Genomic DNA, 144,179 nt, shown 5'->3' with positions numbered 1-144,179 from the left:
GCAACAGGATAATGACCCAAAACACACAGCTAAAAACACCCAAGAATGTCTAAGAGGAAAACTTTGGACTATTCTGAAGTGGCCTTCTATGAGCCCTGACCTAAATCCTATTGAGCATCTTTGGAAAAAGCTGAAACATGCCGTCTGGAAAAGGCAACCTTCAAACACGAGACAACTGGAGCAGTTTGATCATGAGGAGTGGGCCAAAATACCTGTCGAGAGGTGCAGAAGTCTCATTGACAGTTACAGGAATCGTTTGATTGCAGTGATTGCCTCAAAAGGTTGTGCAACAAAATATTAAGTTAAGAAGAGTACCATCATTTCTGTCCAGGCCGATTTCATGAGTTTAATTCTTTTAAAAATTCTGTGGAAGCAGAAAAGCTACGTCTGACTTTCATTTGTTAATTTTCAAAGATTTTTAATTTATCAGATTCAAGTTATTTCTGTGACCATTGTGGGTTTTTCTTTCATTAAACGAGGGGTACCAACAATTTTGACCACGGGTGTAGTGTATATGTACATGTAATACACTGACTCACCAGTGATGTCTCTAGGTGAAGTCCTTCATCTTCGCTTTTCTTCTTCATCTGGCACAGACCGCCATCACTTCTTCCAGCCAGGATTCATCTCTGCAGAAAATAACACACAGTTATCAATAACTGATCTCTTCTAGAGAATATTCCCCCTCCCCCCCCCCCCGACTTCTACACTACACCTGTTGAAGAAAAAAAGCAACATAGTGCCGCCCTGCACAGTAACAGGACCCCTCTTTTGTCTCATCCCATGGGAAACAATTTCCTAAAAAGTAAATTATATTACAGAAGTAATAATATAATAATAATAATTGGAATCTAAAGTAATAATGTTCCCCACTGGCCACCATAAACTAATAAAGTATATTCCTCAATCTGGCCCCCAAATAGTAATTAAGTCCCTTGTCCAGCCAGGCACCCCCATATGTCCCTTCTGGCCCCCATATATTTATTCTAGCCCACGTGTATCGAGCCTGCCCCCCCTCATATATCAATCCTGCCCCCCTCCCCTGCATATATCCATCCTGACACCCCCCTGCAAATATCCCTTCTGGCCTCCATTTGTCCATTGTGACCCCTCCATATATTTATCCTAGCCCACGTGTATCGAGCCTCCCCCCTCCCATATACCCATCCTAGCCCCCCATGTGGCCAGCCTGTTCCCCCCACATATCCATCCTGGCCTCCATGTTTCTAGCCTGCCCCCCCATATATCTGTCCTAGCCACAATGTGTCCAGCCTGCCCCCTCCCATATATCAGTCCTAGCGCCCTATGTGTGCAGCCTACCCCCCCCATATATCCATCCTGGACTCCATGTGTCAAGCCTGCCCCCCTACATATCCATCCTGGCTTCCATGTGTCCAGCCTGCCCCCCTACATATCCATCCTGGCCTCCATGTGTCCATCCTGCCCTTCCCCCCTGCATATATCCATCCTGACACCCCCCTATATATCCATCCTGCCCCCCCATATATCCATCCTGGTCTCCATGTGTCCAGCCTGCCCCCCCATATATCCATCCTGGCCTCCATGTGTCCATCCTGCTCCCCATATATCCATCCTGGCCTCCATGTGTCCAGCCTGCCCCACCCATATATCCATCCTGGCCTCCATGTGTCCAGCCTGCACCCCCTACATATCCATCCTGGCCTCCATGTGTCCAGCCTGCCCCCTCATATATCGATCCTGGCCTCCATGTGTCCAGCCTGTCCCCCCTACATATCCATTCTGGCCCCCATGTGTCCAGCCTGCCCCCCATATATCCATCCAGGCTCCCATGTGTCCAGCCTGCCCCCCATGAATCCATCCTGGCCTCCATGTGTCCAGCCTGCCCCCCCCCTACATATCCATCCTGGCCTCCATGTGTCCAGCTGCCCCCTCATATATCCATCCTGCCCTTCTGCCCTACATATATCCATCCTGACACCCCCCATATATCCAGCGTGCCCCTCCATATATTTATGCTAGCCCACGTGTATCAAGCCTGCCCCCCTACATATCCATCCTAGCCCCCCATGTGTCCAGCCTGTCCCCCCACATATCCATCCTGGCCTCCATGTGTCCAGCCTGCCCCCCTACATATCCATCCTGGCCTCCATGTGTTCAGCCTGCCCCCCCCTCCCATATATCCATCCTGGCCTCCATGTGTTCAGCCTGCCCCCCATATATCCATCCTGGCCTCCATGTGTCCAGCTGCCCCCCATATATCCGTCCTGGCCTCCATGTGTCCAGCCTGCCCCCCCCATATATTCATCCTGGCCTCCATGTGTCCAGCCTGCCCCCCCATATATCCATCCTGGCCTCCATATGTCCAGCCTGCCCCCCATATACCCATCCTGACCCCCCCTTTGCCTGGGTCCAGCCAGGGTTCCTCCTTGTGTGTCCAGCCAGGTCCCCCCTTGTGTGTCCAGCCAGGGCCCCCCCTTGTGTGTCCATCTGCCCCCCCCTTGTGTGTCCAGCCAGGGTTCCCCCTTGTGTGTCCAGCCAGGGCCCCCCCCTTGTGTGTCCAGTCGGCTCCCCCTTGTGTGTCCAGCTTGGCCCCCCCTTGTGTGTCCAGCCAGGTCCCCCCTTGTGTGTCCAGCCAGGTCTCCCCCTTGTGTGTCCATCCAGGGTTCCGCCTTGTGTGTCCAGCCAGGGTTCCCCCTTGTGTGTCCAGCCAGGGTTCCCCCTTGTGTGTCCAGTTGGCTCCCTCCTTGTGTGTCCAGCCAGGGTTCCCCCCTTGTGTGTCCAGCCAGGGTTCCCCCCTTGTGTGTCCAGCCACACACACACATATACCTCTTACCTTCCTGCGCTCCCGTGCGGTGTCCTCCTTCTCCGGCGGCTGAGTTGCGCGCCTCCTTCACAGCAGGCGCATGACGATGACGTCATACGAAGGCCGGCGAAGGGAGACGTGCAGCTTCAGCTGCTTCACTGGGACGTGCGCTGCGGCGGTTCAGGTAATGAACGCCGCGTGCGCGCGTCCTTGCATACACTGTGCCTGCGCTTTTAAAGGGCCCGTGCCCCTTAAAACCGCAGGGTTTTTTTTTTGTTCTATTCTCCCCCTCTCCTCTGCAGCAGGGGGCGGGGTCCACCGGGAAAATTCCCGGTATCCCGCCAGCCCAGTCCGACCCTGGATGCAAGCATGTGTTCTATCAGTGTTATTCACAGATATATCATATGTAACCATTATAGTCTATGGAGCTATTTACATGTCTGTGCGTTTTCACGGTCCTTATGTCTGCAAAACTCAAGGAGACATGTTGGTTTTTTTCTGGCATAACAAATGAAAAGTTCCAATACAAGTCTATGGGTCCATGAAAAACACATACAGCGCATGGATGGGATCAGTGTACAACAGTGCAAAGGATAAGAAAAGCTTTGTAATTTTATTCATCCATATGTGAAAAATACTGATGGCATACTGCCCAAACACTGATGGCACACAGATCCAAAATACTGATGACTCTACCATTTTTTTGTGTATGTGAAAAATACTTACATTTGAATGAGACCTAAGGAAAGTAACAGCAGGTCCAAAGTGAGCAGAATCAACCAACAAGGTGCAGTCTTCAGACTGTCAGACAATGCACATGGTACAAAGATCAATAGTCCAACAATCCGGAATTGTTCACACACTGCGTTTTTGCCCCAGTGGTTTACTGTATCAGCAAAGGGAATGAGATTTCTGCACATGCTGCGCATTTATTCCTTGCAGATTTGAACAAGCAAAGCCTTTTTTTTTAAATCTGCAGCATGTCAATTCTTTCAGCATTTTTGTAAATAAATGGGAAAAAAAGCACAAATGAGAACGCATACAAAAACGAGTCAAACATATGTGTATATTATGCAGCGTTTTTGCTGCCAACACTATAGTGTTTGCTGAAAAAAAATTCTGCTGCAAATATTCAACATGTGCACAGAGTCCACGAGAGGCTAATTCCAGCATTACAGACCGACCTCCAGTTTTTGATCATAATCCAAGATTGAAGGAAAAGTATAAGCATCCTGACTAGTTGCTCTTTGGCACTACAATTCCTGAGGTCACTTTTAAACTTTTGATGGGATCTGTCTATAACAGGGGTCTTAAACTCAGCCATGTAAATGGGCACAAAGAAAAAAATTTAATATGAAGGGCTGTGTTCTTTAAGGGAGAAAATTGCGTTCTCAGTGACAGCATTATTTTTCTATGACTTTTTGATCATCATCTTTTTTTACAAGTCTTCTCTTTCACTTACATATTTACATTAAACAGCATTTTTAGTGGCTAAATATTATTCCATTATTTTTACATTCTTTATTTTACTTTTTTTTTAAATGTTTTACCTTTTTTTACTCTAAATCTGCTCCATACAGTAATATAGTTTTACAATTAGCCCCAAATAGTAATTCTGGCCCCCGTCCTGTAATAATGTCCCATGTCCTGTAATAATGTTCCCTGCCCTGTAATAATGTCCCTCGCCCTGTAATAATGTCCCCAAGCTTGAAACAATATCCCTTGTCCTGTAATAATGTCCCTCAGCCTATAATAGTGTCTTGTGTCCTGTAATAATATCCCCAAGCTTGTAATAATGTCCCCTGTCCTGTAATAATATCCCCAAGCTTGTAATAATGTCCCTCTATCCTGTAATAATGTCCCCTGTCCTGGTCCCATCTTGTAGTAATGTCCCCATCCTGGTCCCATCTTGTAGTAATGTCTCCATCCTGGTTCTATATTATAGTAATGTCCCCATCCTGGTCCCATCTCATAGTAATCTCCCCATCCCCATCCTGGTCCTATATTATAGTAATGCCCCCATCCTGGTCCTTTATTATAGTAATGTCCCCATCCTGGTCCCATCTTGTAGCAATGTCCCCATCCTGGTCCCATCTCATAGTAATCTCCCCAGCCTGGTGCTATATTATAGTAATGTCCCCATCCTGGTGCTATATTATAGTAATGTCCCATCCTTGTCCCCTTCTTGTAACAATGCCAACATTCTGCTGCTCTTTACACACACATTCAAAAAATTCTTCTCACTTGAATTCGCTCCCTTGGCGAACAGCGTCCTCTTAGGCTGTGTGCCCACTATGCGTTTGTCAAGAGTTTTTGCCTCGGAATTACTGCAGCGAAAAAGCTTAAAATACACTTGGTAATACGTGCCCCATGGTCCCAAATGATAATCCTCATGTGCTGTGCACATGCTGCGGAAATTTCCGCTGCGGGTTATCATTGCGGAAAAATACGCAGCATGTCCATTAATTTTGCGGACACGCAGCGCAATTGCCGCCATTGACTTGCATTGAAACGCATATTATCCGTGTCAGCACATTTGCACACACGGATATTATGCGATTCTATGTGCGGATGGTACCCGGGTTTGGAGAAGAGGAGACTCTCATCCAGACCCAGGTACCATAGAACCTATTAAAAAAAGAATTTAAAATAAAAAATAAAGATTATACTTATCTTCTGATGGCCCCCGGTCTCCTCAGCGATGCGTCCGGTCTGTTGTATGGGTCGCGGTGGTGTGAGGACCTGCCATGACGTCATTTAGTCATGTGACAGGTCACGCGACTGCTGACGTCGGCGGTCGCGTGACCTGTCACATGACTTAATGACGTCATCACAGGTCCTTTCTGTAGCGTCGGCGTCCCTGCCTCCTGCAAGGCAGGGACGCTGTTCCCCTCACCTCTCCACTCCGTGCCCGGCGTCCTCCTCCCGCTCTGCTGGCAGCGCGCGCTGCTTCCCGGCCATTGTGCTTAGGGCGCGCGCGCGCGCGCTCCCCCTCTCTTAAAGGGGCCGCGCGCGCCGTCCTAAGGAGTCCCCGGCCAATGGCCGGAGGACCTCACCATATATAAGGCACCTCCTCCAAAATGGAGGTGCCCGAGCAATGTTGTAGCATAGTTCATCACTCTGCTTCAGCCCTCAGGTCCCGTTTCCAGTTACCTGCCAGTTTCCTGTCTGATACCTGCCTGACTCGTGTCTATCTGCTGTTATTCCTGCGGTCCGACAGTCTGCCTACCAGCCCTGCCAGTCTGTCTATGGATCCGGCTGCCCGCTCACCTGGGAGCGCTCACCTGCTACCTGCCTGCTAGCCTACCTGGAGGCTCTGCCGTCACGTGCTGTGACCACCTGCCTGTCCAGAGAATCTTACCCGCTCACCTGGGAGCGCTCACCTGCTACCTGCCTGCTAGCCTACCAGGAGGCTCTGCCGTCACTTGCTGTGACCACCCGCTTGTCCAGAGACTCTCGCCCGCTCACCTGGGAGCGTCCACCCGCTACCTGCCTGCTTGCCTACCTGGAGGCTCAGCCGTCACTTGCTGTGACCACCCGCTTGTCCAGAGACTCTCGCCCGCTCACCTGGGAGCATCCACCCGCTACCTGCCTGCTTGCCTACCTGGAGGCTCAGCCGTCACTTGCTGTGACCACCCGCTTGTCCAGAGACTCTCGCCCGCTCACCTGGGAGCGTCCACCCGCTACCTGCCTGCTAGCCTACCTGGAGGCTTAGCCATCACTTGCCGTGACCACCCGCCTGTCAAGAGACTGCCCCCGTCACTTGCCGTGACCTCCTGCCCTCTTACCCAGAGACTGTCCCCGTCACTTGCCGTGATCTCCTGCCCTCTTACCCAGAGACTGTCCCCGTCACTAGCCGTGACTGCCTGCCCGCCTTCCCTGGGTGTCACCCGCTTCCTTACATGGACTGCCCCTTTGTATAGTTGCTCTGTGGTTCCACCTCCCAGACCCGTTACAGTTTGCTCGGGCCATGGAACCCGGTGGCACCCAAGCTCCCTCGCTCTCGGACCTATGTCATGAACTGTCCCGTCAGAGGTCCCAACAGGAGTCCATCTTGAGTCATCTGCGGAATGTCAACTCTCGCCTGGACACTCTGACTGCTCCACCAGCAACCACCGCTAGTGTCATGACTCGCAGCCCGGCAGCGCCGCTGCCCACCAATACCATGGCATCCTGCCCCGGACCCCGGCTTTCTGCACCTCCTCGTTTCGGAGGCGACCCCGCTCAAGCTCTGGGCTTCATAAACCAGTGCACCCTGCACTTTGAACTCCTGTCCCACCAGTTTATCTCCGACCGGGCCAAAGTAGCCTTCATCATGTCCCATCTCACGGGGGAGGCACTGGCTTGGCTAAATCCTCTATGGGAGAGAGGAGACCCCCTGGTGCCAGCCTTTCTCACGGCTTTCCGGAAAGTCTTCGACTAACCCGGACGGAAGACTTCATCCGCATCATCTCTGCTACGCCTCCATCAAGGAAATCTCACCGTGGGCCAATATGCCATACGGTTCCGTACCCTTGCTTCGGAGCTGGCCTGGGATAATGACGCCCTGGTGTCTGTCTTTTGGGAGGGTCTGTCCGGCCGTATTAAAGATGAACTCGCCGGTCGGGACATACCTACCACTCTCGACGACTTAATAACTCTTGCCACCCGGTTCCAGGAACGCGCCAAAGAGGTCACCCGTGAAAGGAGGTTTCCACGTCTAGCCCCTACCTTTCAGAAACCTGTCACTTCTCCCGCTACTTCCCAGGCGCACTCACCTGAGCCTATGCAGGTCGACCAGACCAAGATGGTCAAGACCCGTCAAGAGTTACGCCGAGCCGAGGGGAGCTGCTTCTACTGTGGCAGTAAGGAGCACCGGATCCGTTCCTGCCCGGAGAGGTCGGGAAACGCCTGTGTCTAGGATAGCTCAGAGAGGTCGTCCTAGACAAGAGTAAACCCTCTCCATCTCTGTTGCTGTCGGTCTCTATCATCTGCGGGGAGAACCGTTATTTTGAATTAGCCCAACTTGACTCTGGAGCTGCCGGAAATCTCATTTCTCAGTCCCTGGTAGAGAAATACCGCATTCCCACCAAACCTCTAGCTGTACCCTTGTCTGTCGCTGCCGTAGATGGGGGCCTCTTTCCACATCCCATCCAACTCATCACCGAATCCATAACCCTGCAGGTGGGAATGCTGCACTCAGAGAGCATCTTCTTTCATGTTCTGCCTGGACTCTCTCACGCCCTCTTGCTATGCCTACCTTGGCTTCAGAAACATGCACCCGTGCTTGATTGGCAGACCGGAGAAGTCCTTCGCTGGGGACAGGACTGCCATAAGACTTGTTTAGTTCCCGTCCATCCTGTCCGTCCTTCTCCTACCCCAGCCAATCTACCTGGTCTTCCGGTTCCCTATTGGTCTTATGCGAACGTCTTTAATAAAAAGGAGGCAGAGACATTACCCTCTCATAGACCATACGACTGCCTAATCGACCTGATGCCCGGCGCTACTCCTCCCCGTGGGCGTATTTACCCTTTGTCCGCTGCTGAGACCCGGTCCATGTCTGAATATATTGAGGAGAATCTGGTCCGGGGATTTATCCGGAAATCGACCACCCCGGCGGGAGCAGGCTTCTTCTTCGTCAAAAAGAAGGACGGCTCACTCCGTCCCTGTATAGACTATAGAGGCCTTAACCAGATCACGGTGAAGAATAAATACCCCCTTCCGCTCATTCCGGAATTATTTGACCGTCTGAGGGAGGCTAGAATAATCACCAAGCTGGACCTCCGTGGGGCGTATAACCTGGTCCGTATCCGTCAGGGGGATGAATGGAAGACGGCATTCAACACCTGGGACGGCCACTATGAATATCTGGTAATGCCCTTCGGTCTCTGTAACGCTCCCGCCGTCTTTCAAGAGTTGGTCAATGACATCTTCCGGGATCTTCTCTACTCCTGCGTAGTGGTGTACCTGGACGACATCTTGGTCTTCTCTCCGGATCTTCTCACTCACCGGAGGGATGTTCGTCAGGTCCTGCTCAGGCTCAGGCAGAACCACCTCTACGCTAAATATGAGAAGTGACTCTTTGAGCAGACCTCGCTTCCGTTCTTGGGCTACATAATCTCTCAGACCGGCCTACGAATGGATCCTGAGAAACTGTCTGCCATCCAGAAGTGGCCCCGACCAGAGGGGTTGAAGGCTATTCAGCGGTTCTTGGGCTTCGCCAACTACTACCGCCTCTTCATACCGCACTTCTCTTCCCGGACTGCCCCAATCTCTGCGCTCACCCGTAAGGGCACTAATCCCAGAGAATGGCCGCCCGAAGCAGAGGAAGCCTTTCTTTCCTTAAAACAGGCTTTCTCTTCCGCCCCGATGCTGCATCGTCCGGACGGCAACAAACAATTCTTCCTGGAAGTGGACGCCTCCTCCTCTGGAGCCGGAGCGGTACTTACCCAAAAGTCGTCTTCCGGAAGAATGGTAACTTGCGGCTTCTTCTCCAAATTCTTCTCCCCTTCTGAGCGCAATTATTCTATAGGAGAATGAGAGTTATTGGCCATTAACCTGGCACTGGAGGAGTGGCGTTACCTGCTCGAGGGGGCTCTTCACCCGGTAATTATTTACACGGACCACAAGAACTTGGCATATCTCCAGAGAGCCCAGAGACTTAACCCGCGCCAAGCCCGGTGGTCCTTGTTTTTTGCCCGCTTTGATTTCGTTCTTCATTTTCGCCCGGCAGACAAAAACATCAAAGCTGACGCCTTGTCCCGATCCTTCCTGGTGTCTGATCTAGAGGAGGAGCCTAAGCACATCATTGATCCCGCCAGAGTAATGCAGGTGGCCCCCGTGAATCTAAATCGTCTCCCTCCCGGTAAGACGTTCGTAACAGTACCTGATCGGAAGAAGATCCTACACTGGGGTCACTCGTCTAAGCTAGTTGGCCACGCCGGTCAGAAAAAGACCCTCCAGCTTATTACCCGGCATTACTGGTGGCCTACCCTGCACAAGGACGTAATAGACTTTGTTTCAGCCTGTGTGTCCTGCGCCCGCAACAAGGTTCCGAGACATCTGCCAGCCGGTCGCCTCCTTCCTCTTCCAGTACCTGCAGCCCCGTGGCAGCATATAGCTATTGACTTTATAACGGATCTCCCTGTCTCTGCCGGTTGTACGGTCATTTGGGTGGTCGCTGACCGCTTTTCCAAGATGGCTCACTTCCTTCCCCTGCCGGGCCTCCCGTCTGCACCCGAGCTGGCTAAAGACTTTATCCGCCACATCTTCCGTCTCCATGGCCTGCCCCTCCACATCGTGTCGGATCGTGGGGTTCAGTTCACCTCACGCTTCTGGAGAGCCACATGTAAACTGCTGGACGTCACCCTGGACTTCTCCTCCGCTTACCACCCACAGTCCAATGGTCAAGTGGAGCAGATCAATCAGATCCTGACCAGTTACCTCCGGCACTTCGTTAATGCCCACCATTCGGACTGGGTGGATCTCCTACCATGGGCCGAGTTCTCTTACAATAATCACGAGAGCGAATCTTCCTCCAAATCCCCGTTTTTTGTAGTCTTCGGTCAGCATCCTCGGATCCCATTTCCCGTCTCCACCTCGGTGGACAATCCGGCTGCGGAATCTCTCGTTAGCGAATTCTCCTCCATTTGGGAGAGTACCCGATCCGCACTCCTTCAGTCGTCCGAGCGGATGAAAAAACACGCTGACAAAAAACGCCTGGATCCTCCACAATTCCGTCCTGGAGATAAAGTCTGGCTCTCGTCCAAGTATGTCCGGCTCAAGATTCCTTCCTACAAGTTAGGGCCTCGGTTCATCGGCCCACTGGAAGTTATCAAACAAATCAACCCAGTGGCCTATAAATTGAAACTCCTGGTCAACTTGCGGATCCCTAACTCCTTCCATGTATCTCTCCTCAAACCCGTGGTACTTAACTCTTTTTCCAAGTCTACAGGTACGCCTCCTGCTCCAGTTTCCGCTGAAAACGAGTTTGAGGTAGAGAACATTCTGGCCACCAAAAGGGTAAGAGGAAAGACCTTTTTTCTAGTGGATTGGAAGGGGTTTGGTCCTGAGGAGAGAACTTGGGAGCCCCGGGAGAACATCCATGCCCCTCTCATCCTTGATAAATTTCTGTCTGGCCTAAAAAAGGGGGGGCCTAAAGGGGGGGGTACTGTAGCGTCGGCGTCCCTGCCTCCTGCTAGGCAGGGACGCTGTTCCCCTCACCTCTCCGCTCCGTGCCCGGCGTCCTCCTCCTGCTCTGCTGGCAGCGCGCGCTGCTTCCCGGCCACTGTGCTTAGGGCGCGCGCGCTCCCCCTCTCTTAAAGGGGCCGGGCGCGCCGTCCTAAGGAGTCCCCGGCCAATGGCCGGAGGACCTCACCATATATAAGGCACCTCCTCCAAAATGGAGGTGCCCGAGCAATGTTGTAGCATAGTTCATCACTCTGCTTCAGCCCTCAGGTCCCGTTTCCAGTTACCTGCCAGTTTCCTGCCAGTTTCCTGTCTGATACCTGCCTGACTCGTGTCTATCTGCTGTTATTCCTGCGGTCCGACAGTCTGCCTACCAGCCCTGCCAGTCTGTCTATGGATCTGGCTGCCCGCTCACCTGGGAGCGCTCACCTGCTACCTGCCTGCTAGCCTACCTGGAGGCTCTGCCGTCACGTGCTGTGACCACCTGCCTGTCCAGAGAATCTTACCCGCTCACCTGGGAGCGCTCACCTGCTACCTGCCTGCTAGCCTACCTGGAGGCTCTGCCGTCACTTGCTGTGACCACCCGCTTGTCCAGAGACTCTCGCCCGCTCACCTGGGAGCGTCCACCCGCTACCTGCCTGCTTGCCTACCTGGAGGTTCAGCCGTCACTTGCTGTGACCACCCGCTTGTCCAGAGACTCTCGCCCGCTCACCTGGGAGCATCCACCCGCTACCTGCCTGCTTGCCTACCTGGAGGCTCAGCCGTCACTTGCTGTGACCACCCGCTTGTCCAGAGACTCTCGCCCGCTCACCTGGGAGCGTCCACCCGCTACCTGCCTGCTAGCCTACCTGGAGGCTTAGCCATCACTTGCCGTGACCACCCGCCTGTCAAGAGACTGCCCCCGTCACTTGCCGTGACCTCCTGCCCTCTTACCCAGAGACTGTCCCCGTCACTTGCCGTGATCTCCTGCCCTCTTACCCAGAGACTGTCCCCGTCACTAGCCGTGACTGCCTGCCCGCCTTCCCTGGGTGTCACCCGCTTCCTTACAAGGACTGCCCCTTTGTATAGTTGCTCTGTGGTTCCACCTCCCAGACCCGTTACACTTTCACACCACCGCGACCCATACAACAGACTAGACGGAGCGGAGAAAATACCGAGGGCCATAGGAAGGTAAGTATAATCTTTATTTTTTATCATTTTTATTCTTTTTTTTAACTATTAACTTGGTCACACTATATAAATCCATGCCGGTTGCATGGATTTATATAGTGTGACCACGTTGTCAAGCACTTTTCCAAGTGATGCTAAAATTGCTTGGAAAAGCGCTTGATAACCCGCATGCATAAATACATGCAAAAATGCTTGACAAACGCTTCTACCTGGCAGGAAAAACGCATGTAAAATCCGCATGCGTTTTTCCTGCCAGGGAGAAGCGGAAAAAATATGCAGCATTTCTGCATCGTGGGCACTTAGCCTTACTCCTCCAGAGCCAAGGCACTTAGCAATGACGTCATGTGTAGGAACACTGATGTCAGATGCTGGCCTCTGATTGGCCGGTGGCTGGTTTTGGTATTGCGGTGTAGAGAGCAGGTCGCTGTGCCGCAATACAATTTAATTGAATGTGCGTCCTCGAATGCACATTCAGTTGAAAAGAAGGGCTGGCGTCGGGGCCCCTGGCTTGTTGGAAATGATTTAGGGGACCAAGTCTCGCACAATAGAGCCTCAGGGGCTGCATGCGGCCCTCGGGCAAAGTGTTTGAGACCCCTTGTCTATAAGCACACTTTCTTTGTAGATCTTTTTTTTTTATAGAACTTGACAGACCCCAATGTGGTCAATAAAGTGCAAAAGGTGCTGCTGGTGTCTGCCATGCAGGGAGTAGCACTGCCAATATTGTGGTATTTCTGTTCCTATCACAGAACAGTGATATGGAAATAATTAGATATAACTTCCTTAGTTGAACTCAATACCCCAAGGCCGGGACAGTTCTTTTTAAGGGGTACTCTACTATCAAACAAGATAATTTTAATGGGCCCACAGTGGTGTATGAAAGCAAAACAACCTATACTCTGCTCATCTCCTGGCATCAACATCTGTGGCGGTTATCACATAACTCTGGCTGCTAATCAGTAGCAGCATTAACATTCCGTCCAAAAAGATTCTTTCTGTTCACATGTAATGAGAAGGTTACAGCCTATCAGGGATCACTGATTGGCTGCATTGGTCACTTGACACCCGCCACCCCCCTGCCAGATGATAATGCCAGGAAACAGGCAGGGGACGTTATAAAGTGTGAAGCGGCAGCATAGGTCTGGGAGGGGAGTGCCATAGACTGCAGATATAAATAGAGCAGGAAAACATGTCTAGAGTAGTAAATTAACATTACACCACACAACTATAAAGTACACTTCAATATGTCTGATTACACATTCCAACAATACTTGATGCAACAGTTGTCATTGACCTGCTACCCGGGTTATCAATATCTGGGTAATTAAAATCAGTGTAAACATGGACACAACAATGTGAACAATAGGAAACATATGCCGGTAATTAGAAATGATATATACCAGTAAGTTAAATGTTTTCAATACAAACAAATGTTTTTTTTATTTTTTTCTGGTGATTTTCTATGTGAAAAGTTTTTATAGGAAAATCAGATCCGGCACAGGAATACCCATAAAGAGCTGACATTTCCTACTATCAGCTTTTCATAAAGCAAGAGCAAGCTCTGTGGTCAACTACGGAGCAGTTTGGAAAAGAAGAGGTGTAAGAAGTTTGTTGAGAGTTATAGGAAGCGAATGATTGCAGTTATTTATTCCAAAGGGTGTGCAACCAAATATTAAGTTTAAGGTGCCAACAATTTTGTCCGGCCCATTTTTCGGTATTTGTATGAAATTATGTCCAATTTGCATTTTCTTCTCTGTTTTTTTTGTGTTGTTCCAATAGACACAAAGGGAATAAACATGTGTATAACAAAACACATGTAATGAAATACTTCATTTTCTGGAACAATCTCATGGGTGCCAACATTTTCGGCCATGACTGCATATATGGACTGTGGAATAGAGTGACAGGACACTACTGCTGAGCTGCAGCTCCGGAGCCGCTCATTCTCCCCGGCTTCTCTGCAGCAGGGGTCGCATGGATGACAGTGGGGGACACCTAGGAGAGGTGAGTATAAGGATTTTATTATTTTATTCTTAATTTTACAGGTGGGGACACTGAGAGTACACTACTACTACCCTCATCATAGTCCCTGCTGGTGCTGATCACAGCGCCGGCAGGGAACCATGATGAGGGCAGCATTCAGCACCGGAGCCTGGAAACAGCGACATTCCCAGGCGCCGGTACGTGTCACACAGATGACACAAGGATGTCATCCGTGTGGTACATTTTGAGGACTGTGTGTCTGCAAAAAAACAGACTTGTCTCCATGTGGAGCACACGGACAAAGGGTCCGCAAAAACACACTGAGGTATGCACAGACCCATTGATTTTAATGGGTCTGAGTGTGTCAGTGTCTCCGGTACGTGTGGAAATTGTCACCACTCGTACCGGAGATACTGACGAGTGAAAGAGCCCTAAATCTGCTCCAGTTTCTAAGCTGTGATTGTTATTCTAGTCTGGATTTTTCAGTTAAGTTCTACAGTGAACCAAACTGGTTTTAATTTTCAACTTTTACAAAAAAAAGTGACCATTCCAAAAGCAGCCCACAACATGTCTATTTGTATGGCTTCATGTATAATATTGCTGCTCCATTTTTCTAACTGGCCTCATGGTTACTGTATGAAGGTGTGGACGTAGGGCTAAGTACATAGACCCTGGGTCCAGCTTAATTCATTCCTTGAAAATGTTCTTCTTTATCAGGTTAAGTGTCACCATTTGCCCTCCAGCTAAAGTCCTACTTGCTAGATCTTTTGCACTATTGCTAAGTCCATTGCATGGTAATGTTTTCATTGCTTCTTTCTTTATCAGCTGTTTTTCTGCTCTGTACTTTTGGCTCAGTATCCTGGAAATATTTTAACCTGTTTACAAGTAGAGATAATCGATACGACATAACATAATAATATACGTAGAAATCATATCCTCTAATCTAGGAAGAAAGTGCTGCCTGCCCGAATATAAGTAGAAATGCCGAGGGAACCACAGCAAAGCCACGGAAAGAGGAATTTATATCCCCCCAAAATGTAAGAATTAACAGCAAAAAAGGCAACAGTATTTACCTGCCTGGGTCTCAGAAACGAATGCACATAATAAAGATGGAGGCTAACACAGGTGCAAAATACTGATGAGACAACCACTCACAACCTACCGATTTATGGAGGGGGTCATTGCCTAGTACTAAAGTTGCACATAACAAAAAAGGCTTGTATAGGGCGCTGGTCACACAGGTAGTGCACAGTGTCTGGCTTACAGCCTATCAGTGACACCCAGACTATTAGATCAGGAGGGCTGCCCAGCACTATGTAAGTGCACCCTATGAGGACAGATACCCGAGTTTACAAGGCCAACATTGATGGGTCTGGTTGCACCCTGAATAAAAATACAAACAGCAAAAAATATATATATGAAATATGAGGTATTAGTCAATTTTTTTACCAAAATACGCAAGTTCGCAACCTGAGTCAAGGGTCCTCATATTTGTGAGTCCCTACACTAACATTAAAAGCAAAGCTACAGAAAAAGGAATTAACCCCTTCACCACCTTGGGATTTTCTGCGTTTTCGTTTTTTGCTCCCCTTCTTACCAGAGCCATAACTTTTTTTTATTTTTCCATCAATATGGACATGTGATGGCTTGTTTTATGTGGGACGAGTTGTACTTTTGAACGACACCATTGGTTTTACCATATAGTGTACTGGAAAATGGGAAACAAATTCCAAGTGTGGAGAAATTGCAGAAAAAATACAATTCCACAATAGTTGTGTTTTTTTTTTTTACCATCTTCACTAAATGCTAAAACTGACCTGTCAATATGATTCCTCAGGTCATTAGGGGTTTGTAGATACCAAACATGTATAGGTTCTTTTTTATTTATGTGGTGAAAAAAATCCAAAGTTTTAAAAATAAAAATGGCACCATTTTTCGATACTTTTAGAGTCTCCATTTTTCAGGATTTTTTTTGTGCGGCGAGCTGACTTTTTATTGATACCATTTTGGGGTAGATCCGATGTTTTGATTGCCCGTTATTGCATTTTATTGCAATGTTGCGGCGATCAAAAAAACTTAATTCTGGCGGTTTGACTTCTTTCCTGTTACGCCGTTTGCCGATCAAATTAATTATTTTAATATTTTGATAGATCGGGCGATTCTGAACCTGGTGATGTCAAATATGTGTATTTTTGATTTTTTTATTGTTTTATTTTGAATGGGGCAAAAGGGGGGGTGATTTCAACGTTTATATTTTTTCATTTTTTTATATTTTTAAAAACATTTTTTTACTGTTCACTTGCTTTAATAGTCCCCTTAGGAGACTTGAAGCTGTGATCATTCGATCGCCTGTGCTACACATAACAGGGCTATAGAGGTAACGTCCTCCTTCCTCAGGTATATCACTCGTCCAGGGAAATCTTCTGAGCAATCATTTTTCTCTGATTCTTCTTGGTGCATTTACCATTGTATATTTTGTACTTACCACTTATGCACATAGGCAGACAATGTGGTGTTTTATGCAGCTTTTCGCACAGAAGTTGAAGCCCTAGCGTGATTTTTCCTAATATAGTCTAGGTGCTGTTGATATGTTTATTTCATATACTTCTAAAAAATTTGTAGGACTCTTTTTTTCCCAGGAACCTTACTATTTTCCCTGGTCTGTGAATTCTCAGCATCTTTTGGCTGCTTTTTAGACTTTGCACAAAGCAACTCAGTTCCTGTATATAAGATGTGCAAGTAACAGTAAGATGTGGTCTGATCATTGGTACTCCCAGTGATCCTGGTGGACCCTGTGCAGAGGTGCAACTAAAAATGGCTTACACTGCTCTATACACATAAAGGACTTCCAATATGGCCAACCATAATAAACAATTGTGGTCAGTTTTGGCAAGACGCAGGATCGTTTGTGTCCACTGATTGACGAATGTCACTGGCTGCAAATATCCAATACTGACTCGTGTAGTCTGAGATGTGTTTTGGGCTGCTGATGATTGAATATAGATTCAACATACAAAAAATAGTTCTGCGGCTCATTTTCATCTAATGTGTATGGAAGCCTTTAGCCCCATAGCATATTTCCCCAGCCACCATCTACACTAGGCCAAAAATACATTATATTTATCCAACAATAGTATTAGGCTGTGTGCCCACGATGCGTTTTTTAAGCGTTTCCGCAGCGGCAAAAACGCTGCAGAAACGCTTAAAAAACGCATGGTAGAAGGCCTGCCATGGTCCCCAATGATAATCTGCTGTGCACATGCTGCGGAAATTTCCGCTGCGGATTATCATTGCGGAAAAAAACGCAGCACTACCAATTATTTTGCGGATGTGCTGCGTTTTCGCCGCCATTGACTTGCATTAGAACGCATGGATTACGCATCACTAGATAAGCACATGCGGAATACATGCGTTCAATGTGCGGATGGTACCCAGGTCTAGAGGACAGGAGACTCTCCTCCGCACCCGGGTACCATAGAAAACTGTAAAAAAAAGAATAAAATAAAAAATAAATGTTATACTTACCTTCTGATGGCCCCCGCTGCGCTCGTCCTCACTTGCCGGCAGATCGCCATGGACTGGAGGACCTGCGCTAACGTCATAGTCATGTGACAGGTCACGCGACGCTGACGTCGGCAGGTCCTTCAGTGTTCCGCGATCTGCCGGCAGCCAGGACGGAGTGAAGCAAGACTCCGGGGGCCATCGGAAGGTAAGTATAGATTTATTTTTTTATTTTTAAACATTCTTTCGGTCACAGTATATAAATCCATGCCGTTTGCATGGATTTATATAGTGTGACCAAGTTGACAAGCACTTTCCAAGTGATGCTAATCGCTTGGAAAGCGCTTGTCAACCCGCATGCGGAAATGCATGTGAAGAACGCGTCACATCTGATTGTCCCTGGCAGGAAAAACGCATGTACAATCCGCATGTACAATCCGCATGCGTTTTTTCTGCCAGGGAGATGCAGAAACACTCAGGAAAAATCCGGAGCATTTCTGCATCGTGGGCACATAGCCTTAAAGTGTAATTGTAATTGAGCAACTTCACTTTTATTTCACGCAGTTACGATGTCTGAGAAGAAAACACGAAGTGAACCAATCTTTAAAGTTTACATTATAAATCTGCTGTCATTCTTTGCCCTCCAGCAGTAGATGATAGACAGTGGAAGTATATATTAGTACTGCTGATGTACAATGTGCTGCTACATGTGCCTGCAGGTCACATTTATTTTATAGCCGGGTGGGTCACTATTGCTGTGTCAATCATTTCTTTATTCACAACCCCCAACATGTTTCACCAGAACTCCAAACCAGACTTCCAATCTGATTCAGATCCTAGATGAGACACCAAATTTTATATACTGTAGATCCCAGACCAGGAAATACATTTATATTGCAAACCTGTCAAAAACAATTCAGATCCCAAACCTGATCTTAAAATAAATTTAGGCCCGTGATCAGAGAAAAAAAACCAATAAATTAGACCCCAGATCAAACCCCTCATTTTACTTGCCATGACATAGGTTGGCATCAGCAGTTTGTGTGCCAGGCTCCATTAAATGGTTATTCCCATTATAGTAAGTTACCTACTATATGTAAGATAGGGGATGGCTTAAAGATTGCTGGGGGTCTGACCACTGGGACCACCAGTATTCCAGAGAATGAGGGCACTACAGAGCTCCTTTCTGAATGGTGCGGAGGTGAGCATGCTTAACCAACACTTCCTTCATTGTCCGTGGGACAGCCTGAGCACTGGGCTTGGTTTTCTCCAGTAGTCCCATAGACAATGAATGGAGTGAAGATCGAGCATACAGTATCCATTTAGAGAGCGGCTCTGCAGAACCTTGTTTTCAGGATTGCTGCAAGTCCCAGAAATCGGCTTCAGTATAATCAGTAAGTTATCGTCATCCATGAGAAGCGACAATTTACTATCTCGGACACAAAAAAATGCATACGTATATGGTCGATGGCAAGCCCTCACCCAGAGGAGAAAGGCCCCTAACAAACCTTGTCCCATTCTTGCCTGTCTTGCTCCTAGCATCCACCTGAGCTGCCAGCCCAGTGGAACAGAGGGCACAGTTTAACTCTGCTCTCTTCCAGAAGAAGGAGATCAAGGGGGATTGTGGAACTTCATGACAACTCACACCCTCCTTAGACTATTAAGGAACAAAACACATACAGTGGGGAAAATAAGTATTTGATACACAGCCGATTTTGCAAGTTTTCCCACTTACAAAGAATGGAGAGGTCTGTAATTTTTATCGTAGGTACACTTCAACTGTGAGAGACACAATCTAAAAAAAAATCCAGAAAATCATATTGTATGATCTTTACATAATTAATTTGCATTTCATTGCATGAAATAAGTATTTGATACAACAGAAAACAGAACTTAATATTTGGCACAGAAACCTTTGTTAGCAATTACAGAGGTGAGACATTTCCTGTAGTTCTTGACCAAGTTTGCACACACTGCAACAGGGATTTTGGCCCCCTCCTTCATACAGATCTTCTCCAGATCTTTCAGGTTTTGGGGCTGTCGCTGGGCAACATTGGGTTTCAGCTCCATACTATTGGGTTCAGGGCTGGAGACTGGCTAGGTGACTCCAGGTCCTTGAAATGCTTCTTACAGAGCCAGTCCTTAGTTGCCTTGTTGTGTGTTTCGGGTCATTGTCATGCTGGAAGACCCAGTCACAACCTATCTTCAATGCTCTTACTGAGGGAAGGAGGTAGTTAGCCAAAATCTCGCGATACATGACCCCATCCATCCTCCCTTCAATATGGTGCTGTTGTCCTGTCCCCTTTGCAGAAAAGCACCCCCAAAGTATGATGCTTCCCCCACCATGCTTCACTGTTGGCACAGTGCTCTTGGGGTTATACTCATCCTTCTTCTTCCTCCAAACATGGCGAGTGGAGTTGATGCCAAAGAGATCTATTTTGGTCTCATTTGAGCAGATGTGACGCGCCCCCTGGGCCAGTGCTGTTTGGGGATTACCCGGAGCCGGATCAGATGGGGGTTGTAGTCTCCGAGTGGCGGCGACCCGGTCCGTGCCCAGGGTGTCAAACTCAGTGTGTGGCAGTCTTTACAGATGTTGGTAAAGGTCCTTAGTGTCGACTACGCCACCCGTTGATTTGCGGTCAAAAGGCCGCCGCTGCAGAAGGGTCCGCTGAGGCTGGTGGTATGTGTGCAGCTGTGATAGTATAACCCCCAACGGGAGGGGTATTAGCCTCAGGGGGTCAGATGTAGAGGATGGTGGTTGTGAAGGTGCAGGATGATTCAGCAAGAAGACTCAGAGTCGGGCTGTGCAGTTTAGGGGTATTTACTTACGGGTGTTCTTATGGTCACTCTGGCCTGAAGCGACCACCCGAGCCGTGCTGCGTCCACCAGGTCCTGGACTCGGCCAACCCCCAAGTAATTCTGGAGCGTGGTCCTGAGCTCCCTTTCTGACTTTCCCTCTCTTCTGGCCGTTCTCACCAGGGATCCACCTATGTCCGGCTCCCTCGGGTCTCTTGGTGGGTACACCTCTTCTGGGTTCCCTGACCCTATACCTGGTATGCCTTCCTAGTGGATTTAGTGAGGGTCGTGGCAGATCCTGCCCACGACCTCCGGTCTCTGGCTAAGGTGTGCTTTGTCCTCTGCCAGCTTGGGATCCGGTACCCTGGGTGCCAACCCTTCACCCTGCTGTTTGTATTCTGGGGTCTTGGGGTTCCTTCTCCTTCTCTCTGGGTCCTTCTGACTCCTCTCTCAGTCTTGGCCTTGGAGCTGGGCCCAGCCGGAACCACAACTCCCTGTCAGCCCTTCTGGCTGAGCTTCTCTGCTCTGCTCCTCTGACTCTACAAAAGACTGACTGACCCTGATCTAAGATGGTGCCCACCTTATATACTCCCTCTATGTGTGAGCTCAGGTGACCAGCACCCAATGAGCTCCTAGCCTTACCCAGACTGCTCCCCCTATCTGCCCCTACACTACTGGGATGTTCCACCCCCCTCCCACTCCAGCCAGGGACAGACACTGTCGTACCTGCACATAAACTGGTGGGAGTACCGTCGGTCTGTCCCCCGGAAATGGGATGTATGTAGTGCATGCAGCTATCTGAGCTCAGTTCCACACTCCATCCTTACCCGGGAGTGGAATACCACACCTCTGGCTTGAGGTGTAATACCCCTGTAGCAGCCGAGTCCTCAGGGTGCTACAGATGACCTTCTCCAATGTCTCCTCTGGATCATCCAGATGGACAATGGCAAACTTCAAACGGGCCTGTACATGTGCTGGCGTGAGCAGGGGCATCTTTCATGCCCTGCAGGATTTTAATCCATGACGGCAAAGTGTGTTACTAACGGTAATGTTTGAGATTATGATCCCAGCTCTCTTCAGGTCATTGACCAGGTCCTCCCGTGTAGTTCTGGGCTGATTCCTGACCTTTGTCAGAATAATTCTTACCACACAAGGCAAGATCTTGTATGGAGTTCCAGACCGAGGAAGATTGACAGTCATCTTGTGCGTCTTGCGCCAACAGTTGTTGCCTTCTCACCAAGCCGCTTGCCTATTGTACTGTAGCCCATCCCAGCCTTGCGCAAGTCTACAATTTTATCCCCGATGTCCTTAGATAGCTCTTTGGTCTTGGCCATGGTGGAGATGTTGGAGTGTGATTGATTGTGTCGACAGGTGTCTTTTATACAGGTAATGAGTTCAGATAGGTGCAATTAATACAGGTAATGAGTGCAGAGTAGGAAGGCTTCTAAAAGAAAAACTAACAGGTCTGTGAGAGCCAGAATTCTTGCTGGTTGGTAGGTGATCAAATCACTTATTTCATGCAAAAAAAATGCAAATTAATTATGTAAAAATCATACAATGTGATTTTCTGTTTTTATTTTTAGATTCTGTCTCTCACAGGTGAAGAAAAAAAAAATTACAGACCTCTCCATTCTTTGTAGGTGGGAAAACTTGCAAAATGGGCAGTGTATCCAATACTTAATTTCCCCACTGTAAGTACATGGCAATGCAAGGGGTCCTTGTGACACACGTGCAAAAATGGGCACATAAGTGACAAAAAAATGTAAATCAGAATGTATGTGCCGTGCATTTACAATCTGGAAATTTGTCTGGGAAGTTAAAAACTCCTATACTTAGTCAGGAGGCGAGGAAAAGAGGTGTGAGTGCTAAAATGTGTGAAAGAAGTGAAGATGTGCCATTACTCAAAGTGGGGGTCACCACTCCTGCACCTAGGGCTTGATCAGGAAATTCAAGGTTGCCCCCAAAAGTTTCCTACAGTGTGTGTATCACTATTCTTTACCAGCAGCCCCTGCACTGATAACAGACACTGCACTTGATCTTAGCCAAAAAGTGATTACATGCCGAATGTACAAATGTCATTACTGAGGCCAGTGATCGGCTGCAGAAGTCACGGGACTGATGGACAGGACGTCATCACTGCAGGACAGGAGACCCCCAAAGCAGTGGAAGATTCAAGGGGTAAGTAATAGCTATTTTATTTTTCTTTGGAGCTTCACCAAGCCGCACACTATAAAGAAATCTGCACTTTAAATTTGGGAGATAAATGGGGATATCCAGTGAAAACAAGTAATCACCCATTCTCGGGGTGGTGATACTTCTGGCTCGGCGGGGTCTGACCGATTGGATCCGCACCGATCGGAAGAATGGGGCAGTTTTATTCCCGTTAGAATAGGCCGTGTGACCGTCGCTCCATTCATTACCCATGGGGCAGTGCGGCAGCCACATAATGAATGGAGCGGCGGTCGGGCGTCTCACCTCCTGCGCTATTTTGTCACAAAAATTCCCTGTTCTGCTGATCGGTGCGGATCTCAGCGGTCGCTCATCCACCAATCAACCCCTTTCAGGTGCGTATTTAGGGTATCATAAGGCCACATTCACACGTTCAGTATTTGGTCAGTATTTTACATCAGTATTTCTAAGCCAAAACCAGGAGTGGGTGAGAAATGCAGAAGTGGTGACGTGTTTCTATTATACTTTTCCTCTGATTGTTCCACTCCTGGTTTTGGCTTACACATACTGAGGTAAAATACTGAACGTGTTACAAGTGCACCAATAACTCATTAGAAAGCCAAGAAGCCACTGGATGAAGTCATTGACCTGAAAGTGTCACCCCTCAGTCAGACACAACCCTAGCACACAGTCATGGTCGCCCCTGTCACACAGCAGCACATACAGGTGAGCACAGAGAGCCGGACACCGTGCACATTGCGCCGTGACTGCGTTTCTCACTAGCTCCGGCAGTCACTCAGCGCAGGCCAGCCGCGCATGCGTACACACACAAGAAGGCGGGCACTACACAGAGCCAGGAGCACCGCTCAGACTGCGGAGACTGGGCGTGACGTAGGCACTGAGGGCGGGGCTAATTTCAAAACCAAGAGCCAAGATGGCGGAGAGAGGATCGCTGAGGAATCGGAATCGGTTCGATTCGGATAGAAATTGGGAAATGAATCACGTTAACGAGCCAGGTAATGGGCGTACGTGTATAGAATGACGGGGACATCTGCGGGGACGGGCGGAGGGATCACGGAGGCTGTTCTGTGTGCGCGGCTGTGACGTTACCTTGACGTCCGTAGCGGGTTTGAGGGGGTTAAGAGAGCGCGCGGGTCTCTGGTGTCACGTGACTCTTGCAGTCTGTGTATAACGTGGGTACATGTATGTGTGTGACCATAACGGGCCGCCTCACCTGTCAGCACACACCGGCACCGGGAGGACATGCTGTGCCCTCCACACAGGCATGGCTGCCCACCATATGGTGATGGTACCTGCACCCCGGGGTCCGCTGATTGCGGGTACAAGGCTCGGGCCAGCCATCACTACTGGGGCCCAGCGGTCCTGTGGGGCTGTATGTAGGGCTGTATATAGGGTGTATGTGGGGCTGTATGTAGGGTGTATGTAGGGCTGTATGTAGGGTGTATTGGCCTCTGATGGAGAACCGCATTTGACTAAATTCTTGTAAAAAAAAAAAAAAAAGTATTTTTACTGGTTTTATTTTTGGAAGCATCTAGTTGTGCTGGAGATTGGAGCTGCTTCCCCCATCAGCCCCGCACTGGGGAACAGCTGAGTCATGGCTGACAGGTCGGTTGCTAAGGATATATTGCCTAACAACCAGCTTCTCCTTGGTTACTGAGCCTCAGATGCTTAGCAGTGGGTGTGTCTGATTACTCAGCTGACTGCAGACCTGTAGGGCTCAGGTTAGAGGGTCACCCCCATCATGGGCTCCATCCCCTCAACTAAGAGCCCATTGACTGTACTCAGGTTGGAAGGCCGACGAGGAATGATGGGGCAGCGCGGTCGCTAATAGGATTGATCTGTCCCCATATACAGGACATGTTATCAGCAGCACGTCCTGCAACGTGCTGCCGATAACCATGATCTGTATAAATGCACAATGAAATCTCCTAACAAACGAGCAGTTTGCCTGTTTTCCCCAGCGAATCATCTCCTACAGTTAGTGGTTTGTCTAAATGGCCACTAATACTACAGTGTCCGCTCCAATAGAGGATGTTTTGCTCCTCTAGGTCTCGGCTAGTTTTCATTTGTGTTGTAGCTGGCGTTTTCATGGCGCACGTGCCCATTGTAATCCATGAAGCTGGTCATATGTCCATGTTAATTTTGCAGATGTGAATCCAGAAAAAAAACAAAACTGAGATATTTATGATCCAAGGATCAAAATTACCTATATGTTTCTAACGGCAAAAAAAAAATCAGTTGGATGCTATTTATGATGGTAAAAACTGATACATAGATCTGAAATATAGATATATATTTTTTTATTTTTTCATACAAGAATAAAAGTGTATGTCTGAATGAGGCCTTATGCTGACATCTGCTATTGACCTTACTCGTATGATGCAAGTTACTACTTGTTGCCTGGGGCCCATCTTCTATGAAACCAGCTGTGAAAAAGGTCTGCAAGACTTCGAAATGATGCTGACCTGCAATACCAGATGCTGCCCACAGATGAAAATGGTGCTGTTTTCAGAAAATTCCCATTTTCAGATCTCTTATGTCCCATTAAGTGGACATTGTCATGGCCAGAAACTCAATTTACCTGCAGGTATAGGGTTAATAGCATAGATTACCCCCCCCCCCATCTCTTCAGGTAAATAGTGTTTATGGACTCGACAGGTTCCTTTTAAGACACTGATGGACAGATAATTGTTCACCTGATGGCTACTTTTTCAGATGCCCTGTAAATGTTAGTCCCAATGTGTATATTTATTTCTATATTTGAGTGGGATAAGCAGTTGACAGATACCGCTTATCCCATGGGAAGCAAAGGATCCTACGTGGTAAAAAATGTGTATGTATATAATTTTTATTTTTTTCAGAGAAAATGTCACTTTAAAGACCAAGTTCAAACTTTTTTTTTTTTTTCTCCATTTTCCCCAACCAAATCCTGTTTGGAGGATTTTCAGGGTACTGTTTCTGTCCTTTGTGACTTGTGATGTTAAGTTGGCACCTAATAAATAAAGGCTTATTGCCATCCAGTGCTGCGAAGCATATACGGCTCCGGCTCCCATGCATTATGTTCTGCAAGGCAGAGATTGTACTCAGTCCTAAGTCCACTGACTTGTCATCCTTTAGGACAACTGTGACAGCTGCGGCTGCCTGTCACTGACCCGGGGTTGTCCTCCCTGGTTTGCCATATGTTGCTGTCTGTAGGGTTTCGGTCGTCCTCGGAGTGTGGACACACACTTGTGTTGTGACGTTAGTAATTGATTGTAGTGCAGCAAAGGTGAGCCGGTAACTTACTAATGGGAAGTGCTACCGGCAGATTATAAAGCTGCTAGCCCATCAGCAATACATGAAGCCAAAGTAATGCTTGTGTAATTGGGAAATAATAGCACAGAAGTACAAGACTGATATAATGTAGCACTACAAAGGAAAGATCAGTATAAAGGGGTGATTCATTAGTGTCCTTACTTCAAGGAGCTTTGTTTTTGTTTTTTTTCTCATGTTGACTTACTATTATAATGCGTTTTATTCCATTTTACTATATGTATTAATACTGGTAATATCACACACTGAGCCCTAGAGTTGTAATATTTGTTATGTATGTAAAGATATATTTTTAAAACAAAACTAGATGAGTACTTTTATTTTAGGCATAAATTTGAGGCTTCCTTTTAGGGGATCCAATCAATATATGTTTGGTATATTTACTGTATATGTTTAGATATGGTATTGCAAGCGTGCTGGTTGTAGGGATTCGTCTGCCCGTTGATGCAGGGTGCTGGTTGTAGGGATCCGTCTGCCCGTTGATGCAGGGTGCTGGAGGTAGGCATCCGTCTGCCCGTTGATGCAGGGTGCTGGAGGTAGGCATCCGTCTGCCCGTTGATGCAGGGTGCTGGAGGTAGGCATCCATCTGCCCGTTGATGTAGAATGTGCTTGAAATGAGCTGTGAAGGGTTGTATAAGGGTAATTGTACACAACGTCTATTTCAGGGACCTTGTACCTAGAACTCACCTGAAAAAAGCTCTCAATAAATTTTACAAATGATGAATACATACACAGCAATGTAAAAACTACTTGATGTGCGTATGTTCTCTCTTGTAACTTCTTTTAACTGCTTTAAAGGGGTTTTCTGACAAAGTACATTTTGATTAATAGATCTTAGAATAATAATTTCCACAATTGCATGTCTTAAAAAAATATTTCTGTGCTGAGATCTTATAAATGTGCCTCTGCTACGTACTGTGTAAGGCCACGGCCCCACTATCAGTATTGGGTCAGTATTTTTTCTCAGGAGTGGGAGCCAAAACCAGGAGTGGGTGATAAATGCAGAATTGGTGACTTGTTTCTATTATGCCTTTTTCTGGTTGTTCCTCACCTGGTTTTGGCTCCCACTCCTGAGAAAAATACTGATCGTGGGCCTATTGACTGTGTCTGACCGTGCAGGAACATGGTCTGATCATACCACAGCTCCTGGGCAGGGGGGGGGGGAGCAAAAGACAATACAGACAGGACAACATAGAATCAGCTGTGATCCCTTCTGTGAGGTAAAACATTTCCCTGCATGTTTTAAATAACCTGCCTGATGAATAGACAGAAAGCAGGACTATGGAGTTGGTATAAAATGGACCGACTCCTAAAATATCTAATAAATTGGTACAGTAGTACAATACAGAATGTGCTATAAATATTTTCATAAGCATTTGGGAAAGTTATGAAATGTCCTATAAATGTCTGTTCTGTTCCTGATCTAAGGATCTCAGCTTTTATGTGAGATGAATCTGTGCTGCACTTTATGTACACGCTGAGTAGTGAGATGAATCTGTGCTGCACTTTATGTACATGCTCAGTAGTGAGGCAGTGAGATGAATCTGTGCTGCACTTTATGTACACGCTGAGTAGTGAGATGAATCTGTGCTGCACTTTATGTACACGCTGAGTAGTGAGATGAATCTGTGCTGCACTTTATGTACACGCTGAGTAGTGAGATGAATCTGTGCTGCACTTTATGTACACGCTGAGTAGTGAGATGAATCTGTGCTGCACTTTATGTACACGCTGAGTAGTGAGATGAATCTGTGCTGCACTTTATGTACACGCTCAGTAGTGAGGCAGTGAGATGAATCTGTGCTGCACTTTATGTACACGCTCAGTAGTGAGATGAATCTGTGCTGCACTTTATGTACACGCTCAGTAGAGAGGCAGTGAGATGAATCTGTGCTGCACTTTATGTACATGCTCAGTAGTGAGGCAGTGAGATGAATCTGTGCTGCACTTTATGTACACGCTCAGTAGTGAGATGAATCTGTGCTGCACTTTATGTACACGCTCAGTAGTGAGATGAATCTGTGCTGCACTTTATGTACACGCTCAGTAGAGAGGCAGTGAGATGAATCTGTGCTGCACTTTATGTACATGCTCAGTAGTGAGGCAGTGAGATGAATCTGTGCTGCACTTTATGTACACGCTCAGTAGTGAGATGAATCTGTGCTGCACTTTATGTACACGCTCAGTAGTGAGATGAATCTGTGCTGCACTTTATGTACACGCTCAGTAGAGAGGCAGTGAGATGAATCTGTGCTGCACTTTATGGACATGCTCAGTAGTGAGGCAGTGAGATGAATCTGTGCTGCACTTTATGTACATGCTCAGTAGTGAGGCAGTGAGATGAATCTGTGCTGCACTTTATGGACATGCTCAGTAGTGAGGCCGTGAGATGAATCTGTGCTGCACTTTATGGACATGCTCAGTAGTGAGGCCGTGAGATGAATCTGTGCTGCACTTTATGTACACGCTCAGTAGTGAGGCAGTGAGATGAATCTGTGCTGCACTTTATGTACACGCTCAGTAGTGAGGCAGTGCGATGAATCTGTGCTGCACTTTATGTACACGCTCAGTAGTGAGGCAGTGAGATGAATCTGTGCTGCACTTTATGGACATGCTCAGTAGTGAGATGAATCTGTGCTGCACTTTATGTACACGCTCAGTAGTGAGATGAATCTGTGCTGCACTTTATGTACACGCTCAGTAGTGAGATGAATCTGTGCTGCACTTTATGTACACGCTCAGTAGAGAGGCAGTGAGATGAATCTGTGCTGCACTTTATGTACACGCTCAGTAGTGAGGCAGTGAGATGAATCTGTGCTGCACTTTATGGACATGCTCAGTAGTGAGGCAGTGAGATGAATCTGTGCTGCACTTTATGGACATGCTCAGTAGTGAGGCCGTGAGATGAATCTGTGCTGCACTTTATGGACATGCTCAGTAGTGAGGCCGTGAGATGAATCTGTGCTGCACTTTATGTACACGCTCAGTAGTGAGGCAGTGAGATGAATCTGTGCTGCACTTTATGTACACGCTCAGTAGTGAGATGAATCTGTGCTGCACTTTATGTACACGCTCAGTAGTGAGGCAGTGAGATGAATCTGCTGCACTTTATGTACACGCTCAGTAGAGAGGCAGTGAGATGAATCTGTGCTGCACTTTATGTACATGCTCAGTAGTGAGGCAGTGAGATGAATCTGTGCTGCACTTTATGTACATGCTCAGTAGTGAGATGAATCTGTGCTGCACTTTATGTACATGCTCAGTAGTGAGATGAATCTGTGCTGCACTTTATGTACATGCTCAGTAGTGAGATGAATCTGTGCTGCACTTTATGTACATGCTCAGTAGTGAGGCAGTGAGATGAATCTGTGCTGCACTTTATGTACACGCTCAGTAGTGAGGCAGTGAGATGAATCTGTGCTGCACTTTATGTACATGCTCAGTAGTGAGATGAATCTGTGCTGCACTTTATGTACATGCTCAGTAGTGAGATGAATCTGTGCTGTACTTTATGTACACGCTCAGTAGTGAGGCAGTGAGATGAATCTGTGCTGCACTTTATGTACATGCTCAGTAGTGAGATGAATCTGTGCTGCACTTTATGTACATGCTCAGTAGTGAGATGAATCTGTGCTGCACTTTATGTACATGCTCAGTAGTGAGGCAGTGAGATGAATCTGTGCTGCACTTTATGTACACGCTGAGTAGTGAGGCAGTGAGATGAATCTGTGCTGCACTTTATGTACATGCTCAGTAGTGAGATGAATCTGTGCTGCACTTTATGTACATGCTCAGTAGTGAGATGAATCTGTGCTGTACTTTATGTACACGCTCAGTAGTGAGGCAGTGAGATGAATCTGTGCTGCACTTTATGTACATGCTCAGTAGTGAGATGAATCTGTGCTGCACTTTATGTACATGCTCAGTAGTGAGATGAATCTGTGCTGCACTTTATGTACATGCTCAGTAGTGAGGCAGTGAGATGAATCTGTGCTGCACTTTATGTACACGCTGAGTAGTGAGGCAGTGAGATGAATCTGTGCTGCACTTTATGTACACGCTCAGTAGTGAGGCAGTGAGATGAATCTGTGCTGCACTTTATGTACACGCTGAGTAGTGAGGCAGTGAGATGAATCTGTGCTGCACTTTATGTACATGCTCAGTAGTGAGGCAGTGAGATGAATCTGTGCTGCACTTTATGTACACGCTCAGTAGTGAGGCAGTGAGATGAATCTGTGCTGCACTTTATGTACATGCTCAGTAGTGAGATGAATCTGTGCTGCACTTTATGTACATGCTCAGTAGTGAGGCAGTGAGATGAATCTGTGCTGCACTTTATGTACACGCTGAGTAGTGAGGCAGTGAGATGAATCTGTGCTGCACTTTATGTACACGCTCAGTAGTGAGGCAGTGAGATGAATCTGTGCTGCACTTTATGTACACGCTGAGTAGTGAGGCAGTGAGATGAATCTGTGCTGCACTTTATGTACATGCTCAGTAGTGAGGCAGTGAGATGAATCTGTGCTGCACTTTATGTACACGCTCAGTAGTGAGGCAGTGAGATGAATCTGTGCTGCACTTTATGTACATGCTCAGTAGTGAGATGAATCTGTGCTGCACTTTATGTACATGCTCAGTAGTGAGATGAATCTGTGCTGCACTTTATGTACATGCTCAGTAGTGAGGCAGTGAGATGAATCTGTGCTGCACTTTATGTACACGCTGAGTAGTGAGGCAGTGAGATGAATCTGTGCTGCACTTTATGTACACGCTCAGTAGTGAGGCAGTGAGATGAATCTGTGCTGCACTTTATGTACACGCTGAGTAGTGAGGCAGTGAGATGAATCTGTGCTGCACTTTATGTACATGCTCAGTGCTGTCTAGTCTGGACTCGGAAGTCGGAGATTTGGCTTACTGACTCCACAGCCTTGGAAACAAGGCTGATTTATCGAATTAGCAGTCAGCCATCCTCGTCACACTCCCCTATTCAGGTGCCAATACAGGTAATAGCACAAGTGCCCAGGACTGGGCAGCTATGAAATGATGGGCCATATTTTTGCTTGCCTTGACCACCCCTTTATCGTCTAATTTGCTGTGGTTTAGAGAAGCTGGGTGCTCCTACATTAAAGAATGTCTTTGCGACAATTCCTTTTCAGGCTTATGGACATCGTCATAATAGGGGGACCCTCTCAAGCCAAATTATGCAAGACTCTGGTACTCTAGCAAGGTCAAATACTATATTGTCACCTGTTCATTTTGTCTGGTAATTTAATGTGAATCTATTTAAAAAGTTCTCATGGAAATAACAGCTGTTGATTTGTATTTCTCTCTGCCTTGTTTAATGCCTCCTCGTATTATTGTCCTTCAATAATAAACTGATCACAAAGTGTCCTGTTGTCCCAGTCTCCATTGATCAGCTGCAAGCATTGGAGAAACATTGCAGTAATTGCTTGATTTCACTGCAGTGCCCCCCACTGGACAAGCTAAGCATTACACAGTGCTTGACTAATATGGGACAGGTCAGGTCCTCCTGGGTGAGAGATGCTCTTTGTAGCCATTCTCTCCCCTTGCTAATAGAAGGATCCTGAACGGGAGAATGACTCAAAATTCCTTAATGGGATAAATGAACACCTTTACTTTACACTCCTATAATAAATGCCTATGCTTGCTTTGTGCTCCATATGCCTTTTTTGCTCCTGGTTCCTGCAAAGCATATAGATGTTTCCTATAATAAATCAGTGATGTCGCTTGGACTTGCTGTTTTTTTTTCCTCCCTTCTTTCCCTGCTTTTCAGGGGTATCTTTTTACAAAGGTCAGGCGTTACATCAGCTGTACTTGTGCTTGGTGTGAATCTGTAGCTCATCCAGGTATAGCGTGAACACTTGGATAAAGCTAGATTCTTAATGTCCGTACATTTTGCCAGTCATTTTTAGGAAGATGACAAACAGGGTTATACCTCCTCCTCCCATGAAGTGATGTCCGAAAGAAGCCATAAATACACACTGAGGAATATCGGCCTCGGTGCCAAGTCAGGGCACTTGTAAATTGAGTGTGCTTACTCCGCACAGATTCATGGTTCATGTGATTTGCATTTTATTTGCAGCCATAGATATCCCAGAGCAGACAAGTCCAGGGCATGTATTCGTCACAGATCGTAGGCCGTTAGCCAATAATATGGGAATATTTAATAATTTTTATTTATATAGCGCAAACATATTCCGCAGCACATTACAATTAAAAAACCTTTTCACCTCCTCTAAAGTTAAGATCCATGCAAAAACTGTCCTGATATCTTGTAAAAACTGTCCTTTTGTCTGTAAATTGCTTCTGGCCAATAATCACATACATGGTTACGGTTTACTTGTGACTGACTATGCTGCAGATTGTAAAAAGCCACAAGATTGTATACCTGACTGGCAAATGCTAAAGTGATGCCCTTGGCATCTTGTTCGTCTATACATAAGTACGCACTTGAACTGTAATTTAATAATCCAGCACATTTTCCAGTTACTAAAATGGTAGATTATACTGAAACTGTCATATCTCTGGTTTGTATAGTACGTGGGCTACTTCATTGGGCAGTTGCCCAAGTAGAAGTGCAACTTTTTAAAAAGTCACAAATCTGGCTTGGAGCTCATTACATGGCTAAGCTTTTGTAAAGTAGCTACAGTGGTGTAAAATGGCAAAAACATGCTAATATTGTGCAGAAACTGCATGCACCACAAAACTACCTCCGAATCCTTGAGGGGTCATTCTAATGTGTAGAAGTTATTACCTATGTGTCAGATATGTAATAACCTGCTGATCGATGGGGTTCTGACCACTGGGATCCCCACTGATTCAGAGAACAGAGGCCTACAGAAACCCATCCACCTCTGGTTCATTGATTCTCTATGGGAATTTTGGATATAGCTGAATATAGAGCTTGCCGTTTTTCATCTGTCCCATAGAAAATGAATGGAGCAGTGGAGCTCGTGTCCGGCCATCACTCCATTGATGTGGGATCAGTATTGGTCAAAACCTGCACATTCCAAACCCCAAAAATAATATATATTTTTTTGTAAGCTTAGTTTTCTTTTAACTGTATTGTATACTGTAAATCAGGGATGGAGAATCCATTTTTTTTTTTTCCTGACCAGGGCCATTTGGATATAAAATTATAGAATGTCTGAGTTGGAAGGGACCTCCAGGGTCATTTTGTCCAACCCCCTGCTCATTGCAGGATTCACTAAACCATCTCTGACAGATGTCTTTCCTCTGTCTGAAGATTTCCATTGAAGGAGAACTCGCCACCTCTCGTGGCAGTCTATTCCACTCATTGATCACCCTCCCTTTAAAACATTTTTTTTTCTAATACCTAATCTGTATCTTCTCCCATTCAGTTTCATCCCATTGCTTCTAGTCTTTCTTTGTGCAAATGAGAATAAAGCTGATCGCCCCATCTACAGTGGGACAGCCCTTGAGATATTTGTAGATCGCTATTAAGTCTCCTCTCAGTCTGCGCTTTTGCAAGCTAAACATTCCCAAATCCTCTAACTGTTCCTCATAGGACATAGTTTGCAGACTGGTCACCATTCTGGTCGCTCTTCTCTGAACTCTCTTCTCTGAACTTGCTCCAGTTTCTTCATGATTTTTTAAGCTGTGGTGCCCAGAACTGGACACAGTATTCCAGATGAGGTCTGACCAAAGAGGAGCAGAGGGGGATTATGACTTCACGTGATCTAGACTCTATGCGTCTGTTAATTCAACCCAGAATTGTATTTGCCTTTTTTGCTGCTGCATCACACTGTTGACTCATGTTCAGTCTGTGATCTATTAGTAGACTCAAGTCTTTTTCACATGTACTGTTGCTTAGCTCTATTCCTCCCATTCTGTATATGCTTTTTTAATTTTTCTTGCCCTGATGTAGGAATTTCTCCCTGTTAAAAACCATTCTGTTATTTGCTGCCCACAGTTCCAGTTTGTTCCTGCATCTAAATCATTGATAGAGATGTTGAACAACACAGGGCCCAGGACAGAGTCTTGTGGTACCCCACTTGAGACATTCTTCCAACTGGATGTGCAACTATTTATGACCACTCCTTGGGACCGTTCACGAAGCCAGTTATGAATCCACCTAACAGTTGCCTTGTCCATTCCATAGTTGGTCATTTTTTCAATACGGATGGTGTGAGATACTTTGTCAAATGCTTTGCTGAAGTCAAGATATACTATATCTACTGCTTTTCTCTGATCCACCCAGTCAGTGATTCTGTCATAGAAGGAAGTTAAAGGGGTTGTCCACTACTTTATATGCTCCCCCCCCCCCCCCAATGTATTCCCTGAGGGCCCATAAGTGTTTCTCTAAATACCTTGTGGTGCCTTTTCTGCCTGTGAGCGGTGCTATCACTGGCCCCTCACAGTCATCACGTGACCCCTGGCTGCAGCCGGCTCTGACATCCGCTGATGTCACGTCAAGTTCCTGCTGCAGCAGGGGGTTTCTTACTTCTGCGTTCCACGGTGACTGCTGGGTTGTGGGCGGGGTTACCCAGCACGTCGTGTGCGGCGGATGCTGGGTGTGACACACTGGGTAATCCTGCCCACAGCCCAGCATCCACCGCGGGGAGCGCGTCACTGTTGTCACGCCTCACTTGATGTGACATCCGTGACTGGTCACGTGATGCCTGTGAGCGGCCAGCGATAGTACTGCTCAGAGGCAGAAAAGGCACCACAAGGTATTTACAAAAAACACTTCTGGGCCCCGGGGGGGATACATTGGGGGGGTTCATATAAAGTAGTGGACAACTTCTTTAAGTTAGTCTGACCTGACTTATTAGTTACAAACTCATGCTGGCTCTGGTTAATCACTTCATTCTCCTAAAGGTACTTTCATACATGTTGTTTAATAATTTGTTCAAAGATCTTTCCTGGTATAGCAGTAAGGCTCACCGGCCTATAGTTCCCTGGGTCCACGTTCTTCCCCTTTTTGAAGATAGGGACACCATTTGCTCTTCTCAAGTCTTCTGGGACTTCTCCCAGAATATATTTTTACCATCCTTCGGGGGCTGTACAAATCGCATGATAACTCTGCCCACAAAGTACGTCCCGATGCTTGCACTGGTGTCAGGACGTCATCTTTCATTGCACGCGCCTCAGCGTTCCATAGTGAATGTTGCGTGCATGTGCTCACAGGACAAGAAGAAATTAATGAGCAGAATACAGCTGCCGGCCCAAGCACTGCAGTCTCTGGGAATCTGCCCGGGGGCCGGATAAAAGGTCATCGAGGGCTGTAAACGGCCCGCAGGCCTGAGGTTCCTCACCCCTGCTGTACCTTCTAGTAGCTGTGCAGTTTTTGTGCTGCTTTTATCCTAATCTCTTCACCAGGGTGCAGGAAAAGAAAACTTCCTGTGTTTTCTGCATTGAGAACATACACCCTGAATGATTTCCTAGGCAAATGTGTTTTATTAACTTCATAACTAACTTTACATGCCACCTCTGATTTTGTAGATATGGGGGGATTTCATTGTCCATGGTGTTTGCTGGATGAGCGTCTCTTCTGACCTTCATCACACTTTGGGGAACCTGCTGGATGGTTCCAGGTTACCTTTCTTCTGTTTGGCTTCCATTGACACTCTTGTCTATCTCTGCTTTTACATTTGTTTTTGTCATATTTGCTGAAACTTTGTGTATATGTATGTGTGTGTGTGTGTATATATATATATATATATATATATATATATATATATATATATATATATATATATATATATATATATATATATATTTTTTTTTTTTTGCTACACATAAAATAAACAAATCATGATCTGGCATCTGTTATGGACATATTTAACATCAGGTTACTGTAATATTCTTGTGAAGAATATATGTAAGTGTGGCTTACTGATGATATCAGTCTTTTAGTAGAAATGATGGCGTGATGCCGATGTAAACGGCACAAGACCTCTGAGCCCAGTGATTGGCTGCCGCGATCATGCGCTTTTATTATGACCCCTGCCGCCATATCATCAAAAGCTGGGGCAGTGGCAGAGAGCTGGTACTGGAATGGTGGGGGGTAACTACAGCTTCATAGTCATTATGCACACATTACTAAGAATTAGTAAATCATTTATCTGGGTACCGCATTTGTCCACATGAGACAGGATCCTAGATATTTAGGAGACTAGAAAATTGTCCTTCATTATATATAAAAATGCAAGAAATCCAAAAAAGCATATAGTAAATTTCTTTACTGCTAAGCTGCACCCACATCCTGTGAGTATTGTGCTTAAGGAGTAATTCATTATGGCACATAACCATAAGGCCGGATAGGTTACATAGGATGCCTTTGTGATGTTTGGACTCCGGCATTTTTGGTGTAACTTACCCTATTTGTCGGGGTGGTGTGTTACAGAAAAACGGATGCATCGTCTTGGAAAAAAATGCATCATCTTGGATGAATTTATATCGCACACAGATTTGCAGGAAAAAAAAACAAAAAACAGAATACCGCAGCAGGCAAATGGATAAGACTTCAACAAATCACTTCCATGCGCTTGGGAAATTTTCTGCATGGAAATTGAACGCGGTGTAGATTTATAAATCCTCAGCATGCCCATTTCTGTTGTGGTTTGTGGATAGCTTTGACTTTCACCATTGATTTTAATAATACAGAAGTTAAAAAAAAAAAATCCTGCTCTGGATATGTCAATTTATCTACCAAATGCCTAATGACGTGGATTCATTGCCCCACTTCATTTACTTTCTGCCTTTGAACCAGTCACAAAAGATGTCATCTGCTCTTTGCTGCTTCTTGTCCTACTATTTGCACCAGTGACCCTGTTCTCACACCTCCTCCTGTCCCTCTCCACCGCCGTCACTACTCACCTAACTAAAATATATCTGGTTTCCGCTCTTTACACTCTACAGAAATTGCCCTCCCAAAAGTCTCTAATGATCTATGGACAGCGAAATCTAATGTCACTGCTGTCTTCTGAGTGTTCTGATGTCTCTGCAGCATTTGATATTGCGGATCACCAGCTCCTCCTCACTATGTGTTGCTCCTTCGGCCTCAAGGATATTGCTCTGTCTTGATTCTCCTCCTATCTCTCTCTGACTGCTCTTGCAGTGTATCTTTTGCTGGCTCTTGTTTCTCCTTTTCACCCCACTGTTTGGGGTTTCTCAGTTCAGTCTTGGGTCCCCTCCTTTTTTTTCTCTTTATACAGACCCTATTGGACAAACCATCACAGATTTGCTTTCAGTACAATCTTTATGATGACGATGACACCCAATTATATGCTTCTCCTGGCAGATCTACCACAAAATCTGTGTCCACTCTATAATATCATGTTCTAACTCTATCTGAAACTGAATCTTTCCAAAACTAACCTCTTAAATTTCCTCCATCTGCTAATCTACCTAAACCTGATAATTCATTTCCATGTGTGATCCTACCCTAACTCCCAAGCAACATCCAAGCTGTCTTGGGGTTATATTTGACTTGGATCTTTTCTTCACTCCTCATTGCTTGATCATGTCACCTACACCTCAAAAACATCTCCAGAATCTGCTCTCTTACATTTTGATAATACAAAAACTCCCACTGCCTTATTTAGTCTCATCTGGATCACTGCAACTCCCCACTAATAGGTTTCCTTCTTAATAAACTTTTACCTCCAATCTATTCTGAATGCAGCAACTAGTCTTATATTTCTGTCCAGCTACTACACTGATGCTTCCACCCTGTTCCACTCAGTGCACTGGTTGTCCATCTGCTATAGAAGACAACATAAACTTATAACACTCGCCTACAAAACTCTCCACAGTACTGTATTGCCATACTTCTCCCCATGATCTCTGTCTAAGGCCTGTTTCTCGCGTCCGAATATTTCCAGTACCGGAGATGTCCGTGTGCACCTGTGTAGCACACGTGTGCCGCATCAGGAGCACACGTACCAGCTTTTGGGAATCAGCGGTACAGTTAGGGCTGTTCCCAAGCGCTGGGTGCTGAACGCTGCCCTCATCATAGTCCCGTGCCTGCCAGCGCTGCGATCAGCACCAGCAGGGGATAATGATGAGAGTAGTAGTCTGCTCCTGGTGTCTCCACCTGTAAAAATAAGAATAAAATAAAAAATCCATATACTCACCTGTCGTCGGCTGTAATCCATGCGACCACTCAGCGGAGGAGCCGGGGAGAATGACTCACTCCTGAGAACAGCGCTGAGCTCAGTGAGTGGCAGGACATCGCTCGCTGGGCGCAGCTCCGGGGCCCACTTCCTGCAGGAGTCATTCTCCTCGGCTCCTTGGTGTGAGCGGTTGCATGGATTACAGCGGCGAACATCTTTGGACAAGTACAGTACAGTACAGACCAAAAGTTTGGACACACCTCATTTAAAGATTTTTCTGTATTTTCATGACTATGAAAATTGTACATTCACACTGAAGGCATCAAAACTATGAATTAACACATGTGGAATTATATACTTAACAAAAAAGTGAAACAACTGAAAATATGTCTTATATTCTAGGTTCTTCAAAGTAGCCACCTTTTGCTTTGATGACTGCTTTGCACACTCTTGGCATTCTCTTGATGAGCTTCAAGAGGTAGTCACCAGAAATGGTCTTCACTTCACAGGTGTGCCCTGTCAGGTTTAAAAAGTGGGATTTCTTGCCTTATAAATGGGGTTGGGACCATCAGTTGTGTAGTGCAGAAGTCTGGTGGATACACAGCTGATAGTCCTACTGAATAGACTGTTAGAATTTGTATTATGGCAAGAAAAAAGCAGCTAAGTAAAGAAAAACGAGTGGCCATCATTACTTTAAGAAATGAAGGTCAGTCAGTCCGAAAAATTGGGCAAACTTTGAAAGTGTCCCCAAGTGCAGTTGCAAAAAACCATAAAGCGCTACAAAGAAACTGGCTAACATGAGGACCGCCCCAAGAAAGGAAGACCACGAGTCACCTCTGCTTCTGAGGATAAGTTTATCCGAGTCACCAGCCTTAGAAATCGCAGGTTAACAGCAGCTCAGATTAGAGACCAGGTCAATGCCACACAGAGTTCTAGCAGCAGACACATCTCTACAACAACTGTTAAGAGGAGACTTTGTGCAGCAGGCCTTCATGGTAAAATAGCTGCTAGGAAACCACTGCTAAGGACAGGCAACAAGCAGAAGAGACTTGTTTGGGCTAAAGAACACAAGGAATGGACATTAGACCAGAGGAAATCTGTGCTTTGGTCTGATGAGTCCAAATTTGAGATCTTTGGTTCCAACCACCGTGTCTTTGTGCGACGCAGAAAAGGTGAACGGATGGACTCTACATGCCTGGTTCCCACCGTGAAGCATGGAGGAGGAGGTGTGATGGTGTGGGGGTGCTTTGCTGGTGACACTGTTGGGGATTTATTCAAAATTGAAGGCATACTGAACCAGCATGGCTACCACAGCATCTTGCAGCGGCATGCTATTCCATCCAGTTTGCGTTTAGTTGGACCATCATTTATTTTTCAACAGGACAATGACCCCAAACACACCTCCAGGCTGTATAAGGGCTATTTGACCAAGAGGAAGAGTGATGTGGTGCTACGCAAGATGACCTGGCCTCCACAGTCACCAGGTTTGGGGTGAGCTGGACCGCAGAGTGAAGGCAAAAGGGCCAACAAGTGCTAAGCATCTCTGGAAACTCCTTCAAGAATGTTGGAAGACCATTTCCGGTGACTACCTCTTGAAGCTCATCAAGAGAATGCCAAGAGTGTGCAAAGCAGTCATCAAAGCAAAAGGTGGCTACTTTGAAGAACCTAGACTATAAGACATATTTTCAGTTGTTTCACACTTTTTTGTTAAGTATATAATTCCACATGTGTTAATTCATAGTTTTGATGCCTTCAGTGTGAATGTACAATTTTCATAGTCATGAAAATACAGAAAAATCTTTAAATGAGAAGGTGTGTCCAAACTTTTGGTCTGTACTGTATATGGATTTATTTATTTATTTTTTATTCTTATTTTTACAGGTGGAGACACCAGGAGCAGACTACTACTCTCATCATTATTCCCTGCTGGTGCTGATCACAGCGCTGGCAAGGGACAAGGATGAGGTCAGCACCCGGCACTTTGGAACAGCGCTAACTGTACCGCTGATTCCCAAGCACTGGTACGTGTCACATGGATGGCGTCCGTGTGCGGTATGTGTTTACACAGACCCATTAACTTGAATGGGTCAGTGTGATCCGTGCTGCCGACCTAAAACGGACATGACTTCGTGTGAATCACACGGTCTGTAGAAACACACTGACATGTTCTCAGACCCATAGATTTGAATGGGTCTGTGTGTGTCATTGTCTCCAGTACGTGTGGAAACTGTCACCACACGTACCGGACACACCGACATGTGAAAGAGCCCTTATACTGTTCCTGTGATCTCCATTCTGCTGGGTCTTTAAAGTTTCCACAATAACCCCCGAAGAGTCAAATGAGTGCATTGAAAATACTGCCCTCTAGTTTCCCTCCCTTTTCTCTTCTCTCTGTTATAGGTTATTTCTACATTATATATTAATGTGGATCAGTACATACACTTCCATAAAGAGGGAATTTACTATATTTTATATTTAATACCATTATTTATTTTATTTCATTTATTTTTAGAAGTAGTAATATTCATTTTATTCATTATTTTTACACCAATATTTTTTTGGTATGTTGTAATTGTGAAGCTAAGTTCCTTGTTTATTATAATTGTTAATCTCTGCACCAATCATGTTAACTCAACGTGGACTGACTTCTATGAAAGGTCAGGGTAGTCATTTTGTATGTGTTATGCTTGATGAAGTAGTCATATTGACTCTGAAATGTGTTGCATACATAAGACTGTTTTCTATTCCTCTGGATGCTCCTGTCACCACTGTTTTTGTTTTTTTTCTTCTTGGTGATCTAAGATTAACATCCTCCATCATAGTACCTGCTGTTTCCATCTCCAAGACTTTTCTTATGCTGCACTTGATGTTTGGATTGCACTACCTCAGACAATCCAATTTAATTTTCAGTATCCACAGTAAATACACATATCATTAGACAGGCCTATTGCATCATTTTACTAATCATACTGCTGTCTCCCTAACTAAATTTACTCAGAATCTGGTCCTATCATCTGCCCCCACACCCTTTATGGACTCCGTAGCACTTTTCTTTCTGGACATCTACAGGTACTGGCAAGTGATTGCTTCATACAGTTTTGCTTTAATACCCTTCTTTATCATAATGATGGTTGGGACCTTAAATGACAAACATTTCTTGCCTTTTGTTTCTCCAATATTTCTTTTATACACTCAACAACATTGAAATTGTAAAACCAAGAAGGCAAAGTTGTGGAATTATGGAAATCACAGGATCAATAGACAAGTTAATGATATGGAAATTCAGTGTATGTTCTAAGCGCCACGTGCAGAAATACATGGCACATTCATGCCTTGACTGCTATCAGTGAGGTTATTAATGGTTGTCTGAGGAATGTTCTGCCGCTTTGAATGCACTTGGGGAAAAAATCAAGATCCACTGCTGGCAGCTCACTCTGCAATTGCCAACTAATGACATCCCAACCACTTGGACAGCACACAGTAACGTGATGAACATGTGGCTTTGACTTGTATTGAAAAATAAAAGCAGGTCCTGAGAAACATTGGAGAAATGGTCGTACTCTAGTTCCAGCACCAAATCAATGTAACACTATTTGTTAGCTTACCTGGAATGAAGACTAGAGTCCAGCTACTGGACATTATGCCACTCCACATCATTATCCCTGGAGTAGGACGAGTGTGATGTTCTGTTTATGGCATTGCCAACGTGGTCTGTAATGGAGAATGGAATGGAGGTCCATCTTCAGTTATGTCACACTTTTGTTTGGACATGATGATAGCCAGAGATTGGTTTGAAGACCATGTGGGCAACTCCATGAAGAGGTCTTCTTGAGGGAATGTCGCACAAGTCCTACTCCCTGGTTTATGGTGTGGGCATGATGTACGGTATCCAGACCACTCTCGTTTTCATTCCAGAGTCACTAATATCTCAGTGTTGTATTCATTTAGTCGTAGGAGCAGTGTTAAAGGCCATTTTTCCAAAGTGTCCCAGGGGTCTCTTTTCAATACGACAACACAAGGTCACTTGTTGCTTGTGCTATTGTGAGCAGTCTACTCGGCTTAAATATACTACCATGGCCTGCAGCGTCTCTCGACTTGTCTCCCATCAAGCCCATCTTGGACATCATTGGCTGGCAATTGCAAAGGGAGTTGCCAGCAGTGGATCTTGATGATATGCATTTCCAAGTGCATTCAGCGTGCCAGAACATTCCTCAGACAACCATTAATAACCTCATTGATGGCAGCCAAGGTGCGTAAGTGCAGGGATTTCTGAATTCTGTGCTCATACTTCATACTGAATACCGTATATTCCGGCGTATAAGACTACTTTTGAAGACTGAAAAATCTTCTGTCTAGTCTGGGGTCGTCTTATACGCCGGTAATGCTTTTGAACTTTCAGAAATTGACATGCGGGGATACTCTGGGGGTGTTAATAAGCTGCCGTGGCCGTATCCCTGCCATGTCGGAGTTAATATAAGGTGGAGGGAGTTAAAATACGGCGGCGGTAGGTCCAGACAGTCAGCGCTTCTTTGCTGAAACTGACACATCGCTGCGTATTCCCAGCTCCGGACACAGCGCAGGGCTTCTGTGCCGACAGCTTTCACTTGTCACAGAAGCGCTGCGCTGTGTCCGGAGCAGGGAAGTTCGCATCGCTTCTGTGACAATATATGAAAAGCCGGCAATTCAGCAGCGGCATAAGCCGGCACCCGACAATTTAGAATAGAAAGAATAGAGCTTCACACATAGATTAGATAGATAGAAACATGTCAGTCACAAATATAAGAAGTACAGTGACAGTGTTGGTTACTGTACTTGTCATTTAGTGTAAAGGATTTATTAAAACAAATAATAGTGTTTTCATGCACCGTCTCTTTAAAAAAGCCGGCCGGCAATTCAGCATCGGTACCCGACAATTTATAACAGAAAGCATAGAGCATCACACATAGATTAGATAGATAGAAACATGTCAGTCACATATATATGAAGTACAGGGACAGTGCTGGTTACTGTACTTGTTGTCTAGTGTTAAAATAACGGATTTATTAAAAAAAAAAATTGGCGTGGGGTTCCCCTTAATTTTAGTCTCTAGCGGAGGTTAAGCAGACGGCTGGGGCAGATGTTTGAAGCCTGGGAAGGGGGTAATACCCACTGAGCTTCCCAGGCTACTAATATCAGCCCCCAGCTGAATACCTAGCCTTTACTAGCTATTAAAATGGGGGATCCCAAAAAAATGACGTGGGGTCCCCCCTATTTTAATAGCTAGCAAAGGCTAGGCAGACAGCTGGAGGCTGATATTAATAGCCCAGGAAGGGAGCCATGAATATTGGCCCCCACCCAGGCTAGAAACACCAGCCGTCAGCCGCCCCAGAAATGGCGCATTCATAGGATGCGCCAATTCTGGCACTTAGCCTCGCTCTTCCACGCTGCCCTGGTGCGGTGGCAGGGGATAATAGGGTTGGGGTTGATGTCAGCTTATAATGCCAGCTGACATCAAGCCCAGGTTAGTAATGGAGAGGCGTCTATAAGACACCCCCATTACTAACCCCATAGTCAAAGTTAAAAAAAACACAAACACCCAGAATAAAGTCCTTTAATTGAAATAAAGACACAAATCTTTATTGTTCTAAATTAAACCATACTTACCATCACGCCCATTCCAGCTGAAGCCAACGATCTCCTGTAATAAAAGTAAAATAATAAAGCAACCTCATCCTTACCTTTCCATGGTTCCCAGGACGGGTCCAGCTCTGCTACATCGAGATGACAGGCTGGACCGCAGCAGAACGCCGCCATCCAGCCTGTCATCCCGCAGACACTGAGAAGCGCAGGCATGCTTGCGCTCCTCAGTGTCTGACTGTGACGGCATCCAGATGAGCCGACAATGAACTCAGCTCACCTCCTGGACGTCCGTCACTGACAGCGTGGGAAACTTCTACTGCGCATGCGGGGAGCAGGAGAATTTTCCCACGCTGTCAGTGACGTGCATGAGGTGAGCCGAGTTCATTGGACATGATCTCGGCTCATCTGGATGCCGTCACAGTCAGACACTGAGGAGCACAAGCATGCCTGCGCTTCTCAGTGTCTGCCGCATGGCAAGCTGAACGGCAGCGTTCTGCTGCGGTGCAGCCTGTCATGTGAATGTAGCAGAGCTGGACCGGTCCTGGGAACCATGGAAAGGTAAGGATGAGGTTGCTTTATTATTTTACTTTTATTGCAGGAGATCGTTGGCTTCAGCTGGAATGGGCGTGATGGTAAGTATGGTTTAATTTAGAACATTAAAAAATTGTGTCTTTATTTCAATTAAAGGACTTTATTCTGGGTGTTGTGTTTTTTTTAATTACTTTACTAGAAATTCATGGTGGTCATGTCTAATATTGGCGTGACCCCATGAATTTCGGGCTTAGGGCCAGCTGATAATGCCAAGCTGGCCCTAACCCCTTTATTACCCAGTGAGCCACCGCACCAGGGCCCTGGATGAGTTGGGTACAGCGCCAGAAGATGGCGCTTCTATGAACGCGCCATTTTCCGGGGTGGCTGTGGACTGCAATTTGCAGTGGGGGGGGCCCAGAAAGCTTGGGCCTCCCTGCGCTGCGGATTCCAGCCCCCAGCTGCCTAGTTGTACCTGGCTGGACACAAAAATAGGGCGAAGCCCCACGTATTTTTTTTTTAAATTATTTCATGAAATAATTAAAAAAAAAAGGGCTTCCCTATATTGTTGTGTCCGGCCAGGTACAAATAGGCAGCTGGTGGTTGGGGGCAGCCCGTTCCTGCCTGCTGTACCTGGCTGGACACAAAAATATGGCGAAGCCCCACGTCAACATTTTTGGGAAAAATTAATTACAAAATTAATAATTTAAGGACTGCATCTTTATTAACCCCTCAATTGTCATTTAGTGTTAAAATAAAGGATTTTTTAAAAAGAAAATTGGCGTGGGATCCACCATCATTATAGTCTCTAGCGGAGGTTAAGCAGACGGCTGGGGCAGATGTTTGAAGTCTGGGAAGAGGGTAATACCCACGGAGCTTCCCAGGCTACTAATATCAGCCCCCAGCTGAATACCTAGCCTTTACTAGCTATTAGAATGGGGGACCCCCCCAAAAAATGACGTGGGGTCCCCCCTATTTTAATATGTTTATGAGTGACAGTTTTCCTGCTATATACCTGCATGTCATAAGAATTTAAATTAAAAAAAGGACAATGTTAAATTCAAATCTGTTTTTTTTTAATTTTTACCGGTGTTTGGTATGCGTTGGAAAAGGGGTAGTCTTATACGGTGAATATATCCTAAACTCAATATTTTAACAGGAAAGTAGGGGGGTCGTCTTATACGCCGGAATATACGGTAGATGTTTTGAGAAATGTTTGTTTTCATTTTTTGCATATCGCTAACATGTCTATCCAGTTTCCATAATTCCATGACTTTTTTCCTTCTTGATGTTCAATTTTTACTGTAAAGGAGTGTAGATTCTAGGTTTGCGAGCAGCACTCTCCATCCTCTTATTTAGTTGTTAGTTTGTACATGTGCTGCAGAATATGTATGAGCTATATAAATAAAATTATAAGTAATACGCAAGCCAGTCCTAGTGCTGCGGATTACTTGCAGTATCTTGAGGAACAGATTCCACAGACACCCTATAGTGATGGATTTTTTTTATTTTTTTTTGCATTGAAATAGGTAAATGATAGAATCTGCAGCGCATGTTGATGTGCAATTTACCATGACGAAAGCTCTGCTACATGTGACTTGCCCCATATACTTTAGACTAGGTCTTGCGCAACTTTTTTTTCCTTTAGCAGCCAAATTGCAGTTATTAAATAAGTCGGTGACCAATCACGTTAAGGTGTTTGGTCTCTCAACTTGTCTTAGACCTTATTCCACGAGTCTGTACTTTTTTTTTCCACATTCAACAAAAATATGGTACGAGTGTCCTCTGTATTTTGGGTTCGTATTTCTTCAGTGTTATAAGTGTTTCTTAGTATTTATCGCATATGCATAAATATATTACAAAGCGTCTCCTATCCACTACAACGTTGGTCTCGGACAGCACATGTGTTGTAGACTGGTGTCATCCATGTTCTCTACATGATTTTCGATGACCCATAGACTTGTATGGGTGATTTTCATTCCATGATGCTGATAAAAAATGGATGTGCGATCAGCTCCATAGATTGTAATGGGTATGTTTTCTATCTGTGCAAACCACAGAGCACGTATGTGAAAAATGGAAGTCTGAATGAGGCCTTAGAACTGTTTGACAGCAATATCTTCTATAAATGTAATATCTTTTACAAACCAAATGTACCCAATATCGCACTGATCATAGTGACCTCTACAGCAGCACAAGCCATCAGGATCATCAATAACTGGTTGTTTATAACTGTTCACTTATGTGGATCGGCTTTAAAAGGTTTATCCGGGTCTGTGCTAGAGAGTTCTGCCCGGCGTCGATCTGCCAGTTCAGAGAGCGTTCATGGACCTCTTCTGCTGGCGATTCTGCAGCGTCTGGTGATGTCGCTTCCTCTTCTTTGATCCGCTCTGTTGGCAGGGCGTCTCTGCTGATGGGCAGCGGTGAGTAAGCTGTTGGAGCCGGCTGTCAATCACGACATCGGCAATGACGACCTGTCAACAATGAGGAAGAGCTGCTCTGTTGACGTGAGGTCAAAGCCTCAGCATCTCTGGCAGGAGCGGTCCGTGACCAATCTGAGCCGGCAGAGATTGGCTTTGGGCAGAACAGACAGGTAGCTGGTAACTACTGCTGTACGTTCTTGCTGTACTGTATAAGATGTAAGAGGGTATAGTGACTTCATACTAGTCTCAAGTCTATACCACGGATGGGGCAATAGACGTATCCGTATGATATACTTTCATAACAAGAATTAAAAATAGGAGATTGCAAAACGCCTTGAAATGTCCTGTCAGTTGCACTTCTATCAAATCACAGTACTGAAATGATTTTTTTTCATTGTTAATTATGGCTCGCTCTGGGGTGTATGCAGTATTTGCAATCCATTCCTTCATTTACAGTAATGCTGTGAAACCATTGCATGACTTGGCAGGTAATGTCAAGCGCTAAGTATTTAGCCGATGATCCTGGTGATGATTTTCTCTAGAATATAGACAGTCAGCAGGATGGTAAGATGTAATGACACTGGTACCACTGAATAATGTATGTACTCCTGTGTAGTCTTGTAGTAGACGGGGTGAAAGAGCCTGATTTGTGATCGCTGATTATAATTCATAACCTTTTGTACAATAAGGTTTGTGGTCACAAAGAACTTGCTTTGCAAATTTAACATCATGTATTCCCGTAAAATGGTGAAACGAGTGAGGATATTGCAGCCTGCCTTCATACTGGTGTCAGTGGGTGGGAATGTTCTCCTGACCTACTTCTGCAACACATCATCCCAGGAGATCTCACATCTGATCTAAGTATTACCAGTCTATCACTCGTCCTTCTCGGCAAATGTTAGGAACCTATTGAAAGATTTATGCTGTCGCCAAACATCTGCCATTAGATATTGTTGTAACCCGAAGAGGATGTTAAAGGATTGAAGTGTTTTGTTTTTTTATACATTTTAGGGACTAGCTCAACATACCCTACAGACAGATGGATCTTCTTCCACATCTTTAAAAGTGTTTCTCCCAGAATAGAAGAAAAATAAATCATTAAATCTTTAATTATTTTTTAATTAGCAATTCATTTGTTTTGTCAGGAGCGATAATTACTAAAGATTTAATGTGCAGTTTTTTTGGCCTGAGACTTTACCCACCTAGAAGGGCCCGTTCTCCTGAGCTTGATGGATCAATACCCCCTCTTTGTGGTATGGACCCATCCATTTAAATGCTATAAAGCCATTCTAGTGAAGCCTTATTTTTTTTCTCACAAAATCATGGCATTCCCCTAGGATGATGGCTGACCTTTTTTTTTCCCCTGAAGAAGTTAATGGAAATGGAAAAATTGGTTAAGAGAAGACTCTCCATATCCAGTACTATGTTTTCATCCAAAGACGATTGATGCATCAATAAGAGAAATTTCTTGGAAGAAAAAAAATGTTTGTTTTATCTTAATTTACACAGAATAAGTGCTCTACCTGTATTGAATCATGAGACGAATTAGTTGAGTAGAAAGGCAAAATGAGCAATTGTAAGTAGACAGTGCTATATAATATGATGATTGCAATATGTTAAAAGAATAACAATTTTGACGGGAGGAGGAGTGCTTCTTTAATTTTTCTCACCACAATCTGATTTTAGGAAAAAATCTTTACTCACCAGACACAAATCAAGAAAAAAAATCACTGATTGCAGTATATTAAGAGGATAAAAACTTAGATGGGAGGAGGAATGCTTCTTTAAAGGGTTCCATACTTTTCTTACCAATTCACTCGCTGCGGCAGTTTTGGCACGCTCTGATCTGCTTTTTCTCTTCTTCATCCTGCCGTGATCATGTTTCGGTTACAGCGACTTGTGATCACTGCTGCTAATTACTGGCTACAACAGAGTTCCCCCCCTACAGCCAGTGATTGGCTGCAGTGGTCACATGTCTCTATTATAACTTAGTTGCTGCAGCAGGATGTAGAAACCAATGGGAGACCATGTAGTGGTAAAATATGAGTGGTGGGCCATCAATGAGGTGTTGCTGCATTTATTTTTACCCCTTTCACAGTATTTTGTAAATGTTACTCCCAGACACCTCCTTTTAAGTAATTGCAATGTTGAGTGCAGTTACATCTGCCCACGATCAATCAGCTACATACAACCTGTGGCGATGTGTCTAATGGGCAGGTCGACCAAAAATCTGCACATACAGAACAATCATTGCCATCACTGTCCCCATTGGGGCTCACAATCTATTTTCCCTCTCAGTATGTGTTTGATCACCTGAGTAACTGTTCTCTCCATGGGGATATGTTTTCTACCACTTCTTATGGCTGTTTCTAAATGAAAATCGAGGGCTATTTCTGTGGCGTGACGTGGAGGTTGGCATTACTCCAGATGGTCTATCGGGCTGTGACCAGTTCTGAACTTCTGCAGCACGCTGGCATCCTCATGTGCACATGCCACTGGAAACATTACAGCTTCTTTCCAGGCATAGCTGCTGAATGAAGTAGCTGCTCACCAAATCCATCATACCCCCACAGTATTTGTCACTGGAGACATTTTTTTGGCACCCATTGTTTTTTTTTCCCTCACTTCCTAATGAAGATGTGGAGCCGCAGTAGTGTCACTGTTGGGATGTCAGAAATGCCACATGTACAGCGGCTGAAGGTTGTATTGTGAAACGCATTCAGACCTGTGGACTTTGAGAGCAGTTGAGCACATAAGACCTTGTACAAGAGCGCTTTATTGTGGCCGAGTCTTCATTGTTATCTGGGATTCCCATGGAAACTGTACAGCGTGTGATCGCCCGCTCGCGGATTTAAGTGTCTCCGCTATATGTGTTACTGACGTTGGTGTATAAGTGCTGATGCTAATCTGCAGTATTGTATCTTTGTCATCTTATTCCAAAATTACATACAGTGAAGGAAATAATTATTTAATTCCTTGCTGTTTTTGTAAGTTTGCCCACTGACAAAGACATGAACAGTCTGTAATTTTAAGATTGAGAGATATGATATCCCCCCCCCCCCCCAAAATCAAGAAAATCACATTGTATAAATTAGATACTTATTTCTCACTGCAAAATGCAAATAAATGTATTTGATTCCTCTGGCAAACAACACTTAATACTTAGTGGGAAAACCATTGTTGACAAGCACAGCAGTCAGATGTTTTTTGGAGTTGATGATGAGGTTTGCGCACATGTCAGGAGGAATTTTGGTCCACTCCTCTTTGCAGATCATCTCTAAATCATTCAGATTTTGAGGCTGTCGCTTGGCAACTCGGAGCTTCAACTCCCTCCGTACGTTTTCTATGGGATTACGGTCTGTAGACTGGCTAGGCCACTCCATGACCTTACTGTGCTCCTTTTTTTGTTGCCTTGGCTGTATGTTTTGGGTCATTGTCTTGCTGGAAGACCCAGCCACGACCCATCTTCAATGCTCTTGCTGAGGGAAGGAGGTGGTTGGCTAAAATCTCACGATACATGACCCCATCCATCTTCCCTTCAGTACGGTGCAGTCGTCATGTCCCCTTTGCAGAAAAGCACCCCCAAAGTATAATGCTTCCCCACCATGCTTCACGGTTGGGATGATGTTCTTAGGGTTGTACTTGTCCTTCCTCCAAACACGGCGAGTTGAGTTAATGCCAAAGAACTCAATTTTTGTCTCATCTGACCACAGCACCTTCTTCCAATAACTCACAGAATCATCCAGGTGTTCATTAGCAAACTTCAGACGGGCCTGCACATGTGCCTTCTTGAGCAGGGGACCTTGCGGGTGCTGCAGGATTTTAAACCTTTAAGGCGTAATGTGTTACCAATGGTTTTCTTGGTGACTGTGGTCCCAGCTGCCTGGAGATCATTAACAAGTTCCCCCTGTGTAGTTTTAGGCTGATCTCTCATGATCAAGGATACCCCACGAGGTGAGATTTTGCATGATGCCCCAGATCGATGTCGATTGGCAGTCATTTTGTATTTCTTCCATTTTCTTATTATTTCACCAACAGTTGTCTCCTTCTCACCCAGTGTCTTCCTTATGGTTTTGTAGCCCATTCCAGCTTTGTGCAGGTCTATGATCTTGTCCCTGACATCCTTAGGGTATGTGCACACGATGCAGAAATGCTCAGGATTTTTTCCTGAGCGTTTCTGCATCTCTCTGGCAGGAAAAAACGCATGCGGATTGTACATGCGGTTTCCTGCCAGGGACATGCGGAAATGAAGCGGTCTTCACTTTCATTTCCGCATGCGGGTTGACAAGCGCTTCCCAAGCGATTTTAGCATCACTTGGAAAGTGCTTGTCAACTTCACACTATATAAATCCATGCAACCGGCATGGATTTATATAGTGTGTGAATGTTAAAAAATAAAAAATAAATCTATACTTTACCCTCTGATGGCCCCGGTGTCCTGCTTCATCGGTCCCGGCTGCCGGCAGTGAAGACTTTAGGACCTTCCGACGTCAGCGTCACGTGACCCGTCACATGACTCTGACGTCAGCGAAGGTCCTTCATTCAACCGCGAAGTGCCCGGGAAGCCAGGAGGACGCTGCGCGGGCCGTCAGAAGGTGAGAATATATATATTTTTTATTTTATTCTTTTTTTTTAATGGTACCTGGGTCTGGATGATAGTCCTCTCATCTACACCCGGGTACCATCCGCACATTAGACCGCATGAAAAGCGCATCAACATATACAGTGATGCGGATTCCATGCGGTCTAATGCAAGTCAGTGGCGGCAAAAGAGCAGCGTTTCCGCAAAATTAATTGACATGCTGCGGATTTTTGACCGCAGCGTTTACGCTGCGGAAAAATCCGCATCATGGGCACAGCACATGCGGATTTCCATTGGGGAACATTGCTGCCCTTCTACCATGCGTTTTTCATGCGTTTCCGCAACTGCAAAAACGCCGCGGAAACGCATGAAAAACGCATCGTGTGAACTCAGCCTTAGAAAGCTCTTTGGTCTTGCACATGTTGTAGAGGTTAGAGTCTGACTGAGTCTGTGGACAGGAGTCTTTATACAGGTGACTGTAAGACAGCTGTCTTTAATTCAGGTAATTGGTTGATTAGGAGCGTCTAACTGTAGGAGCCAGAACTCATAATGATTTGTAAGGGATCAAATACTTATTTCTCACTACAAAATGTAAAAAAAAAATATCTAATTTATACAATGCGATTTTTTTTATTTATTTTTTTTTAATAGATATTCTCTCTTTCACTGTTAAAATTAACCTACCCTTAAAATTATAGACTGTTCATGTCTTTGTCAGTGGGCAAACTTGCAAAAACAGCAAGGGATCCAATACTTTTTTTCACCCACTGTAGGTGTAACATTCAGTATAACAGTGGGGTGATTGTATTCTGGATCTGTAGGTCCCCACTGTACCTCATCATCCTTCTGACTTCCATTGCATTGACCCCCTAGAAGCTTTGCCTCTGCTGGAGAAAACGGCCCCTGAAATGATGTACAAAGTACTTGGGGCATAGTGCTGAAGACTACAAGACCTGGATAAGTAGTGCCAAGTTTCGGTGCAGGAATTGCCAAGACTATCTTGGTGATCTAAGGTAGAGCAGTTTGTTCATCTACCGTGTATAGCAGTACCATCTATTTCCATTATAAATCAACTAAATTGGTTTGGTAACTTTAAATAACTTTTAAAGTGGGCATTTTATCTTCCATCATTAGGGCTTGTTCACATGCTGCGCTTCTGCAGCATTTTTTTTTCGTGTGTTTTTTGCAGAGGCAAAAGTGGCAGCAAAGTAAATTTGATTTCTGAAATATCATGTACATGCTGCTTATTTTTTCCTTCCAGATTAGAACAATTATTAAGTAGTTGTCATTTTTTTTGTTTTCAGATCTGCAGAATGTGAATTCTCTCAGGATTTCTCACCAATTAACATTATTTTGAAAAAAATAAATGCATATAAACGCATGTATTTTGCGTACCGGTTTTCCTGCCAACACTCTCTTGTTGTGCACAGACCCTTATTGGCAGTTCTCTTACCTCTTACAGACTTGTGGAGCTTGGAGGCGCCAGCAGTTTATTCTGCTATTTGCTGATGCAAGGGAGCGTCAAATCCCTATGGACCTCACCATGTCTATTTCTAACTAGCAAATCCAGTTGGCGCTCCCATCATTTAGGCAATGTGCACGTTAGCTGCTGACAATACAGTATAAGGCCTCATTCAGACAATGGTTTTTTTTTTTTCTTTCATATGCGATAAAATCTGTTTGCATTTCATCAGGGTTTGGTCAGTGTCTGTTTTTTCCATCAGTCATTTTTTACATCTGGGAAAAAAAAACCCGCGAAGCTTCTCCTATGTTACAATGCATATAATACACAGACGGCACATGATGCCATCCTTTTGTCTGAATGAGGCCTAAGCTATTTAGATGAGATTTTTACAATCTCATTTGCAGATTATGAGAATAGATCTGCAGCATGGTTAATGTTGTGTGGCATTTATCACAGTTTTTATCCTTTACCTTTTTAAAGAGTGAAATTTTCCTGCTAATAATATATCAGGGTTTGCAGTAGAATTTTCTGCTGGATGTCTTCAGCGTATACACACAGACAATCTGAGGCTTCAGGCTGATTTACGAGATTGCATTTAGTATAAACAGAAGTGTTACATCTGAGCTCATAAATGCCAATATTACTCAAGAGCAGACTATTCAATCAATGAAAAATTTACTGATAAGATAAAACTGGATTGGCGCAAGGACGGCGCTAATAATCGGTGAGTACATCTTGGTGCTGATTAGTTTGGGCTTGTATCCAAAGTACACTTACACTTACTGTTTGCAATAGCCAGGTAATAAAAGTTGGTTGCAAAAGTGAAGAAAATCTTCATATCAGGCCTAATTGAGTCAAATATCGCTTTTTTTAAAAACCTAGAAATTTTCCTCCAGATTTACTTTAAAGGGGTAGTCCAAAATTAATTTTAATCCTAAATGTCTATTAGTCAGAATCTAATCTTTTGACAGTGACAGTGCGCTCTTTCACCAGCTCAGATCATAGTAACAAGCTTGCAGGAGAGTCTGCGATCTGAGAATACCAAGCTCCCGCAAGTGACGTCACTGACTGTGTGCTCTCTCTATCTCCTTACTTCTGATCTGAGCACGTGAGAGCGCACTGCATATTGCACAGTGAAAAGAATCTACTGAGCATGCGTTGGAGTTGACAACTAATACATGCTCAGTAGAGCAGGGACTAGCCGACCCCTGAAACTGAGGTCACTGACTCTTCTTTTCAGAGGATATAGTTTTAATCAAAATATTAGAAAATAGATTTGATTATTACATTAGTGGTTAAATGCTATAAGTATGGTCCAGTACACATGCAAACTAATTATGCATGGCTGATATTCTAATGTATATACATCATATAAAATAAAAATAGTATGCTATAGATTTTTCTTGAGTGTTATTGGGGGAGGGGGGTGTTTAAGCTTGTTTTGAATGGAAAAAAAATGGAGCCTTGGAAGATGACAACTGTATTGTATTTTATCTTAACAATAATATATAATGATACCATGTAACATTGAATATCACTGCTGTGCTGACCTTTCTTTGTAAAAACATTATTGTGCTATTTTCTTAATAAATAAATGATTTAAAAAAAAAAAGTGATATTAGTTAGACTTTAAATAGGTGGTCTGAAACACAAATTGATTTTAATCCTAAATGCCTATAGTGATTTATAGTTAAGTTTGTTTTTGTTTTTTTTTGTTTTGTTTTTTTTTTATCAGTGACGGTGGAAGCTGCTAACAGTTGATGTGTGTTGTAACCACTGATCTGATATTGATGACATTCATGTTGATGACCTTCCCTTAGGGGTTATGCAAGGCCTATCCTAACGGCATTTGGATTTTGTAGAGCTTCATTTTTATCTAATGATTAAGATGACGACGTCTTTTCTTGTTTTTCTCTATGGTCTCTTTATTCTAAAAAAAAATAAAAACTGCAATGTCTCAAAGAGCCACCAAATCACATTTATTACAAGTGTGTGACAAGTCTAACATGATGTTTTTCAGTACATGTACTTGGAAAGGAGTTACTGCAGTTTTTCTGTGTGGATTTACTGCCAGACATTTAATCAGAAATTTCAGCAAAAGCCGTGGGGATGAGGTTTTACCAAATCGTATCCAGATGCTGCGGAGTTTTTCAGATTGGGGATTGATGCTTCTTGTCTATTTCATTGTGTACAGTGACGTCTTCAGTGCTGCAGATTATTATATTTTTTTTTTGCATATTTGCAGCAAAATCTGCAGCTAGATATGTGACCGACCTCCCATGTTTTCGCCTACATATTCTTTTCAAAGTCTGTGTGAAGAGTGACAGGTATCTGACGCTCACGGATTTATGTCCTTAACATTTCTATATGCTTTGTATGCTCTGATCTGGACTGAAGAATGTGTTGTCTACTGCGGAGAATGAAGGATATTTTAGTTATGTCATGCTAATCATTAAAGGGGTCGTCTAGGGAAAAGAGAGGTTCCCCAGTGGCTTGGAGCTGTAAAAGAGTAAAAAACAAGTGCTCTTTGCCTACCGGCACCCATCTGGATCTAAGGGAGGCCGCTCAGTGTTCTACGCTGACTCCAGAAAAAGATGTCACCATTTCACAAGGAGCAGGACCACTGTGGCCTGTGATTGGCTGCAGTGGTCAAGTGACTTGAGCAGTACATCATCAGATGTTTTTCTGATTACATGCTGCTCAAATCACCCGACCTCTGCAGCCAATCACAGGCTACAGTAGGCATGCTCCTTGTGAAACGGTGGCATCTCCTTTTCCTGTGTAGAGCACAAAGTACCCTGTATCAGATCCAATTCTGTGTCGCCTGGAGGAGTAGGACTTATTTTTTTATTCTTTTACATCTCTAAGCCACTAGAGAACTTTTTGACCAGACAATCACTCTTAGGCCACATTCACACGTTCCGTATTTGGTCAGTATTTTACATCCGTAAGCCAAAATCATATAATAGAAACACATCACCACTTCTGCATTTTTTGCCCATTCTCTACCAAGTGTGCACCTGCTGGGAAATATGGTGAATGCTGTCAGTCAATGTAGGTTGTAGCTGGGATTATAAAAACAGCACATCTGTCTTATCCATCGTATAAAACATTATGCCATAAATATGCCAGATGGGGCAACCCTCTTACATGGTCGAGTCTCCATTAAGGAAATCTGTCTGTGCAATGTATTTTATCTTATAAAATGTGTGCCATATTTCACCGTGGATCTACTTCAGAATCCGCTTTAAAATCCATGCCAAAGTCTGTGTGAACACACCCTTAGGAAGGTACAGAACATGAGTTATATAGGTCTATGCCATTCCTAGCCATACAGCAGATATTAATCACTGGCAATGTTATACTGTGTTGGCCATTGACAGAAATAGGGCAGAGTAGTAAGAGAACTATGAATTGTTCCATTGTGTTCAGTCATTATTGATTGCTATCCCTATAAAGTTCAGTAGGGAACTTGTACTGCATGGAGATGTAATGCAGGGACGTGCGTCTCTGGAGGAATATACTCTGACTTCTGCAGATTAATCACTGCCTATCTGCTGCTCTCCATAGGGAGATTAAGTGCTCCTAGCTAGTGCTTAACTACTGGCACAGTATTATAGCCAGAGACGATGATTAAAAGCTTGTGTTTTGGGTTGTTAATTATTGGTAAAGATTGTTGTAGGTCTCCATGTAGAAGTCACTGACCAGGTCTCAGCATGTCCTGTTACATCAGGGAAGGCATAGGACCGTGTCATCACGTATGGCAAGTATACAGAGCTAGAATATAACAAAGAGCAGTTAGGCCAAGGCTAGGTAAAATTATTTCAAGGGCTATTCCCATCTCTAGGTGAAATGGTTAAGGCTGCAGTCGGTCAGCAGACTCTGATTGGCTACAGTCTTTGCGTGACACAACAATGTCAGGTGATCACTGGGTGAATATCTGTTCTTATTTTAAATTGGGAAACCCCTTTCAAAGTGGATCGTTCACTATATTTTACACGTTGAATGCCATTGTGGCTGCTGAGTGGGACATTTTTTATTTTTTTGTTCTTTTTAAATGTATCCTCTCCGCTGCAGAGTCAATCACATGCAGGCAACAACATACTGGTGGGTGCCTGCTGCCCCCTTCCAGGTGCCTGCTGGTCTCTGTATCTGAGCTACACTGGTGGCATCTGGACAATGACATGACCATAATAGCCAATCACTGGCTGCAGTGGTCACCAGTGATTGGCTGCAGTGGTCACTCTTCTGCTCAAGACTAAGGCTTCTTTGGGTTGAATCTTTCATAGCGACTGCTCTTGTTCTTAACCCCGTGCATGCCTTTTACAGATGGAAGCTCTGGTGTTTCTCGTTATTACATGAATGCTTGACCCGCTGGTAGGCGGGCAGCGCTCCTGAAGTATATTACACATGCCTTCATTGCAGATTATCACAGTCCACGGCTGGATACTGCCGCTTTTGTTTTTTCCAGTCCTAATTAAATGCCGCTGCTCACTTAATTATCAATCCACTTAAATTGTGCATAGCATCCGTGAACGACGTTGCGCTGGGAGGTTTTTTTTTCTTTAATCCTTCTAGCCGCATTAATCCCTCTGATTGTAATGCCTTGTGAGCCTTTTGTTCTTGCTTGTAACATCCAATCTCACATACTTCTCTGTAAACCATCCCCACACATCTACTGTTTCCCCCCGGTGTATAATGTTACGTATGGTACAATGATCTATTGATCATTTATAATGGAGAGGATTGTGATGCTCATTCTATGCCCAGAGTAGCCATGTGGCTGCAGAAGAGGCTTATTCTACACCTTCTCTCATGGTAATTACAGCAGTTCAGTCTGTGGCTTTCTGGCCCCCTAAAAATTGCCATATGTCATGTTGTCTGATGAAAAGGAACTTGTGTGTTTGTCGGCCCTTGTTCAGACAGAGCAGGTAGCGCTCCAAGCCTGATGAGCAGTTTAGCTTTGTGCTGATGCCGGTCAGTAGTAACGCCACACACACGCTACCTTCTACAACTTGTACTACTACAACAGACGTTCAATCCAGGTCAGTGTCACATTGTGACGTCACTGTGTTATGGCTCCATTAAAAAACATATATCTAATCATAAAGACGGGGCCTCATTAGGCTACTTAGAGATAGTAGTATAAGGGCCTGTGCACATATTGCAGATTTGCGGGGGGGGGTTTTCTGCGCAGATTTGTTACAAAACCTGAAAGCTTTCCTGATGCCATCCAAGTGAATGAGAATCTGAGAATCCTGAAGTCTAATGCACATGTTGCTTATTTTTGACTTTCAGATTTGGTGCAGATTTATATCTGTAGCATGTCAATTCTTTCACCGTTGTTGCTGCAGATTTATGTTCACGCGTTGCTTTTTTTTTTTTTTTTTTTTTTGCTGCTGCTGTTTTCAGGATGCCAACGTTCAGCTTTGCTTCCACTATAAGAACATGAACAATGCAACGTGTTGGGCCACCAATGCAAGACATATGTGAAACCATAAAAGCTTTTTGGAAAAAAGGGTAATTTGGTCAAGTTGTTCAGTGGAAAAAGATTGTGTGTGTGTGTGTTGAATTGGTCGGGAATAGTTTACAGTGCATTTTGTAGGTAAGGTACGACTTACTTTCACACTTTGGTCAGCCCTTGAGTTGGTCAGGTATTGTTCAATTTCACACCTTGTTCAGCCAATGTTTACTTTAGCACATATCACTAATTTAATTAAACTGTACTAATCGGAATAGCCAGTCTCAGATGAAGACACCAAGACATTTTGGTTTAAACTTGAGAAAATCACAAAAATAAATGGGGTTCACATCCTTCTCTATCTGCTTTCTTTCACTAAAAACGCAGCAAAGACTGATGGCAACTTTTTTTCTGATTTTTTTTTTTTTTTTTTTTTGCATTTACCCATTGCTTTCTATAGGTATAAAAACGCTGAATGAATGGGTATGCTGCAGTTTTCAAAAAAGCAGTAGTTTTCCAATTCAGTCAGGAAAAAAAAAACAAATGTGTGTGCATGAGATTTCTGATATCTTATAGCTTTTGCTGCTATTGTAAAAACACAGAAGAATAGTAAAATAAGCTACGTGTCTGCCAAACATAACCATACCTACAAATATGACACATGGTCAAAGTATATAGACTGTAACATTTATTAATACTTTAAAATAAAGGAAGAAAGATAAAATAGAAGGAAAGAAAATGCCCAAATAGACTGACACACAGGTGTCAGTATGTGCTAAACATAAATTACAATGCAATGGGTAACATTACAGAATGAAGTATTTCTGCATCAAAGGTAACACACTAAATCAGCTTATATTATATAGGGGCCTATGGTACCAACTATATTAGGAGTCCGTAATATTAATCAAATAGAATGCCGTATCAAAACATCATAAATAAAGTGCATAGTACAATCACATGAGAATTTTAATATGCATCCAACATGATTATAGTGAACGAAATGGTAATATTAAAGTGCTAGTATACCTAATGCAAAATAATAGATGTACTCCTAAAAGTGAAGCCACCACTATACATATCATATGTCAAAATTAGCACACACATGCAGAGATATGGAGGATGAAAGTAATGAGCACATACCAATCCTGAATGTCGGCAGGAGATCGCATGTTATGCCGAAAGGCTTTCACGAGGATACAGTGGGTATGGAAAGTATTCAGACCCCTTTACATTGCAGCAATTTAGTAAATTGTAAAAAGTTCATTTTTTTTTTCTCATTAAAGTAGACTCTGCACCGCATCTTGACTGAAACAAAACAGAAATGAAGAAATTTTTGCAAATTTATTAAAAAAGAAAAACTGAAATATCACATGGTCATAAGTATTCAGACCCTTTGCTCAGTATTGAGTAGAAGCATCCTTTTCACCTAGTACAGCCATGAGTCTTCTTGGGAATGATGCAACAAGTTTTTCACACCTGGATTTTGGGATCCTCTGACATTCTTCCTTGTAGATCCTCTCCAGTTCCGTCAGGTTGGTGTACAGCCATTTTCAGGTCTCTCCATTGATGCTCAATTGGGTTTAGGTCAGGACTCTGGCCAGGCCAGTCAAGAATGGTCACAGAGTTGTTCTGAAGCCACTCCTTTGTTATTTTAGCTATGTGCTTAGGGTCATTGTCTTGTTGGAAGGTGAACCTTCGGCCAAGTCTGAGGTCCAGAGCATTCTGGAAGAGGTTTTCATCCAGGATATATCTGTACTTGGCCGCATTCATGTTTCCTTCAATTGCAACCAGTAATCCTGTCTCTGCAGCTGAAAAACATCCCCATAGTATGATGCTGCCACCACCATGTTTCACTGTTGGGATTGTATTGGGCAGGTGATGAGCAGTGCCTGGTTTTCTCCACACATACCACTTAGAAATATCACCAAAAAGTTCTATCTTCGTCTCATCAGACCAGAGAATCTTATTTCTCATAGCCTGGGAGTCCTTCATGTGTTTTTTGAGCAAACTCTATGCGGGCTTTCATATGTCTTGCGCTGAGGAGAAGCTTCCGTCGGCCCACTCTGCCATAAAGGCCTGACTGGTGGAAGACTGCAGTGATAGTTGACTTTGTGGAACTTTCTCCCATCTCCCTACTGCATCTCTGGAGCTCAGCCACAGTGATCTTGGGGTTCTTCTTTACCTCTCTCACCAAGGCTCTTCTCCCACGATTGCTCAGTTCTAGGAAGACTTCTGGTGGTCCCAAACTTCTTCCATTTAAGGATTATGGAGGCCACTGTGCTCTTAGGAACCTTGAGTAATGCAGAAATTCTTTTGTAACCTTGGCCAGATCTGTGCCTTGCCACAATTCTGTCTCTGAGCTCCTTGGGCAGTTCCTTTGAGCTGATGATTCTCGTTAGGTCTGACATGCACTGTGAGCTGTGAGGTCTTATATAGACAGGTGTGTGCCTTTCCAAATCAAGTCCTATCAGTTTAATTAAACACAGCTGGACTCCAATGAAGGAGTGGAACCATCTCAAAGAGGATCACAAGGAAATGAACAGCATGTGACTTAAATATGAGTGTCTGAGCAAAGGGTCTGAATACTTATGACCATGTGATATTTCAGTTCTTTTTTTAATAAATTTGTAAAAATTTCTACATTTGTTTTTTTTTTCAGTCAAGATGGGGTTCAGAGTGTACTTTGAGAAAAAAAATGAACTTTTTAGAATTTACCAAATGGCTGCAATGAAACAAAGAGTGAAAAATGTAAAGGGGTCTGAATACTTTCCGTACCCAATCCAGGGGCCAATCCAGGTCCGCTGCATATTGTGCTCAGCTGTGTAATGTCTCCGCCATGCATGGCATTGCCGGGGTCACGATCACCAGGGCGGCCGCGTCTCCTAAGAGGGTGGCCACCCCGGGGGAGTGATGTCGGCGTGTGTGTCAGGCTGGGACGCAGGGAGGCGCATGGTAATAAATTTTAATAAAAATTAATCAAGAGATTGACCAGAAAATGGGAGCCATGAAAACTACATCTTACTGTATAAGCTCTCATACAGCTCCATTGGCGAAAATTTTTTAAATACATGGCTCTCACGATAAAGCAACATGAAAACAAATCTTTTTTTTTTCCCCAAGCAGTATATTTATTGTGCCAATTAGGGATGATTGAGTATGCCTCATTACACCTTTCAGCGAGCAAGCTTGTGTGCTCGCCGAGCATTTTGGCATTCTCTACGTTTCATTCATTGTTCGCCAGGCAATCTGCATGTGTTACAGCTGTCTAACAGCCATAACACTTGCAGGCGCTGCGACAATGAATGAAACTCCAAAATACTCGGTGAGCACATGAGCGTGCTCGTCGAAAGAGTTAATGAGGCATACTTGATCATCACTAGTGCAAATGTAATAAAACCTAAACTAGAAATTTAGTATTGCCATAAATGGACTTACCCACAGAAAGTTTGCACCTTATTTGTACAGCACAATGAATAAGGGAAAACTTTAAAGCCTGAAAAAAAAACAAAAAAAAACAGAATTGCTGTTTTTTGTTTTTTTGTTTCTTGCCATAACGAGATAAGTGTTAATGGGCTTGCCAACTACTAGGACAACCCCTTCTTGATCTAATTGCCAATTACACTGTTCTACCTATTTTCAAATATTGTCAGGTTCAGTTATGAAATGAGCCATTTCTTAATCATTTTGACCCCCTGAATTCAAATCTGACACTGACCATTTTATAGCTGGCTCTTGTTTCTATGGTATCAAGGAGATTTCTTTTTATTGCTACTTGTAATTAATGCACAAAAGTTTCAGTACTTTGAAACATTTGTTTTTGCAAATATAAAGATGCAGAATGTTTTGTCAACCTTCTAATATTTAGTTAAACTTGGCAACTAGTCAAATAACTAAAACATATCTAAACACTATTGTGAATTATAAATAGAAATTGCGCTACAAAATTTGGTCCTCATTCAGTGACTGTGTAATCTTCAGTAATCTGCAAGCATTGATGGATTCCATTCTCCTTTATCTCTTCTCAATACCTGCAATATATTGGCGAAATCTCACTGTGCTCACTGCAGTGGAAAAAAAGTCTAGATGCGAGTGTAAGAATTTAATCTTTAAGGACATGTTACAGTACATATGTTAAACTCTGGTCCGCAAAGTGCGTAGATTTGGCCCATGACGCTGGTCGGGTTCTCCGCCTGGCATGGCCAGTCCACCATTGCACTTTCAACTGTATCGACATCCTGGATACCCAGCTGATGCTGCCTCTCTCATCTTTCTCCCTCTGTGTCTTGCGTCTCAGTGCAGTAGGCACGATTACGTCGTTACAACGTGCCCACTGTGCCGAGCAGTGCAGAAGATGCCATAAAGAGCCAGGAGCCGCGGGGGAACTGGGTGAGGTGAGTTGTGTTTTTTTGTTTGTTTGTTTGTTTGTTTTTATGTGAATCACATTATACTGTATGGAGGACTATGTGGGGCCCATTATACTGTATGGAGGACTATGTGGGGCCCATTATACTGTATGGAGGACTATGTGGGGCCCATTATACTGTATGGAGGACTATGTGGGGCCCATTATACTGTATGGAGGACTATGTGGGGCCCATTATACTGTATGGAGGACTATGTGGGGCCCATTATACTGTATGGAGGACTATGTGGGGCCCATTATACTGTATGGAGGACTATGTGGGGCCCATTATACTGTATGGAGGACTATGTGGGGCCCATTATACTGTATGGAGGACTATGTGGGGCCCATTATACTGTATGGAGGACTATGTGGGGCCCATTATACTGTATGGAGGACTATGTGGGGCCCATTATACTGTATGGAGGACTATGTGGGGCCCATTATACTGTATGGAGGACTATGTGGGGCCCATTATACTGTATGGAGGACTATGTGGGGCCCATTATACTGTATGGAGGACTATGTGGGGCCCATTATACTGTATGGAGGACTATGTGGGGCCCATTATACTGTATGGAGGACTATGTGGGGCCCATTATACTGTATGGAGGACTATGTGGGGCCCATTATACTGTATGGAGGACTATGTGGGGCCCATTATACTGTATGGAGGACTATGTGGGGCCCATTATACTGTATGGAGGACTATGTGGGGCCCATTATACTGTATGGAGGACTATGTGGGGCCCATTATACTGTATGGACGGCAGTGTGACTATTACAGTTGGGGAATCCCACTGTGATGGAGTCATCATACTTTGCCGGGTAATGGTGGGGGAGGAGAACATTAAAATCATCATAGTGTGTGTGTGGAGGGTACTGTGGGGGTATCTTACTGTTTGCATCCTAATTTATTATCTGTATTATTCAAGGTTTTTTATCCTTTGTTATTACATATCTAAATTAGGCCATTGGGCCATATGCTTTTTACTGCTCTTACGTAACATATTATATTATTCCAATATTTTATTCTTAGATCTATTAATTTAAAATGTGCTTTGTTCTTGGTACAACCCCATTTGTTTGTTTCCAAATGAAAAGGTTCATCATTGTTTGATAAGGAAAAACTTGCTCAATTTTAGACATTTTTATTAAATATCAAGGTTGGCCCGCGACTTTGTCCAAGCTTTTAAATTTTGGCCTTGTATTTGAGTTTGACGTCCCTGTATTACAGCCAAGATCCTTATGTTTTGAGGAGATTTTCCATCAACTCTTCCTAGTTATCTGCTCTCAAGTTTCCCAAAAAATGAGTTACCACTAATGCGAATGCTACCCATGCAGCCTTTTCCTTGTCCTGCAACAAACGGAGAAACTCCTCATCTTGAAGAAGCTTTGAATCTGAGGTCCAAGAAAGACTCCTTCCTTTATCTTTGCTTCACTCAACCTTGGAAATTTATCACTGACATACTTGAATGCTTTTGCATTTTTATCCATTGCCTTTACGAAGTTCTTCATTGGACACAACTTAATATGCAATGGTGGTAACAAAATCTTATGTGGGTCAACAAGTGCTGGATGGAGGACATTTTTACTCCCTGGCTGAAATGAATGTCGACGAGGCCAGCCTCTTTTATTGTAGTGAAAGCAACAGTACTTTGTGTATCCATCCTGGAGACCAAGTAAGAGGGCAACCACCTTTAAGTCACGACAGAGGGCACACAAATGTTGGTCATAGTTCAGGCACCTCAGCAGCTGTTTCATGTGGTCATAGGTTTCTTTCACGGTGTCTGCATAACCAACTGGAATTGAAGGTAGCGCATTGCCATTATGCAGTAGGATGGCTTTTAGGCTTGTTTTGGACAAATTGATGAAGAGGCTCCATATATCTGGATTATGACTTATCTTCAGAGCTTCCTTTTAAACTGTTGACGATGTTGCATGCCACAAGATCGCCCTCGATGAAGAAGTATTGAACAAGATCTTTATCATGGTTGCGTAATAAAGAAATCCAAACGTCTCCCGCTAGAAGATTCCACTGCTGTAGCCTGGAACCTAAGGGCCGATCCAAGATTATCCAAGATACAAGATTGTTCAGTTCACTTTGTGTTATGACGTGTGGTTCAGTTGAAGTTACTGACAGAGTCTGGATCGTGAGAGGAAGATGCTTTGACACCACGTGCCCTCTTCTTCCTCACTTGACTCGACTGAAAAGGTTTCTGGTGCTTTTGGAACCGGTACTACTTCTGTATGTGGTACTGGGCGTATTGCAGATGAAATGTTTTGATACTGTAAAGTTCACTTATTTGTCCTTGGAACTCCTTTCCATGCAGAAATAGTAATTGGTAGTGTGGTCGGTTGGCTCTCCCCAGATCATTGGGTCTACAAAAGGCATAGATTGCTTCTTCCCATGCAACCACTGGGTTAGATGTGATGCCCAACTCTTGTCCTGATCTGTTCTGCAGCCAAAATACAGGTTGTAGGCTTTCCTTATCATGGTAATCAAGTTTTGCCTTTGTGATGCAAAAGTGACTTCTCCACATATGTAGCAAAAACTATCCGCTTTGTTAAAGCAAGATCAAGGCATATCTGAAAAAACGTATAGAAACCTGTCAATATGCTAAGAAACTAACTAAGAAATCCTAAAACTGCATACCTTACATTGGGAGCATTTATAAAAGTAGGTGATGCAACTGTAATTAAAATTCCGTCATTGGAGCTGAGTTGGTGTTTTTTGATTGGTCACCCTAAGATAGAATACTGAAGACTAAATAGATGAAGTAATAGACAAGCTGCGAACAATGCAATAATGATGATGAAATAGACACAATTTTTCTATAATGCTGCATGAAAGGTGTCATAAGTAATTACAACCTTCTCTGCATCTTGAAAATTACAGCCAATCAGCAAATTTAAGCCTCATATTCGTTTTCAGCACCACAAAATTAGTTGACTTCTTAACTTTTTTTTTGCCTGTGAGCCAATTTGGCTGTAGAACAGTGTTATCAGTGCTGTTTGTAATGTGTGAGCTCGGCTCCTAACATGAGGCGAGACGTTTAAGTCTTCCTTTCCTTTTGATATTGTGAAATGCAGCTTTTATCAGTTATTACATTTGGGCTTTATTAGTTCACCTTATCGTAAGTATTGAAGGTTTAGTGTGGACTTTTACCTAGTAGATTTCTCATGCACGTGAAGGTCGCAAATTCGTTTTACAAGTCAAAGTATGTGGGCTTCTTCATCCCGGACAAGTGCAGAACACTGATTTATTTTTTGTGAAAGACTCAACTGGTTATGACTGTTCTTCAATGGGAAATGCATGCTTGGAGTGCGTGTATCTTGGATGTAAATATGGACTGATGAAAGCTGGGGGTAAGTTATGGGTATGAGGGGAGCCAGACCCTGCCCAAAATCTGATAGTGGGAATACATAGGACATTTCTGCGCTAATGTCCGGTTTGAGACCTTCTCTCCTTGGTCTTCAGATTCCCATTCTGCCAAGCCAAGCGTGCCTGGTTATGGGACAGTAGTCTGGTTTAATACGTCTAAATATCTGCCTTTTGTCGTGCATTTCACCCCTTTAAATCTAAAAATTGCAAAGAGGAAGGTATTTTGTGCTGTCGGGATTGTTTCAATTTAGGACTTTAGAAACACAGAGAAGACTGATGAACACATCTACTACTGTTATATAGTACTATTATATAGAGACTCTTTTTTTGAATTGTGGAATATTGGATATTAGGCTTTAGCAGATGAAAATGCTGGAGAATGATTGATTTCTGGTTCATGCAGCATGGAATTGAATGTTCTTAAGTCTCATGAGAAACATCTGGATCAACTTTAAAATGCAAAGGCGTGGGTTTTTTTGGGGGGGAGGGGTGGGTAACATGCTTTACAGTGGTTGCAGCATTGGACCTGGGCCGTATCTTATTCCCCACCCTCTACTGCTCACACCCCTTTTTTTTAAGCGGATGTAACTTGATAGAAAGGAAGTAGCCTACCATTTTCTATTAAAGGGAATCTGTCACATGGCTTTTGCTACCCCATCTGAGAGCAGCATAATGTAAGGGTAGAGACCCTGATTCCAGTGATGTCACTTGCTGGGCGGCTTCCTGCAGATTTATTAAAATTCCTGTTTTATTTGCTGCAGATCTAGCAGCTCTCTGAATGCTGAGCTCTGTATAACCCCGCCCACACCACTGATTGGCAGCTTTATGCCCATGTACAGTGTACATCGCTGCCAATCGGTGGTGGCGGGGTTATACATAGCTCATGAATATGGAGGACTACCTGGCAGCAGGTTTATCAGTCCTCTATTGATGTTCTGCTGATAAAACAGTGATCTATAGCCAAAATTTATGACCGTGATTGGTGCACTGATGGGCAGAGATGTACCAAATTTATTATGTGTCTTGGTACTAAGATCGGCATGTAAAATAACCAGTCCTGCTGATTGTGGCGCCTCCGCTGCCCAGATGGCTCAGTACTTTTCATACCTCTCACAATAGGTCTTGTATTTATGAGGCTGTATGTCCTGCCGTTCGCTGGTGGTAAATGAGGGTAAAATTGGGTTAACAGTACAGGGGCAGGGAAATCTGCTCTATTTTTGCTCTGTTCTTTGGTTCTCCGTCCTAATCAAATTGGCTCTTTGCATATTGTCAAAGCTGCATATCCCAGCGGAATCTAAAGTCTTAAGCGTAACTCGCTGCTATTTCTGGCTGCTCTCTAAAAGATGGAAATAGGACTGTGAAAGCGCTGCTGCTCAGGAGGAGACGTATATACGGCTCAGCCAGCTTCACAGGATCTTATTGTAAAGGATTCCTGATCTCATTCAGAAACCACGCTGTAATGTTAAAATCCACTGACCTGGTACAATGCGGAAATGGTGGTTCTCTATACAAATCCAATACGGAAATAGTGGTTCTCCATATTGGTACAATGCGGAAATAGTGGCACTCTATGGGCACTGACGTGGCACAATGTGTAAATAGTGATTCTATATGGGCACATTGCGGAAATGGGGGCCCTCTGTATGGGCACAGTGTAGAAATGGTGGCCCACGGTACGGGAACTGCCACTGCAGCCACACGAGCTGGTGCGTATGTCACATATTGTGTTCTAAAGTAATGAATCTGTGTAATCTGCAGGAAGTCTGAGTGAATATACAGTATCTCATATTCTATTGGTGGTAACAGATTCCTGGGTCTGAGGGCATACGCATTCATTATTGCTAACCTAAAGTAACATCAAGGGATGGCTGATGCTGTTAGTGCTGGGTCTAAAGATCACTGATGAGAGAAGTGAGGCCCTCATTATAACACAGTTCTTGGGGTTTAAAGGGGTTTCATACTTTTAATAACACAATATATTTAAAGGGGTGTTGTCAAATCAACTCCTCTCCAGGTATGTAACTACTGCGCACTCGTGTCTGGTGGCCGAGCTCCATGGAAACAAGCTGTACATTATGTAAGATGAAAGCTGTCATTGCAGGAGAATGACAGAAGATAGAAAAAGCAAGTCAATTGCAAACTTGCCTGTTATCATGCTGCCTAACTAATTAAAGCAATTTAAGAGCTTGATGATACCCCTTTAATTAAGCACAGTCCCTGGTTGTAGTTTGTGATGTGTGCTGATTATATTATGTGTGCTGTCCCCTATATACATTTATCTCTATGAATGTCTCATGGGCTTGTATTTGGATCAATTTTTAGGGACTGATTTGTAATAAATAACTTAAATAGTGGTGATTGCTCGGTATATGAGCGCTTGACTTGTTATGAGCCACATTACTTAATCCTGGCTCCTCTTTCTCTCTAGCATTTCCAGTCTATTTCTGAAGCCGGAGGATCGGCATCTAGTTTACAGGGTGGCCGAGTTTTGGCTCCAGCACAGGAGTCGGTTTACGTGACATGCCGCTCTCTGCTGACTTTCTTGCCCGGTTCTATTAATACACCTGTATACACATCTGGCTGCTTTGTCTCCAGCGCTGTCTGTGATGAGTAATATTCCTTTAGTAGGTGTTTGTAGATCAGTGTATTTCAGGAATGGTGCTACGTCACACAAGCTCCTGCTGTCCTCACATACACAACTTGCTGCGTGTCTTATCGCCTTACCTGTAATCACCAGATCGGAAATTCGTACTTTTCTTGTTCTCTTCCTTCCAGATGAAGATCCTGTAGAAGAAATCCAGCTGAATTCTGAGAGCGATGCTGAGGTGATGGACAAACCTCACCCCATCCAGATTGTCCTGGCCCATGAAGATGACCATAACTTTGAGCTTGATGAAAAGGCCCTGGAGAGCATCCTCATGCAGGATCACATACGGGATCTGAACGTTGTCGTTGTGTCTGTAGCTGGTGCTTTTCGTAAAGGGAAATCTTTCTTACTTGATTTTATGCTGCGGTTTATGTACAGTCAGGTAAGAATGATGTTCTGTTCAACATTACTGTCAATACCATTAACATTATAATAAAGCATAATATCACAGTGCAATACCAGAAGCTACGTCTCTCTTTAACTAGCGGCTTATTTTAGCCTTGCCTTCAAAACAACTTATAGAGGGGAATAATGGAGACTGAGCAATTCAGAAAGTAAGGAAATAATATAGTAAAAGTCCGTTCACATTCCCTTTTATGTCTCCAAACGCTTATACAGCTCTAAAACTGCACATATAGATGGAATTTGCCCTCCCCGGATACATCACCGGTCTCCGGCATGGTACCTGTCTGTTTACCAGCCGCGGTGGTGACTTTACGACTTCACTTCACCGCTGCAGCCAAAGGCTGATTTGAGTATCCGACGCTGTCTATCTCATCAGAGCTGCTGATCTTAGTGATTGGCTGCAGCGGTGACATGCACTGTAGTCATGACGTCACCACTGCTACTAGTAAGCAAAGACCAGAGCAGTGGACAAGCAGCACTAGACCAGGGGAGAGTGAGGTCTTTTAGAGGTATGGGGAAATAGGTGGATTGTGGGGAAAACTCCTTTTTAAAGGGAACGCGTCATCTCCAGAAATCATGGCTCCCGTCACTGAGCAGCGATGCCAGTAGCACGGCATGTCTCCACTGCTGCCACTTACTGCAGCACCCATGCACCAGACTTTTAGCAGACTGGGAGGACTACCAGACATTCGCTATTGATCAATCATGGACAGAAGAGGTGATGTGCATGGGCTCAGATCACCTGCCTGATCTCCACGTTTTCACTCCCCTTTTTCTAGTGTGACTTATATTGAGCTGGAGATGTTGTCCTTTTTACTGGTTATTCAGTGATTGGACCCCTGTTCAAATGGGTTATTAAAATGTATTTTCTACATATCCTTACACCCTAACCACTTTTGCATTTAGCTTTTTTTCGCAATTCCCTACACTTTTCCCTATCTAGCTAATCCCTAAATGCGTTTTTTTTTTTTTATACTTCATTTCCTGTGAAACGTTTGAGAAGACACTCAAACAGGACGTCATGGAAGGCTGCACGCACTTCCCCGCAGTGTCCATAGCCCCACCCAAGAAGAAGTTGTCCTCGGGACAGCGCTGCAGTTACTTACTACAGTTACTTGCATCACCACCTTCTGAAGAAGTTCTGGATCCTGGGTGATAACACTGGGAAATGTGAGTGCAGCGCCCACACTCTGCTTCTATCGCTTCTGTGATAGAATACAACTCTCAGGGAGCAGATATAGAAGCAGTGAGTGAGAGCTGTGCCGCCCCACAGCTTCTAGCACCTCTTCAAAACGTCCTCAGGGGATGGTGCTGGTGTTAGAAGAAGGAAGTATCAGGTCCCCCTGCTGACTATTTGTTTGAGGGTGGTGCTAAAAGATGTGGGACGGCACTGGTGTTACTTTGTTTCTATCTCCGCCCCCTGACGACATCTCACATTTCACAGTTAGGCGTTGCAGCGGAGACAGAAGCAGAGTGCCGGCGCTGTGCTCACATCTGCCACAGCGTCAGTCCCGCAGGGTCCAGGGTGTCTTCACATGGAGTGGCGATGCAAGAAACTAGTAAGTAACTGCAGTGCTGTGACGTCCTGTTCCAGGAGGGGCGATGGACGCTGTGAGGAGTGAGTGCAGCCCCAGCCTCCTGTGCAGTCAATGTTTGAGACGTCTTTTACACGAAATGTCACAGGTAGTGCCCTAAAAAACACATTTAGAGATTGGGTATATGGGGAGAAGTGTAGGGTATTATATAATAAAGCTAATTACAAAAGTGGTTTGCGTGTGAGGATAATATTTAGAAAGGCCATTGATAGTCTGTTTTTTTTCCATCCACTGTAACCCACGTGGCCTTTTTTAGATAGTTTTTGCCCATCATCTTGCTATTTAATGAGTACTGGGGGTTTATTAAACCTTTTATCTTCCATTTATTAAACTCCAAATGTCTCCTTTCGCTTTTCAATCGGAACTTCTGGATTGCAATCACCTAAATCCTTTCTAGTAACTTAATGGCACCTTTCTTTTTTTCCATCTTTCCAGAACTATACAAATTGGGTTGGTGGCAGCCATGAGCCATTGACAGGTTTCACGTGGCGGGGGGGTTGTGAGCGGGAGACCACTGGCATCCAGATTTGGAGTGAAGTTTTTATTATTGAGAAACCTGATGGAACAAAGGTAATTATTAAAAAAAAAAAAGGCCTTGTTTTGTATTTTTAATGTTTTCCTTATGACACCCTCGCTTCTGTTACCAGATTTCTGGAAAAGGTCAACATCCGATATCTACCCTCCTACTAGTAATTGTTCTCTGCTCATGGAGGCAGGAAATGCTAATCTGTTACTGACCGAGAAACACTCTGTCCTTCATCCATATTAAAGTGACCACTGTAATCTGACATGAAGTGTGGAAACCAGCTCATGACATGGAAACCTTCACCGTGCACATTATTATATGAACGAGCTGCCATTCATCAGTCATTGCAAGATGATTTCTCAAAGAATTTTATTGTGGCATTTTATATTGATTTATCCTTAGGATACATCATCAATATCAGTCCGATGGGGGTATGTTGGCCAACATCTATTAGGTCAGGCTTCAGCCATATTTAAAGGGAATCTGTAAGGTCAGATAACGCTATTAATCTGCTGATGACGGGTTAAGCTGCAGGAAAATAGTGTTAGAAAGCTGCCTAGCCGCCACACTTAAAGTGTGCCTCCCAGGAGAAAATGAAGGCCGCCGGCTTTCAGTCATACTGGTGTGCCGACTCGGCTACAGTCATCACTCACAATCTTGTGAGCAGTGGCTGTAAGCATGCCCTGTCACTGACCGCCGGCTCTGCACTGTTAGGGTGTGCTTACAGCCACCACTCACAACTGTATGACTGAAAGCCAGCGGCTCCCGGGAGGAATAAAGTTAATTTTCTCCGGAGAGCTGCACTTTGAATACAGCCGCCGGGCACCTTTTTAATGCAATTAATCTGTAGGTTTATAGTGTTATCTGACCTGACCAGGTTCCTTCTAAGCATTGAACAGAACTGTGCTATTCATATCCATTTAATGTGTAGTGGCCGCTAATGAGGTTCTTGATCTCTTAATGGAACTCTGTCAGTACATAATGACTGTCCCACCTGCTTGGTTTCCCTCTATCTCCACCCTTCCTGGCTCTATATGAAGCCAGAGCTGTTAGTTTCACTCTCTATCCACCCTCCTCTTTGACCTACGCAGTTGAAAAGGTGTATTTAAATGATTGGCCCTGCTATGAAGCACAGAGCTCCTGTACTTGGTGTGAATAGTCATTCTGTGCTGGCAGAGTCACCTTAAATATGAGCTGACCTGCGGTTCTCGGCTAAAACCGGAGCAGTGATGTTCAGCTCTGTGCGCTGGTTCCATCCGGCCTGGGCCGTTCAGCTCTGTGCGCTGGTTCCATCCGGCCTGGGCCGTTCAGCTCTGTGCGCTTGGGCCGTTCAGCTCTGTGCGCTTGGGCCGTTCAGCTCTGTGCGCTGGTTCCGTCCGGCCTGGGCCGTTCAGCTCTGTGCGCTGGTTCCGTCCGGCCTGGGCCGTTCAGCTCTGTGCGCTGCTTCCGTCCGGCCTGGGCCGTTCAGCTCTGTGCGCTGGTTCTGTCCGGCCTGGGCCGTTCAGCTCTGTGCGCTGGTTCCGTCCGGCCTGGGCCGTTCAGCTCTGTGCGCTGGTTCCGTCCGGCCTGGGCCGTTCAGCTCTGTGCGCTGGTTCCGTCCGGCCTGGGCCGTTCAGCTCTGTGCGCTGGTTCCGTCCGGCCTGGGCCGTTCAGCTCTGTGCGCTGGTTCCTTCCGGCCTGGGCCGTTCAGCTCTGTGCGCTGGTTCCGTCCGGCCTGGGCCGTTCAGCTCTGTGCGCTGGTTCCGTCCGGCCTGGGCCGTTCAGCTCTGTGCGCTGGTTCCGTCCGGCCTGGGCCGTTCAGCTCTGTGCGCTGGTTCCGTCCGGCCTGGGCCGTTCAGCTCTGTGCGCTGGTTCCGTCCGGCCTGAGCTGTTGTAAATAACAGTCGATTTAGTTGGGGGCAGCCGATCTGATATTGATGGCTGATTTGTACGGATAAATCATCAATATAAGCTGCATGGATAACCCATTTAATGAAGGGTGCATGGCCTTGAATATATTTTTATTGCACTTTGTGTTACCCGTTTCATATTTGGGTTTTCTTTCAGGTTCCATTACTGCTAAAATAAATAGCCAGATGTCGTTTAGAGCCTCACTTAGCCTGTAGTCTGATTCAGGCCGTTAGGTGGCTTATTTTGATCACCATGCCTCGTGCCTTGCTGACTTAATTTATGTATCGTTTCCCTTTACAAACAAGTAATAGGAACTCCACTTGGCAGCTGCAGTAATATTGAGAGCACGTATCTTTAAATACTCCAGAAGGATTGCTGCAGCAGAAGGGTCATGTTGTGCTGCCACCTGGTGGATGGACAGCAGAATTGGCTCAGCATTTAAATGTGGAGGAATTTGTGAAAGTTTAGGTTTTAGTGACTTTCCACAATTTTACTGACTTTGAGAGCTTAAGCCCAAATAAAAATGTATTAATGTCTTGAAACAACTCCTCCTTCATTTTTAATGTGTTTTCCCCCCTCCCCCACTTTCTTGTGTCTCCTAACCAGATCGCGGTTATTCTCATGGACACTCAGGGAGCCTTTGACAGTCAGTCAACGATTAAAGATTGTGCAACGGTGTTTGCCTTAAGCACAATGACCAGCTCTGTTCAGGTACCACAGTGTGTGATATTTCTTGTCAAAACTAAAAGTAACCGAAGTTTATATATAAAAATTAATTGCCATCGCCAAATCACACTCAGTGACAAGAAGTCAAAAAGGGAATAGACCTGTTAATGATATGCAAATGATGTAAAAATAGAACTATAATTTTGAAAAACCTTTTGCTTTATTCAATATTGTGTGAGCACCACATGCATTATTACATGCACTAACACGCCTCAACATGTTAAATGAGGTTATTGAGAAATGTTCTGCCATGCTGAATGCGCTTGGGCATGCAAATCATCAATATCCGCTGCTGGCAGCTCCTTTTGCAATTACTGACCAATGATGTCCCAGATGTGCTTGATGGGAGACAAGTCCATAGACTGTGCAGGCCATGGTAGCATGTTTAGGCTAAGCAGTGGCATGAGCAACTTACTTGGCATTGTCCTCATAAAAACATGGCTCCTAGGACACTCTAGAGAAATGGCCGTACCACTGGTTCCATGACCAAATCAGTGTAATGTCAAGCTGCTAATGTAATGTTAATTCATTGTCACATAGACAATGAATGGTGCGGCGGTGCGCATGCTCGAGTGCCGCTCCGTTCAGACATGGCTCCTAGCCCCTTTTTCATGATCGATGAGAGTGCTAGTAGTGGTACCCTAATCTATTGATAGGGATAACATATATACTTTTTACAACCCTTTTAAAGGTCACAATATTGCAGGCTGCATCATGTCTTTCATAGGATTATACTAATAATCTTGCTCCCGGTTTTTAGGTTTATAATTTGTCCCAGAACATTCAAGAAGATGATCTTCAGCATTTACAGGTAATTCCCTAACTCCGAGCACCGCCACATACACAGTAGACAATCAGGCCGTGTAATTAGTTAACTTTATAGATTATATGGATACATTATAGGCAGCATCTTACCCAGCAGTCAGGGCTGAGCGGGGATGTAAAAATCATAAGTAAAAAAGGGTTTTTTTCCCTGCTCACCTGTCCCTTTGTGCCTGGCTGCAATCCCAAAGAGTCCAATAGAAATATGAAGAAATCCGGCACCAAAGCAATATGTTCTAAAGCTTTATTCCAAAAAGTTCTTGGGTATAAAAACACAGGCCAACATTTTTTGGAGGTGGAGGGCTTAATCCAGCAAAGTCCCAGGACACTGGTTTATGCGTTTCAGGGCTATATGTGCCCTTAATCATAACCTAGATTAACATTAACCATTAAACAATGTTGGCCTGTGTTTTTATACCTAAGAACTTTTTGGAATAAAGCTTTGGAACATATTGCTTTGGTGCCGGATTTCTTCATATTTCTGAGCGGGGATGTAGGTGAGGCTTAACTGACAAGCTACATCAGGAATAGTCCCGTACATAGCTGTAACGTCCCCACTGGCCCTTATTCATCAGACACAAGTTAAAGTTTCCTTTTGGCTACTGTCTAGCCGGTATTAGGTGTCCTATAAAAAAGAGGGCCACCGCAAAAAATAAATGGTAAAGGGTCCTATGGTGGTCTGCTGCCCAGGGCACATACTCTACTGTAGTCACAAGCGCAGAATCCACTTAGCCGGAGTACTTTTATTAATTTGCTCAATAGCTGATTTTTCATTTATATTGTGGATTCCTGTCGGCAGTACGATTTTTGTAACAATAAAGCAGTCAAAGGGGTTTTCCAACACAGGAAATACATTTTTTTTAGACCTTCTAAAAGAATAAAGAACGAGGCATACTCCTCTACCTGCAGCCCCATGGCTCCAGCTTGGGCTCTCCAATTCGGAAGTCGCAGGTGACTAGAAGAGCGTATCGTTTCTTGTTGGTGACGCTCTTCGAGTCATCCAGCACTCCTGTGACTTTTGAACTGAGCAGAATCCGCTTCCAGAGTCTTTTAGTGATGATGAAATGAATAATTGCTTAATCCTATTTCCTTGATCTGTCAAACGGATCCTGAATTACGGCTCAACGCTCCGTGGTTGTTGGTTTTTTTGCTTTTTTTTTTTCTCTTGTCTACTTGTTTTACACAATGTTTTTCCCCCAATTTTACAATGCATGTAACAATGCATGAAATTTACATTCATGTAGTCTTAAAATGGATTCATTGATTTCACACACTTTCCACCCCTCTGCTCAATAAATATTAAATGAAAGGCCTATGGAATTGAAACGCTAATCTCCTTACATCCCTAAGGGATGACTAACCATTTCTGAACTCTCCGCAAATGTTATTTTCCAGCTTTTTACAGAGTATGGACGTCTTGCAATGGAAGAAATCTACAAGAAACCCTTTCAGGTGCGTTCCCTCTTGCGTGTCTCCTAGCTTCTATAAGTGTGTAGATCCTGGTGTGTGATTAATGTGACACTGTACAGAAGGGGGATGCTAGGGTTAATTTAAAAATTCTCTTAATATTTTGATTCCTAGATGGCTTATGCGATACACTCCTGCTCTCCCAGCCTCACTTTTGTATTTGTGTATCTGTTACAGACTCTTATGTTTTTAATCAGAGACTGGAGCTATCCGTATGAACACCCATATGGATTAGAGGGTGGTAAACTGTTCCTGGAAAAACGATTGCAGGTAAAAAGTCATGTTGTTTTGTCTTGTGTATGTCCACTAGCAGGAATGTGTTACTTGTGCATGTTCAGGTTCAGGTTTGGGTTTTTTTTTTTTCTTTTATTCCTTACTACTGTCTATTTAGTATCCCATCACTGTTGAAGAACTTTGAATTGTAATTTTTATAATGTCTCTATGGGAGCACAACAATGGTAAATGCGTTCAAACTTTCTTCTTTTTCCCACCTGTAACAAGAATGTGTTCTAACCAAGTTGAAGCATTAAAGGGCAATGTCCACTACTCAGACAATCCCGCTCCTCTATCTTCATGGTTTCCTCTTGTAAAATAATAACACTTCTACTCCCTTCCGGTGCCGGCAGAGTTCCAGCAGTGTCTGCACTGGCTCTCCCGGGGATTGCGTAACATTGTAAAGCGATCCCTGAGGCCAGATGGCGCTGGCTTCACTCGCCTTAGGACAAAACACATACATCCAGTGGAAATGAGAGAACTTCAGTGCTCACTTTTTCCAGATGTATGTGATTTGTCCGTAATAGGGGAAATTGCAGCCATTGTTGATTGGCCGCATGGATGGCATGACATAAAAATGTTACGCAATCCCTGGGAGAGCCTATGCCGACACTGCTGGAACACTGGCATCGAAGTGGTGTATTTTACAAGGGAGAAACATGAAGATTGAGAAGGGGTTGTCCAAGTAGTAGTGGACAACCCCCTTTTAAAGAGCTTGTGCTAAGTTTATAATGGGGGGGATAACATACTGTGTGCGGATGAGAATGAATGGAGCTAAGGTTTGTATGCTCAGTCTCTGCTTCATTCAGACAATGCTCTGCAGGGGCCACATTCTTGGGATTGGTAGGGGTTCTGGCTTTTGGACTCCAGCTATCAGGAAGTTATGCCCTATTCTATTGATAGAAGTAAACTTCTATACTTGGTGCAAAGTATTTGAACTTTCCCCTTTTTGTCTTGCAGGTAAAACAAAACCAACACGAGGAGCTGCAGAATGTCAGGAAACATATTCACTCTTGTTTTACGAATATCGGCTGTTTTCTCTTGCCTCATCCTGGCCTTAAAGTGGCAACCAATCCTTCATTTGATGGTAGATTAGTAGGTAAGCTCATGGTAAATGCACTTTTGTGGTCGCCTGTGTAATGCAGTTCTAGCCATCCATCCAGTATAAGTTTTATAACTTTTAATAATGTGACTTTATCCGCATTAGACATAGATGACGAGTTCAAGAAGGAACTTCAGAATCTGGTCCCTTTGCTTCTTGCTCCTGGGAACTTGGTAGAAAAGGAAATTAGTGGTTCCAAGGTGACTTGTCGAGATCTCCTTGAATATTTTAAGGTATGTTACAAGCGGGGGAATAAACGGCTTGTGTCTTCTCATTTTGTGCAAGCTACTTGTTCATACAGGTAATGTTCAGTAAAGACTTATTGCAGCTACAGAGACTTGTACTGCGTGACAGCGACCAAAAAACATTGCCAAATCGTAGGCAATTCCCATTGAAGCCTATGGCAAGTGAGTCGCGTGTGATTTGCAACCAGCAACTGAAAATGTAAAACATTTGGAAATTACTTGCTGCTCTGGTGATAGGTGACAATGTGACACCATATGAAATCATTAGATGCGATGTCGCAATCTGAATGTAGCGAGACGCGTGTCACCGTGTGTAGCCACACAGATGGATAGTGAAGTAGGCAGGGGCTCAGTGATTTATGATGAGCATGTGCTCGTAATAATGCAGCCTGATTAGCCTCTGTTGTGTACAAGTGCTTTAGTCTCTTTAGAAGCATTTAGAGGCCCCATCAGCCTTTCTGATTTGTGTTTCTAGTAAATCCTATTTCTCCATGAAACAACAATTCTGCAGCGTCTTTTCTTACAATTCTGTGTTGTTCCTCTGGTGTCTTTCTAGTAATTTGTGAACACCTTGATAACTGGGTGTTACCAGCTAGGGGGCGTGTCTGACACTGACCAATCAGACCGGACTCTGCCAGACTGTAGGGACACACCCAAATGTCAATTTATTCATAAATAATCCGGAGGAGGAACAGAGAAATGGTACAACACCGTAATGCAAGTATTCACTAAAACTGCAGAATAGATCGCCTCCTTTTTAATAAAGGCATCAATATCCTGCCAATGGCAACCAGTAAAATGATGACCAGCAGGTGGATTCATAGTCCACGTAACTTGGGTCTGAATAGCTTGTTTGGCAATTGTAATGTTCCTCTTACTGTTCACCATTAAGCACATTGCTGAAACCATATTCAACTACTATGTGCAATATACAATGTACAGAAATTAAAAAAAAATAATAATATAGATAGGAGGCAGATCTATGGGAACTGAATAAGAGAAATGCCATTTTCATGGATATAGATAGATATATGCACACACTATATAATACCAGTATACACATGCATTATAGTGTATGTATATATAGACATGAACTGGAATATAAGTTGGTGTGCATGTGTTTTGTGTTTTTTTGTTTTTAAATCAAATGTTTTTTATTGATTTTTATAAAGATTTACGCAAAGGGAAAAATAAAAGGGGGGGGGGGGGGAGACGACAAACAGACAAACATTGACGAAACAGTTCTCCACCCCCCGACCTTAAGAAGCATTAAACATGAGTCATTTATACATCTTGGCTCTGCAAAACCAGCATAATTAGATGAACAAATATTTGATCATATAACAATAGTCAATCCAATTACATATAACTTGTGGAAGTACTAAGAACATTTTAATTAGTTTTCAAAGAAGTTTAATTTGAGGCATCATATAAACGTAACTCAAAGCAAGCCGAGGCGAAATCTCCTCAGTTCCCTAGATGTCAAACCAGAGCCATCAATCCATAGACCCCATATCTTGTCAAATTTACAGATAGCATCTCTTTTTAGGTATATGCCTTTTTCTGGCGTGCATCTTCACGCTCCCCACTAAAAAGATAAAAGCAAAGTGAGCAAATCCCCTCCATAAAGAAATAAACCGCAACAGTGCATGTAAGGGTACTTGGTTAACCAAATTTTGACGCCCGACTAATGGACACCCAGCAATAGGGAACTAAATAAATGTAATGTCCAGCTCAAAGAAAAGGCAGGCCACACCCTTATGTGCAAAAACCTAAAGAGATGGACTGGAATATAAGTTGGTGTGCATGCATATAATGTCTGTAAAGCGCTGTGGAATTAATGGCGCTATATAAATGAGTAAAATAAATACATAAAATGCAGCATGTCAGCGCATGCTCACACTGGCCACTAAACAGACAAAACCCAAGATAAAAAACAAAGTGAGCAAATACCCTGCAGTAACTAAAAAGATTTACATCACTTGACCTATGGTAAGGTTTTAATACTAGAGGTTATGACCGTCCCGAATAGGGTCACCTTGATGTGGTGGGATGGCTTTTACATTTTTTTTTTAATCAAAATTATGTTAACCAAGTACCCTATGTTATTTTCATGCACTATTGCTATTTATTTATTTACTGCAGGTTATTTGCTCACTTTGTTTTTATCATAGTATCATGTGTATTTTATATTTTAAAGTGTGTGTGTGTATATTTAATTATATTACACACACACATGTTAAAATACAATTGGCAGGTTGTCATTATAGTTTTCATTGTCCGTTTCTTATTTCTAGGCTTATATTAAAATCTATCAAGGAGAGGAGCTTCCCCACCCGAAGTCGATGCTGCAGGTATGAATCTAAAAATTAAATATTTTTCTCTTGTGCAAGAAAAGCCGTAACGTAAACACTTTTAAACATATATTTTCTTGTGGTTTTTTTTTTTTTTTCTTTCTATAGGCAACAGCTGAAGCCAATAACCTTGCAGCTGTCGCTGGAGCGAAAGACACATACAGCAAATACATGGAACAGGTAAGATACAGCCATTAATCCCCTGACAAATTCCCGCTCTCCTTTCACAAGCTTTCCATTTCTTCTATCAGTCTGCTGCTAGAAAACCAGTGACCTCTCGACATGTTAATTGATAATTCCAGTGTATTCTTTCAGTGGCCCAAAATCTGACATAATCAATAGGTCTTAGGGTTGGATCTAATAATTTATCTAATATATAAAAAAAAAAAAAAAAATCATTCTGACATGGTCCATAATAATTATGTGCAGACAACTGATTGTAGGGTTAGTGTTATTTATGATCAGAAAAAAACAACAAACTCTGGCAAAATTAAAGCAAAAATGTTTGCTTCAGCCTAGGAAATGTTTGGTTTCTAACAGTATGACCTGTGCTCCATCAGAGGACATTGGAATAAAGGGTATTCGGATGGAAATATTTTCAGCACATCCACTGGATTTGCCAATGATGTATAAAAGCTATATCTCACTATATGAGGAGCTATATGGAGAACTGGAGTCTCCTGATGGAGGGCGAATATCACTTTAAATACCATTAAAAATGTCCTTAATCAGAAATGTCAATTTAGTTACATAGTTACTATGGATAGGAAAGGATAAAGAGTCGGCCCTAAAAGAGCTAATTTTTTCCCTTCCGATCCAGTTGTTAATCTCCTGGGCCAAACGTTCAGAAAATAACCTTACACATTTACATAAGCATTTATATCTTCTAAAAATTGGATTGTTAATCTGTATATGTGTGTGTGTGTATATATATATATATATATATATATATATATATATATATATATATATATATATATATATATATATATATATATATATATATATATTTTAACAATCCATTTATTTATTTTTTTTAGCCAATGACTGTTCCTGTTGCTATCAGCTCTTGAGAGATTGAACCTTTCTTTCTCCAGAAGGAGTGAATGTCCTCCTGTTTATTTTTTTTAGGGGGTTTAACATGAAACGGCCTATGACCATACCTTTTGTATGCCCCTTATCAGTTCTGTGGCTTTTCTTTGTAGTTTTGTAGTTTTTCTAACTCCAGGGTTTCCTTTCTATAAATTGGTGCCCAGAATGAGGTCACACTAATCCTTTGTGAAGTGGTGTATTACATCCCTGTCCGACTTGGTTATACCTCTTCTAATACAGATAATAATAGGAGAAACAGAGTACATATAGGCATAAAAACAGTATAACTTTATTAAATACCAAATATAAAAGCGGCCACTAAAGGTGGCGGCATAAAGTAGATAATAGGTTACAGAATGCAGCACATAGTAGTGTGTATACAGGGTATATATACTTTGAGAAAAATTTCCTCAAGGAGAGGGAGGAAGGAAAGGCAAGCACAAAAAATAGTACACACCATGCATATGCACAAATCCGCACAAGTGTACAAATGAATATACAGTGTCAGTGTAAATACCAATATCGCTTACCAAACACAATTCTAGATAGAAGTAAAAGACAGGCCAAGGGCCAGGAGAAACAGAGATACCAAGTGGCCCCAATAGAGCCTCGACGCGCGTTTCGCCCCTGAATAGAGGGCTTTCTCAAGAGGCATAGATGTGTAGAGGATCAGGACCTTTTTAAAGGCTGATACCAGGTCACGTGACCGCATCGTAGGTCACGTGGCCGGAAATCAGGAAGTGATCAGTATCAAGCGGCGCATGCGCCGGACGCCGAGCATTGTCGGCGCGGGCAGCGTCCGTCACCCGGCAACGCACATAGCGGAAGCACATGGTGTGTGCCCCGGAAGTACGTGGCTAGGAACAAGACGGCCGTGCCCGGGCCGAGAACAGCGTACCTCCGGCGCATGCGCACCGCAAACTGAACACCAAACAAAGAGTTGCCACTAACAGGAAGAAAGCAAACCACGGAAAATGGACAGGGATCAGAATACAGGGGACATCATACATCTCAGATAATATAGCAAAATACAACATGAAATAATTTAATCAAATGTAAAAGTTGTATCAAAACAGAGAATACTGTCAAACATATAGCAGATATCCAAGTGTCCGATATATAACACCAGTCCCATAAGATCCAGTTTGGTCAGCACGTGGGTCACAGAATGTTTTCTTTTATATGTTGTATCTTGGCAACACAAAATGAAAAAACAAAAGGAAGAAAAAATAAAGTAAATAAAGTGAAAAACACACACCAAGTGATATTAAAAACAAGTTACAAAAATTAAAAACAAAAGGATCAAGGGCCACAAAAATAAAATATAATAGCATAACATCTAAGGCGGAGAACGATCCGTGGGAAGACTCATCTTACAGAAAAGGAGCGAAGCTAAGTGTCTCGTTAAGGCCTAGGGGAGACATGGTTTTCAGACGTATGATCCATTTAGTTTCTTTTTGGCCAAGGATCTTAGTCCAATCACCACCACGGGAGCCAAGGTGTAAAACATCAATTCCACGCACCTTCAAAGATTTAGGGTCACAATTATGTTTTTGTTGGAAGTGACGTGGGATAGTTTTTAATTCCCGTGGATCGGGCACCGTCTTTGCCGCGCCAATGTCGCGCACATGCTCCCGTATCCTCACCCGTAGCTCCCTCGTGGTAAGTCCGATATAAATTAAATTACAAGCACAAGTTGCGTAATAGATTACATTAGTTGAAGCACAGGATATAAAATGACGGATTTGATAGTCACGGGAGCCATCGGATGAGGAAAAGGAGACAGAGCGCACGGCATTGGCGCAGGCCAGACAGCGTCCGCAGGGAAAGAAACCGAGTCTTGGTCCACGGGACCCGAACGGGTTGGTTGGTGGGGGAATGTAATGACTCCGTGTCAACATGTCACCGAGGTTATTGGCTTTCCTGGGTGTCATGAGTGGGTGCTCCCCCACAAGGTCGCGTAGGGAGGGCTCCGCACCAAGAACACCCCAATGTTTGGAGAGGATCCGCCGCATCTCCCCCCACTCGTGATTGAAGGTGGAAATGTAGCGGATCCTCCCCGTATCTCTCTTTCTACCAAGAGGAGTTGAGTATAATAATTGGTTACGAGAAGTAACCCTCGCCCTCCTATAGCCACAGCGGATGCATCTATTACTGTATCCTCGTTCCTGGAATCGTCGAGTGAGATCAGCTGACTGAATCTCAAATTGAGAGTCAGTTGAGCATATGCGCCTCATCCTCAGGAATTGTCCCACCGGGACGGCACCAATGGTAGAAGTAGAATGAGCAGAGGAGGCATGAATGAGGGAATTTGTGGATGTCAATTTACGAAAGACATTTGTCTGTATATAACCTCCTTCATCAACTTCCAAATTAATGTCTCTTCTAATACAGGTCTAAATACTTTCTAGACCTCACACTGTGTAATGTCTGCTGTCTACTATTGTGTTTTTGCTGTGGATCTGGTTTAATGTAGCCCTGTTCAAACACAGGTCTGTGGAGGAGACAAGCCATACATTGCCCCAGCAGATCTCGAGAGAAAGCACTTGGATGTGAAGGAAACCTGCGTCAAGCAGTTCCGCTCGGTGAAGAAGATGGGCGGAGAGGATTTCTGTCGCCGATACCAGGATCAGCTGGAGGCAGAGATAGAAGAAAGCTATGCAAACTTTATGAAACACAATGATGGCAAAAATATCTTCTATGCTGCCCGCACCCCGGCCACCTTGTTTGCCGTCATGTTTGCAATGTACATTATCTCAGGGCTGACTGGTTTCATTGGCCTGAACTCTATAGCAAACATTTGTAACCTCATCATGGGGTTAGCATTGCTGTCCTTCTGCACCTGGGCTTACGTCAAGTACTCTGGAGAGTTTCGGGATTTGGGAACCTTAATAGATCAAATTGCTGAAATAATTTGGGAACAGGTTGGTATCTCCGGTAATGTCTCTTTGTGGTGGTGTTCATTTCCAAAAATTTAGGTGGCTCTTATGCCTGAATGTCTTGCAGATGTACAGAAAAGATGTTGTTTTTTTTTTTTGCTTTCTACAGTTACCAACATTAGGGTCAAGGCTTCTCCACAAAAAATCTGTGACTTTTGGCATTTTAATGCGATTTTCGCCCGGATCTGACAAAGGGGTTGGACAGGGGGTGTGGTTACCCACGCTCCTCAAATTCATGATGAGCGGCGACTTTCTTTACGCCACAAATCTTACTCCAGTGTCTGACAGCGGTAAGATTTGTGGCAAGGCACGTGCCACTTCACGCCTTGCCTGATTCTTTAAAGGGCGTGCTCCTCTTAATGAATATTCTGATTCTGGCCATGTTGGCTCTGACCGTACACCCGTCACCTTACCTCCTGATCACTTCATTCAGTATGTCTGCATCATACATTATACTGGAATGTGATTACATTTAATGACAGAGGAAGGTTTTCCTTCCCCCAGGCATGTAACCTGTCATTTTTCAAGTGCTATGGATGACATCACATTTAATAGTTTCATGTAACTCCTGTAGTAACTGGTTTTAATGAGTCGCTGTTCTAAGCTCAGAATCGCATGATGTGGCTGCCACGAGATCGAGATGACTCCACCATCAGGGACGACTGATTCAGTAATTTTGCCAATGTTGCCCCAAACTTATGCTCATTTGTCCCTGTAGATAGGCATGACTGGCAGCCACAACATGGGACCATCCAGTAAAGGAGGCCGTCGTGGTGTATGGCACAACTTGTGCCAATGCAGGAATCCATACCCTGCCCTGTAACCACAGATTTTTAACAGGGCCGACTGACCTCCTCTTATCATCAAGACCCATCCCATACGGTCTCCTCTCATACTGCCATGTTAATATGATTTTTGTAAATACTTGGTAGTGGACTTGGATAAAATGTCCGTCTCCAACCAGATAATGTATTCGTTGCCATGCCCGGAGAAGCTTTCCCAGCGTAATAGAAGAATAAACGTGTTTGTAATAAGGTGATGCAGAATATGTATGTGACATATATGAAGGGTGGCAGCATGGTTAAGGGTACCCGTTTCGTAAACCGTCACGTCACAGAAAGCATCGGGAGGGCACCTGCATGAAAACCACCACATCACCGAGAAAGCAACGTCCTAAGCATCAGGGACCAGCAGGATGTTACTATATAGTGGGAATAGGATTTCTGAAATCTTTTTTTCGATTGTGCACTTCTTATGTTTAATGCTCCGTTAAGTTTCTGTAATTGGTTATATTTACAGGCAAGAAAGATTACCCAGTTTCATCTCTCTACACATGTTCAGTCTTCTGCTCCATCTAAGTCAGGTTCTAACCTTTCCCCTATCCCATCCATCTTTCTTCTTTACATACTGTGTCTTACGTCTGTCTCTTTTTTTCCGTGCTGCACAGAGGAGTCCCAGGAAGGTGAGGTGCTGTCACGTCCATCTCCTCCCATGGGTCACAATTCAGTACTGAAAGGAATAACGGAATTTGCCATATAGTGAACACTGCTTCTGCAGAACCCAAACTAATGTTTTACATCTTGTCCGGTCCTGGTGTGAACAGTAACTGCTCAGTGTGTTGCATCAGGCGGGACAGATCTCCAGGGCCCTAAACTACGACACTTCACTAAAGTCTCTCTTTTTGGGAAACCTTAAAAACTAGAAAACTTTATAAATTGGGAATAGTTCTTTAAGTTGTTGTGGAATTGGAGAAGCCCATTAAAGTATCCTTCCTGTGATATTTTTTTATTTTCCCCCTTTTTTTGACACTATGTTTAGGTGTCATGAAGGTATTGGCATACTCACTGGTTTCAGCCGCGCTCTGGCCCTTGGTAGCATCCCGTGACTGCTGCTGTAACCTGCTGGATCACTGTGTGGAGTGGCACTTACTCTGTGTAAGTCTATGAGAGTCAGATTGGGGGCCTTTAGTCCTCATACACTTGCATTGAGAAAATTAAAAAATTGACCACAAAGCAAGCACTGTGATTCGGGAGGTCACAGACCGTCACATGGTACCACAATGGACCAGAGCACCGCTGAAGCTGGAAGACTGACCGGTGAGTATGCTACTACCTCCCTGTTAGAATTTGCCAGTAATACAAATACATGTTCACAGTACATAAAGCATTTTGTCTGAGCACCTGGGGCATATCTATAGTTGCTGAAACTACATCTCCCATGATGGGACAGTGCAAAGACAGTCGCTTCTGGTCACTTATCTACGGAGCAGGTGTTGAACTGCACCCTTAGGATATTGCCACTCAGCCTGGTGCCAGGGAGCACATAACCTGACCCCAGAATGTGATATCACTGCTGGCATCCATCTCGGGTGCTGGAATAGGATGCCGGCACTTTCGGGTAAATCACAGTGGTCCTGGCACCCACGTCACCACTTGCACAAATGCTGTGAACGTGACTAAATTTCAAAGCAACTTCCTTAAACTGTTGAATGGAAGCTTTTAAAAAAGAAATGTAAATAAAACATTTGGACTACCCCCTCTAAACATTTCCATTAAGGTGTGTAACTGCTGCTGGAGGTGTTCATGTTTTGTAGAAAAATTGCAGGAAAATGCAAAGTTAGAGTTCTCAATAGGTCTCCTTTTCACAGGCATATTGTACCCATATTTAAAGAGTTTGGCGCTACTTTTTTTTTATGTTTTAATAACTTATCCTAAAATTAAGTCATCAATATCTGATCTATGGGGGTGCGACACGCAGCACCCCAGCTGATTGGCTGTTGCTGTTTGGTGATCGGAAGTTCTCAGATGCTGCCAGAACAGAGCTGCGCCAACCTTTCTATTGTGGCCGCAGCTGGTTACTGCAGTGCCAACGCCTCTTTCATTTGAATCGGGGGTGGAGCTGCAGTACTTGGCCACTATAGTTTTGATGGAGCTACTGTGTTCATGCACCATCTGAGAACTTCTGGCAACAGCTGATTGGCGAGGGGTGCCTAGTGTCGCACCCCCACTGATGTAAAAAAGTAGTGGCCAAACCCTTTTAACTGTCTGTATTTTTAGTGCAACATCCAGACCGTATCCTTTTGAATCCACAGTGTCGTAGATCCCGTGGCATCATTACTATTTCTGCCGTGGTCCTTAAGTTGCTAGCAGCCTAAAAGCGGTGTTCTGTAAATCTGGCCACAAATATGCCATATTCTGATTCCTATAGCAGTTCTATAGCGAATTTATGGAAGCTCTTTCTGTAGGTCGTATGGCTGATTATGACTTCTCAATTTCTATGACACACAGCCAATGTCGACGATCATATAAAGTGCAACAAAAACTTTTCATGCCTGAATTGTGCCTCCTGCTCCATCCAGAACTACTCATCCATCCATTCTTCTACTAATCTCCTGTTCCTAACTAACCACTCCGTGTTCTAGGTATTCTCCAAACTCTATGAAGTTTGTAAGTGCCGGCTGCCCCGCCGGGCATTACAGTCTACCCAGCGACACAGAAGGTCATCGAATAACAACAAGAGGAAAAACTAAAGCCTACTCTTTCCTTTGCTTCTTTCAAGTATTTGGTTTGGATCACTGGAACAGTTAGCAGAACAGATGTACTGGGCTCATGATAACATTAACTGGTTTCTAGATGGCAGGTTTAGGAAACCAATGGCCCTCCAGCTACTGACGTACATAAATTGCCCGCATGCACCACCGACTGGAGAGCCACCGGCTGCCTTACCTCTGCCAGATGGGGATCTCCTCATATAAATCCACTACTGCTTTCGAGAAGTGTCACATAGCACAACTTTTTCATACCTTTTTTTACTTTGACCTTTTTTGTTGCATTTGTTTTAATTGTTTTAGTTTATCATTTTTTTTTTACCATTATTTTATCATTTTCCTTTCTTTTGCATCCTTTTTACACACCAGGTATTGAAGCCAATGAGTGATACCCTCATGGAAGATAATATAAGACAAACTGTGACAAACTCAATCAAGGCAGGTCTTACAGAGCAAGTAACTCAAGCTTCCCGGTTAAAGACAGACTGACAATCCTTCCCGCGACTGTATTCTTCCCTAATCTCTGCTTGTTTTTTGTACAATGAGAACTGTGTAAAATGAATACAAAATAAACCAAAGTTTACAATTACCACTGCTGGTGTAGTAGAGGGTGGCACATCATTATTTACAGGCGTAAATCAGTTTCCCACTTGAAAAACCTATACAATCGTTAGTCCAGTCATGGAAGCAGCTTTGCCCACCAGTGGCAAAATTCTGTTTGGGAAGTGGTGCCCCACTAGCTCAGAGGTGCACCTCTAGTAAGTCGATCCCGAATGGTACCGTCCAGGACTATGGCGGCCCACTAATGCTTACGGTTCGGTTTACATGGCTGAGCACCACTGGCTTTGTGTCCAGGTTAAATTCTTGTGCCATTTCTTAAAGAGGTTGTCCACTACTATACAGAAGGCCCCATCGATGTAAACAGTGGAAATAAGATTTTTTGTAAGTACCTTGCACTGTCATTCTTGCCTGTGAGCAGCGCTATCGCTGACCTCTCATTAGGCATCATGTGACCCAGCTGACATCCACTGATGTCAAGTTCAGGCTGCAGCCAGGCGTGACCCAGTGCCGCTCTTGATTGATGGGCTGTGGGCAGGGTTTCACCGCACGTCACAACCTAGTATCCACCACGCGCTTTGCCAATGAATATAGAGGGGGAAAGCGCGCTGTGGATGCTGGGCTGTGACATGTGTTGAAACCCCTCCTACAGCCCATCAATCAAGGGCGGCGCGCGTCACTGGGTCACCCCCGGCTGCAGCCGGAACTTAACATGATATCAGCTGATGTCAGCCGGGTCACATGATGCCTAGTGAGCAGTCAGCGATAGCGCCGCTCACAGGCAAGAATGACAGTGCAAGGTACTTGCAAAAAGTCTTCTTTCCACTGTTTACATTGATGGGGCCTTCTGTATAGTAGTGGACAACCTCTTTAGGTCTGTGTAGCATTCTTGGAATTTACGTGTTTCATAGAGTCAAATTCTATTTTAAAAAAATGAATGTAATGTTCATTTATAATTTTAATATTTATATTCCGTTATATTAAGAATGTCATCTATGATAGACAATTGCGTTCTAAATAAATGGATTGCTTGATTCACTGCCTTTTTCGTGTACATGTCCCCTTTAGTTCCGTGTGTCCATAGATATAGCTTGCTGTATGGAAGGATTTTTATTTTTTTTTTCTTCTCTCTTCCTTCCTCTCAAACCTGCCATAACACAGTTGCATATCAGGCACAGTGAATTTTTTTTCTTTCCCATTTTTTGGCCTTTATGTAAATACTGTATGCTGTTAATTTTATTGGGGGTTGAGGGTGGGGAGGGCATCAGTCCATCCATTAGCATAGCTACAGCTTTAGAAAGTTGCAATCATCTGTACAGCATTAGTTATTTTCTATACAAGAACAGATAGGGCATGTATATGATATATAAATAATATAAATACCAATTTTGTATCAAGTTTTTGTAGTCCATGCCAAATCATGTAGGCTAAGTTGAGTCCCTGCACAGGGACCGTTTGTGGCTCTTGTAAGTGTGTGAATGCATCATCCAATCTCAAGTTTTGATATATTTGTGATAATTACCTGCCTTGATCACTGCTGTCTCAACCCGATGGGCCGAGAAGAAAAATGAGCATTTTGTTGTGAATCTTTGTCCTGTTTAAAATGGAAAGCTGTTTCCTGTAATTTATTTTCAGAATGATTAAAATCTGTTGTATATATGGCACATCAAGCCGTGTGGCGTCTTCTTTGTATAGCCGGATTTGTTGGTAGTTTTTTTTTTTTTCCTCCTACAATATAAGTAGTGTGATAAATTATGTAATAATGAAAGAGCAGAGACCCCGATTGCAGTGATGTCACTTACTGGGCTGTGTTTTTCTGTTTCAGCATAAGCAGTGTTTTATCAGCAGGAGATTATCATGACGGGACTACTTGGCTCGTGCAGGGTAGTCCAACCACTCCCCCAGCACTGATTAGCTGCTCTGTCACTATACAATGTGCACAGAAAGCTGTGGTGTGGGGGGGGATTATACACAGCTCAACATCTGAACTCTGCTGGATCCGCAGCAGAGAAAACGGACTACCATAACTGCTGTACCCAGTAAGCAAAGTGATACATCACAGGAATCGGGGTCTCTGTCCCTACCTTATGGTGCTGTGAGGTTACATAACAAAAACTTACTCACAGATTCCCTTTAATGCAAATTGGCAGTGGGAGTGGTGCCAGCGCGGGTTCATTCACTGCTCTGTGTATCGAGAGTGGCGGCTGTAACTGTGCCCCCGCCCCTGACTGACAGCTCGATCAGCATTAGGGTCCGCGATAAGGTCTACAGCCTCTACATCTGATGCCTACAGTGCCTTGAAAAAGTATTCATACCCTGTGAACTTTTCCACATTATTTCATGTTACGCTCAAACTTAAATGTATTTTATTGGGATTTCATGTGAAATGCCAACACAAAGTAGCAAATATTTGTGAAGTGTAAAGGAAATGATACATGGTTTTCTAAATGTTTAAAAAATATAAGTGAAAATTGTGATGTGCATTTATATTCAGCCCCCCTGCGTCAATACTTTGTAGGACCACCTATCACTGCTATTACTGCTGCAAGTCTTTTGGGGTCTGTCTCTACCCGCTTTGCACATCTACAGGCTGAAATTTTTGCCCATTCTTCTTGGCAAACTAGATCTAGCTCAGTGATTGAATGGAGAACGTCTGTGAACAGCAATTTACAAGTCTCCTCAGATTCTCAATGAGATTTAGGTCTGGACTGTGGCTGATCCGTTCACACACATGAATATGCTTTGATCTAAACCTTTCCATTGTAGCTCTGGCAGTATGTTTAGGGTTGTTGTCCTGGAAGGTGAACTTTCAGGGCTGTGGAGTCAGTAAGGCTGCGTTCACACATTGCGTATTTTCTCGCGCTTTTTTGCGCGCGCTTTTTCAAAATACGCAATGTGCTTTGTGTCTGCCAGCAAAGTGAATGGGAAATTCACTTTGCCGTTCAGACACTGCGTGATTTTACGCAGCGGGAAAGCGCAGCTGCGTAAAGAATTGACATGTCAATTCTTTGCGCAGTTGCGTCCTGCGCTTTCTCCTATTGTGCCCGTTATAAGCGATGGAATTACGCAGCGGTGTTCACACACTGCGTAATTCCAGCGCTTTTTGATGGAGGCGCAGGAGAAACACTGGATACTCACCTATCCGATGGATGGGAGAGGCGTCCGCTCCCACCGCTGCCAGCATCTTCAGTGAAGCGATGACAAGCCAGCGTTCGCACCGGTCCCGCCGCTTGCAGCTTCCTGCAAGTGGCGGCTTGTGATCGCTTTACGGCAGGAAGCTGCAAGCGGCGGGACCGGTGCGAACGCTGGCTTGTCATCGCTTCACTGAAGATGCTGGCAGCGGTGGGAGCGGACGCCTCTCCCATCCATCGGATAGGTGAGTATCCATAGTTTTTTTTTCTTTTAAAGCAGTGTATGTGCTGCAGCCAGAAGCTGTCTGTACATACACTGCTAGGGGACACTCACACACACGACACATAGACACAGACAGGACACACAGACATTACATTACATACAGGTGTCCATCCTCACACTTCATTTCTCCTGCACCTCCGTAAAAAAACGCAGGTAAAAAAAGCAGGAAATACGCACGTGTAAAAATACGCAGGAAAAAAAGCAATGTGTGAACGCAGCCTAAGCCAAACCTCCAATCCCTCAATTTCCCCGACTCCACAGCCCTGACTCCCTACTGAGCATGTACATAAAGTGGCTTTTTGCAAACTACAAGCGGGACTTCTTATGGCTTGCTTTCAAAAATGGCTTTCTTCTTGTCACTCTTCCATAAAAGCCAGATTTGTGGAGTATACTAAGGCTAGGGTCAAACTAGTGCATAAAAAAAATTGGTCCCATTCTCATTCCGGAGAATGGGCTCTTTTTTCTTTTTTTACTTTTTTTTTTTTTTTCCCCTCACTTGTCATTTGTGTGCAGTCCAATATGCAATCCATTTTTTTTACTCAGCAGCTATTAACCTTTTACAGGACCACTTACAGCTTCCCATATTACAGAATTGCAATGTATGCAATTTTTTTTTCTTTCTTGCACCCATCCGATTTTTGGAGTTAAATCGCAGCATGCTGTGATTTTTTTTTTTTTTTTTAAACTCACGCTGACTACAGCTGAGAAAAAATACTCAGACCTGCACTGCCTCATTCAATAACATTGGTCCGAATGCAATACCTTTTATTTTTGTCACATTACACTCGTCAAATTTATACAGTCGTGTGAGCGAGCCTTATTAATAGTTCTCCTATGGACAGTTCACCCCACCTGAGCCGTGGTTCTCTGCAGCTTCTCCAGAGTGACCATGGGCCTCTTGGCTACTTCTCTAATTCGTGCTTTCCTTGCTTGGGATGTCCATTCAGGTTGACAACCATTTCTTCGTAGGTTTACAATTGTGCCATACTCATTCGATTTATGGATGATGGTTTGAACAATGCTCCATGAGATGTTCAGAGCTTGGGCTATTTTTTTTTTTTAGAACTTAACCATGCTTTACTCTCATCCACAACTTTATCCCTGACCTGTCTTGTGTGTTCCTTTGGTTATCATGATGCTGTTTGATCCCTAATGTTCTCAAACAAAGCTGTGAGGCCTTCACAGAACAGCTGTAGTTATACTGAGAAATTACATAAAGGTTGACTCAATTTACTAATTATGTGACGTCTAGAGGCAATTGGTCACTCAGGATTTTATTTACAGGTACTAGACGACTGGGCTGAATAGCACAATTCTCAGATTTATATTTTTAAAATAATTAGAAAAACATGTATCATTTCCTTTACACTTTGTGTTGGAATATCACATAAAATCCCAATAAAATATATTTGTTTGTAGGTGTAACTTGAACAAAATGTGGAAATGTTCATAGGGTATGAGCCCTGCATATCTCGCTTTCTATTGGAAAATGTGAGGAAGTTTCTATATATCGCAGGATAAGTCGCTAAACAAACCAATAGTATCTTCATCACAGCAAGTGGACGTTGTGGTCGTATGATATGTTAAGTTGGAATAGTTGATGCTATATAAGCAACAGGTCACACATAAAACTGCCTGCTCCTTTTATAAATGATGGCCATGACTGTGGCTTTATATGGGCCCGATTCACAAAAGTACAGCTTTGTTCATGCCGGTCTTAATGAGGGGGCATACTGGAGTCAGGCTCTCCTGATTCATAAATAGGTCCACTCCTCTTCATGAATCTGGATAGTCTGACAAGTGTCTTGCACCTCCATACGCCACACCAGAAATCTTACTCCAGTCAAGTATTGGAGTGAGATTTCCAGCATAGGGAAAGCCAAGGCTCATCATGAATTAGATAAGTTGTGGCGTCCCACCCCAGCTTAGCCCATTTTGAAGCTGGGAGAAACTGGCGTGGAAACGCCTAAATTTGCTTCTAAATTTTGTGAATTTTCAAAGTGATTACTCCTAAATTCTGGCACAAAAGCTTTGATGAATTGGGCCCTTTGTTTCCAAGATCTAGTAAATTCTCTGATGCCCCCTAAATGATGTATATGATCCTTTTGCAGTATGATTTTTGTTTATGTAGGAATAATACCATAATTTTGCCTAAAAGTCATGCATGTTTTGTTATAGGGCTTCTATGGATTGGGAAATACTTCTGCTTTCATTCTAGATTCATTTCATTTAAAGAGGTTGTCCAATACTTTTAGTATTCATCAGTCATGGTCTGGCACCCCCGTCGATCAGCTGTTGGCGTCAGTCACCGGACAGAAATACCCACTTGCGGAGCTGGCTGTCTTCTAATAGTGGTCGCCGCTGGGTACTACACATTTGCATCATATTGATTTGAATAGTAGGTGGATGTGCATTACCATGCCTCGGCCACTGATTAGCATTGATGACCTAGCCTTGTCGAACAGGCAATCTCTGCATGTGTCACAGCTGTCTAACAGCCGTGACACTTGCAGCCGCGGCGACAGTAAAAAATGCCGAGCACGCCAAAAGGGTTAATGAAACATACTTGCTCATCACTAATAAGAATGTATTACCATGTCCATATTTTTATAGCCGATGTTCAGGCCATAGTTCCCAGCCCAATTGCATGTGTCCTGACCTGAGCAAACAGTCTCATACAGTGATGAAAAGTAGGCATTAGACCTACCAGTAATAGGGTTTCCAGGAGTCCCTCATGACAGCACCCTCAGGAGGTCGTTCTTCATATACTTGACAGGGACAGGAAACACACAATAGGTTAAAAGGCCCCTCCCTCCACCCCTACTCCAGTGATTTTTCAAGTACCCCACCAGGATGGATGCAACTCTATTTTATTTGCTTTCCTACAATCTGTTACCGTCACTTAGCCGTTTGGAATATTTTAGGGAGGGAATGTAATGGGTGCTGTCATGAGGGGGACTCCTGGAAACCCTTTTACCGGTAGGTCTAATGCCTATTTTCCAGGACGTCCCTCCTGACATCACCCTCAGGAGAATACCAGAGTATACATTTTAGGGTAAGACCACTGTCTGGAGGACCTTCTTTACGAAGGCCATTTTTTGACCTGATAAAATGTCCAATTTATAATGTCTGCAGAAGGTGCTCAGATTTGTCCATGTTACCGCTTTGCAGATTTGGTCTACCGAGGCTCCAGCTCTTTCTGCCCAAGATGTGGATATAGCTCTGGTGGAATGGGCTCTGATGTTCTCTGGAGGGGATTTCTCTTCAGATGAATAGGCCAGCCTTATTACAGATGTGACCCATCTTGCCAATGTTGATTTGGTAGCCTTTTTTCCCTTATTCTTCCCTCCAAACTGTATGAACAGGTTGGAGTCTATGCGCCAGTCTTTTGTGACTTCTAAGTACTGTAGAACCACCCTTCTAACATCTAGCAAATGAAAGGTTAATTCTTGATCATTTTTTGTAGCCCTGGCAAAAAGAAAGCAAGATCACCTACTGATTCATATGGAAAGGGGTTACTACTTTTGGCAAAAAGGCTGGGTCTAATCTGAGGATAATACAGTCGTCTAGGCATCTAAGGTATGGGTCTTTTATTGAGAGCCTGAATCTCTCCTATCCGTCTTGTTATAGTAATTGCCACTTAGAACACAGTTTCAAGGGAGAGAAATTTTATGCTCGACTCCTGAAGGGGCTCGTAAGGCTTGTCACAAACTCCTCAGGACTATGTTTAAGTCCCATGGTGGGACATCGGATTTAATTGTTGGTCTTAATCTTGTTGTGGCCTTAATGAATCTTTCGACCCATGGATGGCGGGCTAGCGGGTAATCCATGAAAGCACTCAATGTTGCAACCTGCACTTTTAAGGTGCTGGGGCTTAGGTCTTTCTCAAAACCCATCTGTAAAAATTGTAATACTTTAGGAAAGTCTGGATCCAAACTCTCTGTTGTTTGCTAATATTGTGAACAGAATTTCTTCCAAATTTTTGTGTAGATCGCCAAAGTCACTAGCTTCCTACTATTTTGCATTGTTGAGATGACCGAATCTGGCAGCCCTCTAGAGCTTAGAATCTGCCTTTCAGGATCCAGGCCGAAAGTTGGAGAAATTTCAAATCTGGGTGGTATATCGGACCCTGAAATAGCAAGTCCTGTCTCTCTGGAAGGATTATTGGATCTTCCAAGGACATCTTCAGTAAGGGGAACCACCTTCTCCTGGGCCAGAAAGGTAGGATTATCACCATGGCCTGATCCTCCTGAATCTTTCTTAGTACGAACAGTATACAAGAAGAGAAGAACTTGGGATGGCGCTTCCGTTTGAATGTGGAGATCTGACCCCTGGTATGGAGGCTGTCATGAGACCCAGGATCTTCATATATTCTCGGATGGAGACTTTTGATTTTTTCCCGAAATCCTCAATTCTGTCTCTGAGCTCCTTTTGTTTCTATTCCAGTAGGAAGGACATCTGCTGTTTCAAGTCTAGGAGGATTCCCAAAAGATTTTCTTTCTTTTCTGGAATAAGGTGTGATTTTTCCCAGTTTATAGTCCACCCCAGATTTTTTAGGGTCAGGATGGTTGAGGTTAGTCTGGCTCTTACTTGCTGCTGAAATACTGCCAACACGAGGAAGTCGTCCAGGTATTGAACTATTAATATCCCTTGTTCTCTGAGAAATGCCATTACTTCGGACATTAGTTTGGTAAAGATACGTGGGGCAGAGGAAAAACCAAATGGAAGACAAGTGAATTGGTAATGTAATATGGTGTCGTCTTCTCTTAGTGCAAATCGTAGATATTTTTGGCTGTGATGGTGAATAGGTACATGATTAGACCTCAAGGAGGCATCTTTTGTGCACATCACCATTTTCTGTCTGATTAGGGGAATTGTCGATCTGATTGATTCCATCTTGAATTTTTTGTAAACAACTGATCTGTTTAGGGATTTTAGATTTATAATCGTGCAATAATCGCCCTCAGGTTTTTTTTTTATTGAAAAAAGACTTGAGTAGTAACCCAGGAACCGTTCTGCCTCTGGCACTGGTATCACTGCTCCTGAGTCTGTCAGATTTCCCACATCTATCAGTAGTCGTTTGGAGACCTGAGGAGACTGATTCGTTGTTAAGTGGAATTTTCCTTGCAGGATCTGTTTGAATTCTATTTTGTAGCCTTCTGCAATGGATTCAAGAATCCATGGACTGTTGGATACTTCTATCTATGCCCTGCTGAAATGTTGGAGTCTTCCTCCCACTTTCCTGGCGTCATTGTCTACGCGGGTTAACATTTGTAACGGGAAGGGAATTTCTTGCTTTACCTCCCTTATGGTAGCTCCACCTACCCAACTTTTCATTCCCGGAATGTTCCATCCTCTGTGGGTAACGTGGGCTCCGAAAGCATGATGCTTTCTTAGGTTTTTCCTTCGGAAAACCATTCTTTTCATCAGAGGCTTTCTCCAGTATCTCATCCAATACTGGACCAAATACACAAAGGCCCAAAAAGGGAATGGCACATAATTTGCTTTTAGAGTGACTATCCCCTGACCAGGTTTTTAGCCATATTGCCCTTCTAGATGCGGTAGAAAGCGCCCCGTTTCGGGCAGCAAATCTAATTGACTCCGCCGAGGAGTCGGCCATAAATCCCGTTGCCATCTTAAGTAGCAGAATGGAGTCTACTATTTCCTCCCTTGAAGTCTTCATCTTTAGATGACCTTCCAGCTGCTCCACCAATATAACCATGGACCTCGCGATCGAAGTAGATGCAATATTGGCTTTAATTATTGCAGCAGAGGTTTCCCAGGTCTTTTTGAGGAGACTGTCTGCCTTCCTATCCATAGAATCTTTTAGACATGATGAGTCCTCAAATGGAATGGATGTCTTTCTCGCTACTCTGGCTATTGTGATATCCATTTTGGGGGCCTCTTCCCATAATTTTGTGTCTTCTGATTCGAATGGCAGGCGAGATTTGAAGCTTCTGGGAATGACTAGATTCTTTTCCACGTCCTCCCATTCCTCCAGAACCATAGCCTTGATGTGATTGTTAATAGGAAATACCCTGTTCATGCGGGTTCTCAACCCTCCAAACATCTCATCTTGTACGGACGAGGGTTGGTAAGTGTCTTCTACTTGCATAGTGTTCCTCACTGCAGATAAAAGCGTATCGGTATCTTCCCAGGAGAAGAGGTATTTTTTCTTTTCCTCTGGGGGAACTGAGATGGATTCTTCCCTGTCCTGATCAGGATTAGAGAAATCTAATAACTCTTCCTCCTCTGAACTGGACTCTAAACTCCCAACGTGGCCTTTTCTGACTGGGCTCATCCTGAGGTGTTTGTTGAGAGACTAGATCCGGGACTGTAGTTTGGACTTCCTCTCTCACTAGGGGAGTGACGGTACAGGGGTAGCACTACTGCAGCAAGGCATGTCCCCTGAAAGCCGGAGGAGTGTCAGCTCCAGTAAAGAGGGAAATAGGAGAGTAGGGCAGGCCAGGCAGGTGCTGGTAGTGGGGGACTCAATTATTAGGGGAACAGATAGGGCAATCTGTCACAAAGACAGGGATCGTCGAACAGTGTGCTGCCTACCTGGCGCTCGAGTCCGGCACATTGCTGATCGGGTTGACAGATTACTGGGAGGGGCTGGTGAGGACCCAGCGGTCATGGTGCACATTGGCACAAATGACAAAGTTAGAGGTAGGTGGAAGGTCCTTAAAGATGATTTCAGGGAATTAGGCTGCAAGCTGAAAGCAAGGACCTCCAAGGTGGTATTCTCTGAAATACTACCGGTACCATGTGCCACGCCAGAGAGGCAACGGAAGATTTGGGAGATAAATAAGTAGCTCAAGAACTGGTGTAGGAAGGAGGGATTTGGGTTCCTGGAGAACTGGGCCGACTTCTCAGTTGGCTACAGACTCTACGCTAGGGACCGGCTGCATCTTAATGGGGAGGGTGCAGCTGTGCTGGGGGAGAAAATGGCTAGAAGGTTGGAGGAGTGTTTAAACTAGGGATTGGGGGGGAGGGTATTCATTTTATAGGTGGGGAAGATAGTGCAGATAGTGACCTGGGTACAAATAAAGAAATTGGGGGTGGGGTTAGAACAGTCAATATAGTAAGAAGGAATAGAGGTACAGAGAGATACATAAAATGCATGTACACTAATGCCAGAAGCCTCACCAACAAAATGGAGGAATTAGAATTAATTTTGTTGGAAAATAATTATGACATGGTAGGGATATCTGAGACGTGGCTGGACGAGAGCCATGACTGGGCAGTTAATTTACAGGGCTATAGTCTGTTCAGAAATGACCGTACAAACAAGCGAGGTGGGGTGGGGGTGTTTATATGTAAAATCATCCTTAAAACCTGTCTTGCGGGAGGATATATGTGAATCTAATGAAAATGTAGAGTCCCTGTGGGTGGAGATAAGGGGAGGGGGAAAAAATAATAAATTACTGATAGGGGTTTGTTATAAGTCTCCAAAAATAATGGAAGTAGCGGAGAATATCCTCGTAAAGCAAATAGATGAAGCAGCGACTCAAGGAGAAGTCATTATTATGGGAGACTTCAACTACCCTGAAATACATTGGGGGACAGAAACATGTAGTTCAAGCAAAGGAAATAGGTTTTTGACTACTATGAGAGACAATTACCTTTCACAACTGGTTCAGGACCCAACAAGAAGGGGGGCACTGCTAGAACTAATATTAACCAATAGGCCAGACCGCATATCAAATATACGAGTTGGGGGTCACTTGGGTAATAGTGATCACAAAATAATACGTCTTCATGTAACCTTTAATAAGATGTGTAGTAGAGGGGTTACAAGGACACTAAACTTCAGGAAGGCAAATTTCCAACGATTAAGAGATGATCTTAGTGCAATAAACTGGGACGATATCCTGAGACATAAAGCCACACAAGCAAATGGGAGACATTTATTAACATCCTGAATAGGACCTGTGCACAATATATACCCCTTGGGAATAAACATGCTAGAAATAGGAGGAAACCACTATGGCTAAATAGAGCTGTAAGGGGCGCAATAAGTGACAAAAACAAAGCATTTAGAGAACTAAAGCAAGTAGGACAGTGATGAGGCATTAAATAAATATAGAAAATTAAATTAATTATGTAAAAAACAAATCAAGGCAGCAAAGATTGAGGCAGAGAGAATCATTGCCAGAGAAAGTAAAAATAACCCCAAAATATTCTTTAACTACATAAATAGTAAAAAACTAAAAAATGATAGTGTTGGCCCCCTTAAAAATAGTCTGGGTGAAATGGTGGATGAGGATGAGGAAAAAGCCAATATGCTAAATGATTTTTTTTCAACCGTATTTACACAAGAAAATCGCATGACAGAAAACATGATTAGTGATAACAAAAATTCTCCAGTAAATGTCACTGTCAGCAGGAAGTATGGCGGCGTCTAAAAATCACTAAAGTTGACAAATCCCCGGGCCCGGATGGGATACACCCGCGAGTACTGCAGGAATTAAGTAATGTGATAGATAGACCATAATTTTTAATCTTTAAAGATTCCATAATAACAGGGTCTGTACCACAGGACTGGCGTATAGCAAATGTGGTGCCAATATTCAAAAAGGGGACAAAAACTGAACTTGGAAATTATAGGCCTGTAAGCTTAACCTCTACTGTGGGTAAAATCCTGGAGGGTTTCCTAAGAGATGCTATGATAGAGTATCTGAAGAAGAATAACCTCATGACTCAATATCAACATGGGTTTACGAGGGACCGTTCCTGTCAAACTAATCTGATCAGTTTTTATGAGGAGGCAAGTTCTGGACTGGACCAAGGAAATGCAGTGGATGTTGTGTATATGGACTTTTCAAAAGCTTTTGATACGGTTCCACACAAAAGGTTGATACATAAAATGAGAACAATGGGGATAGGGGAAAATATATGTATGTGGGTTAAGAATTGGCTCAGTGATGGGAAACAAAGGGTGGTTATTAATGGAACACACTCAGACTGGGTCTCGGTTAACAGTGGGGTACCACAGGGGTCAGTATTGGGCCCCCTTCTTTTTAACATATTTATTAATGACCTTGTAGGGGGCATACAGAGTAATATTTCAATATTTGCAGATGACACTAAAGTCTACAGGGTAATCAATACAGAGGAGGACAATTTTATATTACAGGAGGATCTATGTAAACTAGAAGCTTGGGCTGATAAATGGCAAATGAGCTTTAATGGGGATAAATGTAAGGTAATGCACTTGGGCAGAGGAAATAAAATGTATAATTATATGCTTAATTGTAAAACACTGGGCAAAACTGTAACTGAAAAAGACCTGGGTGTATTGGTGGATGACAAGCTCACGTTTAGTGGCCAGTGTCAGGCTGCTGCTGCAAAGGCAAATAAAATAATGGGATGCATTAAAAGAGGCATAGATGCTCATGAGGAGAACATAATTTTACCTCTATACAAGTCATTAGTGCGACCACACTTAGAATACTGTGTACAGTTCTGGTCTCCGGTGTATAAGAAATACATAGCTGAACTAGAGCGGGTGCAGAGAAGAGCGACCAAGGTTATTAGAGGACTGGGGGGTCTGCAATACCAAGACAGGTTATTACACTTGGGGTTATTTACTGTGGATAAAAGAAGGCTTAGGGGTGATCTTATTACTATGTACAAGTATATGAGGGGACAGTACAAATACCTTTCTACTGATCTTTTTACTCTGAGGCCTGAGACGGGGACAAGGGGGCATCTTCTACGTCTGGAGGAAAGAAGGTTTAATTATAATCACAGACGGGGATTCTGTACTGTAAGAGCAGTGAGACTATGGAACTCTCTGCCGCATGATGTTATAATGAGTGATTCACTGTTAAAATTTAAGAAGGGCATGGATGCCTTTCTTGAAAAGTATAATATTACAGGTTATAAATACTAGATTCCTTGATAGGGCGTTGATCCAGGGAACTAGTCTGATTGTCGTATGGAGTCAAGAAGGAATTTTTTTCCCCAGTGTGGAGCTTAATGTTTGCCACATGGGTTTTTTTTTTGCCTTCCTCTGGATCAACATGTTAGGCTGTGGGTTGAACTAGATGGACTTAGTCTTCCTTCAACCTTAAAAACTATGTATGTTACTATGGCTCTCAAGTCAGACATAAAGGAGGAATGCTCTTCCTTAACTACTATGGCGATATAAACGGAGCATAGCTGTTTCCCATATGTGTGCGGTAGTTTCTTATTACAGATGGCACATCTCCTTTTCTTAGGAGCTGATGTCGTGATGTCGTCATGTCTCTTTTAGGCGTCTCCTTGTCCTAAAATGACAAGGAGCACCAGATTTTTACTACCGTAGACAGATGGGAACAGGAGACAAGAGGGGAACTATCCAGTAGACTTACTCCAGCTGAACCTCTAGTCCAAGTATCAGAGCGACCAGTGGTTAGACCTTCCATTACTGGTGATCTGGCTGTCTGATAACCTCAGTCCCCTCCCCTTCTTTAAATAGCATTCCTCACCTGTCTTCCTTCTGAATTGTCAAAAAAAAACGGCGTTTCCCCTTTAATTCTGGATTGGGGCAATTTTTTTCAAACAAACTAGAAGTGCGTTCCACGGTGGAACGCATGCCGGTTACTAGAGGTTCTCACATCGCTCCATCTGTAACCGGATGTTCTTCTGCTGCACTTGCGGCGCACGCCGGAGCTGTGCGCGGGGATGTAGCAGCTGGAACCGAGAGCCCCCTTTGCAGGAGAGACGGTTCTTCTCCCCTTGTTCAGCGGAGTGTCGGCCCCCGGATCTCGGCAGAAGGGAGGTGAGGAATGCGAGGATCCCGTCCCGATCGTCCTGCGTCCGGCTTCAGGAACTCCAGCTCCTGGCACACATGAGTCCTCTTCTGATAGGGACAGGAAAAACACTGGAGTAGAGGTGGAGGGAGGGGCCTTTTAACCTCTTGTGTGTTTCCTGTCCCTATCAACGATATGAAGGATGACCTCCTGAGGGTGCTGTCAGGAGGGACGACCTGGAAATAAGTATTTGATACACTGCCGATTTTACAAGTTTTCCCACCTACAAAGAATGGAGAGGTCTGTAATTTTTATTATGTACATTTCAACTGTGAGAGACAGAATCTAAAAAGAAAAAAACAGAAAATCACATTGTATGATTTTGTAAATAAATTTCATTTTATTGCATCAAATAAGTATTTGATCACCTACCAACCAGCAAGAACTCTGGCTCTCACAGACCTGTTAGTTTTTCTTTAAGAAGCCCTCCTACTCTGTACTCATTACTTGTATTAATTGCATCTGTTTGAACTCGTTACCTGTAGAAAAGACACCTGTCCACACAGTCAATCACACTCCAACCTTTCCACCATGGCCAGGACCAAAGAGCTGTCTAAGGACACCAGGGACAAAATTATAGACCTGCACAGGGCTGGGATGAGCTACAGGACAAGAGGCTAGCAGCTTGTTGAGAAAGCAACAACTGTTGGTGCAATTATTAGAAAATGGAAGAAACACAAGATGACTGTCAATCTTCCTCGGTCTGGGGCTCCATAGGGGATCTTGCCTTGTGGGGTAAGGATGATTCTGAGAAAGGTCAGGAATCAGCCCAGAACTACACAGGAGGACCTTATCAATGTCCAGAAGAGAGGTGGGACCACAATCTCAAACATTACCATTTGAGGTGTTCATTCCCAGTGACTTGGGTAGGGGTCGGGCCTCCCCACTTGACTGTGCCGCTACGGCGGCGGGTGTGAATTTGCGGATATCTGGGATCTCCTCTTGTAGGTGTTCATCACGGTCTTCTCCCGGAGTCTCAAAGGTTACTCTTGACAATCCATCAGCGTTGGTATTCTCTGTAGTAGAGCGAAAGCGAATCGAGAAGTTAAATTTCGCGAGCCGAACAACCCAACGCTGTTCCAGAGCCCCCAGCTTGGCAGTATCCAGATGGGCCAATGGGTTGTTATCCGTTTGCACTAGGATCTTGGCTGCCATTTGGTATTCTGCTAATTTCTCCGTTATGGCCCACGCTAAGGCGAGGAGTTCCAGCCGGAAGGAGCTGTAGTTGTGGGGGGTTCCTCTCTGTATCCCTCAAGAACCTACTGGCTTAGGCGATGACTGTTTCATGCCCGCCTTGAAGCTGAGAAAGGACTGCTCCTTGTCCATGAAGACTGCCATCCGTGTATAAGAGGAACGTCCGGTCGAAATCTGCATAGGCCAAGATGGGGGCTGATGTTAGGGCATCTTTCAATGTCTGGAAGGTCTCTTCCTGTTTCTGTTCCCAGGGTATGCCCTGATTCCTGGGCTCCCCAACAGTTTCTCTCAGCAGTTCATTCAGAGGGCTCACTATTTTCGCATAGTCTTTGATAATCCGCCGGTAGTACCTAGTCAATCCGAGGAAGGGCTTTAACTCCCGTAGGATTCTAGGTGCTGGCCAATGTTGTATCGCAGCTACTTTTGGCTTGGGAAGGCAAGATTCCATCATGAGACACCATGTGGCGCAGGTACTCGATCTCTTTCTTGAAAAGATGACACTTCTTCGGCTTTAACTTCAGGCCATGGGCCCGTAATCGTCCGAGCACCTGCCCGAGTCTGTTCAGATGTTCCTGGAAGGTAGCAGAGTACACGATGATATCATCCAGGTATATCAGAGTAGCTTCAAAGTTTAGGTCACCCAAGCACTTCTCCATCAACCACTGGAACGTCCCCGGAGCATTGGATAGTCCGAATGGCATTCTATTAAATTCAAACAGTCCCATGGGGAGTATGAACGCTGTCTTTGCCTTTTCTCCTTTTCTGCCACCGTTGCTTGCCAGTACCCGATAGCTAAATCCAGAGTAGAGACTTTTCGATACGAGGCAGGGGGGTATGAGTCTCGTACAGTGCACATGTTCAATCACCTGTAGTCCAGGCAGAAATTAAGGGTTCCGTCCTTTTTCTTGACAAGCGCCACTGGGCTCTGAATACTCTGCACTACTCCTGAATCCAACGTCTGTTTCAGCAGGGACTTCACCTCTTGGTACAGCTTAGGGGGTATCTGGCGATATCTTTCTCGAATCAGAGGAATGTCCCCTGTCGGTATCTCATGGGTGATGGCGTCCGTGCAGCCAAAGTCGTTGGCGTGATGGGCAAATGCGGCCTGGTTCTCCCACACCATTGCTTCCACGGCTTGTATCTGGTCCAAATTGAGAGCTTTTATATCCACCCCCATCTGGGTCAAGAGGGCTCGCCCATTCCATTCTCGAGTCAGTGCTCCCTTCTCTTCGGCCGTGACTGCCAGGGTCCAGACTGCATCATCTACTGGGGCCTGGGTCATTTCTCTCGGACTCAATACTTCACTTCGATGTAGGTACACCTGAGCCAGTTCCGCTCTCGGGGACTTCTCTCTGCCCCACATTCACGACTCGGATGGGTACTCTAGTGATGGGCGAGTACTAAAATGCTCGGGTGCTCGATGCTTAGGTAGAGCACATTGGAATACTCGGGTGCTTGACCCGAGCAATGAGCCCAATGTAAGTCTATGGGAAACTCGAGCATTTTCAGGCGGTTCCCCCTGGCGGTCTGCAGAGGACCTAAAAATTGCCAAAATCGATGGGAACAGTGCTCAAATGACATAAGAACAGCACGGGGAAGACCCCTGGAAGCATTTCTGACTCCCAGGTCACTTCTGTCAACAACGTTGTCAAAGGTATTACGCCACATTTATGGACTCACAATAAAACATACAAAAACGAAACCAAAATGGATTTTCCTGGGAAATATGTTAAGGATTATCCTTTCCAGGGTAATGACTTGTATGTAAAGCAAAATAAATAACCAAAAATAAAAATGCTCCTCCACACCTTGGGCTATGTTCGCACTTAGCGTTTTTGATGCGTTTTTGCACTTTTGCTTTGCTTTCAACCTTGACAAATGCATTCACCAGGAAATATCATTTTAACATTTTACAACCTTATCTGGCCATGTGGTGTGTGACACATCATCAGACACATTGGCTCTGTAAAGAGCGCCAAACATGCAGGGAGGAGACCCGAGCTCCGGCCAAGCAACCCCAGAAATACTCGGCGAGCACCGAGCATCTCGAGCAGTGAAATGCTCAGGCGAGCACCGAGCAGTAGCAAGCATGCTCGCTCATCACTAGTACTCTCCCTTCTTGGACCACTGCCAGTGTCCGGGCCACCAGGACAGTCTCGTCTATTTCACCTAGGCCCACCAGTTCAATAACCACCTCCATACATTCAAAATTGTGGAAAGTTCCCACAGGCAGTGGGAGGATGCTCTCCTGACCAGGAGGGAGGGTGAGGGACGCCCTTCCCGGCACTCGGATAATCTCCACAGACAGGTGTATCGGGACGCTTTTCTGTGTCCCACAAACATGGATCAGCCATTGAAACGCTTTCCGAGTGGGCTTATGCGGGGTGGCCTGTTTCCAGTAGCCAGGCCCCTGTTTAGTGAACATGATCTGGTCTTACTCCCACAGGATTTTCATACCCATTATCACCGGTACATCTTCTTCTTTGAATGGCTCAGGGACTAACAGGATGCCTTTCCTTTCCACATCTTGTCCACATAGCCGCACATTCATCCACACAACCCCCGTGTCTGGGAACGGTTGCTGATTAGCTGCTGTCACCCAAATTAACGTCTCCCGTTCTGGCTTGGCCATCACTTGAAAAAAACGATTGAAGTACGACTCAGGCATAGTCGTGACCTGTGATCCGGTATCTACCAAACAGTCCACTGGGATTCCTTCGAACTCGACTCACAGGATGGGACAACCTGCAACCAGATGTTCAGAGCTTTGCTGGTTGGTTTGTCCTTCTACCACCCCCCCCCCCCCCCCTGCAGTACACCCCACTACTGCAGGGACCGGAAGTTTAACGGCAGCTCTGGATTTCCCTGCAAAACACTCCGACACTCTCTAGCGAAGTGTCTTTAACTTCTACATCAAAAGTACCGGGCACCCTGACGTCCCTCTCTTCGTCCTTCGTGTGGGAGGTGCCCTTGGCATCCAATGGGCTGGTCACGGTGAAGGACGGGGGACCACTGGCGGGTGATATTGAGGAACTTGATAAAATGGCCAACCCACAGACGTTGTAGGCAAGGGACAGTAAGGGTTCAACGGACCAGTGTAAGGAGGCCCAGGTTCAGGAGCCTGAGGAAAGGTACGATAAGGATCTGCTAGGGCCGGGTATGTTATCTCAGCAGTGGAGCCAGTCCCCATCCTCTTTTCCATTTGCATCACGGTTGTAACAGCCTGAGTACGCACCACTCCGGAGGCACAACTGTCTTCTTTTCTTCGGGCCACCACTTCTGCTAATATTTGTTGAAAACTTAAGGCCGAATCCACTCTTACTCGCTCATGCAGAATCTATTTCAGGGAGGTACTGTAGAGTTCCAGAATAAATTGTTCTTGTAATATCCGGTCCACAGATCCCATGCCACCTACTCTGTCTGCCTCTTTCTTTTGTACCTCTGCAAGTACTTCACCATCTCTTTTAACGTGCTATATGTTGCTTCCGGTTGCAAGAAGACATTTCTGCGCGCCTCACCCTCCAGGGCGATCAGAGCGATTTCAACTTGTAGTTCTGGGCTGACATTATAAATCATGGCAGCGCTCTGCAATCTGGTGACCCAGTCTGTCAGTGGCATATTCTGGCCATCAAATTTGGGCAGAACACTAAACAACGTGCTCATAGGGAGGGCCCTTGCAGGGGTTCCACCATTACCTGCGGTACTCACATTAGCCACATTGCTGTCGGACATCTCCATCTCTGTAACTGTACCCTGCTCGCAGCGCCACTTGCAGTTGTGTCCAAAGAACACCGTAAGGCAGGATTCAAGTACGGCGCAGCAGACGAGAAGGCAGAAACAAAACTCTGACTTTATTGTGTACAAAGGAATTATATGCCGGGGGATGAGAATAACAGCATTTACAATGACAATATCAATAACATGAATACAGGAAGAAATAGCTGAAGCGAGCCAGAGAACTATGCTCCAGCTATGGCAATGAAAGCTCAATACAAACAGTACAAATCAAGATTCCCATACTACTCTAGGCTAGTCCCCTATCTGGCTTTCCGCTAATAGGGCCATGCTGCTACAGCGTCCTAACTAAAGAAAACTACGCTAAACCATAACACAGTTCACCGCCGGTGAATCACTCACAATTGTGCAGGTCAGGAACCGAAAGACCTCTGCTGCTTGTTTCAGACGCAGCTGTGCCAAATCAGTCACGCTTGAAACCTTTCTCCTGTATCTTGGATCTCTTTCTCTCTGCAGGTAGGCAGAACTTGTTTCACTTTCAATGTGGAGAAATGGCTGCCATTCTATGTTGTCTGTACCTCAGGCCACCAATCCTCAGGAAAGCTGTTTTACCAAAGGGATGAAGTCTTCTACTCTGGACACAGTCCTGTCAACAAATTTTGCAATAGTCCGTACTTTTATCTTTACAGGGAATAATCAGTTCCTCTTTTAGTCTCTCCTTATCAGGGAACCGGCAGAAGTCTCCCTGTTACCTCACACAGCTTCCTAGTTCATCTCTCTCTCTCAGCACACACCAAAAATAACATAAGGGGGAGGTGACTAGTCCAAAATCAAAACTCAGAGGGGACCATGATCTCTTAAAGCCGCAGTGTCATTCAATGTCTAGTAAGGGCTGGCTGACCCCCTACACTTCGGTTGGTTGGCAACTACTGGGAACTTCACCGATTGGCAGAACGAGAAACTTTCAGAATGGAATGTTGGAACCCTGCTCCATTCATTAGCTTGGCTTTTTCCAGCAGCCTCATAGAGAATGAAAGGTGTGGTTGTCAAGGATAAAAGTCCCCCCAGTCTGCCAAACAATGCTGGTCTGATTGGTAAGACACACACCGGTCAGTAAAGTATCACCTATTCTATGCCTAAGCGATAACCCGTATTCACTGGACAACCCGTTTAACTATGGTGCTGAATAGAGTTAGTCAAAAAGATTAGCAGGACCATAGTCCGTGGGCGCCAGGCCATGACCCTGTGATCCTTTATGTCACCATATCTGCCAGAATCCCAGGCTCTACATTAGATTAAACTGGATGGCTAATCGAATTTCACAACCAGGAATTTTGGCAGGTAGATGGTATTTTGCAAGACCATAGTCTGGTGGGCTCAGACTACCAAAGTAACCACTGAACCAGGGTTCTACGAATAGTTTTGACCAACTCTAGTTGATAGTCTAGTTGACTGTCAGAAATCCAACTATCTAATATTAATTCTCTAGTTAGACCATCAAAACAAAAGGGACAAAGCTGCTCCTCTGGTCACTGGTGAATGATGCTTCTTGCGATGCTTGTGTAAAGGCTGACTTTAATGCAGCCCCATAATGACATACTAAAAAAAAATAATAGTAAAAAACAAGGTTGCCCTAAGCAGCAATCAATTTTCTTCTTTTTCACTGTAGATAGACTATAAATGTAAAGCAACTGAAGAAGTTGTATTGTTTGCAAGGAGGACCTCCTTAGAGCCCATACTATCAAGGCATTTCATTTCTGTACTAGCTAGATAGTGCGGACTTTAGGCACGGCCTAATAGGATCTCATATAGTACATTATATAGTCTGCAGATAGGACCTACCAGGAGCCCATAAAATATATTGTATGGTCTGTAGGTAGAACGGTCAAAGTTGCATCCTAAATTGCTTAAGAGTAATTGCTCTGAGACATAGAAACTATGTTGCTACTATAGAAAATTGTGAAAGCGCTACAAAATGTACACATGAAATATTTCAATTTTTATCTATAATAATATGAAAAATTACAGTAAAGGAAGGTACTTAGCGCATAAATTGGCCAATATATGGGTGCCCTACAGCCAGCGTCAAGGCGTCCTTCATTGTTGGGTCCCTGTCCTTCTCTGTCACCTCTCTTGGGCTGAAATGCAAGCCTACAATTTATGGGTCAGGACTGAACCAGCTAACGACTTATAATCACCTGAGCCTGATGAGGATGGGAGTGCACATGCCAAAAAAGTTAGAAACAAATAGTGAAAATGACCAGCACATCAAAATCAGTATGAACAGAATCCAACTAAAAAATTCAAACTATGAATAAACGGTCAAAGTTGTATCCTAATTTGCTAAGAGTAATTGCTCTGAGACATAGAAACTACTTTGCTACTATAGAAAATTGTGAAAGCACTAAAAAATGTACACATGAAATATTTCAATTTTTTTTCTGCAATATTAATATGAAAAATTACAGTAAAGGAAGGTACTTAGCGCATAGATTGGCCAATATATGTGTGCCCAACAGCCAGCGTCAATTGTCTATAGGCTGAAGATGCAGGGGTGGATTAAGGGTAGCCAGGGCCCCGGGCAGTTCAGACTGTGCGGCCCCTTCCCCCCCATGTAACAGGTTGGTTGCATTGGCAATTTTGATCCGACACTCGGATCAAAATCTGACATGTCACCGATGTTTTCCTCGGACCACTCAGTCCGAGGAAAAAATCAGGCATGTACATGTCCCCATAGAATATCATGGGTACGAGTGCTATCCTTGAAAACTACACCTGTCCAATATAATTGGACATGTGCATGAGCCCTAAGGGAGTTTTTTTTTGCAAACAAGGGTATTACTCCCATCACTTCACTGCAAATTTAACTGCATTTACACAGAAAGATAATTATTAGTGTTGAGCGAACATGCTCGACACTGCTCGGTACTCGCCCGAGCATCACGCTACTCGGGATGTTTGGCGAGCACCGAGCATTTCCGGGTTACTCGGGCGGGAGCTCGGGTCTCCGCCCTGCATGTTTGGCGCTCTTTACAGAGTCAATGAACATGCAGGGATTGCCAGCCAGTCACTGTAATGCCGCAGCCATGTTGGTTGTGGGCATTACAGTGATTGGCTGGCCGCACAGCGTCACCTCGAGTATTTAAAACCGGGCGCCGTCATCTTGGACACAGTCGCTCCGGATCAGACAGTGTAGGGACAGCGCTGCTGATTTAGGGAGAGATATAAACTGCGAAATAGTTAGTGTAGGGTCTGTAAAGGCTGCCAGATCAAACAAACAGTCCTTCTCAGGACTATTATCCATCCCAGATATCTGGCAGGCAGGCTGTATAGGAGACGCAGTGGTTATACCAGCAAACGCTGCATTACAGTCCTGTGTGCTGCTCCTGTTGCTGAAATTGCTGGATTTAGCTCCAGGTCTCAGGGGACAGGAAAAATCCTTTTTTTTTCATCTAAATCCTCTTTTTTTTTTCCTCCTTGACACTGTACAAATACCCGTCTTATTAACCTTTTGGTGTCCCCCGTCCCCCCCCCAAACAAAGCGTGTCTCTGATTTTTCAGACACAAATATATCTGTTGAAAATAGTCAGGTGTAGGCTAGAGAAACAGAAGTGTTGTTTTGCACTTCCACGGTTCAAGCCTCAGTATTATCCACTTTTGGGCCATTTGTATCTAAAAAAAAAACAGTTTGAGTGTGTCGCTCACTGTTCAGCCGCAAATATATCTATTTTAAAAAGTCTCGTATACCCCAGTAAACAATAACTGTGGTTTTGCCATCCCATGGTAAAAAATCTCTATTATTCAGGTTTTGGTATATTTTCCGTAAAGAAAAACAGTAGTGTCTCCTGACTGTTGTGACACAAAAATATATCTGTTGAAAATAGTCTGGTATACGCTCGACAAATCCCAGTGTGGTTTTGCAGTTCCACGGGTAAAATTTCTGTACTATCCAGTTTTGGGCCTTTGGTATCTAAAAAAAAACAGTTTGAGTGTGTCGCTCACTGTTCAGCCGCAAATCAATATATTTAAAAAAGTCTGGTATACCCCAGTAAACAATAACTGTGGTTTTGCCATCCCACGGTAAAAAATCTCTATTATTCAGGTTTTGGTATATTTTCCGTAAAGAAAAACAGTAGTGTCTCCTGACTGTTGTGACACAAAAATATATCTGTTGAAAATAGTTTGGTGTAGGCCCGACAAATCCCAGTGTGGTTTTGCAGTTCCACGGGTCAAATCTCTGTACTATCCAGTTTTGGGCCTTTGGTATCTAAAAAAACACAGATTGAGTGTGTCACTCACTGTTCAGCTGCAAATCTATATATTTAAAAAAGTCTGGTATACCCCAGTAAACAATAACTGTGGTTTTGCCATCCCACGGTAAAAAATCTCTATTATTCAGGTTTTGGTATATTTTCCGTAAAGAAAAACAGTAGTGTCTCCAGGCTGTTGTGACACAAAAATATATCTGTTGAAAATAGTCTGGTGTAGGCTCGACAAATCCCAGTGTGGTTTTGCAGTTCCACGGGTCAAATCTCTGTACTATCCAGTTTTGGGCCTTTGGTATCTAAAAAAAAACACAGTTTGAGTGTGTCGCTCACTGTTCAGCTGCAAATCTATATATTTAAAAAAGTCTGGTATACCCCAGTAAACAATAACTGTGGTTTTGCCATCCCATGGTAAAAAATCTCTATTATTCAGGTTTTGGTATATTTTCCGTAAAGAAAAACAGTAGTGTCTCCTGACTGTTGTGACACAAAAATATATCTGTTGAAAATAGTCTGGTATAGGCTCGACAAATCCCAGTGTGGTTTTGCAGTTCCACGGGTCAAATCTCTGTACTATCCAGTTTTGGGCCTTTGGTATCTAAAAAAAAAACAGTTTGAGTGTGTCGCTCACTGTTCAGCCGCAAATCAATATATTTAAAAAAGTCTGGTATACCCCAGTAAACAATAACTGTGGTTTTGCCATCCCACGGTAAAAAATCTCTATTATTCAGGTTTTGGTATATTTTCCGTAAAGAAAAACAGTAGTGTCTCCTGACTGTTGTGACACAAAAATATATCTGTTGAAAATAGTCTGGTGTAGGCCCGACAAATCCCAGTGTGGTTTTGCCGTTCCACGGGTCAAATCTCTGTACTATCCAGTTTTGGGCCTTTGGTATCTAAAAAAACACAGATTGAGTGTGTCGCTCACTGTTCAGCTGCAAATCTATATATTTAAAAAAGTCTGGTATACCCCAGTAAACAATAACTGTGGTTTTGCCATCCCACGGTAAAAAATCTCTATTATTCAGGTTTTGGTATATTTTCCGTAAAGAAAAACAGTAGTGTCTCCAGGCTGTTGTGACACAAAAATATATCTGTTGAAAATAGTCTGGTGTAGGCTCGACAAATCCCAGTGTGGTTTTGCAGTTCCACGGGTCAAATCTCTGTACTATCCAGTTTTGGGCCTTTGGTATCTAAAAAAAAACACAGTTTGAGTGTGTCGCTCACTGTTCAGCTGCAAATCTATATATTTAAAAAAGTCTGGTATACCCCAGCAAACAATAACTGTGGTTTTGCCATCCCATGGTAAAAAATCTCTATTATTCAGGTTTTGGTATATTTTCCGTAAAGAAAAACAGTAGTGTCTCCTGACTGTTGTGACACAAAAATATATCTGTTGAAAATAGTCTGGTGTAGGCTCGACAAATCCCAGTGTGGTTTTGCAGTTCCACGGGTCAAATCTCTGTACTATCCAGTTTTGGGCCTTTGGTATCTAAACAAACACAGTTTGAGTGTGTCGCTCACTGTTCAGCCACAAATCTATATATTTAAAAAAGTCTGGTATACCCCAGTAAACAATAACTGTGGTTTTGCCATCCCACGGTAAAAAATCTCTATTATTCAGGTTTTGGTATATTTTCTGTAAAGAAAAACAGTAGTGTCTCCTGACTGTTGTGACACAAAAATATATCTGTTGAAAATAGTCTGGTGTAGCCCCGACAAATCCCAGTGTGGTTTTGCACTTCCACAGGTCAAATCTCTGTACTATCCAGTTTTGGGCCTTTGGTATCTAAAAAAACACAGTTTGAGTGTGTCGCTCACTGTTCAGCCACAAATCTATATATTTAAAAAAGTCTGGTATACCCCAGTAAACAATAACTGTGGTTTTGCCATCCCACGGTAAAAAATCTCTATTATTCAGGTTTTGGTATATTTTCTGTAAAGAAAAACAGTAGTGTCTCCTGACTGTTGTGACACAAAAATATATCTGTTGAAAATAGTCTGGTGTAGCCCCGACAAATCCCAGTGTGGTTTTGCACTTCCACAGGTCAAATCTCTGTACTATCCAGTTTTGGGCCTTTGGTATCTAAAAAAACACAGTTTGAGTGTGTCGCTCACTGTTCAGCCGCAAATCTATATATTTTAAAAAGTCTGGTATACCCCAGTAAACAATAACTGTGGTTTTGCCATCCCACGGTAAAAAATCTCTATTGCTCAGGTTTTGTTATTTTTTACGTAAAGAAAAACAGTAATAGTTTCTCCTTGATTGTTCAGATTGTTTAAAAGAGTCGGGTGTAGGCCAGAGAAATAGAACTGTGGTTTTCCTCTTCCACAGTTCTAATCTACTTTTTATTACCCTTTTTCCATTGATAGTGCAAGTGTAAGCTATTTTACTTCCTTTACAATGGGCAAGGCGCGTGGCAAGGGACGTGGAAGTGGACGTTCTGGTGATGGTTCGTGCAGAGGACGGGGCAGTGGCCAAGGTGAAAATGTGCCACAACCAACAGCCACATCTTCTCGCTCCCACTTCTTGACCGAATTACTAGGGAAGCACAGAACAACACCAGTATTGAGAACTGATCAGTGTGAACAGGTTATTAATTGGATAGCAGATAATACTTCCAGTTACCTGGGCACCACCACCTCCGGTCTGTCTTCCACACGGTCAACTCTTAGTAGCCGTGAGTCTCGACCACATACTCCTCCTCACCCTGATGCTCCTTCCTCCCACCATGCCGAGTGTCGTCAGACAGCAATTGATCCCACACTTGGACACTCTGAAGAGCTGTTCACTGGTCCATTTCCATATTTGTGCCCCTCGCCTGATACGCTTGAAGTGGTGGAAGAGGAGATCCCATGTAGCGATGCCCAAATATTTGAACAGCCACGGCCACAGGAAGTCGACGCTGGCAATTTGTGACAAGAGGTGGACGATGACGAGACACAATTGCCAGGAAGTGAGGAGGAGCATCGTGGGGCACAAGTGGAAGAGGAGGAGGTGGTGGATGATCTAGTAACTGACCCAACGTGGCAGGAGGACATGCAGAGTGAGGCCAGCAGCACACAGGGGGAGGGAGGCAGAGTACCCCAACAGGCAGGAAGAAGCAGTGTGGTGGCCTCAGACAGAAGGCGGGCAACCGTTCCCCGTAACACCAACACGAGGGACGTTGCCAGTACAAGCGGTAGGTCTTCCAGAGTCTGGAATTTTTTTAAAGACTCTGCTGATAACCCCAAAAAGGCCATATGTTCCACCTGCCACGCCAGCATCAGCAGGGGTGACAAAACTACAAGCCTGACCACCACCAGCATGATCAGGCACATGGCAGCAAAGCACCCGACTTTGTGGGGCGAAACCCAGGGTCCACGACCAGTGTCAGCGGGTGTCACAACCCCCTGTTGTGTGTGCAAGGCAATCCCCTGTCCATACTGCATGTAAAGATGCCCCCTCCTCTCAGTCTTCACTTGTTATGGCAGTTTCTCAAGAAACAGCATCAACGTCCACGTCCCACCGCAGCGTTCAATTGTCCATATCCCAGACCTTTGAACGAAAGCGGAAATTCGCCGCTAACGCCCCACAGGCCACAGTCCTAAATTCGCACATTTCACGACTGCTTGCGTTGGAAATGCTGCCTTTTAGGCTGGTGGAGATTGAATCCTTCCGCAATCTTATGGCGGTGGCCGTCCCTCGGTACTCGGTCCCCAGTCGACACTATTTTGCCCGGTATGCCATCCCCGCACTACACAAGCACGTGTCCCAAAAGCATCTGCCGTGCCCTCAACAATGCAGTTACTGGGAGAGTCCACCTGACAACGGACACGTGGACAAGTGCTTGTGGCCAGGGACGGTACATCTCTCTGACGGCACACTGGGTAAACATAGTGGAAGCCGGGACCCAGTCGGACCTTGGGACGGAACACATCCTCCCCACACCGAGGATTGCGGGCCCTATGTCAGTCATAGTTGCCCCCACAGTGTATAACTACTGCGCATCATCCTCCTCCTCCTCCTCCTCATGTTCAGCCTCCATCTCAGATATCACCACATCAGTTACAAGCTGGAAGCACTGCAGTACTGCCTCCACCAAGCGGCAACAGGCTGTGCTGAAACTCATAAGCTTAGGTGATAAACCTCACACTGCTTGTGAGTTGTGGACAGCTGTGAAAGAGCAGGCAGATCTGTGGCTGAGACCGCTGAACCTACATCCCGGCATGGTCGTGTGTGACAATGGCCGTAACCTGGTGGCGGCTCTGAGGCGAGGTGAGATCACACACGTACCATGCCTGGCTCATGTGCTTAACCTCGTGGTTCAGCGGTTTCTTAAATCGTACCCCGAGTTGCCTGATCTGCTCGTGAAAGTACGCCGCCTGTCAGCTCATTTTCGCAAGTCGGCTACAGCTTCCGCTGCCCTTGCTGTGTTGCAGCAGCGTTTGCAGCTTCCAGCACACCGACTGGTGTGTGATGTCCCCACACGTTGGAACTCTACCCTCCACATGTTGCAAAGGATTTGTGAGCAGAAGAGAGCAGTTGTGGAGTACCAGATGCAACAAGGCCGTCGATATTCAGGTCAGACTCCACACATAAGACCTCAGGAGTGGACCTGGATGTCTGACATATGTACCATCCTGACAAACATTGAGGAGGCCACCAAGATGGTGAGTGGCGATGACGCCATCATTAGTGTCAGCATCCCACTTGTCTGTCTTCTGCAACGCTCTCTGCAGAGAATTAAAGAGGAGGCCTTGCAGCCAGAGTATGATGAGATGGATCAAGAAGCCGTAGTTGGCGATTGCACACAGCCCAGCCTCATCTCATTCCAACGTGCATTGGGGGACAATGAGGGAGAGGAGGAGGAGGAGGAGGAAGAACAGGAGCTGCTATCATGCGCTGTAGTCGGTAGTACCTGTACAAGTGTCATACCGTCGGTTCAGCGTGGGTGGCCTGAGGACAGGGGGAAGGAGGAGGAGGAGAGCATGGTCAGTCGTCATCTTGGTGAGGACACGGAAATCTTGCCCGTTACCAGTCTGGCACGCATGGCTGACTTTATGTTACGCTGCCTTAACCGTGACCCTCGCGTTGTCAAAATGTTGGGTGACAGTCATTACTGGTTGGTGACACTTTTAGACCCTCGCTACAAGGAGAACTTCCACTCTCTTATTCCTGAGGTGGAGAGGTCTACAAAAATGGGGCAGTACCAAAAGGCCCTTGTTGCAGAACTCTTAAAAAAATTCCCATCTGAACACGCTAGCGGCAGAGGTCACAGTTCGTTGCCCAACCAAGGCGTACAGGCGAGAGAGATGCAACTCCAATCCAGCAGAGGCAGGGGAACACTGTCAACGTTCTGGGACAGATTTCTGACACCAGCCCAGCTTACAGGCCCTGAGGAGCGGGGTACTCTCACAAGGAGTGGAAAGTTTCGAAAGATGGTGAGGGAGTACCTTGCTGACCGTACCAGCGTCCTCTGTGATTCCTCTGTGCCTTTTAATTATTGTGTATCCAAGCTGGACACTTGGAATGAACTCGCTATGTATGCCTTGGAGGTCCTGGCCTGCCCTGCCGCTAGCGTGTTATCGGAGCCTGTTTTTAGTGCCGCTGGGGGAATTATAACTGATAAGCGCACTCGCCTGTCAACTGACAATGCTGACAAGCTGACCCTTATCAAAATGAACAAGGGCTGGATTGGGACAGACTTCTCATCACCACCAAATGACAGCAGAGTAACATAAAGTCAAATCCACTGTGTTATTTCGGGAGGTGTATTCACATGCACCGCTTCACACCCACACATGGGTATACGCTTCCTCATTTCGGCTGTTTTATGTTCTTCTCCTTATCCTCAGTCTCCACCACCACTATACCACCAGGGTGCCAGCATTGCAAGTTCCTCCGTCCTTATTTTTGGCAGCTTTTGCTTGGAAGGCATAAGCAAAGACTGTGGGAGACCCACTCCCCAATAATGGGACTTATGTTTGTAATATGCTGTACTGCATGGCTCTTGTAAGGGGCATTGCAAGTTGCTCCGTCCTAATTTTTGGAAGCTTTTGCTTGGAAGGCATAAGCAAATCCTATGGGAGACCCACTCTCCAATAATGGGACTTATGTTTGTAATATGCTGTACTGCATGGCACTTGTAAGGGGCATTGCAAGTTGCTCCGTCCTAATTTTCGGAAGCTTTTGCTTGGAAGGCATAAGCAAATCCTATGGGAGACCCACTCCCCAATAATGGGACTCATGTTTGTAATATGCTGTACTGCATGGCTCTTGTAAGGGGCATTGCAAGTTGCTCCGTCCTAATTTTTGGAAGCTTTTGCTTAGAAGGCATAAGCAAATCCTATGGGAGACCCACTCCCCAATAATGGGACTTATGTTTGTAATATGCTGTACTGCATGGTTCTTGTAAGGGACATTGCAAGTTGCTCCGTCCTAATTTTTGGAAGCTTTTTCTTGGAAGGCATAAGCAAATACTATGAGAGACCCACTCCCCAATAATGGGACTTATGTTTGTAATATGCTGTACTGCATGGCTCTTGTAAGGTGCATTGCAAGTTGCTCCGTCCTAATTTTTGGAAGCTTTTGCTTGGAAGGCATAAGCAAATCCTATGGGAGACCCACTCCCCAATAATGGGACTTATGTTTGTAATATGCTGTACTGCATTGCTCTTGTAAGGGGCATTGCAAGTTGCTCCGTACTAATTTTCGGAAGCTTTTGCTTGGAAAGCATAAGGAAATCCTATGGGAGACCCACTCTCCAATAATGGGACTTATGTTTGTAATATGCTTTACTGCATGGTTCTTGTAAGGGGCATTGCAAGTTGCTCCGTCCTAATTTTTGGAAGCTTTTGCTTGGAAGGCATAAGCAAATCCTATGGGAGACCCACTCCCCAATAATGAGACTTATGTTTGTAATATGCTGTACTGCATGGCTCTTGTAAGGGGCATTGCAAGTTGCTCCGTCCTAACTTTTGGAAGCTTTTGCTTGGAAGGCATAAGCAAATCCTATGGGAGACCCACTCCCCAATAATGGGACTTATGTTTGTAATATGCTGTACTGCATGGTTCTTGTAAGGGGCATTGCAAGTTGCTCCGTCCTAATTTTTGGAAGCTTTTGCTTGGAAGGCATAAGCAAATCCTATGGGAGACCCACTCCCCAATAATGGGACTTATGTTTGTAATATGCTGTACTGCATGGTTCTTGTAAAGGGCATTGCAAGTTGCTCCGTCCTAATTTTTGGAAGCTTTTGCTTGGAAGGCATAAGCAAATACTATGGGAGACCCACTCCAAAATAATGGGACTTATGTTTGTAATATGCTGTACTGCATGGCTCTTGTAAGGGGCATTGCAGTTCCTCATAATTTTTGGAAAGCCTTCCATTCACTGCTTAGGCCAACAGTGCACAGGAGCCCAGTTGGTATAAATGGAAAAAAAGGTTTAGTTAAGGCCCTCTGACCTCCATGTCATTTCCAAGGGGCATTGGAGTGCCTCGAAATTTTTGATAGGCATTGCACTCACTGTATACCCTATAACTGTGTAGCTGAACTGCTCCTTTTGTTACAGAAATATATCCTACAAGACATATCTGGTTGACTGGCCTGATAATGATGTGAATGGTCCCTGTTCCTCTTGCTCTTTCTCCTTTGCCACTACCTCATCCATCATTTATCACCTGAAGCTTTGTTTTAACGGGAGTCATAGAACTTGGATAGTAGCAGGAAAACATCCAGCAATCCTCGGAGGAGGTAGGATATGAGCCAAAACGCTGACCACCTCAGGCCTAGCCGCTACTACATACATGCGCTTGCATTCCAACAAAACAAAGCAGATGCTAACTTCTATCATCCTCATCATGCTCCTCACCTTGGCACTCTCAACTCCCCTGATGGAGAAGCCAGGGCCCACCGGAGGAGTCTGGTTGTCTGGTGGGCTCGGCCAATGCTGCCCTAAAGCAGGCCAGGACAAATAGGGGTGGCTGGGGACCGAGTATGGACACCCGGCTGCCCCCTGGAGGCTGGGGAGCAAGCGGGGACGGCTGCGGACTGAGTATGGATACCAGATTCCGCCTCCACATGCCTAAAAGGCCTAATTTAAAGTGCAAGCAAGCAGTATGGTATTGCAGCCTGGGGGTGGGTGGCAGGCTGCATACTTGCGCTTGCATTGCAAGGAATGGGAGAGGTAGAATTGAACACTGCCCTGGGACAAGGACTTGAACGGGGATAGTTGAAAGCCTGAACGACAAGTGCAGGGTGGGAGGCATCTTCGCATGTACCATGAACAGGGGTTTGGCATGCACACACTACAGCGGAATAGGCTCTCCTTCCCACTAAATGCACTGGGGAGGGCACAGGTAATGTTTTGGTATACGCACTTAATCTTCTTATGTATAAGGCACACCAGGACAAATAGGGGCGGCTGGGGACTGAGGATGGATACCTCGCTGCCGAAGCAGCCATGAGGTAGTGGCCAGCTTCGGCCTCCTCCAAACTAAAAGGCCCCATTTCAAGTGCAAGCTAGCAGTATGGCATTGCAGTCTGGGGGTGGGTCGGTGGCAGGCTACACACTTACCCTTGCATTAAAAGAAAACAAAGCAGATGCTAACTTCTGTCATCATCATCATGCTGCTCACCTTGGCACTCTCAACTCCCCTGATGGAGAAGCCAGGGCCCACCGGAGGAGTCTGGTTTTCTGGTGGGCTCGTCCAATGCTGCCCTAAAGCAGGCCGGGCTAAGAAAAGTGTGTGGGGGGATATTCCAAGGAGAAATAGGGGCGGCTGGGGACGGTTTATGGACACCCGGCTGCCCCCAGGCGGCTGGGAACCGTGTGTGGACACCCGGCTGCGGGGTGGCTGGGGACCGAGCATGGACATCTGGCCGCTGGGCGGCTGGGGACTCAGTATGGATTCCAGGCCGCCAACGCAGCCATGACGTGGTGGCCAGATTCCGCCTCCACATGCCTAAAAGGCCCAATTTCAAGTGCAAGCAAGCAAGCAGTATAGTATTGCAGCCTGTGGGTGGGTGGCAGGCTGCATACTTGCGCTTGTATTTCAAGGAATGGGGGAGGTACAATTGAATACTGCCCTGGGACTAGAACTTGCATGGGGATAGTTGCAAGTCTGCATCTTCTGATGCGGCAAGGATCACTTATGATGGGCACACTTTTAGACAGTGACCTGGGTGTCAGAGATGCTTCCATGGGTCTTCCCCATGCTGTTCCCATGTCTTTTCAGCACTTTATGCATGTGTCACACAGCACATGGCCAGATAAGGTTGTAAAATGTTAAAATGACATTTCCCGGTGAATGCATTTGTCACAGTTGAAAGCAATACAAAAGTGCAAAAACGCATAAAAAATGCTACTTGTGAACATAGCCCAAGGTGTGGAGGAGTATTTTTGTTTTTGGTTATTTATTTTACCTTATACACAAGTCTTTACCCTGGAAAAGAAATTCCTTAACATATTTCACAGGAAAAGAGTTTCAGTTTCGCTTTTGAACGTTTTATTGTGAGCCCGTAAAAGTGGCTTAATACCTCTGACCATTGTAACGGGTCTGGGAGGTGGAACCACAGAGCAACTATACAAAGGGGCAGTCCTTGTAAGGAAGCGGGTGACACCCAGGGAAGGCGGGCAGGCAGTCACGGCTAGTGACGGGGACAGTCTCTGGGAAAGAGGGCAGGAGATCACAACCAGTGACGGGGACAGTCTCTGGGTAAGAGGGCAGGAGGTCACGGCAAGTGACGGGGGCAGTCTCTAGACAGGCGGGTGGTCACGGCAAGTGATGGCTAAGCCTCCAGGTAGGCTAGCAGGCAGGTAGCGGGTGGACGCTCCCAGGTGAGCGGGTGAGAGTCTCTGGACAAGCGGGTGGTCACAGCAAGTGACGGCTGAGCCTCCAGGTAGGCAAGCAGGCAGGTAGCGGGTGGACGCTCCCAGGTGAGCGGGCGAGAGTCTCTGGACAAGCGGGTGGTCACAGCAAGTGACGGCTGAGCCTCCAGGTAGGCAAACAGGCAGGTAACAGGTGGACGCTCCCAGGTGAGCGGGCAAGAGTCTCTGGACGGGCAGGTGGTCACAGCACGTGACGGCAGAGCCTCCAGGTAGGCTAGCGGGCAGGTAGCAGGTGAGCGCTCCCAGGTGAGCGGGTAAGATTCTCTGGACAGGCAGGTGGTCACAGCACGTGACGGCAGAGCCTCCAGGTAGGCTAGCAGGCAGGTAGCAGGTGAGCGCTCCCAGGTGAGCGGGCAGACGGATCCATAGACAGACTGGCAGGGCTGGTAGGCAGACTGTCAGACCGCAAGAATAACAGCAGATAGACACGAGTCAGGCAGGTATCTGGCAGGAAACTGGCAGGTAACCGGTAACGGGACCTGAGGGCTGAAGCAGAGTGATGAACTATGCTACAACATTGCTCGGGCACCTCCATTTTGGAGGAGGTGCCTTATATATGGTGAGATCCTCCGGCCATTGGCCGGGGACTCCTTAGGACGGCGCGCGCGGCCCCTTTAAGAGAGGGGGAGTGGCCAGAATGTTCTCTACCTAAAACTCGTTTTCAGCGGAAACCGGAGCAGGAGGCGTACCTGTAGACTTGGAAAAAGAGTTAAGTACCACGGGTTTGAGGAGACATACATGGAAGGAGTTAGGGATCCGCAAGTTGGCCGGGAGTTTCAATTTATAGGCCACTGGGTTGATTTGTTTGATAACTTCCAGTGGGCCGATGAACCGAGGCCCTAACTTGTAGGAAGGAATCTTGAGCCGGACATACTTGGACGAGAGCCAGACTTTATCTCCAGGACGGAATTGTGGAGGATCCAGGCGTTTTTTGTCAGCGTGTTTTTTCATCCGCTCGGACGACTGAAGGAGTGCGGATCGGGTACTCTCCCAAATGGAGGAGAATTCGCTAACGAGAGATTCCGCAGCCGGATTGTCCACCGAGGTGGAGACGGGAAATGGGATCCGAGGATGCTGACCGAAGACTACAAAAAACGGGGATTTGGAGGAGGATTCGCTCTTGTGATTATTGTAAGAGAACTCGGCCCATGGTAGGAGATCCACCCAGTCCGAATGGTGGGCGTTAACGAAGTGCCGGAGGTAACTGGTCAGGATCTGATTGATCCGCTCCACTTGACCATTGGACTGTGGGTGGTAAGCGGAGGAGAAGTCCAGGGTGACGTCCAGCAGCTTACATGTGGCTCTCCAGAAGCGTGAGGTGAACTGAACCCCACGATCCGACACGATGTGGAGGGGCAGGCCATGGAGACGGAAGATGTGGCGGATAAAGTCTTTAGCCAGCTCGGGTGCAGACGGGAGGCCCGGCAGGGGAATGAAGTGAGCCATCTTGGAAAAGCGGTCAGCGACCACCCAAATGACCGTACAACCGGCAGAGACAGGGAGATCCGTTATAAAGTCCATAGCTATATGCTGCCACGGGGCAGCAGGTACTGGAAGAGGAAGGAGGCGACCGGCTGGCAGATGTCTCGGAACCTTGTTGCGGGCGCAGGACACACAGGCTGAAACAAAGTCTATTACGTCCTTGTGCAGGGTAGGCCACCAGTAATGCCGGGTAATAAGCTGGAGGGTCTTTTTCTGACCGGCGTGGCCAGCTAGCTTAGACAAGTGACCCCAGTGTAGGATCTTCTTCCGATCAGGTACTGTTACGAACGTCTTACCGGGAGGGAGACGATTTAGATTCACGGGGGCCACCTGCATTACTCTGGCGGGATCAATGATGTGCTTAGGCTCCTCCTCTAGATCAGACACCAGGAAGGATCGGGACAAGGCATCAGCTTTGATGTTTTTGTCTGCCGGGCGAAAATGAAGAACGAAATCAAAGCGGGCAAAAAACAAGGACCACCGGGCTTGGCGCGGGTTAAGTCTCTGAGCGCTCTGGAGGTAAGCCAAGTTCTTGTGGTCCGTGTAAATAATTACCGGGTGAAGAGCCCCCTCGAGCAGGTAACGCCACTCCTCCAGTGCTAGCTTAATGGCCAATAACTCTCGGTCTCCTATAGAATAATTGCGCTCAGAAGGGGAGAAGAGTTTGGAAAAGAAGCAGCAAGTTACCATTCTTCCGGAAGGCGACTTTTGGGTAAGTTACGCTCCGGCTCCAGAGGAGGAGGCGTCAACTTCCAGGAAGAATTGTTTGTTGCCGTCCGGACGATGCAGCACCGGGGCGGAAGAGAAAGCCTGTTTTAAGGAAAGAAAGGCTTCCTCTGCTTCGGGCGGCCATTCTCTGGGATTAGTGCCCTTACGGGTGAGCGCAGAGATTGGGGCAGTCCGGGAAGAGAAGTGCGGTATGAAGAGTCGGTAGTAGTTAGCGAAGCCCAGGAACCGCTGAATAGCCTTCAACCCCTCTGGTCGGGGCCACTTCTGGATGGCAGACAGTTTCTCAGGATCCATTCGTAGGCCGGTCTGAGAGATTATGTAGCCCAAGAACGGAAGCGAGGTCTGCTCAAAGAGGCACTTCTCATATTTAGCGTAGAGGTGGTTCTGCCTGAGCCTGAGCAGGACCTGACGAACATCCCTCCGGTGAGTGAGAAGATCCGGAGAGAAGACCAAGATGTCGTCCAGGTACACCACTACGCAGGAGTAGAGAAGGTCCCGGAAGATGTCATTGACCAACTCTTGAAAGACGGCGGGAGCGTTACAGAGACCGAAGGGCATTACCAGATATTCATAGTGGCTGTCCCGGGTGTTGAATGCCGTCTTCCATTCATCCCCCTGACGGATACGGACCAGGTTATACGCCCCACGGAGGTCCAGCTTGGTAAAGATTCTAGCCCCCCTCAGACGGTCAAATAATTCCGGAATGAGCGGAAGGGGGTATTTATTCTTCACCGTGATCTGGTTAAGGCCTCTATAGTCTATACAGGGACGGAGTGAGCCGTCCTTCTTTTTGACGAAGAAGAAGCCTGCTCCCGCCGGGGAGGTCGATTTCCGGATAAATCCCCGGGCCAGATTCTCCTCAATATATTCAGACATGGACCGGGTCTCAGCAGCGGACAAAGGGTAAATACGCCCACGGGGAGGAGTAGCGCCGGGCATCAGGTCGATTGGGCAGTCGTATGGTCTATGAGGGGGTAATGTCTCTGCCTCCTTTTTATTAAAGACGTCCGCATAAGACCAATAGGGAACCGGAAGACCAGGTAGATTGGCTGGGGTAGGAGAAGGACGGACAGGATGGACGGGAACTAAACAAGTCTTATGGCAGTCCTGTCCCCAGCGAAGGACTTCTCCGGTCTGCCAATCAAGCATGGGTGCATGTTTCTGAAGCCAAGGTAGGCCTAGCAAGAGGGCGTGAGAGAGTCCAGGCAGAACATGAAAGAAGATGCTCTCAGAGTGCAGCATTCCCACCTGCAGGGTTATGGATTCGGTGATGAGTTGGATGGGATGTGGTAAGAGGCCCCCATCTACGGCAGCGACAGACAAGGGTACAGCTAGAGGTTTGGTGGGAATGCGGTATTTCTCTACCAGGGACTGAGAAATGAGATTTCCGGCAGCTCCAGAGTCAAGTTGGGCTAGTTCAAAATAACAGTTCTCCCCGCAGATGATAGAGACCGACATCAACAGAGATGGAGAGGGTTTACTCTTGTCTAGGACGACCTCTCTGAGCGATCCTAGACACAGGCGTTTCCCGACCTCTCCGGGCAGGAACGGATACGGTGCTCCTTACTGCCACAGTAGAAGCAGCTCCCCTCGGCTCGGCGTAACTCTTGACGGGTCTTGACCATCTTGGTCTGGTCAACCTGCATAGGCTCGGGTGAGTGCGCCTGGGGAGTAGCGGGAGAAGTGACAGGTTTCTGAAAGGTAGGGGCTAGACGTGGAAACCTCCTCTCACGGGTGACCTCTTTGGCGCGTTCCTGGAACCGGATGTCAATCCGGGTGGCAAGAGTTATTAAGTTGTCGAGAGTGGTAGCTATGTCCCGACCGGCGAGTTCATCTTTAATACGGCCAGACAGACCATCCCAAAAGACAGACACCAGGGCGTCGTTATCCCAGGCCAGCTCCGAAGCAAGGGTACGGAACCGTATGGCATATTGGCCCACGGTGAGATTTCCTTGATGGAGGCGTAGCAGAGATGATGCGGATGAGGTCTTCCGTCTGGGTTCGTCTAAGACTTTCCGGAAAGCCGTAAGAAAGGCTGGCAGGTTGGACACCAGGGGGTCTCCTCTCTCCCATAGAGGATTTAGCCAAGCCAGTGCCTCCCCCGTGAGATGGGACATGATGAAGGCTACTTTGGCCCGGTCGGAGATAAACTGGTGGGACAGGAGTTCAAAGTGCAGGGTGCACTGGTTTATTAAGCCCCGAGCTTGAGCAGGGTCGCCTCCGAAGCGAGGAGGTGCAGAAAGCCGGGGTCCGGGGCAGGATGCCATGGTACTGGTAGACAGCGGCGCTGCCGGGCTGCGAGTCATGACACTAGCGGTGGTTGCTGGTGGAGCAGTAAGAGTGTCCAGGCGAGAGTTGACATTCCGCAGATGACTCAGGATGGACTCCTGTTGGGACCTCTGACGGGACAGTTCATGACATAGGTCCGAGAGCGAGGGAGCTTGGGTGCCACCGGGTTCCATGGCCCGAGCAAACTGTAACGGGTCTGGGAGGTGGAACCACAGAGCAACTATACAAAGGGGCAGTCCTTGTAAGGAAGCGGTTGACACCCAGGGAAGGCGGGCAGGCAGTCACGGCTAGTGACGGGGACAGTCTCTGGGAAAGAGGGCAGGAGATCACGGCCAGTGACGGGGACAGTCTCTGGGTAAGAGGGCAGGAGGTCACGGCAAGTGACGGGGGCAGTCTCTAGACAGGCGGGTGGTCACGGCAAGTGATGGCTAAGCCTCCAGGTAGGCTAGCAGGCAGGTAGCGGGTGGACGCTCCCAGGTGAGCGGGCGAGAGTCTCTGGACAAGCGGGTGGTCACAGCAAGTGACGGCTGAGCCTCCAGGTAGGCAAACAGGCAGGTAACAGGTGGACGCTCCCAGGTGAGCGGGCAAGAGTCTCTGGACGGGCAGGTGGTCACAGCACGTGACGGCAGAGCCTCCAGGTAGGCTAGCGGGCAGGTAGCAGGTGAGCGCTCCCAGGTGAGCGGGTAAGATTCTCTGGACAGGCAGGTGGTCACAGCACGTGACGGCAGAGCCTCCAGGTAGGCTAGCAGGCAGGTAGCAGGTGAGCGCTCCCAGGTGAGCGGGCAGACGGATCCATAGACAGACTGGCAGGGTTGGTAGGCAGACTGTCGGACCGCAGGAATAACAGCAGATAGACACGAGTCAGGCAGGTATCTGGCAGGAAACTGGCAGGTAACTGGTAACGGGACCTGAGGGCTGAAGCAGAGTGATGAACTATGCTACAACATTGCTCGGGCACCTCCATTTTGGAGGAGGTGCCTTATATATGGTGAGATCCTCCGGCCATTGGCCGGGGACTCCTTAGGACGGCGCGCGCGGCCCCTTTAAGAGAGGGGGAGCGCGCGCGCGCGCCCTAAGCACAGTGGCCGGGAAGCAGCGCGCGCTGCCAGCAGAGCGGGAGGAGGACGCCGGGCACGGAGCGGAGAGGTGAGGGGAACAGCGTCCCTGCCTAGCAGGAGGCAGGGACGCCGACGCTACAACCATGTTGTTGACAGCAGTGACCTGGGGGTCAGAAATGCTTCCTGGGGCTATCCCCATGCTGTCCCCATGTAATTTGAGCACTGTCACTATCGTTTTGGGCACTTGTTAGGCTTTTAAAAGACTGCCGGGGGTGCCACCGCAAAAATGCTCGGGTCTCCCATAGACTAACATTGGGCTCGTTGCTCGGGTCGAGCACCCGAGTATCACGGCGAGCTCGGCCCGAGCTTCGAGCACCCGAGCATTTTAGTGCTCGATCAACACTAATAATTATCATTGAATAAGTGTTCTTTAAATATATTCTTTCAGTGTAAACAAGCTGCTGATCACCCAATGAATGAGCAAAACGCTCAATCATTGGGTAAAATGATCTTCTGAGCAGCACAAAAGATCACGTTCTCTGTGGTGCATCGTCCTCTAAACAAGACTCACCCTGCCGAGAACCTGACGGCCTGTGGGCAGTGAACAATCTATTACAGATCGCTCACTGCACATCGTTTACTACAGTCTGTGTGTATATACAGACCTCACCGAAAAAAATTAACTGGAATATAAGTTGGTATGCATGCAAAATATAGGAGCATGTTCACACTGGCCACTAAACAGACTACACCTAAGATAGCAACAAAATCAATATGCAAGTAAATTAGTTTAAGCAATAGTGCATATAAATATCATGGGGTACTTAGTTATTTATCCAAAAAAACATAAAAGCCATCCCATCAGCGTCAAGGTGTACTCAAATTAGGATACACCTTGATGCTGGTGGGAAGGCTTTTACACTTTTTTTTATTATCAAAAACAATGTTTACTAAGGCCCCTATGTTATTTATATGCACTATTGCCTTTACTTACAGCAGGGTACATGCTCATTTTGTTTCTATCTTAGGTTTTGTGTAGATAGATTATTAAACGACTGCCGATCAATGTTTTAACGATCAGTGGTAGTTTAGTGCCGCCGGTCATTCGTATAGGGACCTTTGTATGTTGCAGATACAGAATCAAAATTTGTAGCCAGTAACTTACTGCTGATGTCTCGTCTGATTGCAGCCATTTTCTTTTTCTTCTCCATCTTGTCAAACCTTCTTGTCGACGTCCTAAAGCCGAGATGTGATCACTGCAGTTTTCTGCACTGATCACCGCACCCCTGAAAATAAAAAGTCACACATATATTACATTTGTTTCTTGAAAAAATAATCCCCCGTCGTGCGTTACAAAATACAGACATGCACCCACCAATTAGCCACTGTGCAACCCATCATCCAAAATATAAATTGATAATCCTCAACTGTTCCTCTCTCATCCCTCAATTCATCATAACACTCTGTGCTCACTCCCACCCCCAACCCCAATTCATTAGAACACTCTGTGCCTCCTCCCACCCCCAATTCATTATCACATGCTTTGTTCTCTCCCACCCACCAATTCATTAACACATGCTTTGCTCTCTCTTACGCACCCCCAATTCATTATCACATTCTTTACTCTCTCCCACCCCCAATTCATTAACACATGCTTTGCTCCCTCCCAACCACAATTCATTATCACATGCTTTGCTCACTCTCTCTCACCCACCCCCAATTGGCTAATACATGCTTTGCTCTCTCCCACCCACCCCCAATTCATTATCACATGCTTATATCTCTCCGACCTACCCCCAATTCTTTATCACATGCTTTGCCCCCTCCCACCAACCCCTAATTTATTAACAAATGGTTTGCTCTCTCCCACCCACCCCCAATTCATTAGCGCATGCTTTGCTCTCTCCTACCCACCCCCAATTCATTCATTATCACATGCTTTGCTCCCTCCCACCCACAATTCATTATCACATGGTTTGCTCTCTCATCCACCCCCTGTTCATTATCACATGCTTTGCTCGCTCTCTCTCACCCATCCCCAATTCATTAACACATGGTTTGCTCTTTCCCACCCACCCCTAATTTATTAACACATGCTTTGCCCCCTCCCACTCACCCCCAATTCATTATCACATGGTTTGCTCTCTCACCCACCCCCTGTTCATTATCACATGCTTTGCTCGCTCTCTCTCACCCATCCCCAATTCATTAACATATGCTTTGCTCTCTCCCACCCACCCCCAATTCATTAACATATGCTTTGCTCTCTCCCACCCACCCCCAATTCATTAACATATGCTTTGCTCTCTCCCACCCACCCCCAATTCATTAACACATGCTTTGCTCTCTCCCACCCACCCCCAATTCATTAACATATGCTTTGCTCTCTCCCACCCACCCCCAATTCATTATCACATGCTTTGCTCTCTCCCACACACCCCTAATTCATTAACACATGCTTTGATCTCTCCCACCCACCCCTAATTTATTAACAAATGGTTTGCTCTCTTCCACCCACCCCCAATTCATTAACACATGCTTTGCTCTCTCCTACCCACCCCCAATTCATTAACATATGCTTTGCTCTCTCCCACCCACCCCTAATTTATTAACACATGCTTTGCCCCCTCCCACCCACCTCCAATTCATTAGCACATGCTTTGCTCTCTCCTACGCACCCACAATTCATTATCACATGCTTTTGTGGCACCCCAGGGGTCTGGTTACCACAGTAATAGACATATTACGTCTGAGAGCAAGTGGGAGGTTTCCTGGTCAGGAGCCCTTAAGCATGCAACACCTCCTGCCCAGACCTGGGAGGGGAGGAATCTGCCCTATATAAACTGGGTCTGAGGCGGGGTTAGACAGTCAGAGCCTGGAGTGAAGTTCCAGACACAGGGCGAGAAACAGCTAGGAGCTCTGTAGGAGCAGGAGCTGAGTGCCAGGGACTGGAAGCAGATATATTGCTCATCCTGGCTGAAGAGACTACTACCGGACAACGGAGTCTGAGGCTGTGGGAACCTCTAAATCCAGCAGCAGAACCCAGCCGGCAGGGGATTCCAGGTCCTCTGGCCATAGAAGTTCAGAGGCTCAGTCACAAGGAAGGGACCAGCACCGCCATTGAGGGGCGGAGGCTATCAGAAGGCCCCAAGTCACCAGCCATACGGGTGAGCACCACACGGTATACTCAGGGTGGTGGGCTACCTCCACTCGCTTACAGCAAGGTAGCCAGGAAGAGTGCAGATAGACGGGGAGGCCTACAACTTCACCTGGCCAGGGGAACTCCTGCTTGCTCGCAGACTGACCAGGCCCCTTATGTTAGCCAGTACTCCCGGGAGGGTCTGCCTTAATATCATCAGTAAAGACCCTGAACTGCACTGCAAAGACTCGGAGTCGTTCCTGCTTTCTCACCGCATACAGCACTACTAGTACTGGGACGCCCGCGCACCATCACTCCCATCATCCACATTCCCTGCCCTGAGGCCATACTCTTCCCGTGGGGAGTTATCCCATCTTTAGCTGCGCACACCACACCAGCCTCAGCGGACTGCCTTGCAGCGGCGGTACACCCTGACCGCAATCCAGGTGGCGTAGTCGGACAATTAACCTAAAACCCCTAAAAGACTGCCACTGGTTTAACCACCCTGAGCCACGGGACCTCGTCGCCGCCACGGAGACTACAACCCCCAGAGACCCGGCTCCGGGTATCCCACGCACGTGCACACACGGTCCAGGGGGCGTGTCAACTTTGGCGTAGTCGGCAGGATTTCGTGCCCGCAACCACCGGGTACTGCGTGCCTTCAAAAGACTGTCATACCTGCCGTGGTGAAGGTTCCCGCCATCCGGAGCCGTTTCCCGCCATCTTCAAAAGTTTCCCGCCATTCGCAGCTGTTTTCCCGCCATCCGCAGTCGTTTTCCCGCCATCGGACGCCATCTTCGGGACGCCGCGCGGGAAGAAGAGGGGCGTGGACGCCGAAAGAGCGCGAGACCCGAAGCTCCGCCCCACGCACCGACGCTGCGCAAGGTCCTGGAAGGGAGAGAGAGCGACGCTGATGTCACCAGGACGCGACGCAAGGTCCTCGTCTGGAGCAGCACCAGCGGAGCCGCGGCCTACAGAAGAGGATCGTCGGAAGGTAGGCCACACTTAACTAGGGGGGAGGAAGATGACGGACACGGAGGGACCCTCTACCACCAGCGCGGCCGCTGCCGCAGTAATGCCGTTCACCATGCCTTACATCCCCGGAGCGGCCTGGCTGCCCCAATACTCAGGGGAGTCGCATACCCTAAGAGACTTTAAAGAGAGACTGTACAGCCTGTTTAAATTATACCCCCTGACGGAGGGCCAGAAAGTGAGCATATTGGTGGGCCAGCTAACCGGCGCAGCCCGACGTGAAGTAAAATCCTGGTCAGTCAGGGACAAGGAGACCGTGAAGGAGATCTTAGCCCGTCTGAGGGACACCTTTGATACCCGCACCTCAGCAGAGATCAAAATGAAATTCTATGGGTGCAAACAGCGGGCCCAAGACAGTATAAGAGACTATGCTTTGAATTTGCAAGAGGCCCTGGGAGCCATTAAACAGGCAGACCCTGACAGTGTGCGGAATGCAGATGAACTGTTAACTGAGCAATTCATTGAGGGTCTGCTGTCCAACGCCCACCGAACCCAGTTGCGTGCAATGGCCTTGCAGAACCCTGGTTTAAACTTTGCAAAGTTCAAGGACAGGGCCATCCGGGTGCTCCGAGAACCGGCACCGGGTAGCGCTGTAACCCACCGGCGCCCTGCTATTACCTATCATCAAGAGGCGGCGCCCTTGTCTGCAGAGCCTGTAGGAGCTGGTGCGCAGGCTTTGGACAACAACCCGGCTACAGACATGCACCATCACAGTTAGGGTTAGCCGCGCTAACCCTAACTGTGCAGTCTTTACAGGTCTCTCCTCCAGGAAGGATCAAGCTGGCCACCAGTCCGGAGGACGTCCCGTGGCACCGACAGAGGAGGATCCCATCGTCCAGAGGAAGACCCAGCGACAGATACAACGAGGACGGACAACCCATCTGCCGCCGCTGCAATCAACCCGGACATATATGCAAGGTACTGTCATTTAAACGGGCACAACCTGGGGCAGAGGGCCAACCCCCAGGCATAAGATCATCAGGCCCTTCGAACTGGCATGATAAATACGTAGGGGGACGTCCGGCCTTGCCTGTGGTACTGGATGGCATTCCTATGAGTGCCCTACTAGACACTGGGTCACAGGTGACTACCATCCCGTACGTGCTCTTTAAGCGGTACTGGAACGACTCCGACATAACCCGCTACCCAGATGACGACCTGAGTATCATCGCCAGCAATGGTCAGCCCGTGCCGCAGGTGGGGTTCAAAGAGGTGACCATTAAGGTCGGTAAGGTCGAACTGGCGGCACAAGGACTGATTATTGTGGACATTGACCGTCATGAGAGTCACCCTAGAATAACCTTGGGAATTAACGTGATTGAAAATTGTCTTGCAGAGGTGATTCTCATTTTACAGCAGGTTGCCAAGAACGCCAGTTCCAGCCAGCAGCATGTCCTCCAAAAAGAAATCCGGGCACTGATGAAACGGCAACAGGTGGAATTATCTGGTGGTGAGATTGGTAGCGTGAGAATGTGTGACCCGTTCCCTGTTGCCATGCCCCCGAAAAGTGAGATGATGATATGGTGCCGGGCAGCTATTGGTCTAAGAGGTAGAGACTACCAAGCAATGGTAGAGCCCGTCTACTCAGACAGTAGGCCCACCATTTTGACAGCACGGGGAGTGGTCGATGTACGCCATGGGAGGGTACCTGTCCGCATCGTAAATATCGGGGAGAGAGAAGTACACCTGCCCCGGTATGCCACGCTAGCCAAATTGTTCACCATAAACCAAAATTCTGTAAAGGCCGTAGAACCCTTGCCTCCACCTCAACCAGAGGAAGGTAACGGCTCTTAGAAACAAATGTAGGTCTGATGTCAGCAACTGCATTTGGGTACTGACTCCACGCCCTCACACCAAAAACAGGGAGTCTACCGGGTGGTTCAGGAGTATGAAAGAGTCTTTAGTAAACACCCGCTAGACTTCGGGCGAGTAAAGGGGATAGAGCATCACATCCCCACAGGAGACCATCCGCCCATGAAGGAAAGATACCAACCTGTACCCCCTTCACACTATCAGCATGCAAAAGGGATGTTGCGGGAGATGAAGGAGGCTGGGGTAATCAGGGACAGCTGTAGCCCCTGGGCAGCTCCACTAGTCCTAGTGAAAAAGAAGGACAACACCATGAGAATATGTGTAGACTACAGAAAGGTCAACCGTATCACACACAAAGATGCGTACCCGTTGCCTAGAATAGAAGAATCTTTAGCTGCATTAAAATCTGCTAACTTCTTCTCCACTTTGGATCTTACTAGCGGGTACTGGCAGGTTCCTGTAGCAGAGGCAGACAAGGAGAAGACTGCATTCACCACCCCGATGGGTCTCAGCGAATTCAACTGTATGCCGTTCGGGCTCTGCAACGCACCAGGAACCTTCCAGCGGTTGATGGAATGCTGTCTGGGACACCGGAATTTCGAGACTGTCCTGTTATACCTGGACGATATCATCGTTTATTCCAAAACCTACGAGGACCATTTGAAACACCTGGCAGAAGTGTTTGACGCCCTGGCAAGCTACGGCCTAAAGGTGAAACCCTCCAAGTGTCACCTGCTGAAACGAAAGGTGCAGTACCTGGGGCACGTGGTGAGTGCTGACGGAGTGGCTCCCGACCCCGATAAGATCACCGTGATTAAAGACTGGCCAAGACCCTCCAGCATAAAGGAAGTGCGGCAGTTTCTCAGGTTGGTAGGCTACTACCGAAGATTCATTCCCGGTTTCACCAAAATGGCAGCTCCTATGCAGGACCTCCTGATAGGTCAATCCAGGAAGGCCGAAAACCAGAAGCCGCCCTTCAGGTGAGAAAAGCTGGAAGAAGAGTCCTTCCGCCAGCTGAAGATGGCCCTCACGGGGGATGAAATCCTGGCGTACCCTGACTACAACCAGCCCTTTATCCTCCACACGGACGCGAACAACATCGTGCTAGGAGCCATACTGTCCCAGATCCAGCAGGGGAAAGAACGGGTAATCGCTTACGCCAGCCGAAAACTAAGGCCCACAGAGAGAAACCCTGAGAATTACAGCTCATTCAAGCTAGAGTTCCTGGCAGTGGTGTGGGCAGTGACCGAACGTTTCAAGCATTACCTTGCCTCTTCCAAGTTCACCGTGTACACGGATAACAACCCGTTGACACACCTGGACACGGCAAGACTTGGTGCCCTGGAGCAGAGATGGATGGCCCGCCTGTCCAACTATGAATTCACCATCAAATACCGGGCGGGACGCTCAAATGCCAACGCGGATGCCCTGTCCAGAATGCCAAACTTACCGGACGTAGGGGAAGATCCAGAAGAACTGGAAGAAGTCGAACTCCCTGCGTTCCACCGTCATGGGATTACCCTGTATTCCCACCGTGTAAGGGACAGGCGCTCTGCCACGTTCAATCCCTTACCCCACTACAGCTGGGTGGAGACGCAAGACAGTGATCCCGCAGTCCGTCTGGTGAAGGAAATGCTGACACAGGCTGATGCCCCTCTTGACCCAGACGCTCCGGAGGAAACCAAGCAACTGTGGAAGGAGAAAAGTAAACTGTTTCTTTACAAGGAGAAGCTGTGCCGGAGAATGGTCAACTCTAGAACACATGAGCTGACCTGGCAGGTAGTGGTCCCAAGACGAGACGCGGCTATGGTTCTGGAGGCATACCACGATGGAGCAGGACACTTCGGATGGAAGAAGCTGGAGTTCCTGTTGCGTGGACGGTTCTACTGGGTAGGCATGAGAGGAGCCATCGAGAGGTGGTGCAGAGACTGTGGCCCGTGCAACCTAAGAAGGAAGGACCGTGCCAGCCAGAAGACTCCTCTGCAGCCCATCATCACCAGGCAGCCACTGGAGCTGGTAGCTCTGGACCATGTGAAACTGGCTCCAAGCAAATCTGGGTACGTCTACGCCCTCACAATCGTAGATCACTACTCCCGGTTCCTGGTGGTGGTCCCTGTCAAGGACTTAACGGCTCAAACCGCAGCTAGAGCCTTCCAGCAGCACTTCTGCCGTCCACACGGGTATCTGGAGCAAGTGTTGACTGACCAAGGGCCAGCCTTCGAAGCGGAGGTCTTCCAAGAGTTCTGCAATCTGTATGGCTGCAGGAAGATAAGAACAACGCCCTATCACCCTCAGACCAACAGACTAAGTGAGAAAATGAACCAGGTGGTGATAGACTTGCTAAAAATGTTGCCCCTGGAAGAACGCAGTCTCTGGCCTGAAAAACTGCCTGATCTGGTGGACTTATATAATCACATCCCCATAGGTTCCACCAACTGTACCCCGGCTTACCTATGAGAGCAAGACCTGGTAAGTTGCCTATTGACCTGGATATGGGAGTCCTGACACCTGAGGACACCTCGCCAGAGGCAGACTGGGATACAGAACGGCAGCAGCAGTATCGGAAAGTACAGGAGAGCGTCGAGCGAAGTCTATCTCAAGCAAGAGAAAGGCAAGAGAAGACTTATAACCAGCATGCTCCCGCTGTTCCCCTGGTACCTGGAGAGCAGGTCTTGAAGAGAAAAAGGCGGCTCCACAAGTTGGACAACCAGTGGGAGAAGGACCCGTACACCATACTGCCCTCAAGCCATGACAATCCAAAAGTCTGTATAATCAGTAAGGATGGAGGAGAAACCACAGCCATTGTTTCCAGAGACCACCTGAAAAAGTGTCCCGAGCAGCAGCAAAGCCCTGACGAAGATCAAGAGCACCCTCAACCCGCAGAGGAAAGGGAAGAAATGATCAGTACCGTACTCGGAGACTTACCCCGGTCCTGGACTCAAATCAACAACGCAGTCGTGGTACCCATCCTCACCTTTCTCCAACCAGCCCCTCAAGGGCCTACAGGAGAACAGGTAGTGTCAGAAGAGCAGCCGGCCCAAGAGGCAGAAGAATCCATACCAGCAGCCCAGGAGAATCAACCCTCTGCTAGTAGTGAGCCTGCCGTGCCCCTAGTAAGCCAAAGAGTACGCAGAATGCTGCCAGACCTACCCGTAACACCTCCTACACCCTGTAGTGCAGAACCAGATAGTGGGTTACGTAGGTCCACCAGGAGCACTAGAGGACAAATGCCCGCTCGCTGGAGAATCTAAATGTAATGTGAATTTGCTTGTAAATTGCCAATATTGAAAACGGTTTATGTTTTTGTTGCCTGTTCATTGATTATGTTTCTCTAGTTACCCTGCAGGTTTATTTGGACTGACAGGTTATGGACGCTGAGTAACCGGAACTACAATGTAGATAGTTGCACCTTGGTGCCTCTTGCGAAGATGGCCGCGGAAGAGAAAAACCTGTCTGGCGTGGCCTCCTTGTGGCCCAAAGTAGCTAGCCTCAGCCTTGCAGCCACGCCCAGGGCCAATGTTTGGGGTTAGCTTTGGACAGGTCCCCTACTCTGTTCCAAAACTTCACCTTGGGTGACATGGACACCCGGTTGCGGACACTCCATGACCTCTAAAGACTAACGCTTCTTGTACATATGTTGTATGTTTATACCCTGTACTTGTGTTTTCTTAAAAATGTGTTTAGTCCCGGAGTACTAAAATTTACTAGGGGGGAATGTGGCACCCCAGGAGTCTGGTTACCACAGTAATAGAAATATTACGTCTGAGAGCAAGTGGGAGGTTTCCTGGTCAGGAGCCCTTAAGCATGCAACACCTCCTGCCCAGACCTGGGAGGGGAGGAATCTGCCCTATATAAACTGGGTCTGGGGCGGGGTTAGACAGTCAGAGCCTGGAGTGAAGTTCCAGACACAGGGCGAGAAACAGCTAGGAGCTCTGTAGGAGCAGGAGCTGAGTGCCAGGGACTGGAAGCAGATATATTGCTCGTCCTGGCTGAAGAGACTACTACCGGACAACGGAGTCCGAGGCTGTGGGAACCTCTAAGTCCAGCAGCAGAACCCAGCCGGCAGGGGATTCCAGGTCCTCTGGCCATAGAAGCCCGGAGGCTCAGTCACAAGGAAGGGACCAGCACCGCCATCGAGGGGCGGAGGCTATCAGAAGGCCCCAAGTCACCAGCCATACGGGTGAGCACCACACGGTATACTCAGGGACGTGGGCTACTTCCACTCGCTTACAGCAAGGTAGCCAGGAAGAGTGCAGATAGACGGGGAGGCCTACAACTCCACCTGGCCAGGGGAACTTCTGCTTGCTCGCAGACTGACCAGGCCGGTTATGCTAGCCAGTACTCCGGGGAGGGTCTGCCTTAATATCATCAGTAAAGACCCTGAACTGCACTGCAAAGACTCGAAGTCGTTCCTGCTTTCTCACCGCATACAGCACTACTAGTACTGGGACACCCGCGCACCATCACTCCCATCATCCACATTCCCTGCCCTGAGGCCATAATCTTCCCGTGGGGAGTTATCCCATGTTTAGCTGCGCACACCACACCAGCCTCAGCGGACTGCCTCGCAGCGGCGGTATACCCTGACCGAAATCCACGGGTGGCGTAGTCGGACAATTAACCTAAAACCGCTAAAAGACTGCCACTGGTTTGACCACCCTGAGCCACGGGTCCGGGTCGCCGCCACGGAGAATACAACCCCCAGAGACTCGGCTCCGGGTATCCAACGCACGTGCACACACGGCCCAGGGGCGCATCACTTTACTCTCTCCCACCCCCAATTAATTAACACATGCTTTGCTCCCTCCCACCCACAATTCATTATCACATGCTTTGATCGCTCACCCACCCCCTGTTCATTATCACATGCTTTGCTCGCTCTCTCACCCATCCCCAATTCATTAACACATGGTTTGCTCTCTCCCACCCACCCCCAATTCATTATCACATGCTTTGATATCTCCCACCCACCCCCAACTCATTAACATATGCTTTGCTCTCTCCCACCCACCCTGAATTCATTATTACATGCTTTGCTCTCTCCCACCCACCCCAATTCATTAACATATGCTTTGCTCTCTCCCACCCACCCCCAATTCATTATCACATGCTTTGCTCTCTCCCACACACCCCTAATTCATTAATACATGCTTTGATCTCTCCCACCCACCCCTAATTTATTAACAAATGGTTTGCTCTCTTCCACCCACCCCCAATTCATTAACATATGCTTTGCTCTCTCCCACCCACCCCCAATTCATTAACATATGCTTTGCTCTCTCCCACCCACCCCTAATTTATTAACACATGCTTTGCCCCCCTCCCACTCATCCCCAGTTCATTATCACATGCTTTGCTCTCCCCCACCCACCTCCAATTCATTAGCACATGCTATGCTCTCTCCTACGCACCCACAATTCATTATCACATGCTTTACTCTGTCCCACCCCCAATTCATTAACACATGCTTTGCTCCCACCCACAATTCATTATCACATGCTGTGCTCGCTCACCCACCCCCTGTTCATTATCACATGCTTTGCTCGCTCTCTCACCCATCCCCAATTCATTAACACATGCTTTGATATCTCACACCCATCCCCAATTCATTAATACATGCTTTGCTCTCTCCCACCCCCAATTCATTAACACATGCTTTGCTCTCTCACCCACCCCTGTTCATTATCACATGCTTTGCTCGCTCACCAACCCCCTGTTCATTATCACATGCTTTGCTCGCTCTCTCTCACCCATCCCCAATTCATTCAAACATGGTTTGCTCTCTCCCACCCACCCCCAATTCATTATCACATTCTTAGATCTCTCCCACCCACAATTCATTATCACATGGTTTGCTCTCTCCCACCCCCAATTCATTATTACATGCTTTGCTCTCTCCCACCCACCCCTAATTGGTTAATACAAGCTTTGCTCTCTCCCACCCACCCCCAATTCATTAGCACATGCTTTGCTCTCTCCCACACACCCACAATTCATTATCACATAGTTTGCTCTCTCACCCACCCCCTGTTGATTATCACATGCTTTTCTCTCTCTCTCACCCATCCCCAATTCATTTACACATGGTTTGCTCTCTCCCACCCACCCCTAATTTATTAAGATATGCTTTGCTCTCTCTCACCCACCCCCGACTCATTAACATATGCTTTGCTCTCTCCCACCCACCCCCAATTCATTATTACATGCTTTGCTCTCTCCCACCCACCCCAATTCATGAACATATGCTTTGCTCTCTCCCACCGACCCCCAATTTATTAACACATGCTTTGCCCCCTCCCACTCACCCCCAATTCATTATCACATGCTTAGATCTCTTCCACCCACCCCCAATTCATTATCACATGCTTTGCTCTCTCCCACCCACCTCCAATTCATTATCACACGCTTTGCTCTCTCCTACCAACCCCCAATTCATTATCACATGCTTTGCTCTCTCCCACCCACAATTCATTATCACATGCTTTGCTCTCTCACCCACTCCCTGTTTATTATCACATACTTTGCTCTCTCTCTCACCCATCCCCAATTCATTAACACATGCTTTGCTCTCACCCACCCACCCCCAATTCATTAACACGTGGTTTACTCTCTCCCACCCACCCCTAAATCATTATCACATGCTTTGATATCTCCCAGCCACCCCCAATTCATTAACACATGGGTTGCTCTCTCCCACCCACCCCCAATTCATTATCACATGCTTTGATATCTCCCACCCACCCCTAATTCATTAACACATGGTTTGCTCTCTCCCACCCCCAATTCATTAACACATGCTTTGTTCTCTCACCCACCCCCTGTTCATTATCACATGCTTTGCTCTCTCACCCACTCCCTGTTCATTATCACATGCTTTGCCTGCTCTCTCTCACCCATCCCCAATTCATTAACACATGCTTTGCTCTCTCCCACCCCCAATTCATTATTACATGCTTTGCTCTTTCCCACCCACCCCAATTCATTAACATATCCTTTGCTCTCTCCCACTTACCCCCAATTTATTAACACATGCTTTGCACCCTCCCACCCACCACCAATTCATTATCACATGCTTAGATCTCTCCCACTCACAATTCATTATCACATGGTTTGCTCTCATACCGACCCCCTGTTCATTATCACATGCTTTGCTCTCTCTTTCACCCATCCCCAATTCATTAACACATGTTTTGCTCTCTCCCACCCCCCCCAATTGATTAACACATGCTTTGCTCTCTCCCACCCACCCCCAATTCATTAACACATGCTTTGCTCTCTCCCACCCACCCCCAATTCATTAACATATGCTTTGCTCTCTCCCACCCACCCCTAATTTATTAACAAATGGTTTACTCTCTTCCACCCACCCCCAATTCATTAACACATGCTTTGCTCTCTCCCACCCACCCCCAATTCATTAACATATGCTTTGCTCTCTCCCACCCACCCCTAATTTATTAACACATGCTTTGCCCACTCCCACTCACCCCCAATTCATTATCACATGCTTTGCTCTCCCCCACCCACCTCCAATTCATTAGCACATGCTTTGCTCTCTCCTACGCACCCACAATTCATTATCACATGCTTTACTCTCTCCCACCCCCAATTCATTAACACATGCTTTGCTTCCTCCCACCCACAATTCATTATCACATGGTTTGCTCGCTCACCCACCCCCTGTTCATTATCACATGCTTTGCTCGCTCTCTCACCCATCCCCAATTCATTAACACATGGTTTGCTCTCTCGCACCCACCCCCAATTCATTATCACATGCTTCGATATCTCCCACCCATCCCCAATTCATTAATGCATGCTTTGCTCTCTCCCACCCCCAATTCATTAACCCATGCTTTGCTCTGTCACCCACCCCTGTTCATTATCACATGCTTTGCTCGCTCACCAACCCCCTGTTCATTATCACATGCTTTGCTCGCTCTCTCTCACCCATTCCCAATTCATTAACACATGGTTTGCTCTCTCCCACCCACCCCCCAATTCATTATCACATGCTTAGATCTCTCCCACCCACAATTCATTATCACATGGTTTGCTCTCTCACCCACCCCCTGTTCATTATCACATACTTTGCTCTCTCTCTCACCCATCCCCAATTCATTTACACATGCTTTGCTCACGCCCACCCACCCCCAACTCATTAACATATGCTTTGCTCTCTCCCACCCACCCCCAATTCATTATTATATGCTTTGCTCTCTCCCACCCACCTCAATTCATGAACATATGCTTTGCTCTCTCCCACCCACCCCCAATTTATTAGCACATGCTTAGCCCCCTCCCACTCACCCCCAATTCATTATCACATGCTTAGATCTCTCCCACCCACTCCCAATTCATTATCACATGCTTTGCTCTCTCCCACCCACCTCCAATTCATTATCACATGCTTTGCTCTCTCCTACCCACCCCCAATTCATTATCACATGCTTTGCTCTCTCCCACCCACAATTCATTATCACATGCTTTGCTCTCTCTCTCACCCATCCCCAATTCATTAACACATGCTTTGCTCTCTCCCACCCACCCACAATTCATTAACACATGCTTTGATATCTCCCACCCACCCCCAATTCAATAACACATGGTTTGCTCTCTCCCACCCACCCCCAATTCATTATCACATGCTTTGATATCTCCCACCCACCCCCAATTCATTAACACATGGTTTGCTCTCTCCCACCTCCAATTCATTAACACATGCTTTGTTCTCTCACCCACACCCTGTTCATTATCACATGCTTTGCTCTCTCAGCCACCCCCTGTTCATTATCACATGCTTTGCTCTCTCACCCACCCCCTGTTCATTATCACATGCTTTGCTCTCTCCCACCCACCCCAATTCATTAACATATGCTTTGCTCTCTCTCACTTATCCCCAAATTATTAACACATGCTTTGCCCCCACCCACCCACCCCCAATTCATTATCACATGCTTAGATCTCTCCCACCCATCCCCAATTAATTATCACATGCTTTGCTCTCTCCCACCCACCTCCAATTCATTATCACATGCTTTGCTCTCTCCCACTCACAATTCATTATCACATGCTTTGCTCTCTCACCCATCCCCAATTCATTAACACATGCTTTGCTCTCTTCCACCCACCCCCAATTGATTAACACATGCTTTGCTCTCTCCCACCCACCCCCAATTCATTAACACACGCTTTGCTCTCTCCCACCCCCAATTCATTATTACATGCTTTGCTCTCTCCCACCAACCCCTAATTGGTTAATACAAGCTTTGCTCTCTCCCACCCACCCCCAATTCATTAACACATGCTTTGCTCTCACCCACCCACTCCCAATTTATTAACACATGCTTTGCCCCCTCCTACCAACCCCCAATTCAATATCACATGCTTTGCTCTCTCCCATCCCCAATTCATTATTACATGCTTTGCTCTCTCCCACCCACCCCTAATTGGTTAATCCAAGCTTTGCTCTCTCCCACCCACCCCAATTCATTAACACACGCTGTGCTCTCTCCCACCCACCCACAATTCATTATCACATGCTTTGCTCTCTCCCACCCATAATTCATTATCACATGCTTTGCTCTCTCCCACCCACCTCCAATTCATTATCACACGCTTTGCTCTCTCCTACCCACCCCCAATTCATTATCACATGCTTTGCTCTCTCCCACCCATAATTCATTATCACATGCTTTGCTCTCTCACCCACCCCCTGTTCATTATCACATGCTTTGCTCTCTCTCTCACCCATCCCCAATTCATTAACACATGCTTTGCTCTCTCCCACCCACCCCCAATTCATTAACACGTGGTTTACTCTCTCCCACCCACTCCCAATTCATTATCACATGCTTTGATATCTCCCACCCACCCCCAATTCATTAACACATGGTTTGCTGTCTCCAACCCACCCCCAATTTATTAACACATGCTTTACCCCCTCCCACCAACCCCCAATTCAATATCACATGCTTTGCTCTCTCCCACCCCCAATTCATTATTACATGCTTTGCTCTCTCCCACCAACCCCTAATTGGTTAATACAAGCTTTGCTCTCTCCCACCCACCCCCAATTCATTAACACATGCTTTGCTCTCACCCACAATTCATTATCACATGCTTTGCTCTCTCCCACACATAATTCATTATCACATGCTTTGCTCTCTCCCACCCACCTCCAGTTCATTATCACACGCTTTGCTCTCTCCCACCCCCAAATCATTAACACATGCTTTGTTCTCTCACCCACCCCCTGTTCATTATCACATGCTTTGCTCTCTCACCCACTCCCTGTTCATTATCACATACTTTGCTCTCTCTCTCACCCATTCCCAATTCATTAACACATGCTTTGCGCTCTCCCACCCACCTTCAATTCATTAACACGTGGTTTACTCTCTCCCACCCACCCCCAATTCATTATCACATGCTTTGATATCTCCCACCCACCCCCAATTCATTAACACATGGTTTGCTCTCTCCCACCCCCAATTCATTAACACATGCTTTGTTCTCTCACCCACCCCCTGTTCATTATCACATGCATTGCTCTCTCACCCACTCCCTGTTCATTATCACATGCTTTGCCCGCTCTCTCTCACCCATCCCCAATTCATTAACACATGCTTTGCTCTCTCCCACCCCCAATTCATTATTACATGCTTTGCTCTTTCCCACCCACCCCAATTCATTAACATATCCTTTGCTCTCTCCCACCTACCCCCAATTTATTAACACATGCTTTGCACCCTCCCACCCACCACCAATTCATTATCACATGCTTAGATCTCTCCCACTCACAATTCATTATCACATGGTTTGCTCTCTCACCGACCCCCTGTTCATTATCACATGCTTTGCTCTCTCTTTCACCCATCCCCAATTCATTAACACATGTTTTGCTCTCTCCCACCCACCCCCAATGGATTAACACATGCTTTGCTCTCTCCCACCCACCCCCAATTCATTAACACATGCTTTGCTCTCTCCCACCCACCCCAATTCATGAGCACATGCTTTGCTCTCTCCCACACACCCCTAATTTATTAACTCATGCTTTGGTCTCTCCCACCCACCCCTAAATTATTAACAAATGGTTTGCTCTCTTCCACCCACCCCCAATTCATTAACACATGCTTTGCTCTCTCCCACCCACCCCCAATTCATTAACATATGCTTTGCTCTCTCCCACCCACCCCTAATTTATTAACACATGCTTTGCCCCCTCCCACTCACCACCAATTCATTATCACATGCTTTGCTCTCTCCCACCCACCTCCAATTCATTAGCACATGCTTT

At 45.6% G+C, this 144,179-nt stretch overlaps 1 protein-coding gene across 3 annotated transcripts; it reads left to right on the top strand.

The window, feature by feature from the left end:
* The first annotated feature begins 23,449 nt into the window (after positions 1 to 23,449).
* Positions 23,450 to 88,445, top strand: ATL2 (atlastin GTPase 2). Of its 3 annotated transcripts, none has more exons than XM_073672524.1 (14): positions 23,450 to 23,583; positions 68,645 to 68,898; positions 70,952 to 71,086; positions 73,539 to 73,643; positions 74,419 to 74,469; positions 75,876 to 75,932; positions 76,125 to 76,217; positions 77,181 to 77,319; positions 77,428 to 77,555; positions 79,865 to 79,921; positions 80,030 to 80,101; positions 83,506 to 83,937; positions 85,400 to 85,414; positions 87,374 to 88,445. In XM_073672524.1, exons 1-14 carry the CDS (start codon positions 23,502 to 23,504, stop codon positions 87,479 to 87,481), a joined length of 1,728 nt encoding a protein of 575 aa, XP_073528625.1. In that variant the 5' UTR covers positions 23,450 to 23,501; the 3' UTR covers positions 87,482 to 88,445. The 3 variants fall into 3 exon arrangements, with proteins under 3 accessions (XP_073528625.1, XP_073528626.1, XP_073528627.1); XM_073672526.1 differs by lacking the exon at positions 23,450 to 23,583 and adding an exon at positions 65,690 to 65,853; XM_073672525.1 differs by lacking the exon at positions 85,400 to 85,414 and having other exon boundaries at positions 87,869 to 88,443.
* The last annotated feature ends 55,734 nt before the right edge of the window (positions 88,446 to 144,179 follow it).

Source organism: Phyllobates terribilis, unplaced genomic scaffold (assembly GCF_046119375.1).
Source record: "Phyllobates terribilis strain yellow unplaced genomic scaffold, ASM4611937v1 Scaffold_3__8_contigs__length_932513732, whole genome shotgun sequence".
Classification (NCBI taxonomy): Eukaryota; Metazoa; Chordata; class Amphibia; order Anura; family Dendrobatidae; genus Phyllobates; species Phyllobates terribilis.
The sequence above is the reverse complement of the archived record's forward strand: the minus strand, read 5'-3'. Positions and strand labels throughout refer to the sequence as shown.

Coding starts and splice junctions, on each gene's coding strand:
- ATL2 (XM_073672524.1), top strand. CDS start 23,502: ATGGCGGAGAGAGGATCGCTGAGGAATCGGAATCGGTTCGATTCGGAT. Junction 23,584..68,644: donor GAATCACGTTAACGAGCCAG/GTAATGGGCGTA, acceptor TCTTCCTTCCAG/ATGAAGATCCTGTAGAAGAA. Junction 71,087..73,538: donor AGAAACCTGATGGAACAAAG/GTAATTATTAAA, acceptor TCTCCTAACCAG/ATCGCGGTTATTCTCATGGA.